General features: G+C 34.8%; 2 protein-coding genes and 2 non-coding genes across 6 annotated transcripts; 3 read left to right on the plus strand and 1 right to left on the minus strand.

The window, feature by feature from the left end:
* The first annotated feature begins 1,707 nt into the window (after positions 1 to 1,707).
* TRNAI-AAU (transfer RNA isoleucine (anticodon AAU)) lies at positions 1,708 to 1,781 on the plus strand. Its single transcript has one exon. It is a non-coding gene; the product is annotated as a tRNA-Ile (tRNA).
* A 7,365-nt stretch (positions 1,782 to 9,146) lies between these two features.
* On the minus strand, positions 9,147 to 89,138 carry LOC138697987 (spermine oxidase). 3 transcript variants are annotated; one of them, XR_011331643.1, is made up of 8 exons: positions 88,965 to 89,138; positions 88,626 to 88,795; positions 78,447 to 79,434; positions 74,652 to 74,850; positions 71,713 to 71,833; positions 68,904 to 69,222; positions 34,908 to 34,986; positions 9,147 to 10,597 (listed from the first exon to the last, which is right to left on the minus strand). XR_011331643.1 is itself a non-coding variant. In XM_069823626.1 (6 exons), exons 1-6 carry the CDS (start codon positions 89,134 to 89,136, stop codon positions 69,037 to 69,039), a joined length of 1,836 nt encoding a protein of 611 aa, XP_069679727.1. In that variant the 5' UTR covers positions 89,137 to 89,138; the 3' UTR covers positions 65,709 to 69,036. The 3 variants fall into 3 exon arrangements, 1 of the variants encoding a protein (XP_069679727.1); XR_011331644.1 differs by lacking the exons at positions 9,147 to 10,597; positions 34,908 to 34,986 and adding an exon at positions 57,327 to 58,395; XM_069823626.1 differs by lacking the exons at positions 9,147 to 10,597; positions 34,908 to 34,986 and having other exon boundaries at positions 65,709 to 69,222.
* LOC138697988 (uncharacterized) lies at positions 22,635 to 52,475 on the plus strand. Its single transcript, XM_069823627.1, has 2 exons — positions 22,635 to 22,908; positions 39,871 to 52,475. The coding sequence occupies exons 1-2, from the start codon at positions 22,827 to 22,829 to the stop codon at positions 41,025 to 41,027; spliced, it is 1,239 nt and encodes a 412-aa protein (XP_069679728.1). The 5' UTR covers positions 22,635 to 22,826; the 3' UTR covers positions 41,028 to 52,475.
* A 52,144-nt stretch (positions 89,139 to 141,282) lies between the features above and the next one.
* On the plus strand, positions 141,283 to 141,355 carry TRNAY-GUA (transfer RNA tyrosine (anticodon GUA)). The gene has a single exon. It is a non-coding gene; the product is annotated as a tRNA-Tyr (tRNA).
* Positions 141,356 to 144,179: the final 2,824 nt, after the last annotated feature.

A 144,179-nucleotide genomic window follows, 5' to 3' on the forward strand; every position in this document is an offset into this window, starting at 1 on the left:
GCAGAAATTGAACGCTGTTCTGTGTAAAAGAAAATACTGGATATATTCAACATTATGTATGTAAAATAAACGAAGTGTTTGTTAGAGGGTAAACGGACCGCCGCAACAGCTGGAGTGTCTAATTTGGACAATAATGATTTTATTTACTTTCGATTTGCTCCAACGAAACGAACGTTTTCACAATACAAACAATGTTCAGGTGACAACAGGGGAGATTTACTCTGATCCAGCAAACGGGGGAGTCCTGCAGTGTGTGTGTGTGTGTGTGTGTGTGTGTGTGTGTGTGTGTGTGCCGAAATTAGTAAAAAAAAAAAAAGATAAAAGTAAGACAATTGAAAATAATGAAGCAAGGCGCTCCCAGGTTGCCAGGTTGCAGGAAAAATTACCGGGGCGGCTTCCTGGCACGACTACACCTCGGATAACCAGGTTTAAATAATTGAAGTTTAATGCGTTCTGAACATAAAATTTTGGCAAAGATTGATTTTGAAGACAATATTTACAATTTTGCAGAAAAGTTAATTTCTAGAGTCTACAAACTAGTATTTAAGAGAAGAGTGTTAATAAATGTGAAACTGTGAATGAACTTTGTCCCTGTATTCAACATCAAAGAGGTAAGTTATTAATTATTATTTATACTATAATAAATTGTTGTTGCTATAATTTTTTATTTTTTACTCAAGGGGCGCATTATTACTTTCGCCTGGGTCCATATTATTCTTGATTCGTCCTTGAATACATTTCAGATACAGATTAACGCGAGGAGCGAGGTCAGTGGACTATTAGTTACGTGAATGAAATACATAATAATTATACAAAATAACTTGGCTAAACTAGCGCCGAGGTAGTTCCTTTCGTATTCCACTTATACACCTTCATACGAATTTGTGATATGTTAGGTTTGGTTAGTTTAGGGCTCTTGTTATGCCTTGCATGTACGATAAACTACCTTTTCACAAAAAAAAAATGCCTTATAAATTCAATGATTTTCACTTTCGCAATCACTGGAACTACCTCAGCGCTAGACCAATAACTGCAGTAAGAGACGTGTTTTTTTCTCTTGTACGGATGAGGGATCGAAGGCTTACACTACAGCCTGAGGCTTATTGTGCTTATCACTCCTATTCTGTTAATGATTGGGTAGCTGGACGGCCGCGCTCTTGTACAACACGCCGCACCGTGAACTTAACCAAGGTTATGGTATGGATGATGATCATGATGATGATGATGAGTGAATTAATGATGGCGAAATGAGTCCGAGGTCCAACGCCTAAAGTTACTCAGCAATTATTCTGCTTCAATTGGTTGAGGGAAAACCCCGGAAAAAAACACAACCAGGATTTGAAGCCGGGCCCGCCCGTTTCGCTATCAGACGCGCTGACTGTTACTCCACAGCAGTGGACGAGAGACGTGTTAACATATTATTATTATTATTATTATTGTTGTCAAGAGAAGTAGATGCATTTTTCATAACGTGATTCAATGATATGCATTTGTGCATATGACTGCATCCCATACTACGTAGAAGATAATACTAACTACATTCATTTTATTGATAACGAAAGGAGAGAAGTTTTCACAGCACTGAATGAGTTAAATCAATAATAACAACAAAACTAACATTAAATATAAGCGCTACAAAGTGAAAAAACGTCTAATGAATAGATCGGGGTTCAATACGACACTGCAACAAAGACCATATCGACGCAAGGCCCGTTAGCTCAGTTGGTTAGAGCGTCGTGCTAATAACGCGAAGGTCGTGGGTTCGATCCCCCCACGGGCCATTATTTTTTTTATTTGCTATTTCTTTTTTCCAAACTTAATTGCGTTGGACTTTTACATTACTCTATTGTTACTACAAATGTAAGAGCATAGAAATAAAATATTACTAAGTAAGCGTTTTTGAAATTGATATAATAAAATTATATTGTGTATACACTAGCCGACTAGCCCATTCGATTCAGTCTACACATTACTTTGTTTATGAAAAGTCAAACTATATTAATCGATTGAACTTCAGAGACGACTATAATAGCCAAATTCTAATCCGCGCAACAGTAAACAATTTTATATTTTCTCCAGCAATGTATGCTCTACCTCTTGGAAGTAAGGAGGATGGAATTAGCGAAGGAACAAGAGTGCTAAAAAGTGAGTGCAAGAAAGTCAGGTGTGGCGAAAGTGTTAGAATAAGAATAGAGAAGAAAGTGTTGTGTAAGAAGATAGTGTAAGTAACAAGATAGACGTACATACAAACAATGATTAAAAGAGAATTAAAGTGAAAAAACATCTGAACAAATGAGAAGTGAAAAAGAGAGAAATTGGAAGTGTAATTAAGTGAATTAGATATTTCATGTGATTCAATGTTGTAGGTATCAGGGTACTATAACTGTAGGAGTATTATAGATATAAATTTACGGAAAGAGGAAATAAAATAAGAAATTTAGGAGTGAAGCGAAGAATAGTAGGGAAATAATAAGTGATGGAAGTGTTGTAAAATAAAGAAAATGGAAATATAGACAAATAATTTAGGAGAAAATGTCTGGAGAAGAATGATTAAGAACAGGTAGATTTGAGAATAAATAATAAAAATAAATAATATAAATTATTAAGGAAAGAAATATTCAATAATAGGTAAGCGAGAAATGAATGGGAAAGAGTCCAGGTGTGAGAGAGAGTAGAAGAGGATAGATAGGAATTCAGTTAAAACGGAAGAATAGGAAGCAATCAGGAAATATTTGGCAAATGAACTTATTAACATTAAAGGGATGGTAGATCGAAAAGCAGAAATGTAAAGGTCCACCATAACTGTGAATACTAAAGTTGGCTGACAAGTATCAAATATCGTCCCAGCCTATGTTTAACTATTGCAGATGACAGATGAAATGGAGTGTGTTGGTGGAATTGAAGAGGGAAACGGGATTACTTCGAGGAAAGTCCTATATAACATCGTTTTCTATCATAGTATCGAACCCGGACCGCGTGAATGGAAGACCACAGATATGACTATGTGGGCAGTTGCAACATTGTTGAAGAGCTGTGTGGTTCAAGTGCTACATTCAGGATCCCCCGCCAGGTCGTCATGGAATTTGTGGTGAAAAAAGAAGACGTTGCAGAAGGTTCTCCTTGGATTATTCCCACTTCATTCCACCAACACTTCTACTTCATCTACACTTCCCCCCTTTCATCATCATCTCCATTCCTTTCCACCATTTCGGACTTGCGACCAATTCAAAGTCGGCTGCAGGCCGCCACCGAACTTTGACTCCGTGGTAACTGGTCATTAGTTGCTGGTGGTAGTGCTATGTACCGTGGGCTCTCCCCTGGGCTCATTGGCCGGAATTGAAAGACCCCGGTGATGCTATGTGGAAAGATAAAGGGATTCTGCAGGCTACAAGGGAGTTCGGGGGCGGTCCGTAGGAGGCTCTGTAGAGCGGGATGGCCTTAGGGCATGCACATCATTCCATTCCTTCTAGCACAATGGGCCCATCCAAGAGGCCTTCTGTGAGAGCAGTCCTAGCCCGTGCCCCTTCCCTTGAGGGGAACTAGTATAATAGTATAGTATCGGTCTTACTAATAAAAACGTTTAACTGTCTTATACTTACATAATGAATAGCTCGCTTACAAGTCGAGCGTAAATTTATTACTTAATAACCACTACAACTGTTACACAGGTACGTCATAGTTTCGTCATAACTTCATTACGAAAGGTAATAGAATAAATGAGGTTCTCTATTATATCCGATAGTGCGCGCTAGTGTGCCGCGCTAAGTATCGATAGTACAATTGCGTTTGGTCGATTACCACACTATATTTTGGTCAAAGGGTATAGCTACAGCAATATAATTATAATTATTCTGTGCTCTTTGGTTTGTTCTTTTGTGACTACAAGTCTAGATCATTATATAATACAGACTGGTCAACCTTACGGGCTTTCAAGCAGCCATATGAGTAGTTCCATAAATTGATAACAGATAGCGGGATCATAAAAAGCGCCACAATATACATGGTCTCTGAATCGGCAAAGCCTGTCGATTGCTATTACGAGTATATCGATTGCTTCGTCTCGCAAGTTGCAGGAAATTATATCGAATGTCTCGTTTCGCAAGTTGCAGGAAATAAGATTGGCTGAGGCTATTTATAGTTGTCACGTGGACTTCAAGAGATAAGGTAAAATTTCTTCTCCGTACTGTGTCCTGTCTATAGAATTAAGAATAATTTAGCATCCCTCTTTAGGCTGAAACTAGGGCTGAGGCAGTTCTGGTGATTTTATAAGTGAAAATCGTTTAATTTTCAAGGGATTTTTAAGCGATCGGCATTGGAAGGAAGCTTTAGGTTTATAATTACATCTGGTATATTTTAGAGTGCTTCCTTGATTGTAAGACAGCAGAATTACAAAACTTATTAAAATATCAATTTAAATTAGGACGATAAAATTACATTATAGCTATTGTCATTCCAAAACGTGCAATACTACATAATTTCTTTAGGGCAGGGTGCCCAAACTTTATTTGTAAGGTCAGTAATTAGAAGGATGATCGATTGTGGGTCACATGTTGTAAAGATAATTCTTCGAAATAAAAATTAATTTACATGTACCGATTTGCATCTACGTATTAGCATTTCAGTTGGGTATACTCCCTATGGCAGTGATATATAATGTAGGCCTACAATAAAATTACAATACTATGATCTAGGCTACAAGGCAATCATAATCATAAAATGACAATCGATATGAATAGCTGTTAGATGGGCGGCCATTTTATTCTCTATATACAAGGGGTTTCGTGTATATAACTACTGCAAAGCAATCCCATGTATAGTTACAGGCTGTTTATACATTCATCCCTTATGCATGATTTATTATAGTCGCGTCGCTGTTATTTCCGGCGTGACTCCTCCTCTTTACTTACGCCTTAGAAAGTGAAGGCTCTATAAAGTCTAGGTAGGTATTATCGTTCGCCATTTTTGTCCTTTCGTTGCCGAGCTACCAGACGAGGAATCTATTTGCCGCACCGTTAAACATTATCATGTCGTAGCTCCTATGATAATAAATCGACTCCCTTAGGAGCTACAACATGATAATATTTAACGGTGCAGCAAATAGCGTCATCGTGTGCTTTCTTTTAACGTCAACGAAAGAACAAAAATGGTGGGCGATTATATTCATTATTTATCGAGCCTTAGGTAGTTCATAACATCATCAGCAAATGACAAGACTCACACGTTTAAATGTAGCCGACCTGCAACGTGATTGGCTGCCAGAAATAAGAGCGACGCGACTTCAGTAACGTTTTCTCTCCCAACTCTGCATAAGTCTCGTATATAAACTATAGACGGTTTATTAGTAAGACCGAAAATGCATAATTAGGTGGTGTAACATTAATCAGACTTAGTACACACCAACCTCAGCTTAACGTGCGAGACTCTAAAGAAGAAATTTAGAGTGGAGCACATTTCAATTATGCACATTTACTGGGGAATTACTGTTATGTTATAGTAAGTTGTGTTATTTTCTCTTTCTTTATTCGTAAGTTGCCAATTTGAACTTGCTTTACAAAAATCCCAAGTATTAACTGTTGGATATAATTGATTCATTTATTATTCATTTATTTCTTTAAATAATTCATTTATTTTATTTTTTCCTGGACTTCGTTTGGTATTCTCAACATTTCCGTTACTGTTTTATATTTCGTATTCTGTCCGTTATTCCCGTGCAATATATTACACGTTAAAATAACTGACTTGAATAACTATGGCACCATTACCACGAAATTATTTCTTTCCTTTTCTGCTCTGTCGGTTTTCCCCGGCATAGCAGTACAGTTTGTTTTTTTACATCACCATTGGCGTTTGAAAAATGAATGACCAATAATTGCCTATTATTGGCGTGGTCCAGAGAGTCGAGGAATATTCGAGAAACGTAAACTCCAAGAAAAATGGAACAATAGCGTGCAAACTTCTAAAGTAACATCTTAGAATTACTGCAGACACAACGTAAACTCCTATAATTACTCCAAAATACAAAATCTCTCTTCCAACTTAATCAGGCTTAGAGCAGTCAGTTACTACTGTAAGTTGTATATTGAAGCAAATACAACTAAGTACTTGGTTAAAACAACATTAATATTTAACAGTAACAAAATTCTCTTACGAAGTCACTAGACTAGACGGCAATTCGAAAGGCGGTAGTGTGCTAGCGTTTGCGCCGAGAGAGACAGATAGAGAGAGCAAGGCAGCGTACAACATTGCCACATTGTACTTCACGCGCACGTGCAATACAAATAGCGCAGGAGAGAATTTAAATTATCAGAAGACAATAATGACCTTAGCCCAGGCATGTCAGAAATCAGACACTGAAAGTGCAGCGTATGTGCGCGGAATGCCGGTCTGTGCAGATTGCGTCATTCACGTGTTGCTCTTTCCAGTTTTTAGCGAGAGAGATGTACAAGAATCTATTCTGCAATTCTAGTGTTCAATTAAATTAACATTTGGACATTATAAACATACTTAGCAGAAGGAAAAAACACAATTATTGTCAGTGTTTATATTTGACAATAATTGTAACACAAGAAACAATAGACTTACTCAGTTACAATTCACAAAGCAGTCGTTTGTAAAGAATAATTTATTTACACGATTTGTATACAGTATTTGAAGAAAATATAAATATTGCAGTAATTTCGAAACAACAAAAAACGAACACAGCATTTCATTTTACATAGTAGGTACTGATTATTTCAAAGTAACACTCTTTCATTGTTCTTCAAGCATTATTGGGACCATTGGTGCACAAATGTTAAAGAAAATATTTTACTCCCAATTACATGCAATAGGACATTGTGAGGCTTTTACACTGGAATCATTTCCTTGCTGTATATTAATATAAATTCGCATTATTATTAATAAATTGGACAAATTAAGCTTGAATTTAAATTTATATAGTTTATTTGGAAAACGTTGAGCAAGTATCAGCAAGTTGGGAGCGTTACTGAATTGAGTTAAATGAGTACTTCACAAGCTGTGAAGCGAGGACATTATCTTTATGTCAGGTTTAAAGATTTATTAACGTAAGTATATTAAGATAATATAGTAACGTGAGATGGAAAATTCGCCATTATATATTATTTTTCCAGAAAATTTTTTCTCTTTACAAATAGTTGCTTTCTTCCTTCCCTTACAACCTCAAGACCCTCATATGTATTCTTCACTCAATATTCTCATCACTTATCAGCTTATCAAATAAAAGTTGTAGGTCGTCTAACCATTTATGACTGTGTTAGTACAGACTCCAAAACAACATTGTCATGTTTGTCTTGCCGTGAGAGTACTAATTAAGAAATAAGAGGCGAATATCATATTTTGAGAACTTTACTAATCTGATTTAAATTCTCACATCACTGTTAGGTCCACATGATATGATGAAAGCCTTTCATTTTAAAATAATTACTTTTGGCTGAGGAAAACTTTATAACAGTTACGTTATATGATTCGTGATTTCTCTTCTTCGTTGTATCTGTGGACTCCTCACTTTATTTTTCATAACGCATTCACAATCACAGCTCAATGAGCACACCCGTACTGATCTGTGTTACTGAAAAGCTGTTTTGCTACTGCAGGTAATGTACAGCCCTGTCGCGTTCCCCTCAAAGCCGATTCACTCCCTCTAGGCAGGGGAATAGGAACTGCACATTGCACAGACACCAGTGCACAATGTGCACGACTGCACAATGTGCAGGGTTTTCACATGCCTGCCTTAGCCGTTGATTACTGTAAGCATGATACCAAACAAACCCTCTTTCCTTCACTAGCAATATTTTTTGCACGGTTCTCAATTCCACACCACATGCTTCTGCAGTCTTTTTTCTACGTTGACAACATTCCAGCCAGCATCAGGATGGCCGGCAGCGTTCTGCTCGTCAACATTTTAAAAATAATTATACACCTTAAATACTATTTTCCGCGCCTGCCTGTGCAGTATTTGTCTTTTTACAGTCTCTTCTTTCATTTATTTATCTTACACACACAGTAAATGTTAGTTTTACTTATTCAATCTATTGAAACATTCATACGTGAACAAACAAACTCGGGAAGTTATAGACTGATTCCGATTGGTTCTACTGTACAAGCTTGTGACGTCACATACCAGAAATGCTACGGCGCATTTAGCAGCTGACCGCCTTCCGAAATGCCGTCTTGTATAGTGGGATTAAACATTTTCTGCTTGTTATGGTCATTAAAAAATACACCAATATAACAACACTAAAACATGTTTGTTAACAACAGTCTTCTAACAGTAAAATTACTGTAAGTCAGTGTATGATATAAACTGTTACACTTGTTTCTGTCATAAAACATCAATATACGAATATTAAGCACATGACGGTCTGTTTTCTGTTTTTAGAGCGATGTCTGTTTTCTGGCGGAAGTACAGCGTCTCTCTTAGAAGCTCTCAGCCTATTCCTAATGCTTCACCCGATTTAACTTCCAGTGATTTTTATCTCTGGAGAACTTTAAAAGGAGTTAGTGGTATAAATAATACACGCATGCACACACAAATATTGGAAGAACTGAAATATAATATCCTAGAAAATATCGCATCCAAACTGCGGCGAATGATAGGCCTACATCATTATCATTACTCATTACTTAAGCAAGCGCAAAAAATGTTTTGAACATGAAGATAAACAGTCTTAGAAAATCTATAAATATGAGTGAGTAAATTACGTTTAACCACCAATATTTAATAATATTTTACATTAATAGTTTGCAGTTTGTCAAATTGCCGTACCCAGAGTGTCGGAGCACGCCAGCCGATAGTCAAAGTTGCAGTTCGGACGGGAGATAATTTACTCACCCAGTATTCTTTTTATTGAACTGTTATTCAAAAGACAGGTATAATTACCAAGCACCCAACTATGAAGATGAATTTTTGTTTTCGGATTATACACAAATAACCTTTTTTTATAACTCAAGTAGGGCTGACATGTTTAAAAAAAAAAAAAAAAAAAAAAAAATTGAACAAAGTGTTCAAAATTGTTTAAAAAAATATCTGTTGGCTAAAACAAGTTTTAAACACAACGTTTAAATCAATATGATGATATTCTTAATTTTTAAGCCAATAAAATTGTTATGTTTATTATTTATTTCTCTGTTAATAATAAACAACGTTTAAAGCTATATCATTAAAACATGTTTTCCTTTTCTTTTTTTAGACGTTTCATACAAGTTATTTTTCTCGTTTTCTGGTTGTTTTATTTTATCGTAATTATTTACAATACAAAATCATGTTTTCCTTCCATTCAGGCCTTTACAAAATGTACAGTTTATGAAATTACAGTGATGTTTCTGACTTTATGGAGCCAAACTTCGACCTTTTTTTTTTTTCCAAACAAGCATTATCATTAATAAGGAATTTTTGTACGATATACAGGGTATCCAAGTAATAAATAGTAAATCAAAAGTAATCGGTGTTTTAATTATGTTGTCTAAATATTTAGGGAAGCGAAAATCTGTTGATAAGGATCCTTCATAAAAAACAAATGTGTTTATTTAAAGAGGTGGAAAGAAGTATATGTATGTATGTATGTATGTATGTATGTATGTATGTATGTATGTATGTATTTTTTTCAGTATGTTATTTTACGACGCTTTATCAACAGCTTGGGTTATTTAGCGTCTGAATGAGATGAAGGTGATAATGCCGATGAAATGAGTCCGGGGTCCAGCACCGAAAGTTACCCAGCATTTGCTCATATTGAGTTGAGGGAAAACCCCGGAAAAAACCTCAACCAGGTAACTTGCCCCGACCGGGAATCGAACCCGGGCCACCTGGTTTCGCGGCCAGACGCGCTAGCCGTTACTCCACAGGTGTGGACGTATGTATGTATGCATGCATACATGCATGTTAAATGTTATGTTTTATTTAACGACGCTCGCAACTGCAGAGGTTATATCAGCGTCGCCGGATGTACCGGAATTTTGTCCCGCAGGAGTTCTTTTACATGCCAATAAATATACTGACACGAGCCTGTCGCATTTAAGCACACTTAAATGCCATCGACCTGGCCCGGGATCGAACCCGCAACCTTGGGCATAGAAGGCCAGCGCTATACCAACTCGCCAACCAGGTCGACTGTATGTATGTATGTATGTATGTATGTATGTATGTATGTATGCATGCATGTATGTACGCTTTTATTTACACTGCAAGTGGTCAAACACCCGGCCCAGCGTTTTCCACTAAACCCACTGTGTGTGAGAAATATTAGAGAGCAAGCTTTATTGCCAAGAACTTGGAATTAGTTGGCGACGTCGACAACACGTTTTTAAAGCGCATTATTTCATGGCATTGTTTAAAACAGTTAAAAAACATGTTTTAAATTTTAAATAATAAAACACTGTTTTTTTTTCTGCCAACCCTGCCCAAAAGTAAAACATTTGATTTACAAATTGTACGCCTTAAGTTGACGTATACCATTAATTTTTCACAAATTCACATAAAATAGATATTCGTAGGTATATTGTAATCAGTACAGTCCGGTAGCTGTTGGCTCGTCCCGTGATCGTTCAGATCAGGTACTCTAAGGAGATAATCAGGAATCTGAAAGTAATATAAATAATGTTAGCATATAGGCCTAGTAACAATATGAGACATCTCTCTTTTAATAATAAATATTTTAAAGGCTTTGCTTCAGTGCCCTTCAGATGCGTAACAAAATAGGTTTACAACTCTCCGATAATCATTTAACAATAAGTAGGCCTCCATTACATGTTTCTGGCCGGAGGAGATAGAATAAATTCGCAACAAAAAGTAGATACTATTTCATACAAAGTAATATGAGTACACCCCATAATTACCGTACCTTCTCTCGGGAAAGGGTTTTGCGTGAATATCAACTTCACCGTTTGTTCTGTAAATGTATTCTACATAATAAAAAACAAAGTAAACCGCGATTTAGATCCGAATGTATTCTTTATTCCATGTGCATAAATTCTGTACTGGAACACTCATAATGATCATCCTTTTGCTTAGAATAGGCCTACGGTATGTGTAGAATGCGGTAGTTTTTCTATCAGCATTCGTAGAATACAATCCAACTTAGATACACCACGGCTCTGCTAGTTGCATAAACAACAGGCGATGTCATCTGTCAATCTTACAAATGACGATATAATAAGCAGATTCTGAAACATACGGCTTCCCTGGTCTAGCGGTCAGCATTCGTGACTACAAATCGTGAGATCCAGGGTTCGACTCTAGTCCTGAGTCTGAAAATTTGTCTTTAACGAGACTGTTTAATAATTTCACTCGTGAAAATTTAGAAGTTAAATGAGTGTAAATAAAGAATTTCTGTAGGCAGGAGCACCTCAGTGTTCAAGTAAAGGTTCTTAGAACACGTCCTAGTCTGAAGTGTGGGAACTATAAGATACAAAAACCATCAACAAGATGAAAGCCAGATACAAATATTGAGTATCGATTGTCATTATGCAGTGGCAACTGAACACTTAAAAGTCGTTAGTAGCTGTATCAGGATAGGCTGCATAGCGTGTAGAATAGGGCATTGACTTGTTTCAGACTAAGTAAACACTACCCCCTTCCACTAGCTAAAACTCTACCTACTGGGAAGTGCGCTTCCCACCCCCTAGCTAAAACATCAGTGAATGGACAATAAGGCCGATAGGAACTGAATATACGTCGTCGCTACTGTCGGCTGGAGGAGACGCGACTAGTTAATGTTTGTAAACAAAACGCACGGACCAAGGATACTTATCTAACACACTTTATTCTTACCTTAGTCATTAGTTACTTTAAAAATGTACCAAGGAAATCAATCCGCCCCTGAGCACGAGTTCTCCTCTTTCAGGGGCGAGCTAAAGTTTTTTCTGTATATAATATATGTTATGTTATAATTATTAGCAAAATAATAAATAAATAAATAAATAAATTGGACTATAAACTAAAAATTATAATAATATTAATTTGAACATTAAATCAAATTATATAGCTGAGATTGAAAACAATATAAAACCCACTCTAACAATGAAAATTACTTAATCGAACACTTTTGTGAATACCTAAAGCGGCGGTCGGCAGGTTAAGACTTTCTGACATTAGAGCATGTTCACTCTTGCTGAGCACGTAAAGTGGTTAAGCCTTGGTTTTTCTGAACCGACGCATGCGACGTGCGAGATGCGAGATAGTGAGTGATTTCTATAACTGAGAGATGCGAGGTCTGCGCACCTCGCAATTAAGCCTTGGTTTTTCTGAACCGACGCATGCGACGTGCGAGGCCCGTCTCGCACAAATCTGGATAACACGATAGTGAGTGGTTTCTATAGTTGCAAGGTACGCAGACCTGTACTTCGCAGTTATAGAAACCGCTCACTGTCTCTCGTGTTGTCCGGATTTGTGCGAGGCGGGCCTCGCACCTCGTACGTTGCATGCGTCGGTTCAGAAAAACCAAGGCTTTACAGTCTCGAAGCGGCAAACGAGTGCAGTTCCGTGGCGGCATGTACAGATACGGAAATAAAATTTGGGCCGAGTCTTGGTAGCAGTATTCCTGAATGTAGACAAGCTTCGCAAGACTATCCACAAGTAGCATATATTTAGGCGCTATTGTTTACTGCACATGTGCAATGCGTTGTATCTGGAACTTAGTATAATTAGGCGCACCAATTTTTTTTCTGGGTCCGTACATTATTGTTCGGTAGAATTAGTAAAGTTGTGAATTAATATGAAGTTATTGCCTGTATGCTGAAGTTTGTATAGATATGAAAGACAAATTCCAAAACAAAAAGGATTTAACTAACTTCTAACTTATAGACACTTTCCCCAGGTAAGTGTCCTTCCACCTTACGTAGACTTATTATTTTTTTTTCGTGCATGAAGATCTGAAAACCTCAGTACGGGAACCAAATATCATAAATGACGCTGAAAAATGTTCTTCGCCCATGTGTTATCTAAACAATGACTCACAATAACACAAAACTATTGATGTAGAAAATAATAAAAAAAAAAATGCTGGAAAATGTGGTAGGCTTGCACATTAAAATGCATCATAAACAGTACCTGTGGTAGGCAATTATGTGTTGTAGAGGAAATTTTTTATAATACTGTATGCTTATTGTACTAGCAATGTCTATTTTAATTTTAATAGTGATTAAAAATAGCCTGAATTAAATGACAATTTTTCTCTGTTCTCACTTTTCCAGAAACATAAAATCTGACACCAAGGCTTATAGTGTGTTAGCAGGATTTTATCATTTTCATTTGTGTGAAGAAACGTTTTCATACTTTAGTTAAATGTTACGAATTTTAGTAAAAAAATCTCTCTATAAAAATTATAGAACGAAATGTTTTGCATATTGCAGTTACCATATTAATTTCATTTTACTATAGAAATTATACTTTAAAAATGTTTTATATATATATATATATATATATATATATATATATATATATAAAGAAAATAATCTGCCCTCAATGAGGGTGACCATAAAGATCCAGAATAAAAGCACTACAGAATAATTTAGAAAGACAAGAATTGTTTAGTAAAAAATTCAGAGAAATGCAAACCCAACAGAATCATCAATGGCCAAAATATAAATGGTAATGTAATATTTGGATTGAATCCTTAAGAATATTCAACAAAATTTTTTGAATTTCAAAAAATCGGAGTCCGAGGGCTTTTTAAAATATCACATGTGAATTTAGGAAGTGTGCCACGCGCACCAAACAAAAGACCAGAAACATTCCACTGACTAGTGGGAATGCTGTATTTCTCACTTAGATAAGGGATGCAGGACTCATAAATGGATTTCTTCTCCTCATCAACGTGTTGTGCCTGCAGGGCATCCCTCTCAAACCAGATTGTAGGATCAAAAACTAATCCCTTACATTGAGTCCTGTGGATGGCTAAAAATATCTGCTCTTCTGTTCGAATGTAAGGATGAAACGTAGTGGATCTCCTCGTATACGGTGTCGATTGTTGCACAGCAGCTCTGTTTTTCGACAATCCCAACACGTAACCAAGAGTTTCCGTCTCGTTTCTCCTACCTGTGCTTCAGATTAATTCAGTATGCTATTAATATTAACGCTAACGTATTAAGTACAGGCCGCCATGTAGCATTCACCTGATGCGAATCAGTACTACCCCACCAACCCAGAGCACCACTGCCGATTCTCTTATAATGGAGTAAAACTGCTCTTAGGAATGACGTAAAAAGAGACGGACGGTGCCGACTAAAGCATAATTTCTAATAATTTAAATTTTTAACATTGATATCTCATTTCTAATTAAATGAAATTTAGGATTATTTCAAATAATTTAAACGATTATGGGCCGTATTCATAGACATTTTTAGCGCGGGCTTCCGGTGGATGATCAGCGTTTTTCGTATTCATAAACCAGTGTTAGCGATAGGATATGATTTGAAATCTGTACAAATAACCAGTGGATAGCCGGGGCTAGCTTAGTACGCTCGTAGCGCGTGCTGCGAAATGTCTATGAATAGCACCCATCATGTTTTTATTAAACTAAGTAACACAAAATCTTTTCACACGTCTGGAACTTCTAGCTAAATGTACGAGTTTATTTGATATCTTACACATACGCCCAAATTACCATTAACTCCAATTACGACACTCATAACCAGCTTACAGCCCTATTTCAGTATCCTACAAACACATTTCATTGGTTGTTACATGATTCAGCAACCTTTAGTAAAAAAGAATACAGTGGAAGCTCTTAAGTTCGACTGCTTTCGTAAGAGAATTAGACATGCCCGTATATGGCCACTAAGAAATGGGTTTGCCATTTGAATGGAAATTGGTCCTGTGTCTTGTAGTGATACTTTTGTTTAAGGAAAACAGAATATTTTATTGATTAGGACATCTATATTGATCGCTGATTTTAAATTAATGAACTCTTCTTTTTCTATTTGAGAATTGTGCCGTATGTGAGACGGAACTGTCGAAACCCACTGTGGTACTAGAAGCGCATACACAAGTCTCGGGGCGGGCAGGAAATGCAAGTACAGTACTGTATTCGTTGATGGATAACCAATAAGAATTTGTATTCATTTCATCTGCCACATCCACTAGCCTTATTGGTCAGAACTTTTAATTCTGTTCTGTCGAACTTAGGAGAGTCCACTGTACTTCGTTTCCTATACATGCATTCAATTTTCTTTTCTGATCAATACTACCAATTTCTACCGTAGAATATCAGATTTTTGTATTCTACCAAAACTACCGGACCAGTATTCCACAAGGCCGAAACTCTAATTCTGGCTATTGCTGGTCAGTCAAGCTTATTTTAGTTATCTGTAACGACCCCAACGAATAGATTTTACCCCATTTTTTTTTTCACCTGAAAAACGAAAATAAAACCAACTTTCGAAAAGTTGTGATTTCCTTTTATATTACCAGCAATGGAAAAAATCCAATCCGCATCTCTTCTAAACAATGTTTTCCTTAAATTAAGGATAAAAATTCTCAGAGTTACTTGGGACTGGGGTAATATTTATGCTATGTCACCGTCGCAATAGAGTTCTGAAGTTCAAAAGTCGCGCCACGTAACTTACAAAAATCAATTTTCTTCTCCAGAACACTGATGTGATCTGAAACATATCTCTGTAGATCAACGCTCAACAATGGTAATGATAAAGACGAACATGTATCATATTTCGGCCACTTCTTATCACGATAACCGTACCCAATCCATCTTCATAATCTCCTATATAGCCCAATTAATCTTAATTTTGGAACCATACAACTTTTATCTGAAGATATTAACTTTGACAATAACTTGTCCTATTATTAACTATTTAAATGAGAAAATCGCGTATTTTATCGCGATGAAGAGATTATTTTACACATAATAAACAATTATGATCCATGGATTTTAAGACAATTACAAAATCATTATAAATCAATGTATGGGGAGATAACTAAAGTCTTAGATATGCTAGGTTCTAGATTATAGCTGTGCCAGTATTGCTATAAAGTTTCGATTCATTGCTACACGCATTTAAATAGCTTCTGATATGAAACTTCTTCATGCTATTGAAGAATAATTACTTCAAATGTTATTAATAGTTTTTTTAAATCCACTCTTAACAAAGTAAGATTAGCCTATTAACGACAAATTTTATCAAAATATTGAACTCGCAGTTTATTTTTTTTTCCTGATTATGTTTATTACATTATTTATTAATAGATAATTTGTTATATTTTCAAAAGTATTTAAATGTTATTAATATTCATATGCTGTGTCTATTATTTTATTGCTATATTTATTATTACCTACTGTCGTTGTATAAATTTATTCAGACTCATCACATATTCATTTTGTATGAGGTCTCGCGCGCAGAGCTGAGAGGTCCTAGGTTCGATTCCCGGTGCCGGTACGAATTTTTCTCGTATTGAATAGTAATAATACATATTGGCTACTTCATAGTAGCCGTGTAATATTCAATGAAGTGGATGAGACCTCATACAAAATGAATATGTGATGTATTAACTGTTAGCAGTTGTCACAAACTTATGTTGAATATGGCCATAAAGTCATTTAAATATGCGCTCCTGCATATATGACTTGTATCGTCTCAAATGCAGGTAGTAAGGCCGTAAAAAGCATTACGAGAGGGGTTCGGCCGGCGCCGTGGATCGTGTCCCGGCATAGCTCAGTTGGAAAGAGCGCTCAGCGCGCAGAGCTGAGAGGTCCTGGATTCGATTCCCAGTGCCGGTACGAATTTTTCTCGTATTAAATAGTAATAATAATTCAGACTCCTAGGGCATCCAGTAAGCATTTCATGTCAAAATATACTGAATCTGAAAAAACGTAAGAAGAAATTAATGTAGCCTAATTAAACTTAATTGTTACTTTTATAAAACAAGCTGACTCCAAACTGACTCCAACAGCCATTATTAATTTTACAACAAATTCACAAAATACGTTTTATTGATTTTAACCCATTAAATGGGGCCGTCAGACTCTAAAAGTAGGTACCCTTGACAATAAATTATCTCTGTCCTGTTTTCAGGATTATTTTGCGTAATATACACATCAGACTCAGCAACTATTATCTAAACGTTTTCCAATTAAGTCACTAAAAAAAACTGAAATTTTAATAAACCACAGCTATTGTTGTTTGTTGTTTAGTCAACTGTCAAAAGATAGGTTTGAACCTCACAGGTGACACCAATAAGGCATCACTTATGAGACAAGTAAATCAGAAGATAATGGGGTAGGGTGGCCAGTTTCTTTCCCCTCCATTGCATACATCGCTGGCTAGTTACATATTACGAGTAATTATTAGTTATTACACTAATCAGACTTTAGATGTATACACACAATGTATTGTTCTTCCTCTTCACATATCGTCAAGCGAGATATAGGTACTTAATTACAAATGAACCCGGAGGTTCATTGCCGGCCTCACATAAACCCGCCATCGGTCCCTATCCTGAGCAAGATTAATCTAGTTCCTACCATCATATCCCACCTACCTCAAATTTATTTTAATATTGTCCCATCTACGCCTTGGCCTCCTCAAAGGTCTTTTCCCCTCAGATCTTTCAACTAACACTCTATATGCATTCCTAGATTCATCCATATATGCTACATGCTCTACCCATCTCAAACGTTTGGATTTAATGTTTCTAATTATGTTAGGTGACTGCTCGATAGGAGATTTACAGTACGTATTAGCCAGAACCTCAATCAGAGACAACGGATATATCAGACGTAATTTACTGGGTGAACAGTATACAGCAGAACAGGTTTCACGGCTGGCCGACTGGCTATGCGCGCGGAAGTGGGGGACTCAAGGCCGCGCGAGGCTTCTGTTCTGCTCTATACTGTTCACCCAGTATGAGTTTGAAGAATGACGAAAAAAAAAAGGCATTTGAAAATACATTTAAAAAATAGACAAAGAATGTACAAAACTGGATAAAATTAAAAATTATGAAAGACGACAATATTATACACATTTCCTCTACAAAAGAAAAAAGAAAAAGGATGCTGGACTTCATGGCCAAAGAAATTAACAGATTGGATACGGTACTGAAGTAGCAATGAAATAAAAAAAATCCTCCTGTAAAGAAAGAGGGAAAAGAAAAGTTGTTTTCCACATCTGGCTGAAAAGCTAGAATAGGGAATGGAGATTCTAATAGACCTACAACTTGAAATTTTAACGACGACGACAATGATGATGATGATGATGATGATGATGATGACGATGAAGAGAAGAGGACGAAGAGGTGAATAAGAAAAGAAAAAAGAAGTGTAGGAGTAGAGTATCTAAAAGAAGAGGAGAACAAGAAGCTGAAGAGAAGTAAGGTCAGGAGGGAGAAGAACAGGATGGCAAGGAAGAGGAATAAGACAAATACAACGAGGAGGAAGAGAAAGGGCGAGGGTAGTAAGATGAGGATCAGAAAGAGTAGTAATGTGACGGAAAGATTACATTGAGGAAGCATATAATACGAAAATCAGTAAAAGAAGTACGAAGAGAAGGAGAAAGCGTACTAAAATAATCAGGAATAAAGTAGGATTCGAAAAGAAGTACATAAATGACAAAACGATTGACGGAATGAGAGGATAAAGAATACATGAGAAAGAGGAACACAATGAAAAAGAGGAAGAGAAATAGAATAAGGAATCAGAAGTGTTTTAGGACAACAAGAAATAATATTAAAAGAGAGTGATCGAATGAAAGCATAAATACGAACAAAATTAATACAAGGATTTACGTAGTTTAATTAGAAGCAGGAGTGATAGAATTAGGAATATAATTAGGAGCAGGAAAGTGATAAGATGAGTAAAATTAGGAACAGAAGTGGTAGGATGAGGAGTATAATTAGTAGCAGAAGGATGAGGAGTATATTATTATGAGCAAGAGAGTGATTGAATAAGGAATATAGTTCGAAACGGGAGAGTGATAAGATGAGGAGTATAATTAGAAGTAAGAGAGTCATACGATGATGAGTATAATTAGAAGCAGGAAAATAATATGATGGGAAAGAGTATAAATTATGAGTAAGAGTGTTAGGACGAGGAATATAGTTAGCAGTAGGAGAGTGATATGATGAGAAGGAGTATAGTTTTTGGAGCAAGGGAGTAATAGGATGGGAATATAATTCGAAGCAGAAAAATGATAGAATGAGGAGAGTATAATTATGAGTAAGAGTGATGGAACGAGGAATAAAATTCGAAGCAAGGGAGTGATAAGATGAGGAATACAATTAAAGCAAGAGAGCGGTATGATGTAGGACGAACAGGAGCATAATTCAGAGGGGTGTAATAGGATTATGAGTATAATTAGAAGAAGGCAAGTGATAGGATGTATAATTAGGAACAGGTGATGACAGGATAAGGTGCATAATTAGAAGCAAGAGAGTGATAAGAAGAGAGTATAAGTAGGAGAATAATAGGATGAACAGGAATATAATTAGAGGAGGGGAGTGGTAGGATGAGGAATACAAATTAGAGTAACAGAGCGGTATAATGTAGGATGAACAGGAGCATAATTGGGAGAGGTGTGATAGGATTATGAGTATAATTAGAAGGAGGTAAGTGATAGGATGTATAATTAGGAACAGGTGATGATAGGATAAGGAGTATAATTAGAAGCAAGAGAGTGATAAGAAGAGAGTATAAATAGGAGAATAATAGGATGAACAGGAATATAATTAGAGGAGGGGAGTGATAGGATTATGAGTATAATTAGAAGAAGCTAAGTGATAGGATGTATAATTAGAAGCAGGTGATGATAGGATAAGGAGTATAATTAGAAGCAAGAGAGTGATAAGAAGAGAGTATAATTAGGAGAACAATAGGATGAACAGGAATATAATTAGAGGAGGGGAGTGATAGGATTATGAGTATAATTAGAAGAAGCTAAGTGATAGGATGTATAATTAGAAGCAGGTGATGATAGGATAAGGAGTATAATTAGAAGCAAGAGAGTGATAAGAAGAGAGTATAATTAGGAGAATAATAGGATGAACAGGAATATAATTAGAGGGGAGTGATAGGATGAGGAATACAATTAGAGTAAGAGAGCGATATGATGTAGGATGAACAGGAGCATAACTGGGAAGGGTGTGGTAGGATTATGAGTATAATTAGAAGAAGGCAAGTGATAGGATGTATAATTAGGAGCAGGTGATGATAGGATGAAGAGTATAATTAGAAGCAAGAGAGTGATAAGAAGAGAGTATAATTAGGAGAATAATAGGATGAACAGGAATATAATTAGAGGAGGGGAGTGATAGGATGAGGAATACAATTAGAGTAAGAGAGCGGTATGATGTAGGATGAACAGGAGCATAACTGGGAAGGGTGTGGTAGGATTATGAGTATAATTAGAAGAAGGCAAGTGATAGGATGTATAATTAGGAGCAGGTGATGATAGGATAAGGAGTATAATTAGAAGCAAGAGAGTGATAAGAAGAGAGTATAAGTAGAAGAATAATAGAATGAACAGAAATATAATTAGAGGAGGGGAGTGATAGGATCATGAGTATAATTAGAAGAAGCTAAGTAATAGGATGTATAATTAGGAGCAGCTGATGACAGGATAAGGAGTATAATTAGAAGCAAGAGAGTGATAAGAAGAGAGTATAAGTAGAAGAATAATAGAATGAACAGAAATATAATTAGAGGAGGGAGAGTGATACGATCATGAGTATAATTAGAAGAAGCTAAGTGATAGGATGTATAATTAGGAGCAGCTGATGACAGGATAAGGAGTATAATTAGAAGCAAGAGAGTGATAAGAAGAGAGTATAAGTAGAAGAATAATAGAATGAACAGAAATATAATTAGAGGAGGGAGAGTGATAGGATTATGAGTATAATTAGAAGAAGCTAAGTGATAGGATGTATAATTAGGAGCAGCTGATGACAGGATAAGGAGTATAATTAGAAGCAAGAGAGTGATAAGAAGATAGTATAAGTAGGAGAATAATAGGATAAACAGAAATTTAATTAGAGGAGGGGAGTGATAGGATGAGGAATACAATTAGAGTAAGAGAGCGGTATGATGTAGGATGAACAGGAGCATAATTGGGAGGGGTGTGGTAGGATTATGGTTATAATTAGAAGAAGGTAAGTGATAGGATGTATAATTAGGAGCAGGTGATGATAGGATGAAGAGTATAATTAGAAGCAAGAGAGTGATAAGAAGAGAGTATAATTAGGAGAATAATAGGATGAACAGGAATATAATTAGTGGAGGGTAGTGATAGGATGAGGAATACAATTAGAGCAAGAGAGCGGTAGGATGTAGGTGAACAGGAGCATAATTGGGAGAGGTGTGATAGGATTATGAGTATAATTAGAAGAAGATAAGTGATAGGATCTATAATTAGGAGCAGGTGGTGATAGGATGAGGAATATAATTAGAAGCAAGAGAGTGATAAGATGAGGAGTATAATTAGGAGCAGACTGAAGAATAAGAATAGGAGGAGAGTGTAATTAATGGAAATGAATGAGAAACGAGTAGAATGAAGAATAGAAATAGGAGCGTCCTGTAGATGAACAAATGAGAAAGAATAATGATAGAACGATAAAGAGGAGAATAATTAACAGGAAGAGTTGTAACGCGATGAATAAAAGTAAGATGAGAATGGTAGCATGAAAAGTAGGAGGATGAAAAGGAGGAAGAATATAATGAGGGAAAAGTGTAATACAATGATGAGTATGTTGGAGTAGTCTGAGGAGCAAGAGGACTTCGAGAAGAGGTAAGTGAAAAGGAATATACTGGGATGAACTGGTCGTTTACATGATTCGAAGTTCGTAAAAGGACTTTCAATTTAAACGTTTCCAAACACAATTATGTCCTTGTAATCATGTAATAACTGCTGAAAGAATATCGGTAGGCACCAAGAGTTAAACTTTTATAGTTCTGAATGAATATATATTAGGGCATACAAGTCTTGTAATTTTCATAACAATTGAAGGGTTCAGAGCCATAGTGGGCCAAGCGCCATTTATTAAAAACGGAGAAAGCAAAGATTAAAGTTAAGTGAATACCATAGTTTAATGAAGACTGACATATCATTTAGTTTGAATGCGTATACTTTATATTACTTGCTATAGGTTTCCATTGAGTTATGGCGATAACTTCATTTTAACCCTTGTTTTCTATGGTTTTAGTAAATGGCGCTTGGCCCACTATGGTTCTGAACCCTTCAATTCCTTACCAGTCTTCAAAATTTTACACGAAGCTAGTAACATAACAGAATTCAAGGCAGGAGGAGTCGATCTCGGACTTGTACTTGTTTAGAAACCAGAGTTTTCGTCAGTAACATTCAACTGACTGTACTGGAATTCTGTAGATTGATCATCGTTCATCGCTGTCCTTGAAGAAACCTTTCACGTTACTTGGATTACTAAAGAATAAATCATTACACAATACAAAGGATTACAAAATAATCCCACTGATATGTGCGATTGTGCCCTGTTCAAACAAATCTCTTCCGAGGCTATCAACATTTATATCAGTTATTGTTTTTGGCTTTTTTCTTAAAAAAATAAGGCGAATCTTGACAAGTGGTATTATACGTGACCTTTTGAATTACTAATTGTTCGGATTATGAATTTTTGCTGGTATATAAACGTTTGTCGAGTATTGATTCCTATCCAAACTTGGTACATGGCAGCCTCCTGCGAACTTTAGACAACGTGGAGGAAAGTAGCGGTACATTATATGACTGTGTAATCGGAGGAGCCAGTTCACTCTCCAGGAAAAGAAGATTGTACTTGGTTAGGCTATTTGTACCTCTGCGAAATCAGTGTCCGAAGATAGAAAATTCAGAAGACGATGAATGCTGTCATATTTATTTTGGGATTTCTATTATTTTTTACTTTCTTGTGGGTCGGCCATGCTAGATCAATCAAAGCTGGTGAGTAACAGTTCTAACACTAGCGACCTCAATTTCAGTTGCTAGCTCTGTAAGTGAATGGCATTACACTTCACTCTTAGTTTTTTTAACACTTTTTGTGCATTTCTATTTACCAATTACTTCTTTTTTGTCTTCTTCAAGGATTAGGTCCATTTCTAAACCTGTTTCGGCACTAATTTATAAATATTTTCCTTACATAATTTATTATTATTATTATTATTATTATTATTATTATTATTATTATTATTAGCCTTATGAGTCATGGGTGTTTTTCGCTTATCAAGAAAGATAAAAGTCATATTGTTCTGTTACTATGCAAGTCACGCTTAATCATCTACAACCGGTAATTTGAGGTAAATTTCAATGTTAGTGTATCTCAGTGATGGTTTCCCACTGGTCTTTCCCATGTCGGTTTGTAGATTAGTGTTTCCTTGTATTATTTTATCACATGTTCAATCATTTAAGTCTTCTTGATTTAATTTTCACATCACATTCAGTAATTCACATGATTTAAAAATGTAATATTCTTTTATATACGAGTAATTCTTCATTTTTGGAAGGCAGAGTCTCTTATGAGTTTGAATATTCTTCCTCATACATTTATTTTCTTTCTAATATTATTTAATTGCTTGTTTTTTAAGGCGCATATCATTGATGTATAAGTAGACGTAGGTAAAATTATATAATTATGTCTACGATTTTTGTTTCCTGAAAAAAAATTATAATTGTTTTTCATAAAATGGCATAAGCCTATTATTTTAAATAGTTATTAACATTACTTTAAAATTGTTCTACCCACTGCATGGCAGGACGTTATACTTTTGTTTTCTATGTTGGTCTGTACTTCACATTCTACTTTTGTTTTCTATATTGGTATACTTTATTATCTTGTTTATAATTCTGCATTTTCCAATTTACTCGGTGTTCCTCCAGCTTTGCTTTTAAATAATATATGTACATAACCGAGAGAAAAGTTCGGGGTAGAAGAAGATTTCAGGTGACAGACTATATTAAGATATATGGATCATATGCGGAGACTAAGAGGAAGGCGGAAAATAGGAAAGATTGGCTGGGTTTGCAGTAAAAAATCTTCCCTCGGGCAGAAAACTATGAATGAATGAATGAATGAATGAACGAACGTACTATATAACTTTCCATATTCTTTATTTATATCGTTATACTGAGCTTGTAGTCGGTTTGAAGAATGGAATTTCTACACCATTGTGTTTATTTATTTATTTGTTAGTTTATTTATTTATTTTAATTTACCCCATGCACAAACATTTTGGCTCTTAAAGCTTAGTTCGAACTGTAAATCTTTATTAGCCTATACCGTCGTTGTTCCGGCAATAACTCCTATGTGACATATTTATCGATTTTCAGATTTTTGCTCTATTAAATATCTTAAATAGTGATACAGCAAATAATGAAATCTCCTAAGGTAATTATATTTATTTCTTTCGAAAATGTAAGAATTCACAATCTCCTATGCACTACTGCCATAGAAGAATAAATGTGCTCTCTTCTCCTACTGAAAAATTTCAGTATTTTGCACATAGGAGTTATTGCAGGAACAACGACGATATGTTTATTTTATTTCCGTAAAAATGTTCTTTGTAGGCCTACTACACATTTTTGAAGGTTATTTGTTATAAAGGTTCGGCAGAGGAACGGATGATTATAAATAGTTGGCTATTGACCAAATAATTTTTTTTTTCCAAAATGACATACGTGAGATCATAAAGTAGACAGTTTGCCATTTATTTCTTGGAAAGAACATCCTTTAAGTGACTACAACTGATATGGAAATGTGTTTCATCAGACATTCACAAAGTATCAATAAAACCATCTTCATCCATGCGATTTAAAATCTACCCACATATTCGATTGAACATATCGCGATGTTTTAATTGATGTACCATCTGAACTTTGTATAGGTGAAAATATAAGTCGCATGAGCAGATGGTACGGGTCATGGCTCCATAAATTAAAATGACGAAATTCTTGCCTAATAGCCTCAAAACTGTCGTTTTCTTTTGGTTATTTTAGGACGCTGTATCAACATCTCAGGTTATTTAGCGTCTAATGAACTGAAGGTGATAATGCCGGTGAAATGAGTCCGGGGTTCAGCACCGAAAGTTACGGAGAATTTGCTCGTATTGGGTTGAGGGAAATACCCCGGAAAAAACCTCAACCAGGTAACTTGCCCCGGCCAGGATTCGAACCCGGGCCACCTGGTTTCGCGGTCAGACGTGCTAACCGTTACTCCACAGATGTTGACGCCGTTGTTTTTGTAAAAGCTTTTAATTGCAAAAGCATGTTGTATACCGCTCCACCTTTCCAAAATGACTAAATAGCATTGTACTGGCAACAAAATGTGCGCGCATTTTATAGCCCCTCAACTGTGCTGTGAGAGATATAAGCTTCTGAAAATTCATATAAACTCACATTATCGAATACATTTGCGGAAGATACCATATTTCTGCGTCATATCTATTCGTCTCTCCATATGGAATAACTAAGGTGAATTTATTTCGAAATTTTACCAATAGAACCAATATTTGAATGCAACCAGTCAATTACAGCTTCTTCCTCGTTAATTCTGATAAAATTAAATAATAAAACCAGCAGTGTGTTTCTGATCCTTCGGTCTACATGCTATATCCAGTTTATCTTAAACTTATTATCATTATATTACTCTTAATTTGTTTTAGGAGTAATGTCTGTCCTGTCCTCGCACATTTATTGTCGGCTGCTTTATTTCTTGATCTTTTTTATGCTTTTTGATGTAACATTAACAGGTTTCGCTGTCTTTCAAGATTTCGAAGAGCTTAGACTTTTCTATGGTTTTATTCTATATATCTGAAGTCTGATTAATATAATATGTAGCTAGTCAGCGATGTATGCAATGGAGGGGGAAAGGAACTGGCCACTCTACCCCATTATCTCCTGGCCCAGTTGCCTCATGAGTGATGCTTTGTTGTCACTTGGGGTCCAGACCTGTCTTCGGACAGTTGACTAAATAACAACAAGACAATACAAATGGCTTTTACAGAACTCGGAGGTTCATTGTCGCCCTCACATAAGCCTGCCATCGTTCCCTATCCTGAGCAACATTAATCCAGTCCCTAGCATCATATCCCCACCTCCCTCAAATCCATTTTTATATTATCCTCCCATCTACGTCTCGGCCTCCCCAAAGATCTTTTTCCCTCCGGCCTCCAAACTAACACTCTATATGCATTTCTGGATTCGCCCATACGTGCTACATGCCCTGCCCATCTCAAACGTCTGGATTTAATGTTCCTATTACGTCAGGTGAAGAATACAATGTGTGCAGTTCTGTGCTGCGTAACTTTCTCTGTTATCCTGCAGCTTCATCCCTCTTAGTTCCAAATATTTTCCTAAGCACCTTATTCTCAAAAACCCTTAGCCGCTGTTCCTCTCTCAAAGTGAGAGTTCAAGTTTCACGACCATACAGAACAACTGGTAATATAACTATTTCATAAATTCTGCAGTGCTTGGAATAAGTGACATAAGTCAGCTTCCACAAACCTTTTTTGATAATTTATTGACAATCTACACTGGTTTATGTGGATTTGATTTTTTTCTGTATGAATTATTGTAATGAGAGAAATACTTATGTATTTTTTTCAAGCGAGCAGATGTTCCGTAAGTTATGAATAAATTATCAAAAAAGGTTTGTGGAAACCGACTTATGTCACTTTTCCCAAGCATTGCAGAATTATAACTTTCCGTTTTTTTTTTTTTTTTTTTTGAGAGTAGACTGGATGACAAAAGCTTCTCAACCGAATAATAGCAGGCATTCCCATATTTATTCTGCGTTTAATTTCCTCCCGAGTGTCATTTATATATTTTGTTAATGTTGTTTCAAGATATTTGAATTTTCCCACCTTTTCAAACGACAAATTTCTAATTTTTATATTTCCATTTCGTATTATGTTCTGGCCACGAGATATAATCCTTATATTACTTTGTATTTTCGGGATTTAGGGTAAACCATACAGTTATTGGCCATTTAAGGAAAATTTTATGTTTGAAAGTCGAGGATTTCAATGCATTATATTGTAAGAAGGAACTGTTTATGTATCTGTAATTGTCAATTATTTCTTTATACAAATCACTGTTACAAAAATGGAATCAATAATACGGTGTGATACTAGTGACGAAATAAAATTGATATGTGTGAAATTATAGTTATTGGCCACTGACTGCATAGTTATTGGCCACTTCACAATTATCAACTCTAACAGACATTTATTTTTGTTTTGGCTGCAGATATTATTTTAAACTGTTATTATTATTTCTATTAGTTATTTACACATGCATTGCACTGCCCTAATACCAGTTTTATGTAAAAGATAAATCCACATGTCTCTTTGCTGTATAGACCCTTATTTATATGTTGCTAGTTTATCAAGTTCTTCAAGGTAATCATCATCCTCCATACTACCCTTAAAGTTCATACTATTATGTGAATCTTCTCCTTTATAAAAATGAGTGACGTAGGGAGATATCACCATCTTTTTCAGGAATGTGTTTTCTGTGTTTACGTGAAATATAACTTACATAAAATACTTTTTTACAATCTTCACATCAAATTTTACTGAAAGCTTCTTGCAAATGTCACAAATTGGACTTGATTCATTTTGCAATTCTCTGAAGAGTGTTCGTTTTCTATTTTCTTTCGTCACTTTACGTTTTCTCTTTCTTTGTTCTTTTCTTGGACAACTTTCTGTTCGCGTTTCTTTCTGTGCATATCCTGGTAGCTCTGTGATATCAAAAACGACAATCTTTCTACATCAACTTTGCCTTCTCTTTTAGGTGTCTCTGGCCACACCAGAAACTTTCCGATTGATGTATTCTCGACTCTTTTGAGCATGAAAGATATTTTCTCACTTATGTTCTTTTTACTTGGTTATTTAACGGCGCTCTATCAACTACGAGGTTATTTAGCGTCGATGTGATTGGTGATAGCGAGATGATATTTGGCGAGATGAGGCCGAGGATTCGCCATAGATTACCTGACATTTCCCTTACGGTTGGGGAAAACCTCGGAAAAAACCCAACCAGGAATCGAACCTGCGCCCGAACGCAACTCCAGATCGGCAGGCAAGCGCCTTAGCTGACTGAGCTACGCCGATGGCTCTCACATCTGTTAACACAACCAGAATGTTGACTAAAGCAACCTGCATTCACATTTGTTGATGTACTGTATTGTCATGGGGAGTCGGCCACTGGCGTAGTTCAGTCGGCTGAGGCACTTGCCTGCCGATCCAGACTTGTGCCCTGGCATGGGTTCATTCCCGCTTGAGATGATCATTTGGTTAAGTTTTTCCGAGGTTTTCCCCAATTGTAAGGAAAATGTGATGTAAACTATGGCGAATCCTGGGCCTCATCTCGTCAAATACCATCTCGCTGTCACCAATCACATCGACGTTGAATAACCTAGTAGTTGATACAGCGTTGTTAAATAGCCAACAAAAATACAATATAAAAAATTGTCATGGAGAGTCAGATTCCGGGGTTCATCTCTTGCATTTTATAATAGATGTAATTGTCAATACTGTCAGCCAAAACTTCTTGTTGAGTACAGGGTTGTTTTCGATCTCTGATAAGGAATTTGAATGACGTCATGTGAGTCAGAAATCACACCAACAGCTAAATTGCAGAGAGAGGTGACAGACCAGTAGTGAGTGATTTCATAATTATAATCAGAGTGCACGTTGTATTACAGTAGCAACGCCCAAGAAAATTTAACCTTTCTGGGAGGTGTACATAACAACTCTTTCCGATGCCAAGTACAGTTAGGCCTACATGAAAATCAGAGGAGCCTGCAAAAAAACGTGGTTTCATTATTTCCAAGAAAAGCATCTTATGCGTACTTAATAAGACTGGCAAAGCTCGGATGGGATTAATTCCAGAGTGGAAAAAGCAAGCAAATCCACCCCCCGTCATAAGTCACCGCACCCCACAAGCTGATACAAATTAATTCCATTCGAGCTTTACCAATCTTATTAAGTATACAGAAGATGCGTTTCTTGGAAAGAACGAAATCTCGTTTATTGCAAGCTTCTTTTATTTTCACTTAACTGTACTTGGCATCGGAAAGGATTGTTATGTACCCCTCCCAAAAAGGCTCGATTTTCTTGGGAATTTCTGCTGAGAGTCGCCGTGCACTCTGAGATCACTCACTACTGGTCTGTCACACCTGATCGTGTGACTCCTGACGCACATGATGTCATTCAAATTCGTTATCAGAGATCGGAAACAACCCTGTAGACTTGTCTGCATCCAGTGTTCGATATGAAATGACATTTTCAGAACACTCATTATCAATTTCCTCCTAAGCTATAAGATTCAAATCACCTTTCCGTTTTAGCATTCTTTATTTTGATATTTAGAGTTGCCTTAGGAACACCGTGCTTTTTAGCAATGACTCTAAGTGAAGTCCTGTGTGTTTCCAATTCTTCCAATGTTACCTTCATCGCCTTTGGCTTATAGTCAGCCCATTTTGGAATCTTAAAAATAACCTAACCATGGGTATAAAATAAATAAGAATAGTTATTGACCACGTGGCTAATAACTATGCACACATTTAATGGACTCAAAATAAAAATACTAGTGAAATAGTGGCATTTAATAAGTTAAATGAAGGAAAATAATTGATTTTTAAAATTATTTTAAAATTACAGTTATTGGCCGGGGTGGCCAATAACTGAAAAATGCGTTATTATTAAACAGTTATTAGCCAGTAAATTTTCAAAATTTAGGGATTGTATTTTATTACGTTTTATAAGTGTAAAGTGAAAATAGAGATGTACTTACCTCATAATTGGAATAATAATGAAAACCAGTTAAGAGAAACAGCAATTATTACAACTCAGCCACAATACAGTTCTTAAGAATTTCACAAGAAACCAAAGCCTGGGAACGTATGTTTTGCAGAAATATATTTTTCATCTCACGGTGCTATCTGTTGTTGAAAATTAAAGTAACTACCAAATAAGAAAACATGCTGCTACCATCTGGCAAAATATTAATTAATTATTTGCACATCCTGTCTTATAATAACACATCAATGTTCAAGTGGCCAATAACTGTATGGTTTACCCTACTTCCAAATCTATCTCTTTACTTGCTTCAAGCAAAATTCCCGCGTTTTCACTAACAGTTTGTGGATTTTCTCTTAACATATTCTCGTCAACCGCATAAACAAGCAGTTGATGTAACTCGTTCAATTCCAAACCCTCTTTGTTAGCTAAATGAATGAATGAATGAATGAATGAATGAATGAATAAATAGGCTTAAGTACAAAATCACATGAATAGTCACAATTTTTACAGTGCTCAATTTCTTATAGTAATCTTCATAGAGGTTACATTATTTTCACTTTGTGTTTTGTCCTAATTGTCTGGTACACGAAAGCTACTGCAAACATAAAGATTTTATTATGAATTGAAAATGGATTAAAATCAAGCGCATGATCATGCAGACTCTTAAGTACTCCCATTTCTGCAGCCTGTTTGGCAATATGTGCACTATACAGCTATAATATTGCTAATAATAGCTATGTGATTAGAATATAAACTCCACACACATTAAGCCTTATACGATAAACATTTCAACTTTACATTTGTTTTCGTAACATGGTAAGATGACTGCAACAGAGGGGAAATGCTTCCGCCTCTCCTTCAAACCGGCTTTAAGTTTTCGCATGGCAAGTGTCTCCCTCCCCGATCTATTCCTCCAATATCCGTATCTTTGGTCCACTTCATCCATTCGACTTTCTAGAAAATCGAACACTTCCCAACATATGTGGGAAGAAGCCTGTTTATATAGTTACTGAATACCGGTAGTCTACAAATAATGCCGTAATATATTGAATCTCATGAAAAAAAAGTAATTATTCTGCAGCAACTTTAATCGACTTTTCATGGTGACTAGTAATATTTAGTCAGGAAAACATAACGATTCTTGAACAGCTAAAATATATGTTTGAAGACGTAAATACATATTACTGTATTATTAGTTCACGATAAATCCTATAGTCTGGTTAATTCATTAAGCTCAAAGTATTTCAGGCGCTATTTTTATTGGTAATGGATATTTTATTTACAGTATAATTTTATTAGCTTATTTCTTTAGGAGGTTATGCGTCCAGTGATTCTGATATTCGAGCCAGTTACAAGATTGTTTGAATAAGGAGAGTTTGAGATGGAATATTTACTTGTGCTAATGTTATTAATGGAATTAATTTGTATCATCTTGTGGGATGCAGCGACTCGTGACGGTGGGTGAATTTGCTTGCTTTTTACACTCTGGAATTAATCCCATCCGAGCTTTGCCAGTCTTACTAGGTACACACAAGATGCCTTTCTTGGAAGTAACGAAACCACGTTTCTTGCAGGCTCCTATGATTTTCACGTAACTGTACTTGGGATCGGAAAGGGTTGTTATGTACTCCTCTCAAAAAGGCTCGATTTTCTTGGGCATTGTGTTAAATCGTCAATTTTTATGTTTAAACTCAAGTAGGCCTACAATGGCGGTATAAAAGTATAAGTTTACTCTCTTTCTAAGACAAAAGTGATTAAGTAGTTGAAATTGGGGTGTCAGTTCTTGAATTTAAGTTTTACAACTTTCATGCTCATGTAAAATCTATGAAGATTTAATTAGGTTTATGAAATCTTTAAGTATTATTTATAAAAGTTTTCTTATTTCTACAATGAAAATGTACTATTTTTCGTATTTTGAACTACTGTACAAAATTAGAAATGTAAATGGAATTTAACCGCTAAAGTAATAAGTTCACCAGTTTTTACTTGTTCTACACATTTACTTAATTGAAAATAAATGTAAAGGAAATAAATGAAACTTATTTTTCCTTCCTTAAATATAATTGTCAAAATATTTTCCTATTAAAAAAGAATTTTGTTAACTGAATATCAAAATTAGCATCAATATTCCAGTTTTATGAATTACAAAAAAAAAAAAAAAAAAAAAAAAAAAATACTTGTACCGATACTTAGATTTTACCAGTATTGTTAGAGCTTTATATTATAGAGCTGAAGTTGTAAACATTTTTAATAGAGAGCTCTTTTTAGTTGTACAGTTTCCTCATACTGTACCTCGTAAGTTCTATTATAAGGAAATAAATAAATTTAGACCTGAGACTCTTATGAAACTTACAATAAAGCCAAATCATTATTATTTCTCTTTGTATAATTTCTCCCTCCCCCATTTTCATATTTGAACTACACCGAAATATACTAAACTTGCAAGAAAACTACTTTGACAACGGGAAATTTGTTGGCATGAATGTTGGTAATTTTAAAAGATTACGTGTAGGAAAAGGTTGCCAGGGATAGGGAGTCCAGGGAAAAGATCTTGAAGGAAGCTGAGGCTCGAACAGGGCTGTTGTGCTGCTGCTGATGATGATGATGATGATGAAGTGTAGGAAGGCCGTCAGCTACAAAGTGCATAATGAATGATCTTATTAACAAAAGCTATGTTTATAGTTTTGCAAAATTAATTCATAAAAAGAAGCAGCAAGTGACTCGATTTTTTTCCACTGTTCTGACATCGATAATGAAATAAACAAGATTCACATAGACAGTAGAGGTGTCAGTTGCTTTCTTCATAACATCAATTATTATAATGTAAATAAAGTTGCGTTGCTGTATAAGAAATTATCTTCAGACTTTCAGTCTTATGATATTGTTTAAAATTCTCGAAAGAATAAACATGTTTTAAAAATACAGTTAAACCTGCCTTTGCGGTCATTTCATTTAAACGGTTACCTGGCCAAAAGGCCAATTCGCGGGTGTTCGTGTAAAGGGGGTTAAGTCAAATTGTAAGGTATGTAAACTTCTCTCTTTTGGTACAGAACAAGACCCCTTTGTCACAAAATACAGAGTACTGTAACTGCGTCACGGGTGGAAGAATGACTTAACCCCTTTAACACAAGGAAAAAGTAATTGTGGAGAGTTGAAATCTGTATTGATCTCAGTTTAGCGAAATCATACTTCACCCCCTTTACACGAGCACCCGCGAATTTTCGCTGGAACCAATTGGATTTGCCATAAGAACAATACAAATTCTCTCTTTATTTAGCGGCCACCTCATGCGCCGGCCAGCGGCCGGGGTCTATTTGGATTGGAACCTGACTATAACAGTCACTGTCCAACAAAAAATCTTTTCACGGATACTGTCTGACCTATTTTTTCAATGGTTAGAGGGCAGGAAGCAATGTCACGAGGACAATAGTTAAGTATACAACAGTACATCCTCCATATCTTGGGGTTGGTTACTGTTTTATGACTCTTTTGTCACTTTCCACTTCGACCCTGCACAGCTATAAATTCTTACTCGTTTTTAAAAGATTGAAACACGGACGTTTTCTATCGAAACTGTCACAGTATGCTTCAAGTCAGTAGTTAACCATTCGAATTTTTTCTCCTCTTTCTATCTTTCTCTATTTGGACTAACTTTTACGAATTTTTCTTCTTTTCATTCAGTTGATTCAGAAATGTGAAGTTAGTTTGAGAGAGAATTCATGTCTAACAATAAATCTAGAGTGGTGTTAAGTTTAGAGCTGAGACGAACAATGATTGAAGAAAGTGAGAAGGGAACATCTGCGAGAAAAAATTGCAGAAATATTCAAATGTGAAAGGACACAAATAAACGGTATAATTAAGAATAAAGATGAAATATTAAAAGAATTAGAGAAAAATATGCCAAAAAAGAAGAGAGAATCTGTGTTTAGTAATGTGAATGATTTCGTTTATGAATGATTCAAGTGTGCGAGGGCGAAGAAATTGCCAGTAAGTGGGCCTATGATTCAAGAGAAAACTCTTGAAATTGCCAAAGAACTCAATGTAAGCAATTTTGTTGCTAGTAATGGGAGGTTAGAGTAAAGTGCTTTAGAAAACGGCATAACATTGCATTTCGTTCTGTGTCTGGTGAAGGTGACATTGCAACCAATGTTATTGAAGAATGGAAAAAAAAAAAATAGATTGCCTTCAATTCTTGCGGAATATGGACTCAGAATATATGTTGACGAAACAGGTTTTTTTTTCAGGGCACTCCCTAATAAAACTTTAAGTTTTAAGAAAAAGAGTGAAAAGAGGGGAAGTTGGCAAAAGACAGAATAACCCTGCTCTTCTGTTGTAATGCTGCAGGAGAAAAAGAAGCACTCTTAATGATAGGAAAATCATTGAAACCGAGATGTTAGAAAAATGTTGACATGGGCTTATTGGGGGTGAAGTGGACTGCCAACAATAAAGCTTGGATGACATCATCATTGTTTGAGAATTAGCTATGCGATTTCAATTCCAAGAATAAACGACAAAATCACAATGTGATCCGTGAAATTGGTGTTTCCTCCTCCAAATACATCACACCTCCAGCCCCTTGATGAAGGTATTATCCAGTCATTTAAATTGAGGTATCGCAAGCGAGTTTTGAAAAGGCTAGTTGCAAGAATTGGAAGAGGCTGACATTAATATGCACGATTGTTGTACGCGCACAGTACTAAAAAGTCAATGAAATTCAATATTTTCATAAAAAAGCCTCAACCTTAATCATGTGGCCACCTGATAAAACGGTCATTTTACAAGGTAACTTCAGATAGCCATTTTAGGCAGGTTTCACTGTACTAACTTCCGGAAAATAAGAGAAATAACAGAGAGCATATACTGAATAAACAGTGCTTACATCTTATCTTACCACACTCGCGGATGTAGAGCGGACACGACAGTACACAAAGCAGCTGTACACATACGAGCGTGGAAAGATAAAATGTATGCACTGTAGAAGATAAGCAAAGAGTGCGGCATATGAGCTACAACTGTATAGCCTCGACTACAGCTTACGTGCCACAACTATGTTATTATCTTGTACCAATAATGCATAATTGTTGTCTCAAACGAATTAACATTACAATACACGGTAAATGTGCAAATTGCATATATACTCACGAGAAATATCTTGAAGGAAGAACTTGAGTGACACGAAGTTCCGAAGTGGTCCATTAAACATCCGTATCATTAATTGCATCTAGAAAAAACAATGTATCATAATATTATCATCATCAGTTCATCACCATTATCAGCACCATCATGAATATTATATTTTAGGCTGTGAAACCTGTTACAGCATCATTTGTTCTGCAGTAGAAAGTTTAGTGATACATACAGTGGCAGTCGGTGAGGCATTCTGGTGGTGGTGCCAAAAATGAAAAAAGATTGTACGCAAATTACCCTAGTGAAATTGATAATTGCAGCTCACGTTTACATTATGTTAAATAAAACATTAACTAAATCAGCTATTATACCAGGTGTACAGTTAATAATGCATCTAGTAACAGTTACAATAACATTTCCGAAACTAATAACGAAATTTACAGATACAGATAATGCAAAACTTTCACAGTATTGTTAGTCAAATACAAGTAACTTTTATAACTAGTAAAATTACTGGCAAAATCACACAAGAGAAACAGTGATATAGATAATAAACGAACACGTTTGCACTTTATTTAACAGGCTGATGAATCCAAGACAGCGGGCTGAATAACACATGTTCATGTCCTGCACAGATCTCATGTATCGTTAACAGAGGCATCAATACTATAGCAACATTGTAGCGATATTCAGTTGCCGCAAAATAAAACAAATATTACACAACATTAACAAACAGTTTTACATAATATGAAAAAATGTTTATCTTTCTAAAAGAACCATGACTATCTCTGCATTTAATATAGTTAAATGGATAATACTTTACATATTCAAATCCAAGTTATGTGCTTTAGTTTTGAAATGGCAACATTACATTAACATTTGGCGCGGAACTTTAACTTGTGTTTTCGTGCAAGTCTGCGGTTAATGGTTCCTGCCTAACGTCTCCAACAACCCTGCCATCTAGTGAAAATTCTGCATTACTGTGCTCTAGCGGGCGGAATATTAACTACTGAGTCAAATTGAATTCGGCTCAGTGTCTGCCATAAGAAACGTATATAAACTAGAATCAGTAGCCTTTTGTACAGTGTTATATGGACGTAAGCAGTGCCACACTGAAGTGGCTCCAACGTTCGGAGAAACGCTGCAAGAGTGTGTCCCGATCTGTGCGCATGCTCGTTCAGATGAAATACGAATAAAATGTGTTGAAATAAACTATTACAACTGCTTTTTATGATATTATTTTTTGTTTCTTTCATTGGCGGTGCCATGGCACACTGGCACTACCCCAAAAGCCGCCCCTGGATACATAGTAATATGTATATTTCATGTAAGGGAGCTACAAATTCATTCCCTATAACTATTTACATAGAGAACTAGGATTTATGTTCAGGGTTTCCTTCTTCCTAGCTCAATCGCATTTACTATGATCAGGGTTGGGCGAGTAAATTACCTGTACGTATTTTACGTGTAATTTACATGTCTGTTGCAGCAGAAAAAAATTTTTTTTTTCTTTTTTTTTAATACTGTAGTTTTTACTTAGATTATAACATTTGTTCATATTTACTTTCATTCACTCTAATACTTAGAAAAATAGCAATGCTTTGCTTGCTTTCAGTTTGTTTGTTGGAAAAACCCAATAATATCCTCACTAGCCTAATTTATTTCTTTTGGGGGATTTTATATAAATTATAAAACACAACTAATAGTGAATAAACCTAACATTAGCAACTAATATCACTTGTTAAATAAATTTTGACTATTAAAATAAAATAAATTAAACTAAACAATTTTTTTTGATGTCCCGAAAGTTTTGTTTTTGTCACTTGGGTTTTGAAAATAAACGATTCTAGTGATAAAGGTCTTTTCATAGTATAACAGTTTAAGGTAAATATTATGATTTGAACATAATAATTCATTAAATGTAATAATTTTCCAAATTTTATGTGGTAAATGACTAAGAGTTGGGAAGCATGGCTGAATAGACTTTTTGTATGTCAGAACATTAATAAACTTATTTTTTCAATCTTCACTTCCACTGGGATTACTAATTTTTGTTTGTTGTAGGCCATGTGTACAGTTCTGTGTAGAAACCTGTGTATGAATTGCGAAATCTTCTTAAGATCTCCATTTTTTTTAACACTAATTAGTAGCCTCGAGTTACATGCTAGATTTGTTGGGAGTTCGAACGGTAAATTTTAATTACAAACTGAACAAGAAAGACTAAAAATAAAAGTTCTTGGAGATTTTTTAAGTATTTTACATTTATTACGTTAATTACGCATTATTTACGTGTATTTTATTGTAAGGTAAATAACCTTTTTTACGTGTAAAGTCCCAACCCTGACTATGATTGAAGAGTGTTATCTACCTCCCCACCTGCCACCCCCCCTCCGAGTAATCCTATGAAAGTGATCGTTCTTAGGTGTTCATGATTGGATGGGATAGTGGTACCTGGAACTCACTTATGGACAGGGAATAATCTTAGGGTGAGCTGTTTCAAGATTATCTCATGTTATTGCTGTAACAAATTAATATAAGTATATGAGAGATAAGTGGTTTGGCACTTCAGTTATTATTATTATTATTATTATTATTATTATTATTATTATTATTATTATTATTATTATGACAAGAAGCTTGATACACACTTTTTACTAGATGATTCACAGTTGAGGAAAAATTCTTCTTTTTCAATTGTCAGTTCTTCCGCACAATGTGATATGTTGGAAGGTTTGTCATTCTGTGAATGATATAACAAGTCTTTCTAAGAGTACCGTCATTTCTCATAACTATGGTCCTGGAACACAATCATGGTCCACAATACAATCATTCAAAGAAAACTGTAGAAGTAACATAGACCATTCGTAGATAGCTGCAGTGACTTCAAACTACAGTACAGCAAAAATATAGATAAACGAGATACTACATTATGGAATACAAAATTTGAATGGTTGTATCGTGGACCATAGTTATGGAAAATGACGATACAGTTCTTGCGGGTGTTCAGTGATGGCAAGAGAGGTTAATTCTTCCATTGATATAATTATTAGCACTGTTTCAGCTGATTGGTTTGCACATGTTCTTGAGCTCTAGGGTCAAATTTTAATATGTTATAGAATTTATGCATGCCACAAAATCAGCATCTCTCATAGAAACACATAAATAGACACAAATATTATGTCTAAAAAAGGAAATTAAATTATGTTTCATCACACATGGGACTGAAAGGCAATAAAATCGTAGCTCTATTTGCCAAGAAGAACAATAGAAATATTGTAACTACCGTACACATTTATGGCTTTATGCTTAACACCACTGAACACTGAACAAACACCTGAAGTACAACGAAACTTCCTCAATGATTAGATCTCAGAAGTTCATTCCCTAAAATCTACTAAATATGAATGCAATTATAACCTGGAAGAGTAGAAAAGAATATGCCTACAAATATGCACCAGTAAATCAACAAAATTAAGTTTAAAAAAAAACAGCAAGAAAAGATTGGAAAATGCTGGGCTTGCAATGAAAAGCCTGTCATTGAGCAGAACACTATGAATAAATGAAACGAACAGCAAAAATACTGAGTGTAAACTTCCATGTATTCCTTAGAAGTTAAAGCAAATGTGGCTACATTGATTTAATATCGGCATTGAATTGCTGTTCATGGCTAACACTTATTTGACAATTGCCTCCTAAGATAGTTTTATATTGTGAAAAACTTCTTTCCATTTCACACAACGTTAAGTTACACTAAATTATATTGAATAATTCCACAGGGAGAGAGAAATCTTTCGGTAAGATGGAGAATTTGCCTTCCAGAGGTCTTGAATTTCTTACACCTCTTGGTATCCAGGGGTTTTTAAGTTATGTTAATTATTTCGGAGGACATTAAGCAATCCACCAAATGGAAACACGGGTGAATTCCTGACTCAATCTTATACCTGGTGTTCCGTTGTTGGTTTGTAATTAGGGCGGGGATTCACATATGAAGGGTACAAGGGGAAAAACGATCAAGGTCCATCAAAAATCGAAATTCAGTTAATGATGCTATCTTATAGTGGAAAGGAAGTACTATCATGTGGTCTAGCTAGTAATAAGAAATAATTGTTCTTGACATTCCACTACGTCAATTTCTATTAAATATACACATAACAAAGTATTAAGTGCTTAAACTTTAAAATTCGTTTTTCTCGAAACTTTCTAAAATGGACCTTGATCGTTATTCCCGTGTACCCTTCATATTTCATCACTATGCATCTTTGTATTCACGTGGTGATCAAAAGGATTGAGACCGATACCAGTAATGTAAAATGAAATAAACAATTTATTCTTATTATGATGTATAGGCATTAACAAACTGAAAATATGATACATTTTAGAAACGCGAAGATATGGATTTATTTGCAACATAAGGCCACATTTACCAAATTAAAAAATAGATAATTCGTGTAAATAATTTATCAGCATATATTTATAACTCCTGGAGAAATATATACCATACAAGTGCAAAATGAGGTCTATTAATAACAGAAAAGGTCATGAACGAGCTATATTGGATAAAAGTACGAAAAAAAATGCAATACAATAAATTAATATGAAGTAAACTGAAGAGAAAGAATGCAGTGATTGAATTCCTTCCCTTACTGAATATGGATGGAAACCGTGGAGAAAGAGAACTATGATGTGCACTTCATAGATAAATCAGGGAAAAAATCACAAAGCACATTGAAAAATTAGTTACAACTACAACTAATACACCTAGGACTAAAATATTACAAACACCACAATAACCATCACCACTATTTATGGCCTAATTTGTTAAGTTAATGATAATTAGTCAATATTTATGAAAATAATTATTGAAGTATGAAATAATAAACTGTTATTTTATAATTTACTTGATTCTTAATTAAATTAATCGCTTTGCATGAAATAACTTAAGACAGAAAATTAAATGGCACTATGTACTCAATTCCAGGTTGCAGCATCCGTATAAATTCAGATCTGCCAGAACCACAGCCTTTACTTCTCATACCAGGAGGAAGCAAGGATGGCAATGGGTTCTATCTTCCAGAAGACGCCCAAGGCATTGTCAACATAAATGCAGGAGAAGATATACTCTTGGCATGTGCTGGCAACAGCAACTACTTGAAATTTGCAGGCTCTGGTACCAAAACTGCACTAGCAACTTGCACGTCTGGTACAACTTTTACTGTTAACTCTGACAGCTATGACTTTGCGCAGTTCGCATGCAACAGTTATCCATTCCACGTTGCAAGGGCATCTGGTGGCAAATGCTATGATGGTACCAAGCTTGAAATTGAAATTGGATTTGAAGTTGAGTCGGATTTTTATAAAATCATAGATATTTGTTTTGACGAAAGTCTTCTTAGCAGTCTTTACAGTAAGTTCACACTTGTGTCTGGTATCGGTGGTTATCAATCTGGTTTTCCACGGCCAAGCTTCATACAAGACGACTTTTACCCAGGACTTTCAGTGAATGATCTTTATACAAGAAATACACAGAGAGAGACAATCAGCAACATTCTTGGCTCTTCACAATTGGGTGATGAATATATTGACTCGTCATCTGATTATTTCTTGGCTAGAGGACACTTAACAGCAAAGGCAGATTTTGTTTATGGATCACAACATAGAGCAACATTCCATTTTGTTAATGTGGCACCACAATGGCAAACGTTCAATGGAAATAACTGGAATGCTCTTGAAATGAGTGTTCGGACATATGCTGATAAAAACAAGCTCACTCTTGATGTCTATAGTGGTACACATGAAGTAGCAACATTGCCAAATGTTAATGGAGTAGAAACAGAGTTGTACCTTTATGTTGACAGCAATAATAACAAAGCAATTCCAGTGCCAAAATTTTATTGGAAAGTAGTATACGATACAAAAACACAAGCTGGAATTGCTTTTGTAGGTATTAATAATCCATATGTTACAAATCCTCAGGAAGACTATTTACTGTGCCAAGATATTTGTTCTAAACTTTCATGGCTTCAATGGGACCAGAAGAATATTCAAAAAGGATATTCTTACTGTTGTGATGTTAATGAATTGAGATCTAAAATTGACACTATCCCAGATTTCACAGTAAGCAGTGTTCTGACATAATTGTAAGCAGAAACTTCTTCTCTATAAGGACTTGTGATATATTTTTAGGATAATTTTCCCGGAATATACAAACTTACTATGTATTAACAGTAAAATCTCAAAGAATAATACACTTTCTTAACCTGGAACTTTGTCTATTTTACATTTTAATTATTTTCCTGGAAATAAGCTTTTATGTTGTCTCTGTAATGCCATTAAGTAAAATAACATTAAGTTCTTATACTGCTTATGCCTAATTTTATTTCATTTTATTTATCGAAACGATAATAGCTTGTGTATTAATAGGCTACCATATAGGCAGAGCATATTGTACAATAGACATAATTCATACCACAATACTACTACAACTGAAACAAATTCAAAATCAATATACAGGAAGGGTTAAAAGTCGCTTCCCCCAAACATTTCCTTACATTTAATTACATTCAAGTTGCATTTGACTACACATTCCTTTACAGATTTTGTTCAAAATGGAGACCCTGTTTTTCGATACACAATCCACTGGGATCTTCAGTTCCCTCAGAAAGATTGTTACCCAAAACTGTAAACTTAATGAATGAAAGGGAAAACCGTCTGCATCACAATAAAGTGGAAATGCTTATTTTAATGAGAAATTTATCCTTAGAGCAATGGTCACATGTTTAAAAAACATATCATGAAGGCTAATGTTGGAACTTTAAGGACAGATTTATAACATTGTGTGTTATTGGTATGTAATTCAGATTCAATTCAGTATATGCTATTAAATTAATAGTTTAGGACATGTTTAGATATAATTTCAGAAGTATATTCAGTTTATAACCAATTAAAAAATTTGTACATAGTATAGACAGTTTTGTTTATAACAATTGATAGGATTATCGACTGTAGGAACTACAGTTTATAGTACAATCAATACTATTGCAAGTGACTATTGCCCATATCTACTTACGGTATATTTTTGATTAATTCTTAAACTTGACATATTATGAGCCAGTAAAAAACAGATTGTGTCTACACTAAACCAACAAACTTATAAACTGTTTTTTATTCTTTTATGCAAAATTGTTGGGAGAAGTTCACGCTTTCTGTAATCATGAGTCCTGTCATCAGTGAGTCTAATGGTAATTATTTTATCTGGAAACCCAAACACAGCTCAAGGTTGTGGTAATCAATCCCTTCAGCGAGTTGGGTTGGCGAACTAACAAGTAAGTCTATGGGAGACTTGGAATTACACTGAATGGCAAAAAGAAAGTGGAACACTTCACATTTTTATAAAAATCTTAATTTATTACAATAAAAAGATATTTCTCTTCAAATATTTATGACAATTTTACGAAAACAACATATTTTATTATAGAAAATAATGAAACATTATTAGCAACATGCATGTAACTCACAATTTTTTGTAACTTTCGCAGATCTTGAAATTTTGAAATTACATCACATTACGATTTTGTCAATTTAGGGCCAGTGAAAACAAAGTTAATGTTTACACTGCACCTCTTGAAGTCACTAATCACTAAAAACGGATATTTCCACCCCTGGCCTCTATGACAGCCTTTAAGCATTGAGACATACTGCCCACTAACTGTTGGAGGACATCATGGGGGATGAGATCCCACTCCTCCAACAATGTTATTCTCAACTGAGCCAAGGTGTTGACGTCACGCCATTGGATATTCCTTCCGAACATACTCTACACATGCATCAATAGGATTTATGTCAGGACAACGAGCTGGTGGCCAGTCTAGGGTTCGTATTCCAACTTCCTGTAGATACTACACAACACAACAAGCAATATGTGGACGAGCATTATTGTGCATGAGTATAAAGTTCTGGCCAATGAAAGGTGCAAAGGGCATCACATGGTCCTCCAGGATCTCTTCGATGTACCTCAGTACATTGAGGATCCCGCGATCGACGAACATGACTCAGTGTAGGCCACATTGCTGATGACGGCCCACAGCACTACTGAGCCGCTCCCAAATGGAGTCCTCGAGAAAGCAACTGGCAAGTATCTCTCTCCAGACTTTCTCCACACCCTTTCTCGTCCATCAGCAGACCTCAGGTTAAAGCAGCTCTCATCAGTGAAGAGGACAGTGGCCCACTGCTATGGAGTCCATCCCTGGTACACTTCCCTGTGCCATGGTTCGAGATGGGGTCCATATGCAGGTTTTCTGGACAGAAGATTAGCTTTGCAAACCTTCTCCTCACTGTTCTCTCACTCACTCTCACATGCCTGACATTTTCCTGTCGATTTCTTGCCTGTACTACTGTGGTATGGCGATCATATAGAACTTGCAGGGTGAGAAATCTGTCATCCCTGATACTTGTGCTTCTCCTGTAGCCGTTCCCCGTCTCCTGTCGTATTTTTTAAGTTTCCTATAGCGTTGCATTGCACAGTGAATGTTACTGAGTGATGCTCCAATGACCCAAGCCACATAACGAAGGCTACATCCACCCTCCATCAAAGTAACTGCCCTTGCGAAATCTTTACAGCTAAGAGGCAAGTTTTACTCACAACAGCACATGAATAACCAATTAAAATTTTAGCAAATGATTCAAAATGTTTTCCGATATCCATAGATCATCAATAAGGATGTCGACCTGGTTGGCGAGTTGGTATAGTGCTGGCCTTCTATGCCCAAGGTTGCGGGTTCGATCCCCGGCCAGGTCGATGGCATTTAAGTGTGCTTAAATGCGACAGGCTCATGTCAGTAGATTTACTGGCATGTAAAAGAACTCCCGAGGGACAAAATTCTGGCACATCCAGCGATGCTGATATAACCTCTGCAGTTGCGAGCATCATTAAATAAAACATAACATTTAACATTCAATAAGAACACCATTTTAATTACATATTAATTATTTGCAATAAAAAAAATTTATGTTTTTTTTGTATCTCCGGATAATTTAATGTTTCAAACTTTCAGAGTTTCCCCACTTCCAGTCTTCAATTATAGCCCTAAAGTCATAAGGTCTATTGGATGATCAATGAAGCGCTGAAAAGAACAATTTCTTTCATAAGAAATCTGGAGACGGAACAGGCCATATACAGGGCCTATGCTGTGAGCCTGTGATGGTGATTTAATCCGTGTCCCGCGAACAGACAGCTATTCAGATGGCATTAGGTAACTGTCATATGATGTAAAATATCTCAAGTTCTGATTATACAGTGATTGACATAAATACAACTGCATTTCCTTGAAAAATCAATTTTGTCAATGTCCAGTTTAATTAAGCTTTATTGCATTTCGATTTTGGTTTCAATGCTTGGAATGGGAAAGGATTTCTTTTATAAGTTGGTCACATACTATAGTAAAAAAACAACATATTTACAAGAACATGTAAAACATCTCAAAATTAAATAAAAAAGTAAGCTCTACTCAATACAATATTGCAATCAGAATAACTAAACAATTTACATTAATTAATAATATATATTTATTTTACTAAATATTTAAAATACTTTGGCCTTTACAGAAAATACTAGCACTTAATCTTTAAAGAACTAAACAGTTCTTTATATAATATAGGCTCATGCCAGTAACTGCAAGTAATTACAAACATTGCATTTTTAAAAAGTTAACAAACCAAAGTTGACAGAAGAATAATCAACATGTATGACTAGAATATATTAAGCAGTTATCACATCGTGTCTTCTATATGGCATTTGTGCTTAGAATGCTGAGATACACAGTAAAGAGATCTCAAATAAATCATCTGCAGGCCACTTGAAATAAATTTTTATCTTGCTAAAATTATTGCCATGCATGATATATTAAAAACAAATTGCTTAATTTATGGTCATTAAAATAGTAAAGACGTTATGTTAAAATGTTTCCAAATTTTATAACTTTAAAATAATTTTACAAAATTATATTGCTGCACACATTAATGTTATTGTTACACATTGTAGCATCTTCTGTTCAACAAAGAAAAAGGTTCTTTACTACGCATCTTCATACAGAATTTCTGAAATGTTCACATGACACAGACAAATATTAATCAATATCTCTCACTTCTTTTAAAACCACTTTCAACTCACAACAAGTTTCTTAAGATATAATTACTTTAAAAGATAAAATCTATCAATTCGAGTAGGCTGCTTTGATTACGTAGATTATTTTTGTTACGTTATCAGCTAAAAGACCATAACCATAAGCAAAAAATCCTTTTCATTAACGTTTCTAGATGAATTATAACTAGTAAAGAATAACTGCACCAACTTTCAGAAATCTTCGAGCATGTTCCACCAATTTCTCGAAAGACATAAAATATCTAATACCAATACATTATCTATGTATATTTAGAATTATGGAAAGTACCATCCAACTAAAACTAACAGTAAACTTAGAGACATTATTCGCTGCACAAATGACTGCCGATTCCGAGAGAGACGTTGGCGCTGCTTCATGCGATATGATCCATCTCCTGTGCAATGTTTATGTCTTAGTTTGCCTACTGGCTGCCGGCAGTCATTCGTGAAACGAGTAATATACGTAAGTGAAACAGTCAATTGATACTTAATTTGTTTATAAGTAATAAGAATATGTACTAATTCAGAGACACTGACATTTATACAACAATACAATACTATGAATATAGTATGTTACCATGATATAGTTAGTACCTTTTGCGGGCAAAACTGTATATTATACTTGAACTTACTATTTTCACATAAATATTAGATGCTATAATTAAAATATTAATAGGTTCTACCTTCCTTTTTGTTGTTTTTATGTCTGTGGTTTAATATTATCAGGGAAAGGATTTATATGTAAATACATATTTACTTATAAAGCTAATATAATTTATATTTTGCATTATCTTTATGTTTCACAATGTGTAGGGTTGAAAAATCCTACTTTTATTTTCCATATTTTTCCATATTTTAGAGTTTAGTATATATTTTCGTTAATTTCCATATATTTTCCATATTTCATATAAAACAGTCCATATTATATTAGGTTTAACAATAAAACAAAACAAAATTCCATTAACTTTTAAAAATACATTTCAACAATAGAGATTTAAACACATGTTCAGTAATCCCTTTAACATCAGAGTTATTTGAAAATTAGCAGTCCTATCAACAATGGGAAAGTAAGTTACAAAACTGTATTAATTTAATTTAAAATTTTTAACAGACTTCAGTTGTGCAGCTCAACAGTTAAATGCCAGTCAGAGTACACATAGGTTCAGTTTTGTAAATCATACTATAAAGACGGTAAATATGCCAAAAGTACGTCATTCAGTCAATTTAAAATCAAAACTAACAAGTTACATTTCAGAATTTAAAGAAGATGGTTTATCAACTGACAATAAAATATTATTTTGTAATTTGTGTCAGTGTGCAGTATCATCTACACAAAAGTTCCTGGTGCAACAACACATTACAACTAGTAAACATCAGGCCAATAAACAACTAAATTCCAAGCAGAGACAATTGTTTTTAACACAACCAACAACATCGAATGTAAGATCTGAGTTTAACATCGACCTGTGCCGTTCTCTCATCTCTGCTGATATTCCTCTCTACAAACTAAAGAATAAGGTCTTCAGGGAATTCCTTGAAAAATATACTCAACATACAATCCCGGATGAGTCAACACTTAGGAAGACGTATGCTCCATCCATCTACGATGAGACAATACAGAAGATAAGAGATGAAATTAAAGATAGTTCAATTTGGGTTTCCATTGATGAGACTCCCGACAAAGAAGGTAGACTTGTTGGTAATGTAGTTATCGGTTTGTTAAGTGAACAATATTCTGAACGAATTCTTTTACATTGTGATGTTCTAGGAAAGTGCAATAACAAAACTATAGTTAAACTGTTCAACGAAGCTATGGGTATCCTGTGGCCAAAGGGTATTATGTACGATAATGTGTTATTCTTTATTAGCGATGCTGCCCCTTATATGGTCAAAGCTGGACAAGCATTATCTGTTGTATATCCTAAATTGACTCATTTTACTTGTGTGGCGCATGCATTTCATCGTGTGGCAGAAGTGGTCAGAGACAATTTCCCTAAAGTAGATTTGTTGATTTCATCAGTGAAAAAAGTATTTCTCAAAGCTCCCAGTAGAGTTAACGTGTTGAAAGAAATGTACCCTGAAATTCCATTGCCACCAAAGCCAATTTTAACTAGATGGGGTACATGGCTAGAAGCAGTTGAATATTATGCCGAACATATAGACTCTATTAACAATGTTCTCCTTGCATTGGACTCTGAAGATGCAGTCTCAATTGATACTGCGAAAACAGTTACCTGTGACATAAGTGTGAAGAATGACTTAGCTCACATTCAGCATACATTTTCATGCATCATAAAAACGCTCAAAAGTCTCCAAAATAGGCACCTTTCACTATCTGAAAGTTTTGAAATTATAAATAGTACTGTGGAACAACTGAATCGTGGTAGAGGTAAAGTTGCAGATGCAGTAAGAGCTAAGGTGGACACTGTACTTTCAAAAAACCCTGGATATGAAGAACTACAAAAGGTTGTTGCTGTGATGAGTGGTGAATCAACACTGAAGATTAACTTGGACTTATCCCCAGCAGACATTGTGAAATTGAATTATGTACCAGTTACTTCTTGTGACGTCGAACGCTCTTTTAGTCAGTATAAATCTATCCTCAGAGACAATAGAAGAAGATTCACTTTTCAGCACTTGAAAGAAATGTTTGTAACCTATTGTTATGGTAACAGACAATAAAAATTGTGTTTTGTTGAAACTGCATTGGAAGATAAGGTACGTCCATTATATTTTTTGTTTAGTTTGATTAAAATGTACCAATATTTAACGTACATAGTCATTTTTTTATAATTTTAAGTCCATATTTAATTCCATATTTTGGTAAAAATCCATATTTAATTCCATATTTTGGTAAAAATAACTACATATATATTTACATATTTCATATATTTTTAGTCCATATAAATCCGTTCCCTGAATATTATGTACAATCAAAATGTTAAATGGCTAAAAAAAATAATCACAAAACAGTTGAATGTCTGTATTATCCATTAATAAAAGGTGGCCTGCAGATGAAAATAACTTAAGACCTGCAATATAACAGCAATTAATATGGGTATATTAATTATATTCATTGATGTAAACCATATCTGTATTTGACACCAGGGCCACTTTAAATCATTGGTGTAGTAGAGGTAACCTTATATTTACCATACTTCTCTAAAGAGAAAGTAATCATAAAGTCTGAAACCTGTTTAAAATTTACTATCTGAGAGAAGTAAAAGAACATACATAATTTAAACATGACTAAAGCTTAGAACTGCTTCTTTGACCAGAGCTTCATACAGAATTTACTAAACTAAATGTGAATCTAAGTAAATTGACTGAAAATGGCTGTATTCTATCACATATTAACTTAAAGTGCAATACTGAACATTGGAATGGAGCTATTTTTTGAACTACATTTTTGGCATAATCAAATATAAGCAAGTTTATAGTTAAGATCTCTGTCAAAGAATTACGCACAAGATAGCTATACTGGTACAAGAATATGACAAAAAGACAGTTATTCAGTTTGTTTATGGGATTAGTGGCCCTTCACAATAGCTAAACATATTTACATTCATATGGTTGAAAATCTGACGTATTTGTTTTTTCGCTGATTATGAGTTATGAATTTTCAGAAAAAATATTTACATTTTATTACAAAAATGCAAACTGGATTTGTCACAACAATTATCACAAAACTATATATTATCCAAATAGAAATAATACAACTTATTTGAAGACAGCTACTATTTGAAGTACATCAAAATAAAAATACAGTAAAGTGAAGTCATTTTATAATACATTAGTGTACATAAGAGAGAAATATACAGTAGGCTATGTTTCATACAATGAGAAAATGTATTATAATATATTGCATAACTACAAGTTTTATTAATAGTAGGTAATTGCAAAATGGTGATGCAATTTTCCCTTCGAATATTGTGAGAACACAAATCATTGTATATGAAGTTGAGAATTTATAAATATTGGTAAAAATGAATGAAACCATAAAATGATATTGGTTACTTAATGATGAAAGATAGAAAACTTGTTTGTAATAATATAATTTTTAATATCCAACAAACAATTATCATAAAGCTAACGAACAAAATTATAGCACCTTCTTAGACGACTTTTGTTTCAGTTAACATAAGTGTCAGAATTGCATTATAAATATTATAAAAATGTGTTTACACATATTTCCTTAATTCAATACTTTCTTTAGCAAAGTACAAATAGGTACTATTAAGAATTACAAAAAAATGAAGATACATTTAAATTTAATGCTTTCATTAATTAAATACTACATATTACACATATTTGCATGTTTAATTCTTCTCAGGAAATATCTGTCTTATCTGCCTGAACAAAATGATTCTTATTGATAAATGCTTATTAAACTTGACATTTAGAACTGATACAATGGAACTCCAGTAAAACTGATCAGTAATAATAGTTTTAATGAATTTTGAAACGCCTGAATGTGTTAGTCAAATTCCATGATATCTAATTTACTATAGGCCGGTTATGATCTTCGGAAGAGGGGGCAGGCGGAGACTTATTTCATACAATCGACTAATAAATAATCTGACCATCAAATACTCTGTTAATTTACCTGACAGTCATTAACTGTTGGTTCAATTCTGTGGCCATTTTATTATTTTGCACACGCAAAAATGTAGGTTCTAAGAGAAAATCTTTAATAAAAGTTGCAATGTTTGCACTGACCAGACTTCCTACAAAATGTCAGCGGCCATACTGTACATAGCTCGATATAGAATTTTTCACACAATATAACTTCAATCTATTAACTACCTATTAACTAACATTTTGCTATCAAATTTTGTAAAAATCAGTCAAATTAAACAAATCCAGGCAGATGAATCACAGAAAATACAATATAAAGATGCATGTCACTTACGGACAAGTTAATACACTTAGAATAAAAAAAAAATATATTGAGAATTATTGTGTACACTATAAAACCAGATGTATGAATAAACAACGAATTGCACACTCTTTTTAATTTGAATACTTCCACTTCTGCTTAACATTATGATGCTCTTTGCTACATATATCAATCAAATTCGTAGCAATTCGATAGTTACGGTGCAGGTAGTAGTAATAAATTGTGTCATGTCATTAATCTGATAAAATCAAATATTCTGACCTATCTCTACTGGCAAAGAAAGACAATACTGTTAATCAACAAGACGAAATTAAGTATTAATGTACACTTCGATTCAAACACATAGATAATTACTCTTTTCATTGTGAAAAAGATTTTAGAAACCTGCGTTCACATTTTATTTCTCAGACATTTCGAACCTACTTACAGTTCAGACTTGGGTCACCTATACCATTGGGATCATTACACTATCCTTCCTCAAACCATCATTTATCATATCATGTGAAAAGTCCGAATCTTTAATTGAGGTCATGAACAGTCTCAAAGTTAAATAGTCTGAGATCCTGGAGGTTGTGACGTGTTTTTCTGTTTACCACAGTCCCCTTACAAGAAATTATTACAGATAACTCTATTACCTAAAGTTTTCAACCAAAATACAGTTTAATATAAACAATTTTTCCATATGTAAGAAATATTCAAACTAGAACTGCAATTCAGTCTTTATAGAATATAACATGATTGAAATGAATAACTAAATTTTCTACATGGCATACACTGACAAATTAAACAAGATGTTATTAATTTGTTATAAGCAAATTACAAATAATAAAAATCTCAAAGTTTGAACATTATTTGTGATATATATGTGGAAATGATGCTGCAGAATGTGAGACTGTCAGATTTATAAAAACAAACAGAAAGTAGAGTCGACTTGTAAATCCTACTATAAGGCTTACTATATCCAAATATTTGAAAAGCAGAAATGTAAAGGTCCACCATAACTATGAAATGTTAAGTTGGCTGACAAACAAATATCAAATACCCAAATATCATGTAAAAGTGGTTCAAGCAGCATTATGTTTAAGGATAAACTTGTATGAGTAATCATAAAAATCATTGTTTATGTATGCAATTCCATCCATAATAATTCTGATTGCATACATAAGTTATTTATAGGACATTGCATTTCGCCGGTCTACAATAGATTGTGTGTCGGCTGTGTGCTTGATAATTCCCTCTGTCATTATCACTATGCACTGCCATGATCTCTCAAACAAGTGGGAATACATGTTCAGAGGTATTTTGATACACATACAATAGGAATACATACTGTACCTCAGTTTCAGTTTGACTGTGAATGAATATAATTTATTTCTTTCAGTTGTTGTGTGGCAATACTCAACCAATATATATTGAGGGAATGTATATATGGAACATGACAGTATATATACAGAGTGACTCATAAGTACCTGTAAAAACTTTGTGGACGTAATGTAGAGGTAAAAATGAAACTAAAATTTTCTATACAACTTTTCCTGCAAATCCTTACTTTCAGAGTTATGATGCATAATGCCATATCTTGCCAGGCATCAAAAACATGGGCCAGTAAAGCCTTCGGTTGAGTCACATTCGCATACATAATAACTGCGTTAGATGTTTGTTATTCGTACACCCCACTACAGTTGATTCCGACCTGATAGGACTTTGTTTACTGTACGTATGTTTAATTGTATGGCATTGTTGCAGTTCCTACCGTCACCAAGTCCTGTAGGTACACATTCATTTTGTCGTTAGTTCAGTAGGCTTCAGTTGTGTACGGTACGATAGATCGTGCAACACCAGTTGCTTGGCCAGCCAGATCACCAGACTTCTACCTTTGGAGTCGTCTGAAGACACTCGTTTATGCCACTCAAATTCCGAACATAGCATAACTACAACAGTGATATCAAAATAGCTATGAAACAGTTCGGAATGAGTTGAATGGGGTTTGTAAAATTCCAATATCAGTATATACCTATGTACAGTAAACAAAATCCTATCAGGTCGAAATCAACTGTAGTGGGGTGTACGAATAACAAACATATAACACAGTCGCTATGTAGCCGAGCATTACAAATCCGAAGGCTTTACTGGTCCACATTTTTGATACTTAGCAAGATAAGACATTTTGCATCATAACTATGAAAGTAAGGATTTGCGGGAAAAGCTGTATAGAACGTTTTAGTTTTACCTCTACATTACACCCACAAAGTTTTTTCAGGTATAAACAATAAGTTGGTTGTGTAACAAAACAAGACTAAGACAAAAGTGCTGTGTGCTTACGGACGAAAAACTCGATGAAATAGAAGGTGCTTTGAAACGTAGTCATCAAAAGTCTCCTAGAAATGTAGCACTGGAGACAAGAATTTTTAAAGTCCTTCAGGATTTCTAAAGTTCAGGAATTACAGTCCCTAGATTACAACTGTAGACTTAATTTTTGTAATTGGAAGTTAGAAAAAGTAAATAAAAGAAATTGCTCTCAGGTCGATTTATTTTTTTTTTCCAAAGAAGCTTGGTTTTATCTGAATGGCCAGGTGGCATCACATAATAACAAATACTGATCAGCAGAGAAGCCAACAATCAGGAATAAGACTCCACTGTATGATGAAAAAATAGGGCTATAGTGCGCCATCAATACCTACAGAATTATTGGACAGATCGTTCATGAATTAACAATCAACTGCGCAGGGTTCAAAAGTGACATTTTGGAACCATTTTTTGATGAATTAATATAATCTTAATTTGTCTAGGACTAAACTGAATGTAAAATTATTAGCAGAATTTCTGGCTTCCTCATTCCCAAGACCTCACACTTTGTGATTTATATCTCTGAGTGTTAAAAAACAAAGTGTACAAAAGAAATCCTCATGTCCTTAAAGGAAATATAAACAGACAGATTAGGTGCATTAATGTAGAGGAACTGTTGAGTGTGAATGTCAATTTCCTTTGAAGATGTGAAATGTGTTAGAGAAAATGAATGTCACTTTAAGCAGCTGCTGTGTTATGTTACATATAACTAATTTTAATTTGGTGAAATCAGAGACTCTGGCAGAACACAATGGTGAGGATCAGAGCAATATTGGGCAAGCAGCTGATACACGGTCTATTAGGCCTCTTTCACATTAGACAATCGATCGGTGCAATTTGTTGTAAAACACATTTTAACATAGAATCGGCCACTTTGCTTTCATATAAGGCAAGTGCAGCTGAAGAGCTGGTCAACAGCTGCTTGCAGTCTCTCACTACTGCAACAAGTTTTCGTGATTTTGATTGTACCGACTCAGAGTGGGACATTATTCTCAAGTGCGCCATTCATACTATACAACTGATCAACCTTATACAGTCAGTTTTGCTTCATAAAAGTGTGCAGCAAAATGTTTCATTATTGTCCTCTTGTGGGCTAATTTATTGAGTGTGATTGTAGATCATCAAATTACTTTTTGGACATTCGGAAATAATTTTTAAAAATTCCTTTCATCCTCACGTAGATTGTCATAAAGTGAATAGTACAATCCCTTTTCAAGTTTAGCACTCATAATAGGATGAACGTGATATTTCCTTGCCCTTCTGCATTTCCTATTTTTCAACAGCAAAGAAAGCAACAATACCTCATCATTTTTCGGCACCATCACGAATGACACAAAGAAAAATATGCAGTCAATGAGATTAGCTTGCTCTTCAGTCACGACATCAATGGCTAATCACTGCAATCAATGTTGTGATCAATTGTCTAGTGCGAAAGAGGCCTTAGAGACTGGAGAAATGTATATTAATAAGGTCTGAAAATGAAAGATAATTAAATTAGCTAAAATAATGGGCACAAAGTTAGATAAACAACTGAGCACCAGTTTCCTATGCTGGAGTTCCAAGTGAAATTTGTGGTAGATAGAATGTGCTAACAGAAATTTTCTTAGGTATTAGGGTCCCTTCAGACGAGGCCACTTTCAGTGGTGTGTTAGTGGCGCTGCTAAATTTTTGTAGATAATATTTCAGTCTTCCAGTGAACATGGACGTAGAAGGAGATATACTTCTAGCAAATATGTTCATACGGAGAAAGAATAGACGTAAAAATAGAAGAAGAGTTTGAGTCCATCCATTAGTTTTGGAAAGACTGAATCGAGGACTATTCCATACCTTGTTTCATGATTTACATCAGGACAATAAAAATATTAATTTAAAATTACGCAAATGAGGAATGATATGGCATAAAACATATTTTTGTTTACTTTTTAAGAATTCAAAATTAAATATAATAGGCACCAAACATGAAACCAATCATAGCATGTACAAGTAATTCAACCAATATATTAGAAATAGGTAACTTATCTGTAGGATAATAGCAAAGTCCAAGGCCGTGGTGTAATTGAACCCAGGTTCAAACCTGAGATCAGCTAATTTTTCATCTTTGTTAATATTTTATTTAGTACATTATTTTTGACGCGTTATTTTATTTTAACGTGAAATAAAGGGGATTTTACTACATAAATAACATATCCATAAATCGCACTAGTCCAGCTAGTCTATGATTATATTATTATTATTATTATTATTATTATATCATTATTATCGTCATTCTATATTATTCTGTCGTGATATATTTTTCTAATTAAGCCTGTACACTGTCATGACAGAGTAGGGAATTTGTAGTCCAACAGTCGTCCATTAGCAGCAATACTGATGCACGTTCACATTGCCACTAAAAGTGGCCTCGTCTGAAGGGACACTTACTGTTACTTTGCCGTAATTCCAGAATTTCTTCATGAACATGGTCATCACCGATTATAGCAACTACACTATCATATCTTCCCCAGGAGATCAACACCATGCGATCCCTACAACTAACGCTCTATGGAGTACCTAACAATGGAGGTTCCCTGAAGTTGGTGCCAATACATGAGTATTCGGGGATGGTACTATACACCCCACCAAGGCAAGCAATTATATATTACTCCATTATAAATTTTCGACCTAGAATATTATAAAACAACAAAAAGATGAAAACCGTACACATATATAATTACTCAATTCTAGGAAATTATGTATTTGAAAGGACGTAACGTCAGACAGAAGTAAAAGTCGAAATACAAGACAGCAAAATGTGGCCAATTATATTATGAAATTTAGAACAGTTACCATTTATCCTATCAAATGACCACATTTGTCAGTATATAGTAATAAACTTTATACGTAAAGGACAGCGTATTGTGAGCCAACATAATTGTATTATATCGAAGGTGCAGTTTATTTCACAACTAATTTTACAATACATGTAAAGTATCTTTCACAGTTTCTAATCAAACTCGAAATATGTAAAGCAACATAATATTTAGCACTGTAATTTTTTACAATTCATGTTCGAATTTTTCAGATAAGCCAATAACTTCTTAATATTAATACACTGTTGTTTCCGTCTACATGACTTATAAAAATAAAACTTTATTATTAAAACAAATTAATGCTTTACGTCATACTATTTGTTTTTATTAAAACTAATGTACACGTGAAAGTTTTCGTTTTTTGGCCTCTTCAGACGTGTGATTACAACACCTAATAAATTGTAGTTACTTATTAATATGCTAAAAGTTAAAATATACAGTATACAACCATGCAATTATATTGTTGTTTAGTCAACTGTCCGAAGATAGGTTTGAACCTCATAAGTGAAACCAACAACTCATAAGGCAAATAAACCAAGAGCTAATGAGGTAGGATGAACAGTTCCTTTCTGCCTCCATTACATACATTGCTGACTATAATCTTTTCGTTGTAAGAATAATCCTACAGTAAACAATGGCACGTGACTGAAGTGAGGCTTGATTGGCCGCAGTTTGGCACCAGAGATTCTCAGTAAGTGATCCTGCTTACTCCTGTACATTCTGCTTTATGTTAAACATTTCCTGTTACTCGACAAAGTAGACCTAACCTCATTACTATGCATTCAATTGCTTAGAAAACTGTTACTTTATAATTTATTAATTTGGAACTTACTATATACATTCAACACTATTTCTTTATCTCCGATTTTAAGAGGGTTGCCACTCTAGTAACCACATACAGTGAGCATGTAGAAACCATACTAACACGTGCTTATGAGAACAGGCTCAGTAGCGCCTGCATATTACAAGAACAGACTACCTTGAACCTTGGTATTACTCTTAGTATTCATCCGCTTACAACGTAAATAACAAAATATGAAAGTAGCTTTTCTTTTACATATCGTTTTACATATGTTTCGTCGTATTTAATAACGAGAATTTAATTTTTATTTTCAAATAATACAAGGTTATGATTTACAAATACAGAACTATATTTTTCTGCATCGTGTGAGTGTTTCAACTGGGAGCCAATCATGGGTATAATACCACGTGGTTGTGTTTACATTAGGATTTTTCTTACAGCGAAAAGGGTATAGTAACATACTACTGATACACTAATCAGACTTCAGATTATACAAGCAATTATTCTTCTTCTGCTACATACCGTGAAGTGAGATGTACTGCCAGGTAATAGATGTACAGTGATGGCCAAATTATTATTAGACTAAAACGTTTTTCTTTGAAACATAATATAATTCGTCATATCAACTATCAGTATAATTTACAGAGTCTATATTGTTGTAAATACAGTATTATCACAGTTTAGTATATACAGTCACGAAGTTCAATATGTAGGGAATATGCATCCATAGACAGTTGCTAACTACTAGAACCGCTACTATTGCCTCATTACAGACAATGCAAAATAGTACCGGCACAGTCTATTGTTCCTAGTACCCACAACAATTCAAGCTTCGTGACTGTATATACTAGACTGTGGTATTATTGTTTACATCTTCTGGTCTATGTTTCCAATGGTTGGATATATTTTGTCTTGCTGTGTTGGTACTATGTGTTTAATTACATACTACAGGAGATATTAAACAGTCTGTTCTCCCATGACCTGCAAAAAGGCCGGATATGAATCCAGTTGAAAATCTAAGGTGTGTACTAAAGAAGAAACTGAACAAAAAGAAGCTTACAATAAAACATGGATTCTGTTAAGCGCTGTCGATATCTGGCTAAATGATGTGGATATTCAAAGAGAGTGTCAAACTTTGGTTTCCATTATCCCTGATAAAATCAACGTGTTAATGAAGACGAAGAAGAAGAAGAAGAAGAATAAGAAAAAGAAGAAGTAATCTCCAGACTCAAATTTCCATTCATTATTTCTGCCAATAAATACAGCTTTGTGTACATTTAATCACAACACACTATATGTACTATTTATGTTTGAACCTAGGTTTAGGCACAAATATTTTAACTTTAATATGTAATTATATGGTTGTATATATTTTAAGTTTCAGTATTTTAATAAGTAACCACAATTTATTTAGATATTGTAATCACATGTCTGTTGATGCCGTAAGGTAAAAATGTTCACTTATAAATTAGCTTAATAAAAACAAATAGTATAATGTAAACCAATAATTTGTTTTAATATTAAAGTTTTATTTTGATAATTCATACAGACGGAAATAATAGGGTATTAATATTAAGACTGTAATTTCTGCTGTTAAATTTACCAAATACTATAGAATTATAGCTTAAATATGTTGAGAATAATGCTTGGTTATACATTTATTAACGTAGCATAATTAAATCGATATTATAGCTTCTTGTATAATATTAAGCCATATATTACAATAAAGAAATTGTACTTCGAGTTACCATAATAAATTACTTTTATTTCTAATAATACCATTATACTTAACAGTGACTGAACTAAATATCACACTATACGACAACTTCAACTGTTTTATCCTCATGATACGCAACTTTTCATTAACATGCAATGACAAAAGAATAATCACTAACATTCAAAATGTTAACATTCTATCTTAGTGTACATCTATCTTCAGAAACATAAGAATTTAGCCAAAGACGCTGGAGTTAGATTCTTGTAGCCACTATAAAAAATTCTACTACAAATATATCAATACATATACATGGCACTTTGCTGCCAAAGGCAACTATCAGTCCTCCTTTGCATAACTTTTTTCTTAGCATCACAACCTTGATTATAATATAATGCATTCACGTAAATGACTTGTGATTCTTGCTGTCAGTTAAATTATTCACCTTTTCTTCTGGAAATCACTTAACAATATACAATGGCTAAGATCTGTGGAACTGTTTCGTTTGATTAGCATGTGGAAGTGGGATAGCCAGAACTGATCTCGATGTTTGCTGAGGAGGTGGTTGTAAACCATGTGCAGGTTACAATCTTATTCCTGCTTTCGAGTTTCCACAGAAATATTGCTCTGCTGCCGAACTGACCTCCTTGGTTTCCAACTTTTCACGTTCTTTTTACTTTTCTATCTTGCAGTGGGAGCTTATTTCTCGAAAAGTGATTTGTACAAGCTGTTTATGCTATAATAAAAGTTATTATTACTTATGTTATTCATTGTACTGAAATAAACTGTTTACATTAGTTTTAATGAAATTAAATTATAATTAAATAAGAAACACAGTAAGCAAAGGACTTTCTAGTATATATTGCAATATTGTAAATACCGTACTGTGAATTTATAGTCTTAAGTGGCACTTTATGCAATTATTATGGTAGATGTAATACTATGAAATTTTCAAGCAAAACTGGAGAAAACAATTTGCAATTCATTTTGAGAGTGTTCAGATAAGTCTCTAAGTAATATCAAATAAATGTTTTATTATATTTTTTTCTGTCATTGACTTATCATATAATATCTTTGTATTACATATTTTACAATTTGTATGAACGTTTTCGTCATCTTTGTAACGAAATCAGATACATGTAATTTTCAATATGTTAACCTCATTTGTATGGCATTGATTGTAATATAGTAGAGTGGAACTGTTAACACAATATTAATTAAAGGTGAATGCTAAAAGACTGAAATGAAGTTAAAAAGTTAAAAACATTTTAAAATATATACTACAAGCCTTCACTTACTAATAAAACAAACATTTTTGTGTATGTTCATAATTAAAACCGTGCAATATTGTTGTATAAATCATTAATTTTATATAGTTATATGTGAGTGAAAACTCGTTTACAATTTTTTTCATGTAGAACAATTTGCATTTCATATACACTATATTACATGCCGTATCTGTAATTAGTGATTAATGTTTGTATTGTTTACATATCTATGTCATGTGAAGAAATACAATCTATGATCATGCACATGCAGATTCTTTATTTATTACATTAATAACTGCATTCAATAAGTTCAATATCATAATACTAATAAAACATCTCTCCTTTTATTTTAGATAATACTGAATTCATTTTGCAACTTAAATTCACAACATTGTTGTAAATCACTTAAAAACAGAACGTAAGTTTAATATGCACATCATTCAAAACACATTTCTATTACAATCTATATCAATCAATCAATCAATCAATCAATCAATCAATCAATCAATCAATCAATCAATCAATCAATCAATCAATCAATCAATCAATCAATCTTAATGTATCCAGCTGTTTGCTGACAACATAAAGTTCACTATAGTCCACTGTAATCTATTACAATCTATATAAAACACACTTACAATAATTTTCATTTTAGATAACCTCCGATGAAGTTCCACAATATACAGCACTGCATCATTGTAAAAACTACATAAAAATAACCACATAAGTCTAACCCCACAATCAGTTTACTTAGACATCTCTCTAACAATTAATATAATATCTCTACAATTGTCTTTCTCTTTTTAGATAATATTTCGACAATAGTTCCACAGTTTACATCATCAAATTGTATAAGACTGGAATACGAGAGCAACTACATAGACTGAAATTGTATCTATCAAACAAAAACTTCACATCACATAGGCTAAATACGTAAACAATACAAACTTTAATTAAATTACTGATTACAGATACGGCATGTAATATAGTTTAAATATGAAATGAAAATCATTCTACATGAAAAAAAATTGTAAACGAGTTTTCACTCACATATAACTATATAAAATTAATGATTTATGTAACAATATTGCAGGGTTTTAATTATGAAACATACAACACAAAAATGTTTCTTTTAATAGTAAGTGAAAGCTCGTAATGTATCTTTTAAAATATTTTTAACTTTTTAACTTAATTTAAGTCTTTTAGCATTCACCTTTAATACTGTGTTAACAATTCCACTCTACTATATTAAAATCAAATGAGGTTAACATATTGAAAATTCTATATACTCGTATCTGATGATGACGAAAACGTTGATACAAATTGTAAAATATGTAATATAAAGAGTTCCACTCTATAATATTATATGATAAGTCAATGACTGAAAAAAAAAATATAATAAAATATTTATATGATATTATGGAGAAAACATGACAAGCTCAAAATAGCCAGTCTCCACAACGTGCTTATAATTTGAAAGGATATAAAATAACGAAAATACGTGTATAATAGGTATTCCATTTGTTCATATGACAAGAATATCAGATCATGTCACAGTTGTTTTTAGCATTTGAGTGGCCACTGCTAAATGACACACAAGATAAATATTTCTACAATAATTAAATTACTTGCCATGCGTATGTTTCTATTGTAGGCCTACATGGTACCTGGGCATATAAATTTGCTTTTTATAAAATGCAGCTAGCAGTTCCAACCAAACATTAAAACCACTATTTAAAAAAAAGCTTCAATTAACATCATAAACAGATTGTGTGCTCTACTTGCAAGATTTACTAATGCTCATTTCTTCAGTCAGAGATCAACACTGGCTGGTCCCATTCCATTATACCCAGATCAGCCAAATTTGAGGTTAGAAACAAAATACAATCTTTTAGGGTGCTATTCATAGACATTTCGCAGCATGTGCTACGAGCGTACTAAGCTAGCCCCGGCTATCCACTGGTTACTTGTACAGAATTCAAATCATATCCTATCACTAACACTGGTTTATGAATACGAAAAACGCTGATCATCCACCGGAAACCCGCGCTAAAAATGTCTATGAATACGGCCCTTGAAAGTGATTGATAATTTAATTAGTGAAACTCACTATATAGCCTATAGGCCTACTGTTTTATTACATTTTAAGAATATATAGGGCATGCAAACAACTGCAAATATTAGCCTGACATAAAAAGTAGGGTAGGTGAGAAAAGTAAGTGGAACAAAGGCCAAGGAGAGGCAGAAAAGAGGCTGCTTAGAGTTAATGTGATATGATTCAGATGGTTATGTAGTCAAGAGTATTATTACATCTGTATATATGAATTAAGGGGTAGTACATGTTATGGTACATACTGCAAACACAGCTACATACTGGATACAGTCATAAACACAGCCACTCTAATGAAATTACGGCCTAAGATTTATTTTCTGCAAAATCAATAATCTCAGCAGTTGTTAATCATCTACAAACGGTTTTCATTCACTATATTATAGCTATTTTAAATGATGATAGCAATGTAAAATTAATTGGAAGAGGAGTACGTCAAGGATGCCCTTTATCACCTACACTGTTCAACATCTACTTGGAGGATTTACCAAAGAATTGTTTTCAGAACATGGGAGGAGTGATAGTAGGAGGAAGAAGAATAAAGTGTATAAGATTTGCTGATGATATGATGTTACTAGCAGAAGAGGAGATGATACTAAGGGATATGCTACTGGAGCTAAATGACAGCTGTGAGTAGTATGGGCTGAAGATAAATGCAAATAAGACGAAGACCGTGGTCATAGGAAGAAAAGTAAAGAAGGTAAACTTGCGAATTCTAAATGAGGCAGTAGAGCAAGTGGACAGCTTCAAATACTTGGAGTGTATTATAAGCAGTAACATGAGCTGCTGTCAGGAAGTCAAAAGGAGGATAGCAATGTCCAAGGAAGCTTTTAATTGAAAAAGGAGCATCTTCTGCGAACCTCTGGGAAAAGAACTAAGGAAAAGACTAGTGAAGTGCTTTGTATGGAGTATAGCATTGTATGGGGGCAGAAACATGGACATTACGACGAAGTGAAGAGAAGCAAATAGAAGCATTTGAAATGTGGATATGGAGAAGAATAGAATGTGTGAAGTGGACAGACAGAATAAGAAATGAAGCTGTGTTGGAAACAGCAGATGAAGAAAGAATGATGCTGAAACTGCCTACTGAAGAATGCACTGGAAGGATTTGTGAATGGGAGAAGGGTCCGGGGCAAAAGAAGATATCAGACTAAGACGAAGACAGAAAATAGGAAAGATTGGAGTAAGCTGAGTTTGCAGTGAAAGACCTGCTCTTGGGCAGAACACTGAATGAAATGAAATGAATGTGAAATTGTTCAAACAATCTCGTAGATATTATGAACTAAGTATATAATAATAAATAATAGGCTATTTTACAGAACCTTGTACCAAATTAAATATCCGAACTACATTCGCTAAATATGTCTGTTAAGTTAAGGAGACTGGGTAGTGATTCCTGCACAATTAAAGCATTTAGTACAAAAGTTTAGTTAATTATTTCTAAGCTTTTAGTGGTCAGAGTGGAATAAAAATTTCCATGGTTATACAATAAATAATTCTGAATTCATTGGTATAAAAGACAACTAAAGGCAATTAATTAGTCTCTTATAAAAAAAAAACACCGTTTTCCCACTTTGCTAAATGTATCTCAAACTTTAAGTGCACATTACTTGCTACAATCTTCACTTAAATATTTCACCCTTAGTGAAACAGAAAAAAAAAAACACTTTGATTAAAAATTTTTACCTTTTTTTAATGTACATATATTCATAAATCTTCAGGTCTACTTTAAAGAATACAGGCAGCAGAGAACATTGTAAGCATTTCATGTAAATAAATTCATAGTATCTGAATGAAGTATACTTGAGTTTGAAAATCTTAACTTATGGAAAACTGTATTAAAAAATATATACATGAATTATATGTGCCGCCATATTTAAAGAGACCATTTTAAGGACTTATCTGCAGAGCTACCTCTCCATATATATTTTGTTCTATGGAGAAAATCTGTTTATTTTTTTAAACACAAAATAAAAAATAATCGGGGTTTTCACCCAAAATCATTACCCAGTTCTCTTAAAAAATTCACAATTTCACTGTAATTATATCAAAATTTATAAAACCACGACAAATAAAATAAGTATGGGTAGCTACTATTTTCAAAATTTATACATTGTTATTAGCACCAATTTCTTGACATAATTTATTATATTGGCTAGGTTAGAACAGAAATGAGCCGTAGAGGGTTTTGTTTAGAAGCTTTTCAAATCTTAATATTTTCAATATAATTTAAATATCTTTTTATGTTGGTGTTAACTATGGCATATTTACTAGTCCAAACAAATTTCATAATTGGTAGGAATACTATGTTCCCAATATATTTCATTTAGCAGTATTTCTACTGTGAAGGAATGAGCCGAGGACGAAATCATTACAGAAAATTTCAAGCACCGGGAAATTGTGATTTGGTACTGTTTTACAAGATGTCTTCAAATAAATTGCATTACATTGGAAGCAAGAGTACTAACATTTCATTTACATGTTTTTTTTCGAATAAAATGATTTTTTAGCGATATTAAATAAAAACAAATCCGTTCAAAAGTTTAGAAGAAAAGATCTGAGTAATGAGACAGACAAATGAAGATCTACATTATCGATATTACGAATGCTAAATAATTTATTTTCGTGCAAACAATAAAATAAAGTTTCTGAAGTATAACAAAACTATGTGTAATGAGAATATAAAATAAAAATAAAATTGCTTAATTGATAATAATAGTCACAGCAAATTACTAGAGGTATTTTAAAATATATAATTATTTTATGTAGCATTTAATGGCGATTTTTTATTCTACAAAATCCTGCAATTTGAAAAATAGTATTACTATGTTGTTAATATATTTATTTAAATAATTCTATTTTTATACAGAGTAATTCAGGAGGAATAGTAAATATAACAGAGAATAGCAGTATGGACTATTCTGAGTAAGAGAGTTCATAAAAACATATGTCCAATGTGTGTGGATATACAACGGTTTGAATGCTATACATGCAAAACAAGCCATACAAGTGGCATAGAAATATGGAAAGGAAGAATTCGCGACATTTAACAAGCACAGTTCATCAAAGAGTATATCTTCATCTAGTTGCAGTCTTAGTTTTTGTCTAATACTTAAAATTTCTTCCACTTTTTTTTGTGAATTTCTTATTCACAGTAATGGAAGAAGTATAATCTGTATCTCTACTTAACACAGAGAAGGAATTACACACAGTAAAAGAAATGCTCAGTACAATGAAGTGCAATAATTATAGAGAAATTAAAAGGATAGCAGAGGAAAGAGAAATAGGGTTGAAGAGCTAAGGCGTAAACTTTAGAATTGATTCAACTTTTCTACAAGCAGACTGAACTTAGGAAGTTCGTCATCTACGTCTCATGACCTGTTTTCGCGTATTAAAAACTGTCAACAAGTAATTATATACTCAAGAGTACATGTAGAATTGTAAACTATGTTTGTACAACATTAATAAACTGTATACTCCATGTTTAGGACAATAAAGAGAACGGAAGTTCTCATCTGTTCAGATGTCTCTACATGGAAGAATGCTCTTTCTTGATGTAATTACCAAATTGGTCACAGCCATCTTACATATTATATTAAACTCATTTGTCAGTCCAAGTAAGATAGACCTGTTCTATGAAACAAATTCCACAGTCTGAACAAAAATAATATGGATGATTTTAAGATTCATTAGCTCACATAGAGTAACATGGGATGACACGGTTATGAATTTTCATCACACTAATGAATACTGGGTATGATTAATGGCTGCATGTCACTAAGTATATCCAAGAGAGAGAACAGAAAGAAATGAATTTGAGTTTCAAAATTTAGATAAAAAAAATTTCAATTTAGTAACAAGATTCTAGCATGAGAATAATGCATCTTATTACTTGAATGTAATTCACTATTTGTAAACCTAATGTACCTCAATAAAATAGGATCATATGAAAATAAAACAAACAAATATTAACTTGCATTAGACAATAAAACAACGATTGGAATTAATTAACTCAAAATAACGTATATACATCAATACTCCGCATCATCAAATAATCTGTGCACCCTAATTTTGGGAGAGAAAATTAAAAAAGTGTTTGAGACGAAGTAGTACCAACCTTATTTCAAATAATGCGCGCACTCCAGTTTTTCTTTGCTAAATTCCAGAAAAAATATGCACGGAGTATTCACGTATATACGATAATATGTTTTGTTCATAACTGGATGGTTAAAATAGTTACGTGATCAGAATTAGGCTTTTCGGTATTCCACAGTGTCCTGGAACTTGAAATTTCCAATGTTTCAGAACTACTTACAGGTTCCATCATCAGGACAGATGGGTAAGACCAGATGACTCGCCTATCCTGTTGGGCTTGTTACACCACACTAATCTGAATGACTGACAAAGAAGGCTCACCAAGTGAAAATGGATTTTCACAACGATTTTTCCCCCATATGTTCCATTTGAAATAAGAAATCTCGGAACAACTGGATAATACACACGGTAACCAACGTCAGTAGTTGACATTGCTTGCTGGCCACTAGTCACGGGGCCGTGTCAAGCCGTGTCAAACAAAAGACAATCGAAATGGTGGCAGTAAAATTCGCGACTATATTCTTAAATAATTCACCCCATTAATCAAGTGCAAGATTTATGCAGTGCAATGGCAGTGGTTTGAATGCACCAAATGAAAATGCAGATGTAGTAAGATCTTAAAGTAGGTTATCTCAACAAAATAAAGGGGGGCAAAAAATGTGTTTCAGGGAATATCATTCAAATGAAGGAAAGTAAATTTCCGATTAATGTTCACCAAAGCGTTAAGTACGTAATTATGACCGCGTTGCCGTTTTATTTGTGGTCTAGAGAAAATACCTCGTCTTTTACAAAGAAAACTTTTAGCGGCCCTGAAATTATTCACCGCTTTCATCATATTATTGTTGACGAATATTACGAAACAAAAGCTATCATAAGGGCCATGACCGACAGGATCATTTTGGCTGTCCACACATGCGCGGACTTGGATAATAAAAACCTAAACTAACCAAACCTAACCTTCCTAAAATATGCAAGATGTGTAACCGGAGCAAGAAGGGATCTTCTTGATTTGATTTGGAATGTACACACGAAAATAAATTCAAGTAAGGATCACGCTACAATTGCATGAGAGGTCTGTGCATGCACCACAGCAAAACTGTTCCTGTCGCAAGCCCCTCATCTAAGCCAAGTAATCTACTCGCAATATTTATGCAAATACATCTTGTCACTAACAGTGGTGCTATCTCTCACTAATGTTCAGAACGAAGGAGGATGGGAGGGGGGGGGGGAATCTCCTTCTAACGATGCCACAGACCAACATCATGTTCTTATGTTGGCGACATTGTGTATTTAGTTAAATTTGGTCGTAACCGTAACAGCACAGTTCAAAGCTACCATAGCTAATTCTCCAGTTTAGAGAAAATCTCCCTATAAATTTCAACATCCGGAGAAGGCCTAGCCTTCAAGATATGATTTTTCAAAATAAAAACTTGACACTCATATGTCTCATATCTACATTGCCATCGTGACAAAGAAAATGTTTAAGGTCCCAAATGCTTATACATTGTCCTCAAAACTAGGGAAGCTTATGAAAACTAACATCTTCAAATTGTTTCAGGAAGTATACTTTCCAACTATCAGAGATCATAGCATTCCTTTTGTAGACTCGTGGATCCATTACATTTCATTCGAAATTTCTCTGATAGTGTTTTGTTACTTGGCACGAATATTATACCGCATCACAAAGATAATGTGATAAAAGTGCCGTTCTTAACACTTAATCAGTTTTCATCTTCTAGATATGTGAATATATTTAAATAAGGCTGGCGTACAGCTGTGTGACTTGACAACAAACCTGATAAATTTGTCACTCCTGTAGAATTGTTTTCATGCTGATGTACAGAACTGCTCTAAAGCTGACTGTGAGAAACTAATTTTATTGAAATAGTCCTGGTGTAAAGTTCCGCTGTGTTTTGGGCATTTTTACAATGATTTCCACTAATGTGATCACTGATCAGTACAATGAGTAATTTCAGGTATGCTTACATTTCATCATCATTTCTTCATAGACTATTCTATAGTCAATTTCATGAATATTATATATCTGATGTAATTTTCATAACTTACATTATTTAAAGAGATTTTGACAGTACGGTATGCAGCTAGATGAGATTTATTGCCTGATATGTCTAGCACATAGCACTGTTTGCATTAGCGTTATAGCCCTGGATTGAAGAATTTGAAAAAATCATATCTCGAAAACTAGGCCCTTTCCGGATGTAGAAATTTATAGGAAGGTTTTTTATTTCAAAAAACTCCAAAAGGATACCTAGTCATTGTGATATACCTGGAAACGAGAAAACAGGCAACATATTTGCAACTAAGACCTCTTCAAGTGATATCTCTATCCAGTGCCTTTGCTTCAATAAAGTCTCATTTTATAAATCTATGGATCAACAATTAGCTCTCTTCTGACAAAGGAAAAATTTTACAGTCTGTTCAAAAGAAACCAAATGACCTGGAAATGTACAAAAACTCGCCCAGATATGTACAAATATTTTTAACAAGAGCCAGAACAGGTCACATTATCACACAATTGTACCTACACCGATTTCACCTGTTTGATAATCCTACTTGTCTGTGGTGTAATAGTCATAATGAAGGTCTGGAATACATTCTTCGATACTGTCCATCGAAAAACCACAAAAGATGTAAATTAAAATCATCAGTATCAGTTGCAGAAGACACAGCCCTGCAGTATATATTGACTACACCCCAACTCTGGCTACTAGCAACAGGCATCTATAATGAACACCGATCAAAATACCCCTGATTTCTCATGAAAAACAAAAAGTGAATAGACTACAGTGGACTATAGTGGACTTTATGTTGTCAGCAAATAGTTGGATACATTAAGAAGATTGATTGATTATTTCAAATGGAATGTATGGCGGAACAATCATTGCGAAAATGCATTATCACTTGGTGAGCCTTCCTTGTGAGCAATAGTTTTAATTGACTGATGATGGAACATGTAAGTAGTTCCGAAACGTTGAAAATGTCAAGTTCCAGGACACGGTGACATAACCAAAAGCCCAATTCTGATCAAAGTCACAGTGAAAGCCTAAAAACTCATATAAGTTGCATGTGGTAAGATTATGTCAGGCTAGGTTAGGATTATAGTTACCCGTACTATAAAGATAGATACGTCAGGTCAAATATATAAAGTGAATTACGTTGACTGATGATGGGCGCATTCTCGTGGTGCCCCATGAACTATGTTCAATGAATATAGACAAAACGACCATCCAACATGCTCAAATGACAAATGCAATGGATAAGCACCACCTGGAAAATCGCGAAGCTTTGCCTATTTATTTCAACGTCACAGAAAAATACTAGACTGCAAGATGGCTGATGGCTTCATTGCCATGATACCAGAGCATTGGCTACCAACCAACCAACCAAACAAACAAACAAACAACATTGACTATTTGACTATGGTATAGCAAATAATATTGTATAGTCCTTGCCAAGGGAATGAAATGACTGTGATGCTATTTTGTTTCTCGGAATGAGAGTCATGGGTCTGATTATGCATGTCTGAGGCAACACTATGCAATATATGATCTTGTTTTTGTTTAATGTTACATGATTAATTTAAATTATAAAATAATGCTATAATATAGTGAGTGTGAATGCAAAATATAATACTGTGGTATAGCTATGGACTACATAAAGTAGACTTACATTCCTCACCATAAGACTAACTTACAACACACGCGAGTTAAGTAAGATGGCCAGAAGAAATGCAGAAGAATCGACACTTACTTACAGTTTTAGCTGCTCATCCACGAAGTCGAAGAGACCAAGTTGTTGATGCTGTCATGTTGCACCACTGTTTAGTCTCCTATGGTACAAGAGCTAGTAATACTACATTTTATTTCAGTTTTTGTCCATGCACTTAGTCCAGGGAAATTCCCTGGATCCACGAACTAAGGTCACTGGTGCCCTCACACTCCATCACAATCTCCTGTGGTGAATCGGACTTGAGAAGCATCTGTGCTGCACTCCGACCAGTGAGATATGCCCCATGCACAGTTGAGTAGAAGCTGCTATGAGTATGCTCACCAGCGAACAACAAAACGGGCTGCAATAACAAGACATACAGTTGAGTATCCCCACTATGAGACAATAAAACTGAGCTGTAAGTGTTACAACTTTCTATGGAAAACTGCCTCAGATTTTGGCATGTCAATTTCTAAGAAAACGGTGGTGCTAGCATGGAATCTCCAGTGCACTATCATTGCTTTTACATTTAGTTGAGATTATGCACTCTTACAGACAATACTTTTGTTATGGACAAATACGGCGCACTGTTGGCACATCTATACAAAATAAAAGTGGTCTAGGCCAAATACGTCTTTCTAGTAACACAAGTCATATGACAATGAACCAGAGTAATGATTCGACATTGAACAACAAACTTTATGAGTACCTTAATTCAGTGGCGTAGCATGAAATTTTGAGCAGGGGAAGCTAACTCAACTTGTCTTTCATGTATGAGGAAATGTATTGTAAAAATATAGTCTTAAAATAAATAGTAGTCGATATCAAGTCAGCAGTCCAAAGACTGGTTGGAACCTCATAAGTAACACCGATAAGGCATTACCTCAAATGGTAGTAAAATATGATTTCATGGTTTACACATAGGGCCTATGTATAATTTAACATTAGCTCACTCCCTGTCATATTTAGAGAAATCACAATATAACGGTCAATAGATACAGTGTTAGTAAAATTACGTCAATCAACGTTAAAATCTTTATCAGGAGATTATTTTTGACTACATAAATTAGTGTCAGGAACTGTTATTTTACTCATTTATTACATCAGCCACAGTGCACACTAACACTTCAACTGAACACAACTCACATAAGGGATAACTCAGAAGCTAAATTATTTTCAATGCCAAAAGCTAGCTTCTTGCGAGCCTTGTAATTTAGTTAGAAAGGGATGGAAAATCTGCAGGGTGGGTTACACAGAAGAATGCGTAAAAGAAACGAGTTCGCTTGTAGCATAGTGGAGGGAATTAGAAGCTGGTTTACTGCTGCATCACAAATCATCCTGAGCTGCCGCATCACAACATTTAATGTGTAAATATAAATTATATTAAAATTAATAAATAATTTTCTTCATAAATTGCAGGTTTATTATGGAGTTATTAGCTGGGGAAGCTGAATTTTTTTTAGCTTACATTGATGCTACGTCAATATCGTAATTTAATAATAGATGTTACAAGTCAAATAACTGCTTCGTTTTTTATTTTATTATCTTTCCTTCTTCTTTTTGTAAAATGATAAAAAATTCGGAAATATTGCTTTATGACCCTTTTTTAGCAATATTCTCTTTATGATAATGAAAAAGACTAATAAATATGCAACAGAATTTTCGAAACAAATATATGCTGTATCTCAAGGTTTATTGATGTTACAATTCACACATCTGAATAATACTATGGCTATCAAAAACATATGAAGTGTAATATGGCTTCAGAATTTTGCATAGCAAATTGTCATCTGTGACCAAATTTTGTTCTACTTCAAATGAGAATTTTCAATGGAAAATATGTCAGGAAAATATTGAAGTTATTTTTGTAACTGTTTCAAGTTGCTTTTGTTCATGCTTTCATAAAATAAAACAAATATTCCTTTTCATATGCTTTGCGGGTGTGTGGTGCAATCACATTGCCTGTTACTGTTTGTGTTTCTGTTTCCAATGTATGAGTGACATATCACTAACAACACAGAGTTTTAAAGAAAACACTAATCAGCAATAAATGTAAGAATTGTCAGATTAATGCTATACTGTACTATATTTCCAGAATTATTTTTTAATCTTTCTTGTTATTTCTTTGTTATGAGGTTATCGCTAATCATTGCTATGGGTCACTGAAAAATGTACCACTCACCATAAATTTATTTTCAATGAATTTAGTGGTGACGACTTACCCAGATTCAAATATTCATTTAAAATTAGTATCTCACAACTATATGTCAAGACCAAATCAAGTAATCCTTAATGCTTTTTCAATACATTTTTTGGTGTCTTTTCCAGATTTCTTATTCCACCATATTGAGTTCAGACAAGGACATTAAAATCTCCAAAGAGAAGAAGAAATTCTACTATTGCTATAATTTTCAAGATATGTAAGACATGTTTCTAGAATCTTTCAATCAATATCTGGTAGTACTGGTTATCAAATAATAAACTGAATCCATCAGCCACAGGAATCTCAACCCACAAACCCACTAATGAAAATTTAAGGTCATTATTGTATATATTACTCCTGATATCTTACTGTTAAAATAATAATAATAATAATAATAATAATAATAATAATAATAATAATAATAATAATAATAATAATGATAATGATAATAATGATGATAATAATAATGATAATGATAATAATGATGATGATGATAATAATAATAATAATAATAATAATAATAATAATGATAATAATAATAATAATCATGATGATGATATAGGATATAAGTTTGTCACATTGTTTTACAGCAGAAACAGCTTAGCTATTATGTGAAACTTAATAAAGGTTAAAATTTTAAATACATACCTTCTTTTGTTGAGGAGTTGCATAGAGGGGTTGTGCTATGTGCTCAATATCAATCTGACTAGCTCCGACAGCCATGGCAGTATATGCACCTCTTGTGTAAGGCTGTTTGCGCCAACTCGTGCTTTAAAATAAAAGTGTAATTAATGCTTGTGAAAATACAAATAATCAATTTTATTCTAATATATAAATTTCTATCATTATATTCAGTGAAGCATGAAAACATTTTTGGGTAAGCTGGACTGAAGGCATGGTTCGGAAATAGTGATCTAGGCCATGCTTTATTTATTTATTTATTCATTCATTCTGGTGTAGTTAAAGCCATCAGGCCTTCTCTTCCACACCACCAGAAATACAAATACAATAATAGAAATAAAAAGGAAACAAATACACTATAAACAAAGTAAAGCCACACAAAAATATACGCAGGTTGCAGTCACACAAACTTTAAATGATTAAGTATCACAATTAATTGTATGCTAACTAATTAACATAAACAAGAAACTTGCAATTTTAATCTAGAGTAAAAAAAAAAAAACACAAATCAATGTCGTTAAAAGGTAAACAAAATGCGGAAACGCTCCTGTTTTTAATTAACTAAATTCTAAATTGATTTTGTTCCCTCTTCGAAAATGTTTGGGAAAGCTCAGCTTTCCCTGCCTACCCTGAAGCTTCGCCATTCATTATATAAAGAATAGTGTCTAGCGAATATATTTAAAAATACATTCCACACAAATGTGCTGTCACGAGAGAGATCTATAGCTCCTGTCCATAATAAAGACAGAAAAATGAAAATTAGGTGGAAAATCTGACTTGCATTGACTCCAAACCTTGATAAAACAAGTAATATTTGCATATATAATTAGAACAAAAAAAGGAATAAATATATTTTATAATAAAAAGACAATGACATTACATCTTGTTTAATCTTCGTAAGGTCAGGCAGTTATTTGTAATATGAAAGACCACTGGGGCACAGCTGTATCTCGAATTTAAAATAAAACAGAACAAATTCTCCTTAAGTATTATTATTTTTATCTTACTTCATATATAATTTACTTTTTAACAAATGAAACAAAGTAACATTTCAAATAACACGTTACAGTAAGAAGACAATGACATTACATCTTGTTTAATCTTTGTAAGGTCAGAAAGTTATTTTTAACATTGAAGACTGATGAGGTACAGTTGTAACCCAAACTGAAAATAACATAAAACATATATTCCTCAAGTCTTATTACTGTACTTTTGTTACCTTATTTCAACTGTAATTTATATTTACACTTAGATGAATGACATTGTAAGTCAACTGAAGAAATAAAAAAATTCTCGAGAATATAACTCCTTATTTTGAAGAAAATAAGCATCCAACATTGCTTGTACAAGAAACAGTTCGTGACATTTTCGTTTAAATTTTTACATTTGTTACAAATTACCGGACTTCAGTTCATTTGCGATTATTTTCTTTTCCATTTATACAAGCAGTAAGACTGAGTAATGAGTTGACTATTAGATTAAGGCTAAAATATGTCTTAAAAAGAAAATACCCTCTGACCAAAGTTATATGGCTGTGGTTTATAAGCTGTCAACATTGGTTCTTCAAAGGTTCCAAGATTATCTAATTAAATTAAATATGAATTGATCAAAACAAAATTTATATAAAACAATTTTAGGTCATGGGCACATATACACAATTCATTTCAACGTATCATACTATGTAAAGGAACTAATCACTTAATATTTCCTGTATATGTGAAAAATTATGTTTAATTTGACGGTGTTTGGGTAAAGGGGGTTGTCATTTTTCAGCAAATAGAGTTTTGCTCCCTAGGGGAAAACACAAATTAAATTCTACAAGTGGGTGTGTAAGAAACAAAAGAATACTAGCATTTGATGTGTTTTACTTGTGTAGAAAATTATTTCCAATAAGGATCCAATGTTAAATTTTCTACAATTTGGAATTTCTCGTTAGATACCTTTCCTTCTCCACTCTGTTCTAGAGTAGTGATCGACAGAATTTTTGTCATCACACTTCTCTAGCTGAGAAGCTAAATCATCTGCAAATAACAATACATCCAAATTTAAATTGCAGTTTATTGGTATGTGACAATGCCTTGTTTTCCTAAATTCACATATCATGGATGTTGTAAGTATCCAAATCTACAGCTAATTGCACCTTTGAAATAATAAAATGACGCCCGTTTTGTTGAATCTGTAAATTTCAAAATGAAATGTGCTTAAATTAATTTTGAATGACTTGAATTAATTATGTATGTTACTTAAGTATTAAGCAGCACAATAATTAAGTCAATCATAATAATTGTTAATAAAACTATAAATAATACCTTGTATTTTGCACAAAACAGCGTTTGTGTCTCCTTCCATTAGATTTAGAAGTGTCTTTTTCAAGTCTCTTAATAATATAGGTTTATTTCCAGTTACATTTACATCTGTCTTTTTTTTTCCAGTTGCTTTTTCATATTCAATAAATTTTTGTTTGATTGAGGTTCAGTAACAGGAGTTGCAAATCCTGTTTCATATTTCTTCCTTATTTGTTTACATGCTGAAACTTTTGATTAAACTTCTGGCAGGAACGATTTTTAAAATTGACAAGATTGTCCTTCATGTTAAAAATGTAGCTAAATTACTGTTGTCTCTCTGAATTTCACTCATGTCAACTATGGTTATGAATTCAACAATTCAAATTCGTCACAAAACAGCTAGGTACTAGTAATGAAATTCAGCAAGAGTCCAGCAGTATAAGGATTCTCCAACATCACAAAGAATGCTCTAGTAATTTTTATTAATAAAGAATGTGGAATTTTCTCAAAGGAATCGACTCAAATTGCTCAAGAGTCGATTAGCCAGAGATTATTCTCAATTTTATTAATACCAACCGTAATGTAAGAATATAATATACTCATTATTAATTATGAACTTACCATATGCAGAGTTTTGGTTTTGGTATGAAAGGATCACTAAGGAACTTCCTGAGAATATCTGTACATGTATCAGCCACCTCATCGTGTGTCAGTGTCTCCATATACTCTGCCTCTCGTCCTGAGATCCAACCCAGCAACAGAGTTTCTGACAATTTGGAGAACGAGTAGATTTTCTTATACCAGTTGTTACTCAGGTCATCTGATAACAAATAGGTTTCCAGTCAATCTTTCCTTTTATCTCAAGTAAGCAAGTTGTCTTACTTTAATTCATTTAGCATCTAACAATAACTACAAAACACACAAATGAATAAAGAAACCAATAAAAATAATAACATTTTATATGGCAACAGCCCTGCCACATTTACTACCAGACAGTGAAAGCCGAGTTCTTATTCAGAATATAAAGCTGAGACATTTAATTCTTGACAAAAACAAAGGATTGTGGAACAGTAGACCAAATAAGAGTGCTTTTATGCGGTAGTCTGTGGCTCAGCTTTTAACACGAGAACCTGCAAGCCATTAAACTTCCCTTACACATTCGACCCTCCATCACATCCTTGTAGTTTACACCCAGGATCTTCAATTCCTGCTCAATTATCCCATTTATACATTCATCAACATGAAAATAAAAAATTCTTGTCTGATAACAAAGGTCGTCATATTCACATATTAGCCATCTGATTCAATATTATCTGCTGTGTTGTGCCGACATCTATGGTTTTATCATATAAAACTGAAAAATATTTCGCAAGATTAATTCCTTTGATTATTAACTTGCCAATAGATAAAATTAATTCATTTTATATGGTAGAGCTTTTGGCACAATAAAATTGAGGCAAGTCAAATCAAGGAGTAGGCCTACTGACTAAATTTAATTGAGAAAACACATTGTTGGCTAAAATAAATAATTACCAAAAACGTATATAACTTATGCATGGCACACCAAGAGTCTGAACAAACTAAACCTAACCTGTCACTCATCCTCAATCTTATGAAAACTGGCTTAGGCCTAGGTAGGCTTAGGTATTTATTTTTCCATGCATACTTATGTATAGGCCTATTTGTAAAGTTACAGTCTATCATCTCTCACTTTCATTTCATCATTAAATAACTCAACAGAAATCAGACAGCAGTCCTGTGTGTGGTGCATAGCAAGACTGAAGATTAAATTTTTATATCAAATGCATTATTAGGCCTATTACGATTTAATTCTTTATCTTTTTTCCACTCTCTCTCATTCTTTTGTATGGAGTTTAGGAAATATTTGCTGATTTTGGCAAAATCTCTCTTCATTCTAAAACAGAGATCTTTTGATGAAATTTCGATATCTCCCCACATTACACACGGGAGAGAAAATATTTAAATCACTGAAAACTTTTCACATTTCTCGGCCTCACGTCACTTATCTAACTCACTAACCTTGTCACATACCTTGGTAGGTCATGCCACTTATCTATCTCCTCATTTAACCCATCTAACACATAACAAAACACACATTAAATGTCGGTCCTATGTGTGGTGTGGGGAGATATCGAACATTGGTCGATCTTTTATGTACCTTTTGGTGGAAGACTTTTAGTTCCCTGCTCAAGGAACATTCCACGAATTTTATTATCCTTAAACTCCATTATTTTCGAACCAGTTTGATTACATATAAATATCTCAATCTACACACAACAACAACAACAAACACAGGAAATGTCTCATTCCTAATCTGTGTGTGTGTAATTTGAACTGATAATGGAAATTACGAGAAAACGGCTGAATGGATTTTAATGCATGGCCCCTCATTTTGAAGCTTGGAATCCAAAGATATGTGGAAAAATAGTACTTATAAGTGAAATGTCAATTTTCCTAGGCCTGCATAATTTTCCTATTTTCCAAAATCCATTTGTCGTCAGTTTTGAGAAATAATGGCTTTTCAGAATAAAACAAAAGACACACAGACTACATATCACACAAAGGCCATGACTTGCAGGATTGTTGATATATTTTGGGCTTAGAGTCTCTGACATCATAATGCCAATGTCGACCTTCATTTGTGTAATTTTTTCTTCTATATTGGTTATCAAAAACTCTTAACAAGTAAGACTTACTAAAAAGAATTTATAGATCTAGTTTGTGAGTAATTTTTTTGAGTACAGCTGTGTACTGAATATTAAAAACTACAAAACTGAAGAATTTTTGATGACATTATTAAGCTTACCATTAAAAATGAAATATTAAGTTATTCTAGTTAATGCCATGATGCGAGTATTTGTCACTAAGTTATTTAACATATTAATGCTAGGCCCTATATTGATTATATGAAAGTGAAACAATTGGGATTATAAAGAAGACGTAGAGAATAGCCCTATCTTAAATAAGATCTTAATTTCTATAATTTACTGAGTAATGGCTACATACTATATATAGGTCTATATTGCTGAAAACTACAAAACTTTTGTAAGATAACAATATTGTTATTAAAAATAAAATATTTTTATAGTTATTAATCAAGTGGTGTGGATCTTTTTCATATATTTAATGGCAGTGTGGTTAGATATTTATAACTTATGTGTGATTCTCTAATATTCCTAGGTAGTACTGCAGTATTATGGATGAGTCATTAGTAATTGAATCATGCTTCCTATTTTAGCTGCGTCTTTAAACTAGGTACATATCAAAATTAATTTCATATTCTTTGGTTTATCGATTATATTTGTGATCACTGCCAAGGATATCATTTGTTGTAGGGAGAATAGCAGGTCATTTCACTTCTTGTTGTCGTGATGAGTTAATTTCCCATAATCAACAACGAATGAAACATTGAAACTGTTAATGATTTATGATGAACAATTTTATTTAGGGTGCATAATAAGATTCTACAACTCTGATATAGCATTTGTCTCATTTTCCACATCTCAGCATTAGATTCCTCACAACAGCCCATAACTTACTTATACTCCTGAAAATATATGGGATAATAGCCTACATAAATAACTTACGTGTCTGATTTCCCGCCATTAACAATTCATTACGAGCTGATGGCCAATTTTATTATACATCATTGATTCAACATATGCTAACATACATTCATTAGTGACACAAGTTAATCCAGCAATATTTGGTAGGCCAAAAAGTGATTCTGCCCTCTACATTTCAAGGTAGTTCACGAAACGTGTAGCAGAAGCTATACCACGATGTTATGTCTATTGTTGGAAAGCATGGCAAACTTGATATTTTCTTAATTCTTACCTGCAAACAGCAATGACCTGAAATAGCTACTGCTTTACTCCCACATGAAAAAAAAAAAAAGCACTGATCATCCTGACATTGTTACTTGCGTTTTTGCATTGAAACTCAAGAACTTAAGATGGATACGTTCAAGAGAAATATTTGACATAGGCCTACAAAAACACCATTCAGAGGGAGTATGTTTCATTACTATAGAAGCAAATAACTTTCAAAATGAAAATAAATCTGAAAAAATTGTATTTCAACTTCTATTGTACTTAGTTTGCAGCATTTGCAGCACAAATCACTAGTATGCTGCTTTTGATGCACATAAAAAATAATGCATACCAATAATCGAATTTTCGTTCCAATTGCCATTTGTTGTACTAAGCATCATTTCATACCCCAATTCATTTTTTTGTGCAATGGTTGGGCACTTAACCATTACTTATTTCATAATTTGTGAATTTAATTAATTTCGATACATTTTTGTACAATGCTATCATCATCCTTTTTAAAATCACAATAATATTAGACAACAGAACTAGTAATCATGAAATTAACTTAAGATTTACTCACCTGAACCTGCCTCACTTTCCCATAATAACATAACCTCTGAAACATCTGGATTCAGAAACGGTCTATCATATTCCAAAAGAATTTTATCTACTGTTCCAAACAGAAGTCTGTCAATAGAGTCAAGTTTGTACTGGGGTAGAGGGGGAGAGAAAATAGTTGAGGCTTTTTCCTTGAGTACCCCGAGAGGAATGGTGCAAATCACATGGTCTGCATAATACCTTGAACCATCTTCACACACTACTTCCACGTTGGGTAAGTTTTCCACTGACTTAGAGGACTCATCACTACTATCTTGATAGATTCGTGAAAACGCATCCCTTGAACTTTCACCACCTTCACTCAAGCGCATTTCAGTATTTTCACTGTTCACACCTGACGCTTCACCAACACTTTCTTCACACTGTTTCGTTTCTGTTACGGTAGATTGAAATTCTTTTTCACTGCTAGCACCACGGCTCGATGCCTCTGACGGTCTCCTAGGTTGTTCACCTGTTACTGTTCTATCCGAATCATCAGAATCATTGCCTGGATCACCATTTGCAAGGAGATCTATTCCAGAGTCCCCACCAGGACTTGTTATGCTGGCAGACATAGATTCTTCCCCATAACGCCACTGTATCATTGCCACAGCTCGTCTCTTACGTATGTTTTCTGGTGGGATCGGTCTGGATACGGGTTCTAGAATACTGCTATATCCTGACGGGAGTACAATGTTACCACCTTGGAGTTCTGTGTAGCTGCCCAGTTCCAGCAAGTCTACCTCATCCATACTATGACAACCTGTAATGCAAGTCTCTCTCTTCAAAAGGCAGTCGAAGATGAGTTGTCGTAAATGTCTGTCATCAGAATCTGATGATCTGTCAAGGTATAATGCTGCTTCTAGAGATATGTGTTCACCAACACTGTTAATTCCTGTTGGGGGGAGGTAATGGCACAGAAAATACTCCTCACAGCGCCGTAGAAAGCAAACATAAGCCTCGTATATCTCCTGAAAGAAATAACATACAATCAGAAATTTATAAATGTTAAGATCGAGTTAATTAAATGTTTAAGGGTTTAGGTACAGCTTACAGCAGTAAAATGTTTGGAAATATTCAACATTTTTTTTCTCCATTACTGTTCCTTGTGCAATAATGAACATTGATATGTGTAAAACACTGTCCTTCTGCTATACGAAAATATATTTTTACGATTAAAAAAATTATTTTTTTATTTTTTTTCAAAAATCAAAATGGTGGCAGTTTACTGTGCAGTGATGAAGCGTTTCCCTCATCTCTCATAAACTTGTTAACTTTTTCATGTTCTCTCCCTTTTATTTTATTGCTGAAACTCATGTCTACAATATCATGCTCTTAATAAATAATATATTTTCTTTTATTTTGTGTTAGAAGAAAATACTGATATTTGACAATTTTTTAAATGAATTTATTTTTTATCAGACAATCTATCAAAAGGTAGAGAAGTGATATTGCATCATATTGTAGATATGATATGCATAAATACACACAAAAAAATTTCATCACAGAATATTGGATAGTTTTTGAGTTATGTGGGAAATGCTTCATCACTGTACAGTGAACTGAATTTAGAAAAATAAAGTAAATTTTTTAAAATCGTAAAAATATTTTTTTTCATATAGCACATGGACAGTGTTTTACACATACTAATTTTCATTATTGTACAAGAGGGAGGAAAAAAATGTTGAATACTTTCAAAATTTTACTGCTGCAAGCTGCACCTAATCCCTTAAGACTTTAACAATGATAGGATTGTTTTGAAGTTTTATTATTTTGTAACTGGGTATGGGGGTTAGATAGTATTATGGGCATGATTCTAATTTAGTAAGGAAAATAAAATTTTTAGGTCACATGGCATAAGAGGATAGAATCATTGAGAAAAAGGGTTTGAATTTTGCAAATCAAGCTTTCAGGTATAACTCCCTGTAAAGTTGATTTGAATAATTTCGAGGGAAAAATTGTTTCGGGGCTGGGTATCGAACCGGGACCTTTGGTTAAACATTGAATTTTGAATTTTCTACGATTTTTTTTAATTTTCTTCGGGACACGAATTTGAAATACAATTGGCCATCAGATTTAGAGAATAAGGTGAATAGATTAGATCTGAAATGGGTACGGGTTGAAATGGGGTAATGAATCTAAATGTAATTTATAAGATTATGAAAAAAAGATATATCGGTAACGAAATTACAAGAAAGGAGCTACATCAAAATTTACTAGGACAAAGACCATTATGTACAGTAATTTTAAGGATAGGAAGAATATGTAAGAATAAACAATAGAGAAGTGAGGGTAAGCTTAGCTTGGTGGAGGTTAGGAATATGGAAACTGAAAAAGAGCAGGGGTAACATAGAGAAGAATATCTGCCCCCTTTGCAGCATGGAAGAAGACACATTCCATACAATATTAGAAATAGACAATATAAGAAAAAAAAAAGTAGATAGACAACAAATTTTTAAGTAGTAATAGATATATAGCCTATAAAAATATATATAGTACTATTAATACAAATGAGATGAAAAAAATTACGCAAATTTTTACTGATAGAGAAGATGAAATGGAAAGAGAAGGTAAAGACTTAATGATTTATTGATCCGATTTTGTTTTATGTCTCTCCCCCTTTGTTTAGATAATATGGTGTGGTGTATGAGTATTAAGATACAGGAGAGTGGTTTGTTTAGATATTATTAGAGTAAATGTGTTATGTTAGTAAAGTCTGTTTAGTAGATCAGTTTTAGTGATACTATTAAAGGGAATTTTCTGTAGTAACTGTGCAGGAATATGTCATAAAGCATTGGTGACCATTACGTGATTCGCGACTCACTCTGTAGTCACTATGCAACCTGCAATGTAACTTTCCCTCAACCCTTCTGTGTCTCCATAAAGCTCAGGTACGCATCATCCCTTGTTTACTTTCACTAGAACACGAACACAGTGGAGGCAGTGAAGCACATCAGAAGTCAAAGCCTTTAACTTTAAGAAAAGAATATTTAAGTTAGAGTGAGAAGAAGAGTTTTTCTGCAGTGCTGACAACAATAAAAATGTTTTATATTATAAGACATACAGAAAGATTCGATTTTTCGCCAGTTTTATGGCAGTCATGTTTGGAACTAAATATAGGCCAATCTGTGAGCAGTTCTTCTCACGAATGAAAACTATGAAATCAAAATATAAGACCCACATAATGGACAGATATCTTTGTGACCAGTTACAGTTGGTAGTGTGCAACATAACTCCTTATGTCAATTCAGTATTATTTGAAAATGTATGTGAAACTGAGGATTAATTTCAGCAGCTTTTGTTTTGTTACAATTCAATTTACAGACGTAAAAAAAGTCTTTATTTTTAATCGAAGTAATGATGATTATGCATTTAATTTCATTTTATTTGGAACTCTTAATTATTCATAATAAAATTACTTACTTCTGACTTATTCTGAATATGTTTAATGATTTACAATAATTACTATATTACTCAAACATCTATAACTAATAATTCTGATTTTGTACATAATGAATACACAATAACTTCCCAATGATGTTTAGCATATTAATAATCCACTACTGTTCTAGTCACCCCACTTTCATCCCTTCCTCTCAGGTTATGTACCTAAGCAGTGCTACTCAAGTGAGTCGGTGCTATCATTACTTTTAGCCGCCTACATCATAAGATTAGATATTTAGGCCCGACATAGTCAGGTTCAATCTGAGTAACAGGGAGACATACGACTTGGCATAGGAAACTAAAATTGTAAGGTAAGGCAGTCCTGGGGTCATATAATATTGTAACAGGTCTGTCTTACAGAAATAATATGAATGAAATTAATATTTTAATTCTAATAAAAACACTGGGTACGGAAATTAGGTTTCTCCAACATTTTGAAACCACAGATACTTGAAAGTTCCAAAATGAAAGTTTTGTCTACTCTGCTCTGTCTGTTATGGTTGGCTACACGTAACACTCCAAGCACATTTTATTTTCTGTTCAGTTGTTTTAATGTAGTCAAGCACAATATACACCAAAAACTAGTCATGATGTGATGCTACCCTGGAAATAAAACCTGTTACATTGCTCTGAAACACTGAAGAAATTCGATTTCCACATGTGTTTGCAAAACTAAAAGAATTTTTTCACAATTGAGGCAACTGTTTATTAATGACTTTCTTAAACTATGAAGATTACTCAAAGTTGATGACATGACCACATGATGGTAGCAATGCAATGGTGAAAGGGTAAATGCAAGAAAAACTGAACTAATTAGAGACAACCTGTCATTTTGTTCAAACATAGGTCTATTTGAATCTACTAATAATAAATAACGGTACTCACTGAAAAGATACAGATATTGGGACCAATCTCTGCACTTGGTGATCGTTGTACTACTGTTGCAGTGCTTGGATGAGGGGGTGGAGTGAGGCAAGGGGGCTGCGAGCAGATAGTGTTTTGAAAACAAACATTACTTTCCTATACATCTTGACTACATAACTTTTAACACTATATCACTTCAGAAAACATATTATGTGTCTTTTTCGTGTTAAATTTTACATTACCTGGTTAACATGTTTCAGCCTGTTATCAGCCATCTTCAGAACTGGTTGTTGCTATCTTGGCGCCTTTTGTTTGTTTTTCCTGTGGGGGTGTGTTTGTGTAGTGTAATGTGGAGTCAAAGAGTGTGTGTGTTCTGAAATTGAGTTGTGTGTTGAGAATTTCTTTTGGATGTGTTTTTGTGTCTATATTTTTCGTATTCTTCTAGTGTGTTTAGTTTCTGGCTTTTTGGTTGAATGTGTAGAATTTCCATGTCTATGATGTCTCTGTGCGTGTGGTTAGCATTTGTAATGTGTTCTGCATATGTGGAAGTGTTTTGTAGGTTTTTTATGGCTGTGCACACAACCACGTGTTTACAGCATTATGCCACTTTGTTGAAATAATCAGATGAGTTGATATAAAAGATTATCTTGCTTAAATTTTATCGCACATGATACCAGCCTATTTAAAACGTGATAAATGTTATCTCGAACTTCACAAAGGTAGTCCAGCAACAAGTGAAGTTTCCCCATATAATTAAATAGGTAACAATAATATGCTACTTTATGCAAAAGATTGGCAGAAACATGAATGCATTGAGATGATTATGAGATATTGTTAAAATCATGTGACAAACAATATAAACAACTACTACCATTGAAGTTCATTATCACGGTTTTTGTAGTACCTAGGCTAATTGAAAACATACGACCTACTGTTAATTGACATGACCATCTATACCACAGCTCGATTTCAAACTGAGGTGTGTGTCAACTGCATAAATTCTTTATCAATTTTCTATTATCAAAATTATTATGCAATGATATATTAAAAACTATTATTATTATTATTATTATTATTATTATTAAATCTTTCCACCACCTCCACAAAACAAAATATTAAAACAAATCTACTAAAAAACAAAAAACAAATGTGTACGTTAAATATAATAAACTTTAGTTTACAAAACAACTGTAAATAAGTGCATTATATAATATTCACATGTTACCAATTTATGGATCAAATTTGGCCACAATGTACTATAAATTAAAAAACAGATATGCACGCCTCAGTGGCGGTTCGTGCCTAAAATGACAAGAGATTTACTACTTTCATGATATTACATAGTTTTCCAACAATTTAAACAATATCTCATTTCTGAAAAGTAAAAAAAAATACCGATACTACAGTCCTTTAAAGTAGATAATTAACTTAAAATGAGGATGATGATGATGATGATGACGATAATGATGAATTATCTTGGAAAAAACATAGCGATTTCTCCTTACATTATCATTCTCTCTTTCAATATTCTGTCTGAAAGCTGAGCTAAGCTGTTGCCTAATTTCTGTTCTTCCAAGCGAGCATTTTTATGAGCATAGTTTCCTCATCCTTCTTAATGTTCTGTGTCATATGGCTTAAATCTGACACATCAGTACATGCCCAACTCTTATCTTTACCCTTAGCAAATAGCAGGCACGGGAAACAAAATAATTTATTTGTAGATGCACAACCGTTAATCCAACTGTTTCTTTCATATATTTTTACATTGAATGCCCTGCAAAATGTCTTACCTCGGCTTGTTTGTGCTTTCTTTAAATCGAGTTGGGGTAATGGCCTTCCAAACTTTTTTATTTTACACTTATCTTCTAATATATACAGTGACTGCACAAAGTGTTCGTACATCTACAAAACGTGAGTAAAAATAGTTTCTGAGGACAAATTAAATGTCTGAAATGTTTACAAATAAAAATATTGTGACTGAAAATTCTTTATATTTTATTGAGTGTAGCAAAAAAGTAAAAAATAAATCTAATAATTTCTATAATATATTTAACAAAAATTAAATCATTCCTATTTTCATACACACAAGAAGTTATCGTACACCTGCTATCAAGAATTCTTTATAAACCAATACTGGATTTCAGTACCTTGTAGGATTGCCCTTTGCCGCGATTATTGCCTCCAGTCTTTGTGGCATTGATTCTGCTAATTTTTCTGTAATTGTGGAATCAATAAAGTCCCATTCTTTTTGAAGAGCTTGCTTAAGACTTTCTTTATTTGAGAAATAATGCTTTCTTATATTTTTGTCTAGAATAGCCCAAAGATGCTCGATAACGTTAGTGTCAGGTGGCTGAGGGGGTGTGTGAAGTTGTTTTGGAGTATTGTAGAGCAGCCACAATAGAGTGGTTCCTACAGTATGCTTGAGTCATTACCTTGCTGGAAAACAAAAGTACTTTGAAGACCCAACTTTTCAGCACTAGCATGGAGATTCTGCTTTAAAATATTGACATACCTTTTGCAGTCCATCAAACCATCAATAAAATGCAGTCTGCCCACGCCCGAGGCACTCATACACCCCCAAACTAGCACTGACCTGGTCCTATGTTTTACTGTAGGCACAAGATGTTAAGCATCCATGTCTGTATTCTTTTGTCGCCACATCATACTTCTCCCATCCGAACCAAAAACATTAAATTTGCTTTCGTCCGAAATAATTACTTTTTTTCCAATACTCCATTTCTCCAGTCTCGGTATTCTTTCACGAAATTAAATCATTTGTGCGATTTTTCTTACTCACTCAATACTTTTTCCGGGCTATGCGACCATGATAACCATGGCTGTGCTGGCTGAAACTTTCATACATCGTCTTTCGAAATCTGTGACAACCTTTACTGCACTAATCTTTGGATCTTTTTAATTCCCCTAATAATCACGCGCTCATCATGTTCGGTTAGAACTTTAAGTCGTCCAGTTCTTGGCTTGTTTTTTGGCAGTCTTTGATGTGCAGAGCCTATCATAAATGCACTGGAAGGTAAGCCGAGGTCTCGCAACAAGTTCTGATATTTCACGCAATGATTTGCACTGGTTATGCAGTTTAATAACTTTTCTTGTCTCCTCACATGTTTCTTTACGGTTGCTGCCCATTTTGACGTTTCAGCTCTTCATTCACTGATGATGGAGCTCTCTCCCTGTCACTTTTGCACACACAGAGGCACACAAACGAGTACTAGCAACACCACCCTCTCCAACTCTTCTTTTATTATTATTACTTCAGGTGTACGATCACTTGTTGTGCCGACTTATCTATCATTATTGAGCTTTATTTTATTTTCCAAATATTGTACTATTTTTGTTGTTTTTATAGATAGCATATCTATGAGCGTCAGAACTCACTATTCATAATTAGTGCATTATTGCATTCTCGGATCCTGCGATTCTCCTTAAAGTATATTATAACCTGAATTTTCTAAGAGTACGAACACTTTTTGCATTCACTGCATATTGTATTTCATCACTTATCTTCTAAGATTAAAACTGAAAAATTTGTTTGTAAAAGATATTGAACACTATTCATATTCTTTGGAAACGAATACTGGTCACATTCACAGATGAATATATTAAGACTAAAACACCAAGGACGTCTAAATGGGCATTTAAAGGATTGTAAGAAACCACTAATAAATACAACAATCAGTAACACACACGTGCACATATTAAAAGCATGACCTAAGCTACAGATTGAAGCTAACTTCCGGTTTGGATCACAAAGTCTTGTTTCTGCCAGAGTGTGTCGACTGTCTCACGAATTACAGCTGCGCTGGTCCAAAGGCCAGTGCAGCCACACATTTGCCCTGAAGAAAATACCCTTGTGTCTCACCCCACATGTAAGTCCAGAAGCTGGCTCGCCGAGGTTCAGAGGAGAAATTGAACTTTGAAAGCACTCTTAAGCACGTATTCGTATATTTGTGCACTCTCAGCAGTTCATAGGTTTTCATACGACAAAAATACATCAAAGCCGTAAATAAACTTATTAAAGATGCGCAAGAAACAAAGAAAGATAGTATAAATTATAAATAAATTTATTTAAATAATTAAATTACTTTTCCTTGTCTTTCCTGGGGGGTTCTCTGAACCATTGAACATGTAGGACGCACCTCCACTGGTACGCCTATATAAAATGTAATAAACTCTAATTGACAAAACAGTGAATAAGTGCATCACATGATACCAATATAAAATATATGGATGAAACTTGGGCACAAATTCCAAACTTCATATAGGTCTACCCTAAAAATGTGTTATGATCTCACTAATGACAAACTAAGGTAGTTTTTACAAGAGAAGTGACATTTAAACGTCTCTTAATTATTCATAAGAAATTGCAATCATACAGGTAGCCTAGCCTATTTGTAAAAAAAAAGGGAATGTACAATACGATATATACACCTACATAGAAATAGGTCCAATAGTATCTTTATACAGTTGTACTGGTATAAAGTAATCGAAAGAAGTAGGCCACACCTCCACATTTCAAAAGGAATGTATGTTCTGCAATTCAATAAACAAATATTTTGAGTATTTCACATCATAAGTATCTGTGTGTAAGAAGGATGCAGTAGAGAGAAAAAAATAAGAAAGCGAGAGAGTCATTAAGAGAGAAAGGAACAGACAAAGAGAGTGCTATGAAGTTTGTGGCTATTTAAAATAATTTTTATTCTTAGATTTTCAGTCATTTTGGGCGTGCTTCCGAACAGGGGCAGCGGCATTTTCCCTAAGGTTAGAACCAGTTTAGATGTGTGTGTGTGTATTAATCGGAAAAAATGTCATATAAACATGCGTCCTATTCTCAATATTTTCTAGCCCCTAATTTTCGATTAATATACATACACCTGAACTGGGCTCTAACGTTAGAGGAAATGCCGCTGCCCCTGTTCGGAAGCGCGTCCGTCATTTCTACTTATTTTTGTAGATAAGAGCGACTGTACTGTACAATACTATCTGGTTAGCTATCCTTAATTACAAATCTAACAACAGTCGATTAAGAATTGTGTTGGTATTACTGACTTTCGCTAAACATAGGCCTAGGCTACTTTCATGAACTGTTTTACTACTTTCAGCTCCGTAAGAATGTGGACACGAGAATTTCATTAATGTATGTTTTTTCACACTTTATAAGAGAATAAACTTACCGGTAAAATAACATTGCCCAGGATTGTTTAAAATGTTACAAATGCTGATCAATTTCACACTTACATATGGATTATTAAAGGGCATAACATTTCTGTTATAATAATTCTATAGTAATACCTATAAAGGTTGCTTAAGTTCAATACTGAAACTCTCTAAATTTGTTTTAACTTAAATGTGATACGTAGTTTGTAAGAAGAAATGCGTGGGCAGAGACGTAATTTCAAACAATCATTCACAAAAATATCTCAAATTCAATGTTTGTATTATCCATACATCTTGATTAACAACTTTTAACACTGTGTCACTGAGGAATATAAAGTATATATTCCTCAGTTTATATTGAATTAACGTTGTTAGGATCATTACATTTCACTAAAAAAAAGTTCAAATTCGAAAGCTACATAAGCGCCAAAATCTTGAATGTGCGAAAGCTATACCGTACCATATAGAGAATGTCGAAAGGTTTGCAAAGTGAAGTCTTTTTTTTTTTTCCTTATAACGCGAAAAGTATTACGCGTATATCAAGTCACACATATAGGCCTACTGTACTTACATGCTTTCGAAATGAAAAACTATATTTTTGGTTGCTTCAGAGTTGGGCTAACTAAAAAACACAACAAAATATGTTACCATCTATAGGGCCTCCATTACGCATGATACTGACCTGTAAAATATGAAATGGAATTTGTTTTCCATCTTCTGTGGCAGCTACCACTTTATGAGGCTTAGGAACATGTACTATATCAATTAAACCGTTTGCCATTGCTATTTCATACATAGGATTTCCCAATACACCATGTATCCAATTTGCTCCCAGCTCGATTTTGTGATTGCCTGCAACATTAACAACTCATAAAAACAGAACATTAAAAGTTGTTGGTATTACATATTATTAAATAGTTTACATACATTACATCAAATATTACAACTACTAAATTGATGCAATAACATTTGGAGTGCCGGCAATCAGACCAGTGCTAAAACTGATTAAGGTTATGTCTACCTGTATTTGTGGACACTATTCTTCCTCCGATTCTATTTCTTGCTTCTAATATTTTGAAATCTGTAACACCATTTTTAACCAAGTGACTGGCAGCAGACAAGCCTGCCATTCCTGCACCAATGATTAATATCTTGCATCGATTGCTAGTAATGTTTTCTGCAGCAGAAGCCATATTTATTTTTCTAGTATCAGCTGACATAATACTCCTCATGCTACCACCTAGTGGCTGAATACAAAATCAATTTGTCTCCTTCACACTTCGTAAGTAGAGAGTTCGTCCTAGAGATGGTAGGTCGATTCAAATTCTTAAATTTGTCTCCTTCACACTTCGTAAGTAGAGAGTTCGTCCTAGAGATGGTAGGTCGATTCAAATTCTTAAATTCGTCATAGCTCTGTATTGCGTCTCTTCCATTTCAATTTGGATAGGTCCATCTCTCTCATGAATGTAAAGAGTTGTCGTAACATTGGTCATTAGATTTGTGGATCCGCCATAATGACAGTATGTCTGTTTCCAAATATTTTATGTTCTCAATAATAATCAATACTCGGGATACTCGTCTTGAAATTTTTATCCTTCATAGGCTACATTCCATTTGACTTCTTGGAATTTGAGCCGAATCTCTGGCATCGAATGCTACAGCTGTCAAAATTCTATCATCATCATCATCATCATCATCATCATCATCATCATCATCATCACGCATGGTGGACCTTTTGACGGCGGGCTTGGGTTGGATCCCCGTTTGGTCTCATTGCCTGGTTGGATTTTTTCCGAGGTTTTTACCAGCCGTGGGGCGGTTGCTAGGTGGTCTATGGCGAGTTCTCGGCCTCACCTCACTTTATCTCACCTAAAAAGTGTAATCTTGTAAAATTTTGACTTGTTCCACATCTTAATGCTTCAATGGATTTATGGAATACAATAAATGAAAAGAAAATGAAATGAAATGACTCTTTGGTCTGTTCAGCCTCAGAAAGTGTCCTTCCTCTGGGAGGGAAGTAAAGCAATAGATCGCAGACTTATGGAACGTTAAGAACCCTGTTCTTAATAGAGTGATCCATGTAAAATTGTTGGTCATTTCTTGCTCACCTTGAATTTCGATGCTAAATAAACAACTTTGCAGTTGAAAGTGTCGTTAAAATACTATTAGGCCTACTACGAGTACTACTATCATTACTACTACTGCTACTGATACTACAGAGTGAGTCAGCCAGGGCTAGACCGGCGTCAGCGAAAAGTCGTATACACGTATGTAGTAACTGCTGAGCCATAGCAGTGATCAGACCTCTTGCTTGCGTATTTTCGTGTTTAGTTACGTAAACAAGTTCACACAGTCAGGGTGCAGCTGTATACCGTACATTTAGAGTGCAGTAGTGTGTCCATTATGAAATATAGCCTTGAACGAGTGTATACTGTATTTACGACAACTTTGTGAAATACGAATCTTGGAGAACAGTTGTAACAAACTTCCGTCAGTCATTCCCTGATTCGTCAGAGCCTTCTAAAGCAATGATTTACAATTTAGTGAAGAAATTTCGTACAACTGGATCAGTAATGGATAAGAAACGAACATGTGTGAAACGTGTTCTCATTGAGGAGATGTATGTATGTATGTATGTATGTATGTATGTATGTATGTATGTATGTATGTATGTATGTATGTATGTATGTATGTATGTATGGTCAGATCTTTCACTGCAAACCCAGTGTTCTCCAATCTTTCCTATTTTTGCCTTCCTCTTAGTCTCCGCATATGATCCACATAATATCTTAATGTCGTCTATCATTTGATATCTTCTTTGCCCCGAACGCTTCTCCCGTTCACCATTCCTTCCAGTGCATCCTTCAGTAGGCAGTTTCTCCTCAGCCAATGACCCAACCAATGGAAAGACTCATCATGCCATGTTTGCAGTTTTCCTTGGGAAGGATAAATGCGGTAGCTTCCCGTTGCTTTCCGCACACCACTCTCTGTTTCGCTTCTTAAAAGATCCCAGAGTGAAGGTGAGGAGAGTAGATTTGACTAATTGGGCCCTCCGGACTTCAACGAAATTCACCGCAAGGGTTAAATATCCTATCAACCAATCGGCTATTTTTAGAGTCGATGGAATTGGTGATAGCGAGATGGTATTTGGCGAGATGAAGCCGAGAATTCGCCATAGATTACCTGAAATTCACCGTACAGTTGGGGAAATCCTCGGAAAAAGTCCAACCAGGTAATCATCCCAAGTGGGAATCGAACCCACACCGAACGCAAATTCAGATCAACAGGAAAACGCGATACCGTGTGAGCTACGCTGGTGGCTTTTAGTTATTACTGTGTGTCAAAATTAATTAACATATTTTTATTATTCCAATACTGAAAGCATAAAAATTTCAAGTTGCTGCTAATATTCTTCACATTTTACATTGAAACAATATTATCACAAAGTCTCTATATTATATTATCTCATAATACTTCCTACATTTTTGTATCTTCATTCCATAGTTGGCCATCGAAAAGTAGCATTTCAGAATTCTTCATTTTCAGTACTGTACTTTCTGAACATTAGCAGTTGATTTCTTAAGCAAGGCGCACAGGCAAAGCAATTAATATATATATTTTTTTAGACAAAGACACATGAAATGTGTAGATGTTCAAGCCACCAATATACACATAGACAGTAGAAAACCCTTTCTTTTCACTTTCATAGACAAACTGGTTAATCTAAATGTAGACGTAATGAATCTTACGGTTTCTTGCAACAAAATAAGAAGAAGTTTCTGCTGAGCTGCAAGTCTTTTTATACAGTGATGGCCACCATGATTTAAAATCTAGCATATCTGTTCCTTGCACCTCCTGCACCATGAAATTCCCAACAAAACAGAAGTCTGACAGGTCGACCTTGACTTCTTTCACGGGGATGGTAATTCAAAATTAAATGTGATAATTTGCTTTTGTCCAATTATAAACATAATTTTTATTTCTGTCTAAAACTGGGTTTGATTTGAAATATTTTATGCCTTCATTACTATTAACTTCTCCTGCACCTAAATAATTCGTTTAGCATCTATAATGTGAACAAACAAACAGACGCACGGAAATAAATAAATAAATAAATAAATAAATAAATAAATAAATAAATAAATAAATAAATAAATAAATAAATAAATAAATAAATAAATAAATAAATAAATAAATCTATACTAATAATAAATCTGTAGCCGAAATTTTTCTGGTAATTTTCGATTTTCCAAAAATAATTGATCCTAACATATATAATTAACCACCCTGAAACCGAAAATCGCATTTTTGAAATTTTTGTTTGTATGTCTGTCTGTATGTTTGTTACCTTTTCACGCGATAATGGCTGAACCGATTTATATGAAAATTGGAATATAAATTAAGTTCGTTGTAACTTAGATTTTAGGCTATATGGCATTCAAAATATTTTATTTAAAAGGGGGGTTATAAGGGGACCTGAATTAAATAAATCGAAATATCTCGCTTATTATTGATTTTTGTGAAAAATGTTACATAACAAAAGTTTCTTCAAAAATGTTTTCCGGTAAGTTTTATTCTTTACAAAATGTTGATAGGACTGATATTTAATGAGATAAATGAGTTTTAAAATTAAAATAACGCCATCTAAGACGGTGCAATGAATTAAGAACAAATGACTTCGTCTATAAGGGGCCTTGGACAACAATAATCGAAACAGGGGCCTTGGACATCAACAATCGAAAGCTATTAAACATAGGGAACAACTGGATAATACGCACGGCAGACCAATATCGATAGTCGACTCTACTCGCTGGCCACTAGTCACCGGGCCGTACCGAGCCGTATCAAACAAAATATAATCGAAATGGTGGTAGTCAAATTCGCGACTATATTCTTAAATAATTCACTCCATTAGTCAAGTTCAAGGTTTTATGTAGTACAACGGCGGTTTTTTGAATGCATTAAAAGAAAATGAAGATGTAATAAGATAATAAACTAGGTTATCACAAGGAAATTAACAGGAAAAAAGGTGTGTTTCACGGAATACAATTAAAATGACGGAAAGTAAATTTCCGGTTAATGTTCGCCAAAGCGTAAAGTACGTAATTATGACGGCGTTGCTGTTTTATTTCTGGCCTATAGAAAAATACCTAGCCATTTACGAAAAAAAAATTTAAGGACCATGAAATTATTCACCGCTTTCATTATAGGCCTATTATTTTTTAACAATATTACGAATCAAAAACTGTCATATTATATAATTTTAACTACTACATGGACGAATCAAATCAAGCTAACCTAACCAAAGCTAACCTAACCTAACCAAAGCTAACCTAACCTAACCAAAGCTAACCTAACCTAACCTAACCAAAGCTAACCTAACCTAACCAAAGCTAAGCTAACCTAACCAAAACTAATCTAACCTAACCAAAGCTAATCTAACCTAACCAAAGCTAATCTAACCTAACCAAAGCTAATCTAACCTAACCTAAGCTAACCTAACCTAACCAAAGCTAACCTAACCTAACCAAAGCTAAGCTAACCTAACCAAAACTAATCTAACCTAACCAAAGCTAATCTAAGCTAAGCTAAGCTAATCTAAGCTAACCTAACATAACATAACTTCGTAAATGCAAGGCCTGTAACCGGAGCAAGAAGGGATCTCAATCATTTAATCTGCAAGTACACGCAAAAATAAATTCAAGTAAGGATCACGCTCCCACTGCATGAGAGGTCCGCGCATGCGCTACAGCAAAACTGTTTCTGTCCCGAGCCTCTCATCTAAGGCACTCGTCATAATTTACTCGCAATATTTACTCAAATACACATTGTCGCTAACAGTGGTGCTATCTCTCAATAATGTTCAGAACGAAGGCGGTAGACAGAGAGAGAAAAAATTTCTCCCGCCAACTACGCCACACACCAACGTCATGTTCTTATGTTGGTGACATTGTGTATTTACTTAAATTTGGTGGTAAACGTAACGGCACGGTTCAAAGTGACCGTGCTAATTCTCCAGTATAGCGTTAATTATTATTTCACCATTGGAAAGTGTAGTTTCTCTAGATGGACATAATGCTATAATGTTATTACAGTAACGTCTGAGTAAATTGAGGACAGGTAAGATTAAAATAGCTTCTTAAGCACAGAAAATTTGATAGGCTATTTTGTACATTCGTTTTCTGTATTTCTTAAAATAATATTTATGTACACTCATTTTAATCTCAGAGAATTAACGAACAACGAGAGTGTATTGATTTAGTATGCAGTAATAGTACGTTAGCTTAGCAATCCATTATTTTATAATTCAAATTTTAACTATGCTCAATTGAATCGTGTTGAAATACATAAAATATATATGCAATAAATGCAATGCAAAAAATTTGGGTAATGAGCGAAGCAGATTATCTTGCGCTGTTGTAAAAGTTGTTCCCTGGATCAAACGTCCTATTTTAATTATGTAATTACTTTATATTTATTTCTAACAGGTGCAGCGGAGCGCACGGGTACGGCTAGTAAATAAATAAATAAATAAATAAATAAATAAATAAATAAATAAATAAATAAATAAATAAATAAATAAATAAATAAGTAAATAAATAAATAAATGAGAAGATATATATTGGGTATATATACACACACTATAGGCCTATATGAATTACATGTTTATTAATATCTTGCCAGTAATTTAAGTTAGGTTAGGTTAGGTCACAATGGCTACGGGCGGGTTAGGATGACCTTTGCACGTCGGCCATATACTGAAGCCTATGTATTGTGAACCCGGAATTTATGGGATGAATGAGGATGAGGGTGTACAAGCCCACCGGCCGCATGTGACCCCTCACTCGCTCACCCAATGGGGGCCTCCTACTCATTCCCACTCTAAGTTCATACCGCCAAGGTGACCAAGCAGCACAGGATCCATTCCAACGGTCCTTCCAAGGTGTAGAAGCGCCCTTGGAAGTGCTCTTAAGGAATGAATCTTTGCAGAGATATTGCGGATGGCTGGGAACCCAGGAACAGTTGTGGAAAGGACGCCCTCTCCCGTAAGCGGATGAAGACATGCGTCTTGACCTGAATATGTCTATTGAATTAGATGAGGAAGATGGATGAAATGAAATCTAAATTCTTTTTCTACACGGGAGAGGAAGAGAAATGAACCGTGGCAATGAAAATTCCAACCCAGCATTTGCCTAAGTAACTGTGGAAAACCATGGAAAAACTACAGTCAGATTGGTCGATCGGGGAATCGAATCACGGACCTTCCGAATGCGGAACGCATAAGTCAACTCGCTCGGTATGTCAGTAATTTAAGCACACTTACTAGCAAGTCAGTTTGACCTGTGTCGCAGATTTATTCGATATCCTATATTAAACATAGTCCTATTACAGGCTGAGTTTGCCAACAAGCTGTGAATCCTCGTATCCGTGACTGAGTGTGGGTGTGCTGTTGTTATAATTCAGTTAACACTGCCTTTCATATAAGGTGATGGATAAACAATATAAGCGTGGGACTCGAACCCGAGCCGTCGCATAACTTGTGTCACTGTAATAACATGGCTTTAGTTATCTTGTGTTATATCCATGCTACTTGCATTTGCAAGGAACGGATTCCTTGTAGGCGTCTTTCAGCACTGTCGAATTACGTCGGCTGTCGGCTTCCTATAATCATGTTGCTTTGTTTAATAAGATATGGATTAAGGAAAGGAACTCTTTTGTATTTCGGTTATTGATACATTATCAATGTGAATGACTGTAAAAACGAGAAACAGACCATTATTTTTTTTCTTTCTTTCTTCCTTCGTTAATTTCTTTCTTTTTTCCTTTTATTTCTTTCTTTCTTCCTTCCTTAATTTCTTTTTTTTTCTTTCTTTATTTCTTTATTTCTTCAATTCATCCTTTCCTTCTTTCTTTCATTTCTTCAATTCATCCTTTCTTTCTTTCTTCCTTAATTTCTTTCTTTCTTTCTTTCTTTATTTCTTCAATTCATCCTTTCTTTCTTTAATCCTTCAATTCATCCTTCCTTTCTTTCTTCCTTCCTTCCATAATTTCTTTCTTCTTTTCCTTTCTTTCTTTATTTCTTCAATTCATCGTTTCTTTCTTTCTTCCTTCCTTAATTTATTTCTTTTTTCTTTCTTTCTTTATTCTTTCAATTCATCCTTTCTTTCTTCCTTAATTTCTTTCTTTTTTCTTTTTCTTTCTTTATTTCAATTCATCCTTTCTTTCTTTCTTCCTTAATTTCTTTCTTTTTTCTTTTTTCTTTCTTTCTTTGTTTCTTTAATTCATCCTTTCTTTCTTTCTTTCTTTCATCCTTTCTTTTTCTTTCTTTCTTTCTTTCTTTCTTGCTTCAATTCATCCTTTCTTTCTTTATTCCTTCCTTAAAATCTTTCTTTTTTCTTTTTCTTTCTTTTTTATTTCTTCAATTCATCGCTTCTTCCTTTCTTCCTTAATTTCTTTCTTTTTTCTCTCTTTATTCCTTCAATTCATCCTTTCTTTCTTCCTTTCTTTAATTTCTTTCTTTTTTGTTTTCCTTTCTTTATTTCTTCAATTCATCTTTTCTTTCTTAGTTTCTTGCTTACTTATTTTTTCTTTTTTCCTTTTCTTTCTTTATTTCTTCAATTCATCTTTTCTTTGTTACTTTCTTGCTTCCTTAATTTTTTCCTTTTTTCTTTTTCTTTCTTTATTTCTTCAATTCATCATTTCTTTTTAATTTTCTCGCTTCCTTAATTTTTTCCTTTTTTCTTTTTCTTTCTTTATTTCTTCAATTCATCATTTCTTTTTTACTTTCTTGCTTCCTTAATTTCTTTCTTTTTTTCTTTCTTTATTTCTTCAACTCATCCTTTCTTTCTTTGTTTCTTCCTTCCTTAATTTCTTTTTCTTTCTTTCTTTATATTTCTTCCATTCATCCTTTCTTTCTTATTTTCTTGCTTCCTTAATTTCTTTCTTTTTTTCTTTCTTTATTTCTTCAATTCATCCTTTCTTTCTTTGTTTCTTCCTTCCTTAATTTCTTTTTCTTTCTTTCTTTATTTCTTCCATTCGTCCTTTCTTTCTTTCTTACTTGGTTTCCTTTTCTACATAATTACTTTCTTTCTTTATTTCTCTTACATTTTAAATCAAAACCATAAACCTATCATGGAAAAACCGGAGAAATTTCATGGACTAGGCCTATTTCACTCATGGTAATTCACTAATGGAGTGTATGGATCCGTTTTTTTAATTGGTTCATTTTACGACGCTTACCAGCAGCTACTATGGTTATCTAGCATCTGAGCGAGATGAAGGTGCAACAGACATTTTTCTTATCAGGACTTAAAAGGAACGAAGTAATTGATGTTTATATTGTCAAAATCAATAAATGTTAGTTTATTACTTCGTGTATAAAATAGTTTTCTACAGTACGTGTTTTACATGTAAATTACACGTAAAATACGTACAGGTAATTTACTTGCCCAACAGAGGTTATAGGTGATCCTATACTTTAAAAATGTAGGATGTGATCGTTCTGCAACTATTGTATCTCCTTTATAGGAGCTTTGGGAATAAACACCACTAGATATTCGTTCATAACCAATGCGGCTTGCGTTACTATAAAAGGACAAGCATTAAGTATTGTTGTAGATTATGGACCCAGTCTTCTGAAGTGATCCATGAAGTGGTTAGACAGCACGTTTCCAAAACTTTTGGTAGAAAAATTATTAAGGAGGTACATATCAATGCACACGATCGAACGTAACGTAACCCAACCTGTTACGGTAGTAATAATAGTAATATTTTACTCGTATTTACAGAATGATGCTCTCAATTGGAAACGTTATTCAGCTTTGAAATTCAACGTAGGCAAGAAAAGGCCGACAAAGTTTTACTTAGCGCCATCTATTACCTGGAAGACCGACAATCGCTCGGTAAAAAGGGACTGAGGACATACAAATTTATATTTTGCTATATCCTTTCCAATGCTTGTAATTCTAAGTTAAAATAATCAAGACGATCATAAACCAGAGAACCTTATGCTTTGTAGCTATTCGGTTACGGTGCTGAAGTCCTTCATGTTGTCTGGGTAACTGACATTGCAATTTAAAATTGCGGCGCAGAGAATGCAGTCGGGTTAACAGATTCATTCGTGTATTACTGCTTGGTAAACAGCTTTCTTTTGTTCCAATTGTAAATGTGCCTCTTATATTATTTTATTCTATTATCAGTCGATTATTAGTTCGTATAAATCAATCTCGTTATTTAGTTTTTCATTAAATATTGTTATGAATTTTTGCTAAGCAGTCCTGACTGGGTACCACCCTCTGAAGTGATTATATCTTTGTAACATTTCAATTCTCTGGAATGTACAGTAGTGGCAAAAAAAAAATCGGACTGACCCTTGTAGCTGATTTCAGAGCCTTGTTCACTCCAGGGCACGATAGACTTTCGTGGTTCGAATCCTGCCTGGGAAGGAAACTTTTTTTGTTCCTTATTCAAATTTATTCCCAATGCTTTTCGATTGCTGGTAAAATTCATGTTCTGGGAATAATAAGTTAATTAAGTAGTAAAATATCGCTGCAATCGAAAAGTATTGGGAATAAATTTGAATAAGGGGGAAAAAAAAAAGATTCCTTCCCAGGCAGGATTCGAACCACGAAAGTCTTAGTTACCAGTCTATCGTGCTCTGAGTGAACAAGGGTCTGAAATCAGCTACAAGGGTCTGTCCGGTTTTTTTGCCACTACTGTATATTACGCTTGGAATCACGGCTAATATATAATAATTTTGTCCTCCCTTGTAAGACGAAATATGATCACTAGTGATCGTATTTTGTTCCAGGGCGTACGGCTATAAGGTTAGCTGTCCATAGACTATTATTGACGTGACGTCATATTTGACGCGTGCCACAGCATCTTGTTTATGCTGAAGTTGACATTCTATTCATGATTCAAAACTAGACCTCATAGACTGTTTACAATGCATTATAGTAATACTAGGATGATATCTTTTTACTTGGTTATTTTAACGACGCTGTATCAATTACGATGTTATTTAGCGTCGATAAAATTGGTGACAGCGAGATGGTATTTGGAGAGATGAGACAGAGGATTCATCATAAATTACCTAATATTTGCTTTACGGTTGAGGGAAACCTCGGAAAAACCCAACCTGGTAATCAGCCCAAGCGGGAATCGAACCCGCTACCGAGCGCAACTCTGGATCGGCAGATCTTAGCCGACTGAGCTACATCGGTGGCTACGATGTTGTTTCCTACAGTTTAAATGATTTCTTCATATATTTAATTCATTTATTTTCACTAGCAGAATTAAGATCATAAGGCCTTCTCTTCCACTCAAGCAGTATAAAAATGCATAGCAAATATAAATAACAGCAACACAGCAAACAATGGAATAATAATAATAATAATAATAATAATAATAATAATAATAATAATAATAATAATAATAATAGCAAAATGTAGACATGTTAAGTAACATGCAATTCGAAGAGTTAAACAATTACAATTTAGTGTTAAATAAGACGATTTGTAGCCTATCAAAGAAATGATATTTCATAATGGACAAATGATATATGAAAAATAAAAATCATATTCCACAAAAGTTACATTTGAAGAAATATCATATTCTAGAGACGAAAAACAGCCTTTTGACAATCGGCTTTTGAAAGTAGTCAATGCCTGTAGCCCCTGTACACTATTTACAGAATAAGTAGGTTGTAGTGTTATGAAATAAAATACCTTTCATTACATTACTGGTACGTAACATTGCACATAATAGTGTAAATAATATTTTATAAATGTAGGCCTACATTCTTTATCATAATGTAAATAGTAAAAATAGCATAGTTAAACAATATTAATTGTAAATATTAGTGGTATAGCTGTTAAAGTGGTCTATGTTTTGTTCTACCCAACTTGACAAAACAGGATTCGCGTGAGCAGACAGAAGTACTTCGTTTGCTACATGCACGCACTCATCCGTTACAGTAAAGATTCCAGTAATACTTAAACTTGTAGCCTCCTGGAACAAAGTACGGCCCCTAATTATCACACATTGTTTTCAAAGTTTCCTCGTTTAAACTATTTTTTTTTTTGTTTCTGTTTGTTTGTTTATAACTACTTGGACAATGTTTGGGTGAGCCTGCTTCTGTTTAGTACCTCGGAAGTACTTCCCTTTCTTCTTTGTAATGTCATGCACTGAAGCGAAAGCTTTGTTGCACATACAGGAACTCCAATTACTTCATCGTCCCTTTTCATCGGTACCTTGCAACCATAAGATTTATAATATATTTAGCATCTTCCCCAGGCTTCCTATGTCTTCTGTGTTGGATGTAGACCCTAATGAAATGAGTCTAAAATAAGAATTAGCTCATTGTGAGTTAACTTTGTAGAATGTAGTTCCTGTGATATTTTTTTTTTTGTAAAACATGGAAGCACTAAGATTAAAGGAAATACATCCCTGTTACAGGCCATGGAGGCCCTCACGGTAGCGGAAGGTTATGACTGATGTGCTAATATTCAAATTTCTTCTCAACTCTTATGTTGAGTATAATAGGCCTACTATGCCACATTAACTATTTTTTTAGCATATACTTCTGTTTGAAAATCGCCACATAGGCCTACACTAAAGTGGGTGGGAAATGGCTAACGAATATTTTCTGACCCTATCAGGACAGAATTCTTCTTCTTCTTCCTCTTTTTCTTCTTCTTCTTCTTTAGCTCTCACTTGCCTTTTCAGGCTTCGGGTCTCATTATTATCGAGCTTCTGTACTTTTTCCTCCCCTGCCAGTCTCTTCGCTTCTTGAATGTTCTTTCCTTTCTCTCTTGCCAATTTCCCCACATATTTATCCCACTCTACCCCTTGGTCTTTATCTGGCCCTTTTTCCTTCTGGTCGTGCTTTGAGCATCTGTATAGGTTTTCTGTCTTCGTTCATTTTTATAATAATAATAATAATAATAATAATAATAATAATAATAATAATAATAATAATAATAATAATAATAATTTATTTTAGCTGGCAGAGTTAAGGCCGTAAGGCCTTCTCTTCCACTTAACCAGCAAAAAGTATACATACATAATATGAACTTACAAAATACAAAGTATACGACAATTTGATTTAGACAAAAGTTACGTATATACAGGAGTTAAACAGTAAAATACAAGAGTTAAACAGTAAAATACTATGAACTATTAATTAAACAAGTCTACAGACTGCTAAGCTCTTTTGAGGCAGTATTAGAGTACTTCATTATATACAAATGTCACTAAGTCCTACCGATTCAGCAAAAGTGGTTTCATTGATAGAAGCTGGGAATAGTCAGCGTTATGTGGCTGCAGTTCTTGGGATTCCTCGATCGACCGTACAACGAGTGTACCATCGCTTTAGAGAGCCAGCAGGTTATCCCAGGAGACCCGGTTCAGGGAGAAAACGAGTAACTTCGGCTCGTGACGACCATTTTATTGTCCTAAACACATTAAGAGATCGCCATTCCACAGTTATTGAGACCAGAAGAGTCTTCCAGAAAAGAAGACAAGTTAATGTGAGTGAGAGAACTGTAAGAAGACGTCTGGATGAATGTGGGCTGAATTCCAGAAGACCAACTAAAGGCCCAGAATTTCTCCAGCAACATCATGTTGAACGATTACGTTTTGCTCACAATCATGCTAATTGGAACCTGCGAGAGTGGCGACGAGTGCGCTTCACAGATGAATCGAGATTTAGTTTACAGATGGACGTGAAAGAGTGTGGAGAAGAGAAGGAGAACGTTTTTCTTCATGTACCTTCAGTTCACATGTCAGTTTCCAAGGTGGATCAGTAATGGTATGGGGTGGCATTTCATATGAAGCTCACACAGAACTTGTTTTCATTAATGGAGGTGCTTTGACTGCTCCAAGATACATCGAAGAAGGTCTAATTTAACATGTGGTACCATATGCCCCACTTATTGGTGAAAAGTTCCTGTTAATGCACCACAATGTAAGCCCTCATGCTACAAAAATCGTGGACGAGTTCCTTCACAACGTTGGATTGAATAGGATGGCATGGCCAGCAAGAAGTCCTAATATAAACCTTATTGAACATGTGTGGGACATGCTAGAGAAGCGAGTTAGAAGTCGTTTAACTCCTCATAGCAACTTACAGCAGCTCCGAAATGTTCTAAGTAAAGAATGGAATAGAATCGACCAGACTGACATCCAGAATCTGATCGAATGGTAACAGTCATACAGTCACGGGGAGGCAATATCCGCTATTAGCAACATCTGGGTGGCAACAAAATCAGTTGAACATTTGGAAGAAAGTTGATACAATTTGTAAGTTTTTACACTTTTTAATTATATCCATTGTTTGGCGTTGAAAATAATAACGCAAGTGATAATAAAAGAGTTTTTTTTTGTGGGAAGCAATGTTTTCTTCATTTCATAATGCGTTTTCTGATTCACACCTCATAAAAAATTGAGAAACTTTAGGTGGCCCGGTTTTTTTTTTGCTGGTGAGTGTAGTTGTTCATTATTGCAGGAAAATGACTTTCAGATTTCTCTTGTTTATTGTGTGTTTATGCAATGTGTACCAATAAAAAGAATCCATGCACTTTCAATTTATTTTTAATATTTCTGTGCTAGATTATGTTTCTACCCTTTAATTAGAAACTCAATGTCTTGACTTACGAATAACTACAGCTCCAGCTATAGTCCATTCATGCTTTCAAGCATGAATTTATGAGTGGACCATAGTTGGGCAACTCAGAATACAACTATGTACCAATGCTTATTATTTTTTTAAAACTTGTAATTAAATAATTTCAAACACATGTCAATATTTATTTAATATACACTTACAAGAGTCCGAAGCCAAAATTTCACTTAATCTGGATGAATAGTACTGGATATACAAAGAAAAATGTGAAAAATGTGGACCATAGTTAGGGGAAACGACGGTACTATTTCGCATTGTCTGTGATGAGGCGATGGTAGCGCTCCTAGTGATTAGCAACTATCTATGGATGCATATTTCCTACGTGTTGAGCTTCGTGACTGTATACATTAGACTGTGATTGTATGTTGTAGCTGGCTTTGTGGTCTTGCTTCCAGGACGATCCGTCCATTGATATCATGTCCTTATCATGTATGTTCATACACACTTATTTACACTTTTACTTTTGTTGAGTTTTATTTATGTCCACATTTTTGGGTCCATGTGACCTATGTCCAAATACGTTTATGTCCACTTTCGTTTAGGTCTAATTTTCAATGTCCACTTTTAGGCCTATATTATATGCCCACTCGCAGACTGTGAAATGCATAATGTGTGTTTATTTATTTAGGCAGAGTTAAAGGTGCAAGGTGCTCCATCAGACCAAATTATACAAATACAGTGAATGCATCATTATTATTTATTACAATTATTCTTAGATTTTTGTTTTATTTTGTTTATTGAGACTATAGATGGACAAAATCCGCGTATGAAAACTGAAATTTGACAATACATCAACTCCTTTTGTGCCATTGGCACATGTTTAGGTTGTCATAGGCCTATAGATGATTTAGTATTACATATACCGGTACATCAAAACAATTTACATAACTGTTCAAGAAAGAAGAAGAAAAATGCCAGCAAGATACTAATCTGAAATATGGAAAACTTATAAGACAAGACAACATCGAACAACTTAGTTCAAGAATGGCACAATCTTTTCCAAAAAGACATCATCACATATCACACATCGATCTGGAAATTTATGGAATTCATTAAGGATGACCAAAAGAATAATGAAATTATTATAACCCAAGTGCTTGGGGTGGATCAAAATTTGCGACACTCAATTAAATGATCGTAGGCCTACCTGGTAAATTTAGGACAGTGGAACAGAGTGTTCACAATTATAACCACTACAAGGAAGAAGGTAACATCACTATTTACCTTAAAGTTATTAGTTAGCGTTTGAAGCTATTTGAAGATGAATAAGTAGAAGTTGAGTAGTTAATAAGTTACATGAACATACTTACTTACTTATGGCTTTTAAGGAACCCGGAGGTTCATTGCCGCCCTCACATAAGCCCGCCATCGGTCCCTATTCTGAGCAATAGTAATCCAGTCTCTATCATCATATCCCACCTCCCTCAAATCCATTTTAATATTATCCCCCCTCTACGTCTCGGCCTCCCCAAAGGTCTTATTCCCTCCGGCATCCCAACTAACACTCTATATGCATTTCTGGATTCGCCCATACGTGCTACATGTCCTGTCCATCTCAAACGTCTGGATTTAATGTTCCTAATTATGTCAGGTGAAGGTACAATGTGCGCAGTTCTGCGTTGTGTAACTTTCTCCATTATCCTGCAACTTCATCCCTTTTAGCCTCAAATATTTTCCTAAGAACCTTATTCTCAAACACGCTTAATCTCTGTTCCTCTCTCAAAGTGAGAATCCAAGTTTCACAACCATACAGAGCAACCGGTAGTATAATTGTATTATAAATTCTAACTTTCAGGTTTTTTGACAGCAGACTAGATGACAAAATTCGGCATAGCTCAGTGTCAGAGCGCTTGGTACGTAGAACCAAAAACCCGGGTTCGATCCTAGGCGCCGGAGCGAATTTTTCTCCTCATATATTAATTATCAATGTTACAGATATTATTAGTGGCCTGTGCAGCAAATGGTGAAAACTAAGTCCATTAGACGTTCAAATAAACATTTTTCAGGTTTATTTTCAATGAAGAATACCAGACATTTTGAAAGTTATTTACTTCCATAATAATAAAACATACTCCCTCTGAATGGTGTTTTTTATGCCAAATACTTTTTCTTGAATCTATCCATCTTTAGGTTTTGAGTTTCAACGCGAAAACGCAAGTAACAATGTCAGGACGATCAGTGGCTTTTCATGTGGGAGTAAAGCAATAGCTGTTTCAGGTCATTGTGGATTGTAGGGGAAAGTTAAAAAAAATGTCAGATTTGCTATGCTTTCGAACAATAGACATAGCATCTTGGTATACCTGCTGCATGGCGAGCTTGAAATGTAGAGGGTGAAACCATTTTATCCTGCCAAGAGATCTTGCTGAAATGATCGGGGGCCTACAAAATGTTCTTATTTTATCAGTAAGTAATACCTTTTGGTCTTTCCTTAGGAACTGTAATTTTTGCGTTCTCTTGAGCCATTACTGAAGAGAATGGCGCATATAAATATCTACACCACACAGCCATTAAATATATGAAAAAGACCCAACTCCACTTGATTAATAACTATAAAAATATTTAATTTTTAATAACAATATTATTATCTTATGTAAGTTTTTAGTTATATATATAGGCTATATGCTACATAGCCGCCACTCAGTAAATTATAGAAATGAAGATCTAATTTCAGATATTCTCTACATCTACTTAAATAACCCCACAACGTTTCACTTTCACATCATCAATATAGCATTAATGAAAATAGTCATATCATGGCATTAAATATAATAATATTTATTTAAATATAATATTTAAATTATAATGGTAATAATGTCATCAAACCACCTCAAGTTTCGTAGATTTTAATATCCAATACACAGGTGTAGGCCTACTCAGAAAATTACACACCGCAGAATCAGACCTGTAAATTTTATTATTTTTAGTAAGCCTTGAAGTTTTAAATAACCAATTAAATTTGAGCTCAATATATATCAGCAATTCTGCAGGTCATGGCCTTCGTGTAATAGCTTATTGTTATTGTAGTGTGTGTTTTGTTTTATTCTGAAATGCAATTAGTTCTCAAAACTGACGAAAAATGGATTTTGGAAAATAGGAAAATTATATAGGAAAAGTAATGCTTCACTGAAAGTTACTATTTTTCTGAAAATCCTTGGATGCCAAGCTTCATAACGGGTCATTCATTAAAATCCGTTCAGCCGTTTTCCCGTAATTTCCATTACCAATTCAAATTATATTTATATGCCAGTGGCTTGTGCAGCAAATGCTGCAAGCTAAGTTCATTAGACGTTCAAATAAACATTTTTCATACTTATTTTCAATGAAGAATACCAGACATTCTAAAAGTTATTTGCTTCCATAATAATGAAAGATGCTCTCTCTCAATACTGAAGAGAACCACGCATATAAATATCTACAACATACCGCCATTAAATATATGAAAAGATCCAACCCCACTTGATTATTAACTATAAAAATATTTGATTTTTAATAATATTATCTTACGTAAGTTTTATAGCTTTCAGTAACATATACTATATATACTATATAGCTGCCACTCAGTAAAATATAGAAATCAAAATCTAATTCAAGTTATTCTCTATATCTACTTACATAACCCCAAAACGTTTCACTTTCATATCATCAATATAGCATTAATATGTATAATTAATGAAAAATAGTCACATCATGGCATTAACTACAATTTCATTTCTAGTGGTAATAATGTCATCAAACCACCTCAAGTTTTGTAGTTTTTAATATCCAATACACAGCTGTACCCAGAAAATTACACACCACAGAATCGAACCTGTAAATTATTTTTAGTAAGTTAAGTTTTTAATAACCAATTTAATTTGAGCTCTAAATATGTCAGCATTCTTGCAGATCATGGCCTTCGTGTAATATTGTTTACTGTAGTGTGTTTTTTGTTTTATTCTGAAATGCAATTAGCTAATTCTCAAAACTGACGACAGATGGATTTTGGAAAATAGGAAAATGATGTAGGAAAATTGACATTTCACTGAAAACTACTATTTTTCTGAAAATACTTTGGGTTCCAAGCTTCAAAATGAGGGGCTATTTATTAAAATCCGTTCAGCCGTTTTCCCGTAATTTCCATTACCAGTTATATTGTTTTAATGTGTACATTTTTTGTTATACTGTTCGAAGAGACAAAAAAAGTTTTGTAATAGAGTACTTAAGTTTGAAGTGTTCACGAAATTAGAAGTCAGTATGACACCCTCCAAAATCAAACGAATAGAAAAAAATTTCACGAATTGTTTTAATTAAACAAATGTGTTATTTTTTTTAGTACATTTCGACTTAAGCAGTGTACAAACCATATTAATTATCTATTTACTGTGATCGAATAAGAATTATTGGTCTTGTTATATTCTATTGGTAAAAAACTAAATTCTTGTACTTTCTTCATTTCGTTTGCCAGAAATATTCAATTAATTTTCCTTAAGTAATAGGTACTCCATATTTTTTCGAAATAAAATATAAATTCCTACGAATAAATGCCTTGTACTACTACGATGCTGTAAATGAATCAGATGGGACATAATTTGTTTATTTATTGAGATTCTTTAAATAATGAAGTTATTCCTGAGCCCTGTCACGTATGATCCACCGCCACAATTCTTCAATCCTTGCTCAGCACACTCATTCCTCCATCGTTAACGTTACGTTTTATTTAACGACGCTCGCAACTGCAGAGGTTATATCAGCGTCGGCGGACGTACCGGAATTTTGTCCCGCAGGAGTTCTTTTACATGCCAGTAAATCTATTGACATGAGCCTGTCGCATTTAAGCACACTTAAATGCCATCGACCTGGCCCGAGATCGAACCCGCAACCTTGTGCATAGAAGGCCAGCGCTATACCAACTCGCCAACCACGTCGACCCCTCCATGGTCCTCGGTACGAAATACGTGTGTAAAATCATTGTATGTAGTGTTTCCTTGACAGCCCGGGACAAGTACTTAAATATCTGATACATTTTCTTCATACTTTTGAACCCTATTAGATGAATTCCTTTTTCGTCAGTTAACTATGCATGTTTAAGGTCCTATCTAGCTTCGGTCCAGAACAAATCTTTGCTAAAAAAAAAAACTCAACAATCAACGGAGATGAAGGCAAGGAAGTTAGCCCAAATCACGATGGCCGCAATAAAGAACCTACAGCAGCCCGGTGGTTCTACCCTTCGCAAAATAGCAGAGTAGGCCCTACATCTCGGCATGCTTCCTTACAGTTTGGAGCACGCAGATGCGGCAGTTAGTGACAACACTGAAACGATGCGTCATGTACTGTAGGTATACTGAGGATAATGAACGGCCGCCGGTACCAGCTCCTCGAGTATCTATCCTAAGATAGAGCTCCTCGAGTATCTATCCTAAGATAGATCCTCGAGGAGTTGGTACCGGCCGTTCATGATCAATATCAGGTATTTAAGTACTTGTCCCGGACTGTCAAGGAAACACTACAAACAATGATTTTAAACAGTCTTGAACAGTGTGCATTCCTCAATTAATGGATGTATAAAGAATTACTAGTGGCTTTTGCAGCAAATGCTGCAAACTAAGTTCATTAAAAGTTCAAATTAAAATTTTTCAAATTTATTTCCAGTGAAGAATACCAGACATTTTGGAAGTTATTTGCTTCCATAATAATGAAACACACCCCTCTGAATGGTTTTCTTTATGCTAATTACTTTTTATTGAACCTATATATCTTCAGTTTTTGAGTTTCAATGCGAAAACGCAAGTAACAATGCCAGGACGATCAGTCCGTTTTTCATGTGGGCGTCATTGAGGATTGTAGGTGAGTTAAGAAAATATCAGGTTTGCCATGCTTCCCAACAATAGACTTAGCGTCTTGGTATAGCTGCTGCATGTTTCGTGAACTACCTTGAAATGTAGAGGGTAGAATCATTTATCCTGCTAAGAGATCTTGCAAATGTGATCGGGACACTATAACATTTTGTAGGCCTCTTATTTTGTTAGTAAGTAATAACTTTTGATATTTCCTTAGGCACTATAATATTTGCGCTTCCTCCAGACAATACTGAAGAGAATCAACATATAAATATCTATATCACTTACTTACAAATATGGCTTTTAAGGAACCCAAAGTTTCATTGCCGTCCTTATATAAGCCCACTATCGGTCCCTATCCTGGGCAAAATTAATCCAGTCTCTACCATCATATCCCACCTCTCTCAAATCCATTTTAATATTATCCTCCCATCTACGTCTGCCTCCCTCAAGGTCTTTTCCCTTCAGGTCTTCCAACTAACACTCTATATCCATTTCTAGATTAACCCATACGTGCTACATGCGCTGCATCTCAAACGTCTGGATTTAATGTTCCTAATTATGTTAGGTGAAGAATGCAATGCGTGTAGTTCTGTGTTGTGTAACTTTCCCCATTTTCCTATAACTTCATCTCTCTTAGCCCCAAATATTTTTCTAAGTATCTTATTTTCGAACACCCTTAATCTCTCTTCCTCTCTCAAAGTGAGAGTCCAAGTTTCAAAACCATAAAGAACAACCAGTATCATAACTGTTTTATAAATTCTAACTTTCAGCTTTAAATATCTACACCACACCGCCATTAAATATATGGAAAAGACCCATAGCACTTGATTAATAACTATAAAAATATTTCATTTTTAATAACAATATTGTTATCTTACTTAAGTTTTGTATAGACTACTATATAGCAGTCACTCAGTAAATATTATAGAAATGAAGATCTAACTTAAGATATTCTCTACGCCTACTTATATAACCTCAAAAAGTTTCACTTTCATATCAACATTAATCTGTATAATTAGTGACAATACTCACATCATGGCATTCAGTATAATAATATTTCATTTTTAATGGTAATAATGTCATCAAACATTCTTAAGTTCTGTAGTTTTTAATATCCAATACACAGACAGTTGTATCAGAAAATTACACACCAGAGAATCTGACCTGTAAATTCTTTTTAGTAAGTCTTGAAGTTTTTAATAACCAATATTACAGAAACGGTCTGACCGACATATTGGCATTACGATATCAGAGAATCTGAGCCATCTGAACTCTAAATATGTCAGAAATCCTACAGGTCATGGCCTTCGTGTGATATTGTTTATAGTAGTGTGTTTGTGTTTTGTTTTATTCTGAAAAACCATTATTTCTCAAAACTGACGACAGATGGATTTTGGAAAATAGGAAAATGATGTAGGAAAATTGACATTTCACTGAAAACTACTATTTTTCAGAAAAACTTTGGGTCCCAAGCTTCAAAATGAGGGGTCATTTATTAAAATTTGTTCAGCCGTTTTCCCGTAATTTCCATTACCAGTTCAAATTATATATATAGAGTCTGTATGACAAATTAATAAATCTATAATATTCTCATAGCTAGCAGTGCATATGTCTGCACAGGTTACTGTGCACTTAACTGCGGAATCCCGGCCAAATAAGTCATTCTGCTGAGTGCGCTCCTAGTATAATGGCAGTTGACATTGGACATATACGTCAACATATATGCCTAACTTGGAGTCAGACCATAAAGGGAAACACTGAAGGAGGAGAATTCGATCCGGTGCTGTGGATTGAATTCGGCGCAGCTCAGTGGTCAGAGCGCTTGGTACGTAGACCCGGGTTCGATCCTCGGCGCCGGAGAGAATTTTTCTCCTCATATATTAATTGTTAATATTACAGATATTATTCTGTATGACAAATTAATAAATCTATAATAGATGACAAAAGCTTCTCAACCGAATAACAGCAGGCATTTCCCATATTTATTCTGCGTTTTTTTCCTCCCGAGTGTCATTTATATTTGTTACTGTCGCTCCAAGATATTTGAATTTTTCCACCTCTTCGAAGGATATCTCCAATTTTTATAGTTCCATTTCGTACAATATTCTGGTCACGAGACATAATCATATACTTAGTCTTTTCGGGATTTACTTCCAAACTTATCGCTTTACTTGCTTCAAGTAGAATTTCCGTGTTTTCCCTAATCGCTTGTGGATTTTCTCCTAACATATTCACGTCATCCGCATAGACAAGAAGCTGATGTAATCCGTTCAAATCCAAACAAGTTACATGAACATAAATTTTTAAAGGGACATAATGCAATGGACATTCATGCAATGGACGTAAAAAAGTAGATATAAAATTTGTGTATTTTGGACTAAAATAAAATGGACATATAATTAATTGGACATATCTTTATGGTCATAATTTAGTGGACTTTTATTTAATGGACTTACGAAAATGGACATTACATTTTTAGGCTTTGAAAACTGGACCTCGTGTCTGCGTTTCGTGGTCTTGTGACTGATTATAGATTTTTTCTTAAATGTTTATGATGTTGGTGATTGAGGCAGTGATGAGTCATGGCAAGTAAATTTACAATCCGGCATTTGCCTTTGTGACTGAGGGAAATCATGACAAACTCTAGTCAGATTGATCGGCCACGGGATTTGAACCCGCGTCTCTCGAATACGAGTCTCAAACGCTACAGTCTGAGCCAACTCGCTCGGTTGTTTGTTGCTGTTTGTGACCAAATAAGTATATGTTCTTAATTAAAGTGTTGTCACTAATTTTAGAATTACATATGCACCAGGGTGATTCAAAAAGTAAGGTAACAAGAGCTCTCACGTGTAACACATTCCCCTTCTCGTTCGAAATTTCCGCCAGGAAAGCAGCAGCAGACTACAGCTGTATTACGCAGCCATTAGATGGCACATATGTTGCGTCAGACCCTCGCAATATCAGTTGTAAGATGGTGGCGTGCACGGAAACATGGTCAAATGTGGAAGTGTGTGGTGTGATCCGGTTGCTTCGTCTGAAGGGCACCTTCCTAGCAGAATTATTCGTCGTCAACTTGTTGAGGTGTACGGTGCGAATGTGGTGCTTCCGATGGGAGGCACTGGACCAACCTTCCTACAGCCTCAACCTGGAACACAGTGATTTCCATCTCCTCGGACCGTTGAAGAAGCACATGGGTGATAAGCAATTCAACGCCTTTCTGCAAGCCGTCATAACGTGGCTTCAGGGACTTGATGTAGATTTCTTCTATTCCAGCATTGATGCCTTGGTATAGGCTACCGTTGGAACAAGTGTTTGGACAAGCATGGTGACTGTGTTTAAAAGTAATGCGTGCCAGTTCCCTATTATGTGTATCAGTACACTTATCTATCTGTGATATAGAGTTTATATGAAAGCTCTTGTTACCATACTTTTTGAAGCACCCTCGTATATATGTATCTTAGTTTTTTTGCTGATTTCATTTTTCCAATTAAGGTATTGTTTATTTGGTAATAAATTTGATCGGCTTTTTGGACTCTGTTATATACGTATGCTCATATTTATTTTGCCATCAGGATTTATGAAAGTATAGCTCGCGCAAGGAACAATTACCGAAAAGCAGAGATGGCGTTACTGTCTGTTTTGACGTATGTAGGCACGCCGAGGGAGCAAGAGGTACGGGCGGATGGAAGTACTGTCTCTTCCAAGAAGATGAACAAATGAGTACATCGCTGTAGAAATAAAGAACGTAGCAAGAGAAAAATTCGAAGCTAATTAAACGCGCAACATATGTTCACGAATGAAATAATGACATCGTGCGATACAAGACACGTATTCACATGTAATGGAACTATCACAACGCAAGACTGATTCTATCGATGTCATTTCTCTTTCGACTGTACTCTTGACTATCATTCAAGCTATCTCGTGACCTTTCCTGTCACCCGCTCCTCCTTATCGCCTTGTTTCATTCACATTCCTTCCGTCGGTATTCCCTGCTTGCGAGACCTATATCTAGATTTTTTGTGAGTTATTTTACGACACTGTATCAACATCTCAGGTTATTTAGCGTCTGAATAAAATGAAGGTGATAATGTCTGTGAAAGGAGTCCGGGGTCCAGCACCGATAGTTACCCAACATTTGCTCATATTGGGTTAAGGGAAAACCTCAACCAGGTTACTTTCCTCGACCGGGATTCGAACCCGGGCCACCTGGTTTCGCGGTCAGATGCTTTAATCGTTACTCCACAGGTGTGGCCACATATAAACAAGTCAGTATCTATCACAGGCTTCGAGGTTCGACGCAAAGAAACAAAATTGTGAAAATTTAGATTTCAAAATCCTCTTTTTTGTTCCAAAGTTTTTCCATTCCACTGAATTCGTAAGTCTCTCTGTTCTCCTTTGGTGACGTGCATTACTTTGCTCTTGAGGTGAATAGGGTTCTTTTGCGTGCCGTAATTCTTCGAAAAGGCCTCCCAGCTTTATTTTCTTCCCGGGGGAAGACATCTGAGAATTCATCATCCTCGGCTGAGACTTTAACCTGGGAACCTCAAATTCAACGGCCAGCATAGTACCAGCAAGACCACCGAAGACGAAACTGCATAAATGAATACAAATAATGTCACTAAACATAAGCAGAAGTGGAGGAAATGAGCAAACCCTGTCTCGCGAAGCCGTACTCGAACTCGTACTCGTGTCGGAGGGCGAACGGATGCTCTGTGTTTATGTGAGGCGCCCACACACAACGCCTGTCAGGGTGGGCGAATGTCTGGGTGTGCACCATGATCAAAACCAAGGATATGCCGGCCGTGTGATAGATAATTTGTCAGCGCTTTCTATAAATTCGCAACTATGTTTTCTTGTATCGCGGAAAGGAGGGGGACGACTCAGGGTCGACCTGTTGAATGTATCATAAGACCCTGTTTCATTAATAAGACCCACATCATGTGTTTACACACGCACTTTTCTGAGTGTTTCATAAACAATGAAATTGTTGACCTTTGGATATAATACATACATACATACATATATAGTGTTCTGCCAATGGGCAGGTCTTTCACTGCAAACCCAGCATTCTCCAATCTTTCCTATTTCCTGCCTTCCTCTTAGTCTCCGCATATGATCAATATATCTTAATGTCTATCATCTGATATCTTCTTCTGCTCCGAACTCTTCTCCCATTCACCATTCCTTCCATTGCATCATTTAATAGGAAGTCTCTTCTCAGCCAGTGATCCAACCAATTCATTTCTTTTTCTGATCAGTTTCAGCATCATTCTTTCTTCATCCACTCTTTCCAACACAATTTTTATTTCTTATTCTGTGTATCCACTTCACACGCTGTATTCTTCTCCATATTCACATTTCAAATGCTTCTATTCGTTTCCCTTCACTTCGTCGTAATGTCCATATTTCTGCTCCATACAACGACACACTCCACACAAAGCACTTCGCTAGTCTCTTCCTTAGTTATTTTTCCTGAAGGTCCTCAGAAGATCTTTTTTTTCTATTAAAAGTTTCCTTTGCCATTGCTATTCTCCTTTTGACTTCCTGGCAGCAGCTCATGTTACTGCTTATAGTACAGCCCAAGTACCTGAAGCTGTCAACTTGCTCTACTGCCTCATTTAGAATTCGCAAGTTTTCCTTCTTTACGTTTCTTCCTGTCACCACGGTCTTCGTCTTGTTTGCATTTATCTTCACTCCATGCTGTTCACAGCTGATATTTAGCTCCAGTAGCATATCCATTAGTATAGTCTCCTCTTCTGCTAACAACGCCATATCATTAGCAACTCTTACGCAATTTATTCTTCTTCCTCCTATTTTTACCCCTCCCATGTTCTGAAAACAGTTATTTACCAAATCCTCCATGTAGATGTTGAACAGGGTAGATAATAAAGGGCTTTGTCGTACTTCAGATATAATAATAATAATAATAATAATAATAATAATAATAATAATAATAATAATAATAAACAGGTCCAAAATATTCATTGTCGCTTAGGATGCGAGGTGTCTTTCAATTATGAGGATGATTTAAATCGCAAAACGAATAAGTTTCGGACAGCATATGAAACAATAGTAAGAATGTTAAAAAATTAATGTTAGGATAGAATTATAAAGTTTTAGAAAGTAATGGCGAAACCAATGTTGATACCCCGGAAATTGGGCTATGAAAATATAACATAGAAGAAAGGTGGAAACAGCAGAAATGAAGTTCCTATGACCTATGGATATCCTAAAGTACATATGATATTACATTACCGTGCAGGAATTCTGCTTTAGGGGAGAGTCGGGTACTATCGAACATCGGACAGTGCGTTTCTTTCATCTACCACCATATGGTAGTACCTGAATGACATGGTTACGTTTCTCTATGCGACATCACAGAAACGTAACCATGTCAATCAGGTACTATCATCGTGTGGTAGATGAAAGAAACTCACTGTCCGATATCACCCGATGTCCGATACTACCCGACTCTCCCCTATCATATGATGAAGGATCGGTGGAGCGAAGAAAAATTCTCTCCGGCACCGGGATCCGAACCCGGGTTTTCAGCTCTACGTGCTGACGCTCTATCCACTAAACCATACCGGATTCCAATTCCGATGTCGGATTGAATCCTCTCAGTTTCTCCGCTCCACCGATCCTTCATCATATGATAACGCAGAATTCCTGCACGGAAGTATCATATGTACGAGTACTTCGGTACATCGCAATAATATGCGTATATAATCTCTTACTGATTTAAGACAGCGCTCATTCCGTCGGATCTCGGCCACTTATGCACTCCTAATGAGTGCACCCCTGCACATTAGTGTGTTGGACATTGTGCCACGGTCACACATCTGTGACACAGTGCATGAGGGTTGGGCACTAAAGAGAAGCTAAGAGGTGGAGCTTAAACTGAAAGGATTCAATCCGGTATCGGAATTGGAATCCGGTGTGGCTTAGTGGATAGAGCTTCAGCACGTAAAACCCGGGTTCGGATCCCGGTGCCAGAGAAAATTTTTCTCCGCTCCTCCGATCTTTCACTATACAGTTAGGCTTATATTGGTCCTTTGTGCTCCCTACATACGATTTTATTGTTTCTAATCCAATATGTGGCATTATTGAATCCGACGCTGACAGGCAGACAATCCTGCCTCAGTCCTAGAGTCAAGTATCATCGAGTTCCTGATAAACACCAGAGCCTGAAGCACAAACTTTTAAATCTTATACCAACATCTTAGACCCGCACTACCCTCAAGATTTCACCCAAATCAATTTTTAACTATTGCAGGGGATAGATTAAATGACAGGGAAGTGAAGAGTGTTGGTGACATGAAAGAAGAGATCGAGAGTACCTCAAGGAATACCCTCTTTGTCTGTAGCTCAGTACTAAACCGAGAACACAGAAGTTTCACGCAATTGCCGACATCCTATGAATCCCCGTCACTTCTTTTTCTTGCTGCCCTTCTTTCTTTCTTTTCTGTTCTCAGTTTCACCACAGTCTACTATATACAGTCACGAAGCTCAATACGTAGGGAATATGCATCCATAGATAGTTGCTAACCACTAGGATCGCTACTATCGCCTCATCACATACAATGTGAAACAGTATCTGCACAGTCTATTGTTCCTAGTACCCTCAACAACTCAAGCTTCGTGACTGTACTGTATATACTAAACTGTGGTTTCACTTTGTTTCTTTCTTACTTATTTTCTTGATCTATTTCTTCGTTTCTCCTTTTCTTTCTCACTTTCTTGTCTTTGTTTTCTTATTTCTTCTTTATTTCTCTTCGTTCTTTTTTCCTCCTTTATCTTTCCTTTCATTATAATTGCTTCTCTTCTTTTTTCTAACTGCACTTATGTATAATTTATTCAATCTTTTAATTATATCCTTTTCTTTGGTTTCTTAATTCTTCCATTCATCCCTCCAATACCAGGTAAACATTTAAACCAATATATCTTGGAGTTCAGGAAGAACACAGCCATACGATGCACACAAAGTTTGCATTTTCATAGGCTATAACGATGCCATTAATTTTAAAAAGTGCTTAGAGAATAATAATTTGTTTCTGTATTCCCCTCCATTCTATTAACTTATTTATGAGTTTCTGCGTCGCGTTCGATTCGCGACTGAAATCTCCGTATATGGCGAGAACACAAGAGGTGACTAATTCTATGATATAATGTCTGTTCCTGACAGATGCTGTTGTGGGTTGCTTTGGTTTACCATCAATTTTCTGCCCCCATAAACCTGCAGATAACCCCGTGCAGCACTACGATTTAATGAGGTCAACACATATCCGCAGCACGTCGTCCCTGGTGAAGAAAAGGCTTGGGATTAAGCAATACATTAAAAAGTGCGCAGCAATCTCACAGATTGTACAGAAAGATCTGTGTAAAAGCAAAGAAGTTGCCATGTCCTTTCATATGTAGGATATTGTATGGAATCACGCATGACTTAATATTCTAACATATTTCAGCAGATGATTTTGTGAGGGTTCAACATGCTTCCGTGATACCAATACGAATTTGTAGATAGCCGATGGAGTCTCAATAAAGGGATCGGCTGAATCTGTGGTATTGTGAACAGACCAGTATTCTCATTTCGTGATTTCTGAGTTACCAATAGATCATCATGTAGGATTTTTTAAGAATATTTACAAATTGAAAGAAACGTCAAATAAAAAAAGTCAATTAGGTGCTTTATCTCGGTGAAGTAACTATGTCCAATCGTTCATTTAACGATGCTCTATCAACTGTGTTGTTATCTAGCGTCGGCAGAATTGATAGAAACGAGATTCAATTTGGAGAGAAGAGTTCTTCTTCCCTCACCTCAGAGCTGTATATGTTTAGCGAATAATAATAATAATGTCAATCCTTTCATCTATGTTAGAGTTGTATATTTATGTGTAATGGTGTAGTGAATGATAATAAAATATTTTCATTTACCTTAGAGTTGTATATTTATGTATAGTGGTGTAGTGAATAATAATGATATGTCAATCTTTTCATTTATCTTAGAGTTGTGTATTTATATGTAGTGGCGTAGTGAATAATGATAAGTCAATCTTTTCATTTATTTTAGAGTTGTATATTTATGTGTAGTGGTGTAGTGAATAATAATGATATGTCAATCTTTTCATTTATCTTAGAGTTGTATATTTATGTGTAGTGGTGTAGTGAATAATAATGATATGTCAATCTTTTCATTTATCTTAGAGTTGTATATTTATGTGTAGTGAATGATAATAAAATATTTTCATTTACCTTAGAGTTGTATATTTATGTATAGTGGTGTAGTGAATAATAATGATATGTCAATCTTTTCATTTATCTTAGAGTTGTGTATTTGTGTGTAGTGGCGTAGTGAATAATGATAAGTCAATCTTTTCATTTATCTTAGAGTTGCATATTTATGTGTAGTGGTGTAGTGAATAATAATGATATGTCAATCTTTACATTTATCTTAGAGTTGTATATTTATGTGTAGTGGAGTAGTGAATGATAAAAATAAGTCAATCTTTTCATTTATCTTAGAGTTGTATATTTATGTGTAGTGGAATAGTGAATGATAAAAATAAGTCAATCTTTTCGTTTATCTTAGAGTTTTATATTTATGTGTAGTAGTGTAGTAAATGATAAAAATAAGTCAATCTTTTCATTTATCTTACAGTTGTATATTTATGTGTAGTAGTGTAGTGAATGATAATAAATAAATCTTTTAATTTATTTTAGAGTTGTATATTTATGTGCAGTAGTGTAGTGAATGATAATATGTCAATCTTTTCGTTTATCTTAGAGTTGTATATATATGTGTAGTGGTGTAGTGAATGATAAAAATAAGTCAATCTTTTCATTTATCTTAGAGTTGTATATTTATGTGTAGTAGTGTAATGAATGATAATAATTAAATCTTTTCATTTAATTTAGAGTTGTATATTTATGTGTAGTGGTGAAGTGAACGATAAGAAATAAATCTTTTCATTTATCTTAGAGTTGTATATTTATGTGTAGTGGTGTAGTGAATGATAATAAATAAATCTTTTCATTTATTTTAGAGTTTTATATTTATGTGTAGTGGTGTAGTGAATGATGATATGTCAATCTTTTCATTTATCTTAGAGTTGTATATTTATGTGGAGTAGTGTAGTGAATGATAATAATTAAATCTTTTCATTTAATTTAGAGTTGTATATTTATGTGTAGTAGTGTAGTGAATGATAATAAGTCAATCTTTTCATTTATCTTAGAGTTTTATATTTATGTGTAGTAGTGTAGTGAATGATAATAAATAAATCTTTTCACTTATCTTAGAGTTGTATATTTATGTGTAGTAGTGTGGTGAATGATAATAAATAAATATTTTCATTTATCTTAGAGTTGTATATTTATGTGTAGTGGTGAAGTGAATGATAAGAAATAAATCTTTTCATTTATTTTAGAGTTGTATATTTATGTGCAGTGGTGTAGTGAATGATAATATGTCAATCTTTTCATTTATCTTAGAGTTGCATATTTATGTGTAGTGGTGTAGTGAATGATAAAAATAAGTCAATCTTTTCATTTATCTTAGAGTTGTATATTTAAGTGAAGTGATGTAGCGAGAAATGATAAGTCAATCCTTCCCTCTTCATTCACCTCAGAACTGTGTAACTGTGTCTGTTTATACAATTCTAAGCTATGTGTTGTTTGAACAGTTCTCTATAAAATACCATACCGTACATGAAAATCAGTTTATACTGTAACCTGCTCTAATGATTGTGGTGAGAGTTTTTATATTTTTGTACCATGTCATAGATGTAGGAATATTCCAAATTTCCGAGCAACTTACTAATTCCAGTGTTAGGAAATGCAAAGAAAGGTAACTTACAGGTTGTTTCTACAAAAAGTTTAAGGATGTTTCACTTTTGTCCCTATACTTATGTCAGAACCCCTGATGTGTATATAGAGTCCAAATTCCTGTGAAAAATGAAGTTTTTTACTGCAAACCCAATCTCTTTGGGCCGTATTCATAGACATTTTTAGCGCGGGCTTTCGGTGGATGATCAGCGTTTTTCGTATTCATAAACCAGTGTTAGCGATAGAATATGATTTGAATTCTGTACAAGTAACCAGTGGATAGCCGAGGCTAGCTTAGTACGCTCGTAGCGCGTGCTGCGAAATGTCTATGAATAGCACCCTTTATCTTTAAACTGTGGATTATATAACAATTTTTCTGTTATGAAAACTTATTGAAAAAATACTTTTTTGTAGGAAAAAAATTAATTACTCCAGAATGGATGTACTTATATAAATTAATTTTGAGATAGAGTTAGATATTATCTCAAGTCATACTTCCACATTACAATAATCTGTTACTTTATGTTCATGGTCTCTGAAATTCGACCCATTTTTACTTTTTCTCAAGGAATAAGTCTAAACCTTCCACACTTGTAAAAAACTCCACAACTGTTTACTAAAAATGGAGGGAATAAGCTGATTGACAAGTTTTTACCAGCTCCCATTGTTATGATGTAAATGGTAATGGTGGTCCTTGATCAATTTGCAGCGAATTTCAAACTCAACTGGAATTTTTCTTAAATAAAAGGAAGAAAAAATCTCGATTATAATGCGTGAACGAGCTGTCATAATGTTTTAAAATAAAAAGTGATAATTGCACAAGAAACATTTCAGATATGTCTAACTCTATCCCAAAATTCATTGATATAAGTACACTCATTTTTGGATAATTAATTTTTTTCCTACAACAAATGTAATTTTTCAGTAAATTTCCATAACAGTAGTTATATAATCCACAGTTTTAAAGATAGAGAGATTGGGTTTGCACTAAAAACTTCATTTTTCACAGGAATTTGGTTTCTGTATAAACATCAGGGTTTTTGACGTAAGTATAAGAACAAAAGTGAAACATCTCTTTCCTAGGGATGCCCTTAAACTTTTGGTAGAAGCTGTATCTACTGAATTTCCTTTCTTAATTTTCTATAGTGATGATGCATAGCTCCGAAACAATGGATATTTCTGTACCTATGGCACGGTGAAAGAAATAACAATACTCGTAATTATTATATTATTATTTTATTATGAAAAATAATTTCGCATCTCATAAACCATGTAATAAAGAAATAAACGTGACAGATATAATGGCTGCCAAGGAACGTAATTTTAACACATTCGTCGCTTCACAAAAACTTTACACGTTTAACTGCTCAACTACTAACTCAATGATGTCTGTGGTAACAAAGTTTTCTTTTGACGTCGGCGAATGACGTCGATATAAGAAGTGGCGTCTGAAATAAAATGACGCGCTACGAATTTCTTAAAAATAATGCTGTACTCATCTTCAAAGCCTCTTTAAAATGAAATTCGTCCAGATTCAAGTGAAAATGAAATGAAGAGTTGATAAAAAAATTCTCTGGAGGAATTGCTGACGTAACTTGAGCAGTTGGTAGGGTGAGTAAGGTTTCATGGCGAAGAGGTAAACTGTGTCCGACTGGGGTTTATTTTCGGCATCAATGAGATGAATGGCACCGTGTATACGTCACATGGAATACCATGGCAACACCTCGCGTCATTAGGGTACACTCTGCGGAACTGATAATACGGTCCATATACTTTGGGACGGAGGCAGCGAGCACATGCTTATCGACTTGGAGCGCCTTTTAGTGCGGCCACTTCCGAGCAACTGCCTTCCTATCTTAGCAGGAAAGGAAGCTTGTACTATCGTTTTATACTCTTTGTATCGTCCCTTTATCAATTTTAGGCAGAATATGTCTTCTATTAAGAAATTCAAACAGCTTACTCGGAGTTAAGCGGTTGCATGGAATCGTGTGTGGGTTAGAAATCTGGACCGTATACCTTATTTTATTTCAAGGAGTGCAGTTCGGTGGCTCCTTTGAACACCCAATTACAGATTTATGGCTTCCTACACAAACAACTCTGACAATTCCATCCTGTCCCCTCGTCCCAACATTGCACAGTTGCCACAATCCTGATGATCCTCGAAATTATGCAGTGAAACTGACGGGATTCTTGGAATTCGGAAAAGATGCGACAACTCTGCCTCCACGTGGATTTGACGGGAACCTGTCAATTCTTCTGAACGAGGGTTGTGATTGGTTACTGACAGGAGAAGACAAGATTTCAGTCACAGTAAGGAAGACATTTATTTATGACAACCAATTAGTAGGGGGCAGTAGAAGGTCTGTCGGCAAAGTCCTTCCTATGTAACTGCACTCCATGAAAAAAAAAAAATAAAGTATACGATCGTAACAGTCCCTGGCCTATCCAGCCATCTATGGACATCCTTCAATATATACATAATTAATTAATTAGGCAATTTAGTTATTAATAACACTGAACAACAAATTTTTACTTTTTGTCTTGCTCCGAAATAAAAATAGGTGAATATTACTGAATTTAAAATCCAAATTGTCCCATCACGTACCATTTTCCGGAGAAAGTGAATTGAATCTTTTTTAAGAAAAAAACTTCATATTTTTATTTTTCACCACTACTGATAAAATTATAACAGACTAGGGATTCAAAATGCCTCACAATACTTGAAAAATGTGTACTGGATGCAAAAATTAGGTTACATAGTTTAAAAACACACACACAAAAAAAAACAACAAAAATATTTCCTGTGTATAATGAGAAAAACCTCGGAATTTTAACTTACCATTTCAAAGGATTTTCTGGGTTACTTCCGTTTATAACTAGACTCGGGACTGTCTTTTACAAGGAACCAATAATAGTCTCCAAGCATGTTGGATAATGATCTTCCTTTATATCGCCTTTTCATTTCAGATATTTCTTGATGAAGTCTTTCCCCATGCTCGTCGCTTACCGCTCCAAGATCAGGAAGAGATAAATCCAAATGAGAATGTAAAAAGTGTATTTTGAGAGACACATTACAACCCATTTTTTCTCATATGCACTTAACATGGTTTTAACAAGTTCGATGTAGTTGTCTGCTCTAGAATTTCCAAAGAAATTTCAGCAAACATTTTTGAAAGCACGCCAAGCCATTTTTTCTGTAACTGAAAGTTTTTCCTCAAACATAGAGTGAGTCATAATTCTGCGAATTTGTGGACCGATGAAAATGCCCTTTTTTAATTGCCTTCACTCAAACTGGTGAACATTTCTCTTAAATACTGAAAACCATACCCTTGTTTGTTCATTGCGTAGACATCACTTTGTACTGTTATGAAATTTACTGAATAGAAGGGACCAATATCTGTTTATTTATTAGAAGTACAAAAGAACATGCAAACAACCACAAGAAACAGGAAATAGGTAAAAAAACTCGTAAAATTCGTTAGCTTTTGTTTTGGTTTACAATCCCCAACCCGCGCAACAGCGCTTATAGAAAAGTGAAATCATAGTATATCTTAAAAACCTTACGTGATACGAAGAAGAGAGATTCATTTTCGGATTCAGCGCACACCAAATCATAAGGGACACATTGTTTTAAGTCGGAGCAAAATTCTTGTTGTTCAGTGTATTTAATAATATTCATTGTTCATACATTCACTAAGCCAATCACCCACTCATCCAACCATCGATTTCTGCGTCACTTACATATTAATACATCAGCAAGTTCATTGCTCATCCACTCATGTGTGCAAATATTTTTGCATAATCGTATACTCATATACGATTTTCATATTCTTTTACCGGAGTTGCCCTATTCGCTCCCAAATACGTAGCCCCATTCCCTCCCATCTGAAATCAACTTCACGGAGGTTGTGGGTCAATTCCCTCCCTCCCTCCCTCCCTCCCTCCCTCCCTCCCTCCCATCTGAAATGGAAACACAATTTCCCGTCCCATTTACAGACTGAGGACTGACATACGTGCGCTTAGCACAGTTCCGAATTAAATCTCGGTTCAGGATATCGTAACTAACGCATTCATGGTTATGCTCAATATTTTGTTCGATCATTAGGCTATTTCAGTATTTGATTCAGTTTTAATGAAGCAATTACACGTTTTTTTTAATGCGTGTTCATCTTTGTACACCGTTCTTCAATGTTTTCCGAAAACTGAATTTAAATACATTATATAAAATTAAGTCCTTTCCCTTCTCACTTACAATTTTCGTTAGGCCTACCTTAGTTGTAGTAGTAACTAATCCAATACAACCACGTAACAATTGTTACACTACATGTGAACACTGCTACACAGCAAGCACAAAACTATTGCGTTAGAAGTGAACAGCGCATGCAGAAACAAAATCAATCACAGTGCACTCACAAAATAATATTACTCCGTGCACAGTAATCAGGAGGGAATAGGGCTACTTGTTTTTCTAAATAAAATTTAGTCGGGAGGGAATGGGGGTATTATTATCTTAGGACTTCAATCGACCGGGAGGGAATTTGGCTGTGAAAATTGACTACGGGAGGTAACTGACCACACCCTACTATTACCTATCTTACTATCCGTTCATCCATTTAATCGTCCACAAAGTCACTTACCCATATATCAAACTGTCATCCACTTACCTATTCATTCATTCATTCATTCATTCATTCATTCATTCATTCATTCATTCATTCATTCATCTATTACTTATTTATCAATTACTCAAAAGTTCACCTATCTGCATATCCATCTATATATCCATTAATCCATCTATCGACTCATTTGTTCATTAATCCATTCAACCATTCGCCCCTAAATAAATAAATAAATAAATAAATAAATAAATAAATAAATAAATAAATCCAACTACCCATCCACCAATTCATCCATTTCTCCATCACTTATCCGTCTATTTACCCAGCCATTCATAAATTATTTCACTCACCCACAACACTTTCCTCCTTGCGGTTCAGTTACTTAATAGTAATTATCAACAAATTAACGGAAAGTAGACAATTAAGTCGCAGTTGCCTCGCTTGTTGTTTGCTTCGCGTTTTGTTTTTTTAGTAGCCAGATAAGAACGCAAAGCAACGTGAGCCACCAGTTAGTGCGCGACAATAAAGGCAGTTAACATCGGGTAGCGTAATATCATTACAACGAACAGTCCATACGAAGCGAGTTAATCACTGCGAGGCACCTACGATCACATCCAAAAACCGACTGAAATTGCCTCACGGGTGAGGTAACCTCGCACCCTTGCGCATTTATCAATAATAAACCGTTTTCAGTGGCGGTGCACGAATTAACGCGGCGGTAACTGTTACATATTTGGTTTAAAAGTAGGAAAGAATCACAGAATGTGGAAGTTTATCGTCATTGTATCAGTGTTTTAGGCCTGCAAAATTATTCACATGACAATGAACATCAGGTTAAAATACAAAGCGAATATTTTTTATCTAATCTTAACAAACGCGCAATGGATCAGAACGAAGATCCAGTTAGTAGCTGGACAAAATTAATAACTTCTCTGCATTCTAACGGATTGTCATGAAACTTTGTACAGGCCTTACAGGTAGCATATATTTTTTGTGTACATACTCTGATTACATTTTCACAAGAGAAACTACCCCTTTACAGGTGATGCATTTAGACAAAATAACTTCTAACCTTACAGATTTTTTATGAAACATTATACGGAAGTTACAGGTAGCTTATATTTTTTAAGTGCAAACTACACTTACGGTTCTGCAAGAGGAAATACCCCTTTGTGCATTAGACAAAATTAATATTTCTCTCCTATCTAACAAATATTTTATGAAACTTTATACAGAAGTTACAGATAGGATTTTTTTATATAACATCTGTTTATGTTTCTGTAGGAGGAACTATCCCTTTATAGTGATGCACTTAGTCTAGACAAAATTCATATTATTTCTATCCCATGTAGCAACATATTTTTATGAAATTCTGTACAAGAACACAGGTGGCAAACAAACGTGACCAGAGTTTGTACATAAAAATATATGCTACCTGTAACTCCTGTACAAAGCCTCATAAAAACCTGTTATGTAGAAGAGGAGTTGTTAATTTTGTGTAAATGCACCCCTATAAAGGAATAGTTCCTCTTATGGAACCGTGAATATAATTTGTACACAAAAAGTATATGCTAACTGCAACTCCAACACAAACTTTTATAGAAGTCTGTTATATAGGAGAGAAGTGACTAATTTTGCAGTCACCCCTATAAAGGCGTACTCAGAGCTTCTACACAAAAAATATATGCAGAGCTTCACAAAAATCCGTTAGAATGCAAAGAAGTTACTAATTTTGTCTAAAACCACCCCATATAATGGGGCAAGTTAGTTCCTCTTTCACAAACGTAATCAGAGTTTGTTTACAAAAAATATGTGCTACCTGTAAGGTTTGCGCAAACAATCCATTAGAATGCAGAGAAGTTATTAATTTTTTCCAGCTAGATTTGCGTGAGGCGTAGAAGATCATACCATCAAGCGCAGGGACAGAGAGAAACGGCGAGTGAGAGGGAAATAGCTACTTCCATTGAGCACTCGATTTCCCTCTCACTCACTGCTTCTCCCGTGTCCCCGCGCGTAATGGTATGGCCCCTCTATGTCGGCCACAGATACCAGCAACTGACAGTAACTACAAAACCTGAAAGGCTACGTAGAAGAATATATTAATGACGAATGAAAAGTATAGCTACACAATTAATTAATTATTTAATACACAACGCACTCCCATTAAAATAGTGTCGTAACTCGAAAATTGTGATTTGTAAAGATAGGCTATTTCCTAGTAAAATACTACTGTAAAATATTTTAATAAATAGCTACTAAAACCTTCGATAATAATTTACTGTTTTATTATTAGAATTTCATACCTCAAACCAGTAAAACAGTGATAGAAAAAATTTACGAAAATATAAGTCATTCGTTATCTCGTGAAAACAAATGCTTGTGTGCGCTGTAAGCTCACAAGAACCTTATGGTGGAGGTAAGTGAGCTTCCCTAGTTACAGATCATGCATTTTGTCAAGACACTCGCGATGTGCAGTACAGGAACAACGTTTCTGTAGAGGGGGTAGGAGTAGAAGGGAAGGTCGGGCGTGTGCCTACCGAGTTCAAGGCAAAGAGTAACCCATTCCCCTATAATTCGCAAGTAGACTTCTCCGATCTCATGCACAGCTCTGTAGGAAGAGTGGGGGAGTGTCTTGGCAAAATGCATGAGCTGTACAAGTAGAAGCCTAGCGAGGAAAGCTTCTCAGCCCACTTTCTTCTTCCCCTGACGCGCAATTTGGTTTCACGAGATAACGAATGACCTATAATATGTGATTTTCGACTTACGACAGTATTTTACTAGGAGTGCGAAACCAAACACTTCATCACATAAAAATTCACCAGTGCTAAAAATGTGTTCAAATTTCAATGAAATATGTAAAACATGGGATCTAGATTTCTGCATTTCTTCATGGAATACAAACATTTTCTTATTAATATACTGAAGGTAGTTGATTTTATATAATATTGCTATTTGTTACTCTGTAATTTGCCAACTATAGCTACATTTTACATTTTTGGCTATGATATCTATACTTAACTATTTTTCATTTATTTTATTTTGTATTTTTCATTTATATCTATATCTGTGTCTCTTATTAGGTAGTATCTATTTTTTTTTTCTTTTCTCATTTTCCATTTTAATTTGTATTTACACTTGTATCTTGCATTTGTATCTGTTTCATCTCTTTTTTCACGTTATATGCAATTCTATGTTTTTTTAACGAATATCTGTACTGTCTATTATAACTGGGGCTTTGCCCTGTTATAGACATAAATAAATAAAAAAATCTATAGGCCTAATACATGTTTCAGGACAAAGGAAAATAATTTCAGGGGCATATTTTAGTAGGTCTATATTTACTAACACAACCATTTGACGAATCAAGGATATAGATTTATTCAGCTATTTATTGGATGCAATAATTTATTATTGTAAATGAATGCTTTAAAATTACTTTTTCACCTAAGTCACATATTTCATTAATTTAATGTTATATCCTTTCAATCAATCAATCAATCAATCAATCAATCAATCAATCAATCAATCCAATCAATCAATCAGCCATTTATTCATCTATTCCTCTCTATATCTCTCCCTCCCTCCGTCCCTCCCTTTCTTTCTTTTTTTCAATTTTCTCTTTCTGCTCTTCTTCCTCCATTGTTTCCCTTAAAAACTACTATTCTTTGTTATTTCTTTTCTTTTTTCCTTTCTTTCTCTTCCCTCCGATATCAACTAGAGCATTTTGATATAAACGAAAATAATGTAAGATAAATGAGATTTGCAAGGAAGCCGAAGTACTTGGAGAAGTGGGGGAGGTGAACTTCCTCTCCTCTAGGCACACGACGAATGTCACAAGTTCTCTTCGGTCAGAGGGCGTCATCTAATTATCTGAACTGCGAATCCACACCATGTTGCTAATTTGTCCTCAATTATACCGGGATATTATGTCGAATGTTCAGCAGTTCAACGAATTTAAGGTATCACATTGCGTGCATTATGCCTATTCTGGAGAATCAGATACAGTGGAGCAATTTTTGTACTACGCCTTCATCCTCAGTAGGTGTTGAGTGTAGATTTTTTCTTAAAACCAAGTGGCGAACACCCACCTGCCACAGAGCACTCGATACAGGGTGAGAAATTAAGAAGGTGCGTTGCGCTAAACTTTTTAAACGGTTCCTTCTAATTTAACGATGTTTAAAAATTGCAGACCCGTGAGAGGTTGCTAATTTCGAAACTGACCAATAGAATGAATGCTCGTCAGATCAAGTGGGCACCGAGAAAATAAAATTCTCGAGGAGTACCAAAATCGGCTTGTCCTTCAGGCTGGGGGTTGGGTTAGCAAATCTACACCCAAGAAAAGAATGCCTTGCTAGAGATTCTAACAAAGGAAAGAAGAAGAAAAAAAAAAGGAAGGAAAGATTGTAAATCTGGTATAGGCCTGTAGATGGTACAAAACAGGCAATAAATAGCATCGGGTGTCCGCCGACTAGGTTGATCGGAAACAGTGAAACAGACGAAATGTCGTCAAGATCGGCCGCCGTTAAGTCATGCTGATAAATAATCGGTTTCTTACATAGTTGAGTTGTGTGGTGTTTGTTCGACGTTTTTATTACTCTGTACGCGGTTTATTGTGTAATATGATGTGAATCAGATATAATTTAGAACAACAAAATATTCATTTACGATACTTACGTAAATATATTTTTACAAATCCCGAAAGGAGAAATTTTCTGCATTACACGAAATGTTCGACGATAAAATAATTAGCAAAGCATTTTTGGCGTTTTAGATCCTCCGACATAAATTCCTGTCACTTTTATTTGCGGAATAACCTTAAAACAAAAATTGTATGCAAAGAATCTACGTAATCTAGAGGATTTAAAGGAAAATATTCGTCAAGCGATTTTTGCAATACAGCGCGCAATCTTTTCAATAACACTGACGCATGTGTAAGAGCAAAGGATGAATACTTGGATTGTAAAATGTAATGATGATAACCATTTTATTGTTATTTTTAATAAATAGAGATGAGAATTTTATGTTTTAAAATCATGCGAAATAATCTAAATATTCTCTCAAAATTACTCAAATATTCTCTTGAAAAACAAAAATATTCCCTTAAATATTTCATTTATATATATATATATATATATATATATATATATATATATATTTATTGCTGTTATTTATAATCGCTTTAACATCTCTGGTTATATGTAGCGAGTTAATCTTTCTGGATGAAATTAGAAGGCCTGTGTACTATTGTTAAGACTGGTTCTATTGTTGTGAACTACATGGCGTCTGTATAGGTCTCGCAAGCAGTGAATACTGACGGAAGGAATGCGAATGAAACAATGCGATAAGGAAGAGCGGGCGACAGGAAAGGTCACGAGATAGCTTGAATGATATTCAAGAGTACAGTCGGAAGAGAAATGACATCGATAGAATCAGTCTTGCGTTGTCATAGTTATATATATATATATATATATATATATATATATATATATATATATATATATTACGACTTTAGTTTGTTCCATTGCATGTGAATACGTGCCTTGTTTCGCACGGTATTATTATTTCACTCGTAAACATATGTTGCGCGTTTAATTAGCTTCGAATTTTTCTCTTGCTACGTTCTTTATTTCCACAGCGATGTCCTCATTTGTTCATTTTCTTGGAAGAGACAGTACTGCCATCGCCCCGCATCTCTCGCCCCCTCGGCGTGCCTACATACACCGTAAAAACAGAAGCAACGCTACCATAGCTTTTCGGTAATCGTTCCTTGCGCGAGCTATAGATGTAGACTATTACTGATTTGTTATGAATACGCTTTTTGGTGATTAATGAAGCCGGTGATATCCAGGGATGTTGTAGCCCGAATTTCCTGGCATTTGTCTTAAGGTTGAGGGAAAACTCTGAAAAACCTCAACCAGGAAATTAAACCCGACCGGGAATCGAACCCGGGCCCTCTACGTAAGAGACAAGCATGCTGATCCCTACACGTCAGAATTGGTCAAAGATTATATTAATTAATGTAATATGCGAATTAACACTCGTATATACCTAATGGTATTAATATTCATAATTCATTTTCTTTCATTTTTTTGTACAAAATTTACTTGAAATAAGATTTTGATACAATATCTTCTCCATATTCTCTTCTGAGAGTCTTAATCTTCTGTCATTTAACACGATTATTTTACTTGGTTATTTAAAGATGCTGTATCAACCACTAGGTTATTTAGCGTCGATGGGATTGGTGATAATGAGATGGTATTTGGCGAGATGAGGTCGAGAATTCGCCATAGATTATCTGACATTTGCCTTATAGTTGGAGAAAACCTAGGAAAAAACCCAACCAGGTAATCATCCCAAGCGGAAATCTAACCCATGTCCTAGCGCAATTCTGGAACAGCAGGCAAGCACCTCAGCCGACTGAGCTACGTCAGTGACTATAATTATCAAACTTGTTACGTACAGTACCTCAATATGTAAAATTATAAATCGGCAAGAACTGTTTTCATGACTTCTCACAAATAATAAAGTGTTAGTAAAGGTAAAAAATAGATAAAGATGTTCCTCTTATACGCCATGAAGTCGCGTGAAGGGCATGGAGGTAAAGCTTCATTCTTTCTTGACCTCGAAACTAGAATGGGTAGTAAAGATCAAGGAGATGATAATAGCCGTCAGAAAAAGAAGAAATCACAGGTAATGAAGGTAAGGAGTAAAGTGATAACGAAGTTTAAGGTTAACACGATAATGGGGTTAAAGAAAGAGATAATATACGGCATAGAAGAAGAATGTGTGAAGAATATTGTACGAATTGTGAAGATGATAAAGAATGTGGAAATATAAGAAAATAGTTACAGAAAAAGAAAGAGGTGATAACTTAAAATAATGAATGAAGAAGGAAAAAAAATGATAATTATAAACAAAATGAAGAACTTAATCATGATGATGAAACTGTTAGGGCTTAAATACAGCTTACAGCAGTAAAATTTAGGAAATACTCAACATTTTTTTCCTCCATTACTGTAGCCTATCTTGTACAATAATGAAAATTAATATGTGTAAAACACTGTCCTTCTGCTATATGAAAAATATATTTTTACGATTCAAAAAAATTATTTACATTTTTTTTTTCAAAATTAAGTTCACTGTGCAGTGATGAAGCTTTTCCCACATAACTCAAAAACTATCTAACGTTCTGTGATGAAATTTTTTGTGTGTATTTATACATGACATATCTACAATATGATGCAAGATCACTTCTCTACCTTTGATAGATTGTCTGATGAAAAATAAATTCATTTTAAAGAATGGTCAAATATCAGTATTTTCTTCTAACATAAAATAAAAATTAATTATTATTTTAAAGAATGTAGTTGAAAGAGCATGATATTGTAAACATGAGTTTCAGCAATAAAATAAAGCAGAGAGAACATGAAAAGGTAACAAGTTTATAAGTTATGAGGGAAACGCTTCTTCACTGGATAATGAACTGCCACCATTTTGAATTTTGAAAAAAAAATATGAATAATTTTTTTAGATCGTAAAGATATTTTTTCATATAGCAGAAGAGCAGTGTTTTACACATACCAATTTTCATTATTGTACAAGATACAGTAATGGAGTAAAAAATGTTGAATATTTCCAAAAATTTTACTGTTGTAAACTGTACGTAACCCTTTAATGGAGAAGACTTTGATGAAAACTAATACAACAATGAAGTTTATAATATATATGATAAAGATGTAATGAAGCATATGACATGATGATAAAAGTGGTAATCTAGATAAATAACAACGAAATAATGAAGATATATCATAGAAAGCATTTCTGGTACATTTTAGAATCGTGTTTGAGAACTTTTGTACTTGTAACTGTAAAACCACGAAAGCTTCTGTCAGGATTCAAGCCAGCACACACTGGCCTGGCGTATCCATTTCGGGTACACCCTCTATTTGAAGAAATTCTTGAGTGGGTTAGTATCAGAACTTAGGTCAAGTAGCTGTTGTCTTAATCCTTACGTCACACACCATCCCTCTTGAGCGCTCTGACGTAAGAGCAATCCCCTAATAATATATTTCCCTACCTCAACTGATTCTTCCCCGTGTTCCTTCCAGCGCCATAGGAACGGATGACGCAGCCCTCCCTGTTTATTTGTGGCGCAGCCTTGCCTCACCCCAGCGCGTCTTATTTCTTCTCGACTACGATTCTTGTTCTGCAACAGGTGCTTGAGTATTCAACGACGCGCCCTTCTTTCATGTAATACAATCATTTTTAATTAAACATTAACTTGTCAACGGCGTAGCTCCGGAGTAACTACTATGAACTGTGATCAAAGATTGCACTCGGACGTAGGTTCGAATCCAGCTTGGGTCGATTATCTGGTTGGGTTTTTCTCGAGGTTTTCCCAGTGTAAAGCAAATGTCAGGTAATCCCACGGCGAATCCTAGGACTCATCTAGCTAAATACTATTCCGCTATCATCAATAGTACAAACGCTAGATAATCTCAAAGTTGATATAGCGTCGTTAAACAGTATATTAAAACATTAGAATACAGAAACGGTGAGGTTATAATACAGCAGTAATGGAGAAATGGTATAATGAAAATTACAAGAAAAACCGAAGTACCAGCAGGAAATTTGTATTACGGAGAATTTATCAGCCGTAAGATTTAAAGGATCTGTGCGTGATCGAAACCAGGTCTTCAGTAAGAAGTTGTCAACTGATGAGATTTAAGATGTTACATAGGTATATGAGCCTATTTAACAATACAGGAGTAGACACTTTCAATGTTTTATAAATACAAATCTATTAAAATTAACAGGAATAAATTTACACAGTTTTATAAAGTAATTCTTCAAGTTTACTTTGGGAACTCACAAATGTTTAATATATGCTCCTTGTGTCACACGGCACACATCAAGGAGATAGTCTAGTTCATCCCAAACCCGTTATAACATACCTGCATCGACACTAGCCACAGCAATCGTGATGCGTTATTTGAATTCAATTAAATAATTAGAGGAAGTATACATTGCGTTTCACAAATCCCTAAAGAAAAAAGTTGCACGGTGTGAGATCGGGGCTTCTTGGTGGCCACCATGCGAGAGAGCGGGAGCGCTGTTGTCTGTTGCATGGCCAATCCAGCGCTGTGAAAATTTCGTCCAGATAATTTATAACACTGTGACTGCAAAAGATGTCACGTTATAACCCTGATGGAATTGCATGGACTAATAGCTTGTAGCAGTACTTCCATCTAACGGTCGTTACAAAAAAATCATTTTCTACAATGGAATCCTAGTGATTGTTCTCTTTTTTATGTTGCCATTTTATAACACAGGAATGGCCAATCTGATAATATTTATAAGTCATAAGTGGTAATATGTAGGTTTTTGTTTCTGTCTGATGTTCTGGTGAGGTAGAATTTAAATAACAACGAGCAATATTGAATCAGGATTCAAAGCAATCAACTGAATGTAAGGATTTAGGCCTACCTATCCTCTATGAAGGCATCATAAGTAAGTCAGGATTCAGCGAAACAAATTGCTTATTTTGCTTTTAAGGAAACAAAACGATCATAATTGAATCGGTCGGAGTTGAAAGGCTTCAAGTCAGTTTTTGAAACTTTTCAGAAGGAGAAAAAAAAAAAAAACATCGTGAAGACACCCAAGTCAATTTATTGAATGCTTATGTTCACAGACGATGGACGCACAGACTGACATTGTGGGATCCCAGGATCGGCAGAAGAAAAGTGTGACGCCAGATAACTAGATGGGCCAATTTCTGCAAGAAGAAGGCAGGAGCACATTGGACGAGCAGTACAAGAGACAGACAGCTATGGAGAAATCTAGAAGCCAACGTCTTCAGTGTGTAGTGTGGTGCGAATCTTACAAGTGCATATAGCGTTTTCATTGTGTACATAGAAATGAAGTAGTGCAGCCAAGTTCGCTGATATCACTCCTTAGGACCAGCTCACCTAACGAGTGAAGTCTCTGAGCCAAGCCCTGTCAATCAGGAGACCCTTGCCCTTACGGGATCTAGCAGGCTAAATTTATTTATTATGTTAAGCTGTAGAGTAATTTCTTAGCCTATGTGTGTCACAATAGAAAAACAAATACAATGCTTTATACACATTACAAAAATTATTTAGAAAAATTGACTTAATGCTTTTCAGCTCCGTGGTTGCTACTTACACTTCACACATACTTTACATATTTAAATATTACATGATATTTTAGTTATATGTATTTGTGACATAAATAGAACCTACATTCAGTAGAAAGATTGTTATAAATTACAACTTCTCTTATGTTATAGCAAAATACAAGCTAAGTAGAGTACAGTACGGTAAAATATACAAAGACACTTATGACAGCTGAACTTACAAGGATTCCCCTTAAGATTTTGTTGCTGGCCAATTCAAAATTAAATGAACAGAATGTAATAAAATGAACAGAATGCCGGGGGTCCAGACTTGTGGAGTAACGGTTAGCGCGTCAGACCTCGAAACGAAGTGACCCAGGTTCGAATCCCGGTCAGGGAAAATGACCTGTTTGGGGGTTTTCTGGGGTTTTTCCTCAACACAATGTGAGAAAATGCTGGGTAACTATCTGTGCTGGACCCCGGACTTATTTACCGGCATTATTACCTTCATTTCATTCAGACGCTAAATTAACCTGAGACGTTGTTACAGTGTCGTAAAATAACCCAAAAAACAAAACAATGCCGCGGGATTGGCAGGAGTCGGAAAGCAGCACCTCGGCTGCTTGGTCAACCTCGCATGGTGCGGCGCGGCGCTGAAAGGCAGGAAGCCAATGACGATGCTTTCCTCGTCCGTTCGTTTCTTGTACAAGGAGAAGGCAGACTTAATTCTTTCTTGTACCGATCCTTAGGTTTTGCTTAAATAATTCATAATGCTAAATAAATAAAAAAAAAAAATGTACAGTTTCGAATTAATGCCTTTCAGCTCCGACCGATTCAATTTTATAACATTGAGTCAGAAAAACAATTTTCTTATTCTCTAATGAAGGCACCATCTGTGATTATGTTTTGAGAAGAACCGATTCAACGATAACATCTTCATATTTCGAATGAAGACTGTGAAGACACCATAATTGATTAAGGGGTTAGGTACAGCTTACAGCAGTAAAATTTTGGAAATGTTCAACATTTTTTCCCCTCCATTACTGTATCTCGTACAATAATGAAAATTGGTATGTGTAAAGCACTGTCCTTCTGCTATATGAAAAAATATATTTACGATTTAAAAAAAATATTTACATTTTTTTTCAAAATTCATTTCACTGCGTAGTAATGAAGCATTTCCCACATAACTCAAAAACTATCCAACATTCTGTGATTAAATTGTTTATGTGTATTTATGAATGTTATATCTACAATATGATGCAAGATCACTTCTCTACCTTTGATAGATTCTCTGATAAAAAATAAATTCATTTAAAAATGGTCAAATATTAGTACTTCTAACACAAACAAATATTTATTAAGGTATGTAGTTGAAAGAGCATGATATTGTAAATATGAGTTTCAGTAATAAAATAAAAGAGAGAGAACATGAAAAAGTTGACAAGTTTATGAATTATGAGGGAAACGCTTCATCACGGCACAGTGAACTGCCACCATTTTGAATTTGTAAAATACATATACTGTATATATATATATATATATATATATATATTTTTTTTTTTTAATCCTAAAAATATTTTTTTTTTCATATAGCAGAAGGACAGTGTTTTACACATAACAATTTTCATTATTGTACAAGATACAGTAATGGGAGAAAAAATGTTGAATATTTACAACAACTTTATTGCTGTAAGCTGTACCTAACCCCTTAAGGATTCAGGAGAGAGGAGTCAGTGAAACGAGTTGCTTATTCTATAATGAAGGATCCCTAAGTGATTCAGGATTGAGATGAAGTGACTCAGTAAAACGAGTTGATTTTTTCTAACGAAAGACCCAAAAATAATTCAGATCCAGATGAATCGAATCAATGAAACTTGTTGCTTACTCTCTATGAAGGCACATAATTTCCAACCCACAACCAATGCCACTCCCACTTGTTGCAATCGTCTTAAAATTAAGACTTCGGATTTCTTTAAAAGAGGCCCGCCAGCTTTTGTTTCACACGCCTTTGCGTTCGGCACCGCCTTGAGTCTCTTGTCACGCCGGACGACCCCACGACCCTCACGGTGATGGATATCCGGACCGCGACCTGTGCGACAAATAATTGAGGGGTGGAGCCCGGGGCACTGAACTCCTGGATTAAGCGCCAAGCAAGGTCGTTCGGATTTCAGATAGCTTCACCTTGGGACCACGGCAAACCCCTTCGATAGCAACAGGAAAATGTCGCAGCTTGCATTCACAAATGCGTAAATTTAACAGCAAATTTTGGGAGAATGATTAGCGTTGTAAAGCAAGAATGGTGGAGATATTTAAGTTTCCTGACATTTTACAACTTAAACCATTTCTATTCGTGTTTAGATTCATAATACTTTCAGTATCTCACAAATGGTGGCAAATCTTCGTAGTTGGTAGTAACGTTACCAATAAATGGACAAATAAATTAACAAATAATACAATGAAAAGAAAAAAAATAAAGATAAAATAATAAATGGACAACCTAAATAACTTTTGAAGCATACGGTTCAGTGATATGAAACTTGGTATGTGAGGATAACCATATGCTAAGAACTCAATAATGGTATTACCGAGTTTCTTCTACTTCCGGTTAAACCGGAAGTAACTCCAACTCTCTTATTTTAAATGGAACTCCCAATATATATTTTTTTTGTTTTTGAATAAAGCTCAATAAGAGCTTTTCAAAAAGTACCCACACTTGATACTTCTGTACAAATTCAGTGTTGCTAAATAAAAATGGAAGTGGTGCAAGATATTTCTAAAGCCTGGTTAAATCATTCCTTAAATGGTTTCTATGATCGAGTGACACATTGTAAAGTAGCTGAGGGCTACCAATTTGAACACATAATTTAGAAGGTGAGCTAGCTTTGTTTTGTTTTTGTTAAGGAAGGAGTATTTTATTATTTTAATATTCGATACACTTTTCTGTTTTCTTGACTTAGCAACACTGAATTTGTACAGAAGTATTGAGTGTGGGTACTTTTTTAAAAGTTCTTAATGAGCACTATTAAAAAAAATATATATATATATATTTATATTGGGTGTTCCATTTAAAATAAGAAAGTTGGAGTTACTTCCGGTTAACCCGGAAGTAGAAAGAACTCGGTAATACCATTATTGAGTTCTTAGCTTATGGTTATCCTCACATACCAAGTTTCATATCACTGAACAGTATGCTTCAAAAGTTATTTAAGTGGTGCGTTTATTATTTTAATATTCGATGCACTTTTCTGTTTCCTTGACTTAGTAACACTGAATTTTGGGTGTTCCATTTAAAATAAGAGAGTTGGAGTTACTTCCTGTTAAACCGGAAGTAGAAAAAACTCGGTAATACCATTATTGAGTTCTTAGTATATGGTTATCCTCACATACCAAGTTTCATGTCACTGAAGTTATTTAGGTGGTGTGGGACTTTTAACTAACCCTGTATAGAGGAATTTCGACCCGTAATCTTCCGCGTAATTCCCGGAGAGCTTGGGATAGATAGCGGCAATTTCTTCTTGTAACATATCGCGTAGTTCAACATATTTGGTTGTGTTCCCTTGTCTTTCTTCTCTTCTCTTTGTTCTCTTTGTATTCTCCTTGCTCTCATTTTCTTCCTCTTATTCTTATTATCTTCCCTTTGTTCTCGTTTTACCCTTGATCTCATTGTCTTTCTTTTGTTCTTCCTGTATTACCCTTGATCTCATTATATTTCCCTTATTCTTCTTGTATTTCCCTTATTCTTCTTGTATCCCCCTTGTTCTCCTTGTATTCCTCTTGTAGCGGCGAGAGCGAGTTGCGTTTTTTACGTGACAGTCAATTTCCAAGTTACGCCTCATACGTAATGAAGAGAAAGGCATAGTTATATGTCAAAACGGTGTTGCGACCAATTGTCTCTTGGTACTTTCATTTCTACTATCAATGTTCCATCAAGTCTTGTCAATACATTATCGTTGTTAGGTCTTATTAGCACTATGACCTAGACTTAAGGGTTTGATATCTGTCCAGCAACTTCAGCTGAAAATAGCCTCAAGGATTATGATCGTTGTTATAATGGATTGTTAAAGGGAAACGGAAGTATGCTGAGAAAATGTTCGCGTTAAGATTATTTGCTGACCAATTTTGACTGTCGAGATATGAACTGGGATTTTGTATCAACTAAAGTGGTTTGGGAGAATATATTATTCCTGATAGCATGACACAGCCGCTTGTCTCTGTTCTCTTAGGTGACACTCATTGCCAAACCTTTCCAAACACTCGGCTAGGATTGTAAATAAAAGTAGGACAACATACATCAGTTTGCAGTATGCACAATTAATTTCTTTATTTCGAGATAACATCGGTACTTGAGGAGATGTCTATGTGACCGACATTTAAATCGAGCACAATGAAACTTAGGCAATCCTTCTGAACAATCAAGACGTTTGTTAAATTCAAGGTCCAATGACATTAAGACAGCTGTGTTAGATTAAAAAGAGGAAAGCCTTCAAAATATATAAAATGTCATTACATACACTGCAACTTGAGCAGACATTAAAATTGTCGTAGAGGTTAAATGAACACATACGTATGTAAAGAATGCCTTTATTTAAAAGTCAGTTTTATACTACAGAACTTGTTGAGGAATTGAGATATAGGTGATTGTAGGATGAAAACACAGCTTATATTTTGTGTAATTCACTAAATTTAATCAATAAGGATGATTTATGTTCTCTCTTGAAGGGTATACACCATTTTAAAGTAATTTAATACAGAAACACAACTATTACATGAAATGCTCAATAAATTTTTGTAGCTTTATTCTCTTCAGTTCTAATCAACAATAACAACAATCCAGGTTGCCAGGCGACGATCGAAAAAACAAAAGATGCGAAAACAAATGAAAGAGGTTTATAAACAATTGAATCTTCTTTCATATTAATTATAAAAATATAGGGGTGCCATTTGAAATTTCAAAGTGGGGGTGAGTGTGAGGTGGGGATGAAATTTAAAATGCAATTAAGCCTAGTTTTAGACTTCCCCCCTCAATATCTAATTAAATTGATGTGTTTTTTGTTTAAATTGAATTAGTTATTTAGACTGGAAAGTTTTGAAATGAAAGCCCTGTACAGGCCTATTCTTAATGTAATTATGGTGTCAAGTTTTTCACAAAATGTCTCATCATTCCATTCACTTTACTGTATTATACGTTTGCAATTTTTATTTTAAACATTTTTATGATCTGATAGACCGCTAATACATTACATCTATTCATTTATAGAACTTCTTTGTAATTATAGTGCCCTTAACTAGCCGTTATTCGCCCCGACTCTAGAAGTGTGGTTCATAGATGTCGCTAGTGCTGATGAACGTAGACCAGTTCATCTGTCAGGGACTATCCAGAATGCACCACAAGCGGCGTGTCTACATTGCACTCGTAATGAATGAAATGGTGATAGTTATGATGGTGATGATGATGATGATGACGACGACGACGATTGAGAATTGTTTTAAATGCCGATTTTCGTGAACAGAAAAATATTATAAATTATTACACTATATAATACAATACGTCTGATTGAGGTTCTGGCTGATATACAGGTACGAAAACAAAATTTCGAGCTATTCTTGATGATGCTTATAGCGCGAGGTGTACACTACTACCACAGTCTAGTATATACAATCACGAAGCTTGAGTTGTGAGAGTGCTAGGAACACTAGACTGTGCCGGTACTATTTCGCATTGTCTGTAATGAGGCGATATTAGCTATCCTAGTGGTTAGCAACTATCTATGGATGCATATTTACTACGTATTGAGCTTCGTGACTGTATATACTAGACTGTGCTACTACGTTCCCTGTCCGTGTAATATTGAAACCGGACTGGCGTCAGGAAATCGACAAGCCATGCAGAAGACGGAGTTTGTGTCGTTCTAATACAGAGCAATCCAAAAGTCGCGGACATTAAAATTATAGTGTCTGTATTGAGTAGTGCAGTTGGAAAGTGCTATCGGCTACCGCTAGATAGCATCATGGGTATTAACAGCAACAAATCTAGACGTCGTTGTGATGTGTATATATACACTGACGCTTGCAGTAGTCCTTTGTTTATTGCTCGGCAAGAGAAACGAGTTTTCATTGTTGAACATTATTTTTCCAGTCGTTCTTATGCACTTGTTGTAGACAAATTTCGTAGGAATTATCCGGACGTGGCAGTGCCTAACAATTCGACCATAACGAGATTAATCGCCCGTTTTAGGGAATGTGGATCAGCGCTTCTTGACAATGATGAACGTAATTGTTTGTTCCAGCAGGACAGTGCCAATGTCATACATAGAATAAAATCTTACAGTTTTTGCGCGAGCTTTTTGGTGAGTGTATCATTTCTCAAGGATCATGGCCCCCACGTTCCTCCGATTTGACTTCCCAGATTTCGTACTGTGGGGTTATCTGAAAGAAAGGGTATACAAAAACAGGTCGCACACTCTGGAGAAACTAAAGAGGAACATAACAACGGAGATTAACAACATCAGTATACGCATGCTCAAAAAAGTGGCCGCAAACATGGTAAAAACACACTTAATATTTTAGGAGAAAAATTCGCTCCGGCGCCGGGGATCGAACCCGGGTCCTTGGTTCTACGTACCAAGCGCTCTGACCACTGAGCTACGCCGAATTCAATCCACAGCACCGGATCGAATGAGGAGAATTCGAGGCGTAGCTCAGTGGTCAGAGCGCTTGGTACGTAGAACCAAGGACCCGGGTTCGATCCCCGGAGCCGGAGCGAATTTTTCTCCTAAAATATTGTGTCAATATTAGATAGATTCTGTAGGACAAATTCTGTGGTGTTTGGGTAAAGGGAGATAAGCCATAAACATGAGCTTGGAGATAAATGAAAATTAAACTTGGAACCCTTATTGCAAACAATTTTCTACACAAATAAAACACATCAATTGCTAGTAGTCTTTTGATTTTTGCACACTCACTTGTATAATTTAACTTGTGTGTTCATCTGGGGAACAAAATTCCATCTGCATAAAAATAACATCCCCCTTTACCCGAACACCACAGAATTAATACATATATGATATTCTCACAGCTAGCAGTGCATAATAACTGCGGATTCCCGGCCAACAAGTCACTCAGCTGAGTGCGCTCCTAGTTTAATAGCAGTTGACAATGAATACACGTCAACATATATATGCCTAACTTGGAGTCAGGCCACAAAGGGAAACATAGGAGGAGAATTCTATCCGATGCTGTGGATTGAATTCGGCGTAGCTCAGTGGTCAGAGCGCTTGGTATGTAGAACCAAGGACCCGGGTTCGATCCCCGGCGCCGGAGCGAATTTTTCTCCTAAAATATTAAGTGTCAATATTACAGATAAATTCTGTAGGACAAATTAATACCGGTACATCTATAATATGGTAAAAAGAATTCGTACAAGCATTACTGAACGGGGCTACCACTTTCAGCATGTGTTGTGAAAAATGATGTAACTCATGTGAAAACTGATGTAAATAAATGTAATAAATTCATCCTTATAAATATATGTGAACGTATTAATAAAAGTCGACCTGGTTGGCGAGTTGGTATAGCGCTGGCCTCCTATGCCCAAGGTTGCGGGTTCGATCCCGGGCCAGGTCGATGGCATTTAAGTGTGCTTAAATGCGACAGGCTCATGTCAGTAGATTTACTGGCATGTAAAAGAACTCCTGCGGGACAGAATTCCGGCACATCCGGCGACGCTGATATAACCTCTGCAGTTGCGAGCGTCGTTAAATAAAACATAACATTTAACATATTAATAAAATGTACGCGACTTTTTTATCTCTCTGTAGCTCAGTTGTTTGCGTCGTTTGAGCGACGTGCAGAAGATCATGGCTTAGGTCCTTGTACACGGCGAATTGTTTATCTTAACTTAAAATTGTTTCGGATAACTGCGACGTACGTTTCAGTTACTTTTTTTTTCTGTGTGGGGAATAAATTATTTCCCGTCCAGTGGAATTGGGTATTTAGCGTAACCCTGCAAAAAGAATAGTATAAAAATATGTATCGGAAGATCCATTTTGTCTTCCTAATGAAACAATAAAAAAAGGTTAATCATAAAAGAAAAAAAAACACTGATGGACCTAAATACTTCGTCCATCAGGCTTCTGCTTCTACAACTGCTCTGATCCGGCGAGGCATGGAATCGACGAGACTACGAAACAAGGGTTCTCGATCCGAGGCGATGCCACGGAGAACGGGCATGCGCAGTGTGTTGTAAGCGAAACAACAAAATAAGGACCTCCACATTTTACTTCCGTATCTGTAAATCTACTACATTATCAGGCAGTTCATCTCACTTGACGATGTGACAGAGGAAGAACAATTGTTTGTGTACATGTGGTGTCTGATTAGTGTAATTTGTTACTAGTAAGGGATATATGCAATAGAGAGGGAAAGAAATTAGCCACTCTCTGGCCACTCTATCCCATTATCTCCTGGCTTAGATGCTTGAGTGATGCCTTATAGGTGTTACTTACGAGGTTCAAACCTATCTTCGGACAGTTGACTAAACAACAATGCAATTTAAACACCGTAGCTATTTCATGTGAATTTGTGCAAAAAATTATGAACTGATGACATCTATTTAAATCATGAACTTTATAAACGAGATGAAATGTCTTACTTTTGGATTTTTAAAAAGTGCCTTTTGTGTGCAAACCAGAAAATAAAAAAAGTTCATCTTCGTCTTTAGGCATATAGCAAATGATGTAGCCTACATTCTCCAAAACAAATTCAAAAAAATAAATTATATTACATGGTAATATCATTTGCAATCGGATTGTTACGAGACGCATAAGATGCATGATGAGAAAATATTTAGGTTTATAATCTCCTTGACATCTCTGATTGAGGTTCTGGATGATATGTACAGTAGGCCTACAACTATTAGGTGTCAGGGGAAGAACAATTGTTTGTATTCCCTTAAGTCTGATTATTGTGAAATATGTTAGTCAGTGGAGGGGGAAAGAACTGGCCACCTTAGCCACTATCTTCTGACTTGGTTGTCTCATGAGTGATGCCTTATTTGCGTCACTTATGAGGTTCCAATCTGTGTTGGAAGTAAGGTTTGTCGGTTGTTGTAGTCAACTATACAAAGACAGGTCTGAACCTCACAAGTGATTTTACTGAAGATTATTATTTTTTTGGTCCTACAGAATATATCTGTTATGGTGACAATTAATATTAGAGGAAAAAAATTCGCTCCGGCGCCGTGGATCGAACCCGTACAGATTTCTGTACACATTACTGTGCATATTACTGTGGAATCCCGGCCACCAAGTCACTCAACTGAGTGCGCTCCTTGTATAATGGCAGTTGACTTAATAAAAATTGTCAACATACATGCCCAACTTGGAGTCAGGCCACAAAGGAAAAAACACTGGGGGAGGGGAGGAGTTCGATCCGGTGCTGTGGATTGGACTTCGGCGTAGCTCAATGGTGAGAGCGCTTGGTACGTAGAACTAAGGACCCGGGTTCGACCCCAGGCGCCGGAGCGAATTTTTCTCCTCTAATATTATTTCTCACAAGGCAAGTAGGCCAGGAGATAATAGGGTAGGGTGGAAAGTTCCTTTCCCTCTCCATTGCATACATGGCCGACTAGCTACATATTACACTAGTCAGGTTTGTCAGTTTGTTCCTATTATTTCTCTTATAATAAATATTAAAACACCAACCGGTTGACTAAACGATCTCCTTACACTCACTATTTGCATCAACGGAGCAGCCGTACGGAAATCAGTGGACTCTGAGATCACAGCTGATGCATACATTTCTGCTGATTGTAATGTAGACTTGAATTCTCGTAGGAAGTTTAATTCGTCCAGACTGCCTGCCTGCGGCTCTCTCCTCCAATCGCATCGACGTGTGCGGGGCAATGCTGGCATAATGACCAATATTCTACGCGAGTCGTTTGGTGGAGCTCGAACAATAGTCAGGTTGGATGGCGTCAATTACCTTGATTATTCGCGCACAAAGGTCGGATTTGTGACAATGACCAATTAGTGTGGAGTGTTAGCAAGGTGGTAACAAATTCGACAGCCGCTCTCGTATCGCATGACAAGACAATGTGAATATAATTCTAGCGGAGAATGAATGGGGAGGACTAGAAATATAGCCG

The sequence above is a fragment of the Periplaneta americana genome, chromosome 4, assembly GCF_040183065.1.
Source record: "Periplaneta americana isolate PAMFEO1 chromosome 4, P.americana_PAMFEO1_priV1, whole genome shotgun sequence".
In the NCBI taxonomy this organism is placed as follows: domain Eukaryota; kingdom Metazoa; phylum Arthropoda; class Insecta; order Blattodea; family Blattidae; genus Periplaneta; species Periplaneta americana.

Coding starts and splice junctions, on each gene's coding strand:
- LOC138697988 (XM_069823627.1), top strand. CDS start 22,827: ATGAATGCTGTCATATTTATTTTGGGATTTCTATTATTTTTTACTTTC. Junction 22,909..39,870: donor TGCTAGATCAATCAAAGCTG/GTGAGTAACAGT, acceptor ACTCAATTCCAG/GTTGCAGCATCCGTATAAAT.
- LOC138697987 (XM_069823626.1), bottom strand. CDS start 89,136: ATGGCTTCTGCTGCAGAAAACATTACTAGCAATCGATGCAAGATATTA. Junction 79,435..88,625: donor TTCCATTTCATATTTTACAG/GTCAGTATCATG, acceptor TATTTCTTTCAG/GAGATATACGAGGCTTATGT. Junction 74,851..78,446: donor GGAAAGTGAGGCAGGTTCAG/GTGAGTAAATCT, acceptor ATTTGTTATCAG/ATGACCTGAGTAACAACTGG.